We start from the raw sequence: 144,179 nt of genomic DNA, 5'->3' as shown, positions 1-144,179 counted from the left end.
TCATATGGTTTCACTCCTATGTGGAATGGAAGGAATAGCATGGAGGACATTAGAAGATGGAAGGAAAAAGTGAAGGGGGGAATGAGAGGGGGAGATGAATCATGAGAGACTACTGACACTGGGAAACAAACTGAAGGTTGCAGAAAGGGAGGGGAAGGGGAATGGGTTATCCTGGTGATGGGTATTAAGGAGGGCACGTATTGGGGCACCTGGGTGGCACAGCGGTAAATCGTCTGGCTTCGGCTCAGGGTTATGGGATCGAACCCCACATCAGGCTCCTCCACTGTGAGCCTGCTTCTTCCTCTCCCACTCCCCCTGCTTGTGTTCCGTCTCTCGCTGGCTGTCTCTATATCTGTCGAATAAATAAATAAATTCTTAAAAAAAAAGGAGGGCACGTGTCATAATGAGCACTAGGTGTTATATGCAAACAATGAATCATGGAACACTACATCAAAAACAAATGAAGTACTGTAGGGTGACTAACATCATTTTAAAAATGCGAAAGATATGAAATCCATACAGGAAAACTGTCACTATTGGCAAATGACATGAAATCCCGAAAATTTCCACACAAAAAAACTATTAGAATAAACAAATTCAACAAAGCTGCAGGGTATAAAGTCGATATACAGAGACTTGTTGTCTTTATTTTTTTTCAGACTTTATTTATTTATTTGACAGGAAGAGAAAAAGCACGAGCAGGGGGATTGTCAGAAAGAGGGACAAGCAGACCCTCGCTAAGCAGGGAGCCCAACAGGGGGCTCGATCCCAGAACTCTGGGATCATGACCTGAGCTGAAGGCAGACGCTTCACCTATGGAGCCACACAGATGGCCCAACTTCTTGCATTTCTGTATACTGATGACACACTTTTGCAAAGAGAAATTAAAAAAGCAATGCCATTTACAATTGCATCAAAAAAAAATCTACGAATAAAAGTAACCAAGAATGAGAAAGACATAGTACACGCAACACCTGGCAGAAAAGAAATGAAAAACATGAGTGTCGGGGGGCAGAATATATGGGTCAAAGATTTGGAAGGCAACACAAACAAATGGAAGCTTACGTCATGCTCCTTAACTGGAAAAGTTAATTATGTGAACAGGTCCATAGTACCCAAAGCAATCGACAGATGTGATGAAATCCCTATCTGAATTCCAGTGGCATTATTCGAGGAAATAGAAAACAGTCCTCCAACTTGTATGGAATCACAAAAGACCCCAAATACCCAAAGCAACCTGGAGAAAGAAAGGTGCAGTCAACACACACCTGGATTTCAAGCTAGATTACAAAGCTGTTGTCATCAAAACAGGATGGTACTGGCATAAACACAGACACCAGGTCAGTGGAACAGAACAGAAAGCTCAGAAACTTACCCACACGTAGATGATCCTAACTTACGACACAGCCGCAGAAGATATGCCATGAGGGAAGGACTGTGTCTTCAGTGAGCGGTAACAGGCAAACTGGACACTAAATGCAGAAGAATATAACGGGGTCACTTTCTTACACCACACACAAAATTTTTAATGGATGAATGATTTGAACATAAGACCTGAATCCATAAACCTCCTCTTGGAGGTACTAAGTCTCTCGGCATTGGTTTTGGCGAAGAGTCTTCAGATCGGACACCAAATGCAAAGCAACAAAAGCACAAATAAACAACTGGAACAACATCAAACTGAAATCTTCCACATGGCAAAAGAAACCATCAAAAACTTAAAAGGCCACTGACCCAATAAGAAAAAAATATCTGCGAATCATATGTGTGAGAAGAGGCTAATATCCAAAATACACACAACACTCATACAAATAAAAAAAAAAACGTATAAAAAATGGGGGGAATATGTGAATAGATACTTTCCAAAATGGCACACAGGTGCCAACAAACAGTAAAAGTTGTTCGACATCACTAATCATCGTCAGGGAAACATCAGTCAACCCACAATCGGCTATCCTCTCACAACTGTTGGAACAGCAATTGTGCCAGAGACAGACACCAAGTGGGGTCAAGGGTGTGCAGAAGAGGAGACACTGTGCACTGTTGGTGGGAATGGAAATTGGTGCAGCCACTGTGACAAATGGTATGGAGGTTCCTGAAAAAATAAATGCAACTACCACATGACCCAGTAATGGCTCTACTGAGTATTGATTCGGAGAACACAAAAATACTGCCTCAAAAAGACAGATGCACTCCCACATTCATTAGAGCATTATTCACAAGAACAAGACATGGAAACACAGACCTTGGGGGCCTTATGCCAAGTAACTCAGACACAGAAAGACCAATACCAGATGTTCTCATGTACATTCCAAGTGGAATAAATAAATACTGAACGCATAGATACTGAGAGCAGATTGGTAGTGCCAGATTCGGGGATGGGGTGGTAGAAAGGGGTGAAGGTGGTCAAAGTCTCAATGTTTGAGTGAGAAAATCCGACAGTCATGAAATGTTCTGTCCAGCATGGAGACTAAAACTAACCCCACAGCATGGGGTATAGGTTTCCCTGCTCTTTGAAAGTACAGGGCTTCTGAGAAACCTTGCACAGCAGAAATGGTGTCAAGAAGGAATGGCCATTAATTTACACAGAACAATTAGGCAGTGTGCTCAGACTCCAAAATTCCTTCTCTTTGGCTTTTCTTAGGCCTCAGCACACAAGTTTCCAATGGAGGCCCAGCATAAATGAAGATAAAGGACAGCAGAGGCTCACAGACACAATTCAAAGTGCTGGTGGCTGGATGCGGACAGCAGTTCCCAGCGGAAGGAGCTGGTTGGGGTGCACGCCGCCTCTGTCGTGCTTCTCCCCAAAACAGATGCTGAATGCGATTCTCACTGTTCACCTTTTTTCATAAGAGGGAAATCCTCTTCAGGTCTCTTCCTCTTACTGAAGCTGGGTAATAACATAGTTTTTCAAGAAAACAAAGTGTCCTACTGTGAACGTTTAAAAAGTGGGGGATACTTGTACTTGAGCATTGCTGAGGGAGGAGATGTGAAAGGTTCTCCCAGACACAAACCTCAGCAGACCCACCGGGAAAGGCACCTTCCTCAGCATGCGGAACACGGACTACCTCCTACCTCTCGAGAAACCCTCCCCTTCCCCTCGATCACGACAACCCACAAAAGCTGGGAGTTACCCTAATTCCTCCGTTCTCCTGCTCCTAATAGCTGACCCATCAGCAAATCCTGTGAGCTCCATCTTCAAAATGGACCCAGAATAGGTCTAACCACTCCATCCAAGGCCACCTGTCTGGTCCACAGTGCCTGATCCTGGAAAAGGTTCGTCATTGCCCTGCCTTGCCATCGTCAACCCTCTGTCATCTGTTCTCAACACTGTAGCCAGGATGGCCCAGTGAAACAGGGTCTCATGGGGTTATAGCCCTGGAATGGCTTTCTGTCACCCTCTGTCACCTCTCTGAGCTCATGTCCTAAGCTGTCTCTTGTGGCCACAGGGCCTTCTTGCTGCTCCTGGACATAGTTGGAATTCTCCTGGCCCAGAGCCTTTGCACATGCTTTCCCTTCTGTTTCGAATGCTCTTGATGTGTTCTCACTCACCTTCGGAGAAGTCTGAATTGGAGTGTCAGGGACAGAAGATGAGGCTGTGTGTGTTGGCTGAGGCTGGTGGCCCAGAAAAAGGTTCTCTGCCAGCTCTCCGCCTGTGCCTCACTTGTCCTCAGCCAGGAACTTGCACACAGCCCTCACCTGTCACAACTCACACCCAGGAGACCCATAGCCACACCTGGAGACCACCCTGCCCACAGCCTGCTGCAGAATGCATTCAGCTCTCCTCTGGGACCCCTGTCAGCTTTCCTCAGACCTGTAACTCCCTCGTCTCCTGCAAAGCTCCCGGATTCCCCCTCTGCTTCCAAAATCACACTGGCGCAAGGCTTCATGAGAAAGCTATAACGCTAACTAATGAAAGGTTCACGCCTACTTTCCCCTTCTGTTGCCTTTCTCTCCACCTTCTTTCCTAGCTGTGCAAACTGTAACATATCAGTGGAACATGAACATGCTCAGAGACCTGAATCTTTCATTGCAGTTTTCTGAGGACTCCTTATGTGATAAGCAACTAGTGTATCCTACAACAGGGTGTTCTACAACTCTCATCTATAGAATAGTACAGCCCAAATCACTACAATTTTACCTCACTCTTCATGAAGCAGAACACTTTTTCCTTTCTTCTTTTAATTAAAATCCAGTTAGTTCACATGCCATGGAATATTCGCTTCAGGGGTAAGATTTAGTGATTCCTCACCTGCATACAGAACCCGGTGCTCATCACAAGAGCCCTCCTTAATTCCCCTCACCCATTTAACTCTTCGCCCCACACCCCTGTGCTGCAGCAAACCTCACTTTGTCCTCCAAGGTTGAGTCTATTTCCTTGTTTGCCTCTCTCATCACCCCTCAACTCTGTTCATCTGTTTTCTTTCTGAAATTCCACAAGCGTGAGAGCATAGGATATTTGTCTTTCTTCACTGATTTTGCTTAGCTTAATACACTCTAGGTCCATCCACATCCTTGCAAATGGTAAGATGTCATTCTTTTTAAAGCTGGGTCATATTCCATTATATATATGTATCCCACATCTGCTTTATCCATTCATCAGTGCATGGACTTTGGGATTCTCTCCATAGTTTGGCTACTGTGGACATTGCTGCTATAAACATCATGGTGCATGTTCCCCCTTTGAATCTGCATTTTTGTATCCTTTGGGTAAATGCCTACGACAGCAATTGCTGGATCATGTGGTTGTTCAATGTTTAACTTTTTGAGGAACCCCCACACTGTTTCCCAGACTGTCTGCACCACTTTGCATTCCCACCAACAGGATGGGAGGGTTCCCCTTTAAGCAGAACATTATCTGCCAGCAATTTCATAAGAGGAAACAAAACCTCTGTGAGATGCACCCAGGGTCAGGCAAGCAGTTGCAGAATTCACCCCAAGGCTCCTGACGCCTAGCCCCTTGAAGCAACCAGTATGCCACTATCCAAAAGAATTCCCAGACTCTCCTTCTGACTCCACCACCAAAGAAACTACAGAGAGAATATGGCACCTCAAAATATCGAGATAATACATTTAGTAAAACTAGAAAGTCAAGCTCAACTTTTAAACAGGAACAGGCCGCTTTGGATAATTTTGAATTTTCCTTCCACCCTAATTTTAACACTTCCGATGAAAAAACTAATCAATGATGAAACATCACCTTTGTCAAATGACATCATCCAAGTCTGTATCAGATGACAAAAGCCACCTAACTCTAGATACTAGCCACTCAACCATATCTTAGGCCCAATTGAATAAACACTGTTAGATGAAGGAACACATTAGATGTTACAAACAGGCACAGAGTGAATCTCACATTCCCTTTGTAATAAAAGAGGGTTCCTAGGAAACAGATGGTAAAAATACATTTGTAAGCAATAAATGGACAGAGAAATTGTGATCCCCTGCAAAGTTCTACCAGCAGGGAAACTAAGTAATTCTTGCACCAAACCCAGAATGCTGACAGCTACTTCAATTTTACTTTGTGGCTCAACTAGAGAAAAGAGAAAAGCCCAGGAGGTTTGGGATAATGAGAGGTTTTACCTCCAGCCCTGACATAGATAGGACATTTTGCCAAACATACCTGTGCTTTCTCTGAACACTGGCGTCCTGTGACAATCTGCCTCGCTGACTCCGATGCTGATGTTCAAAACCTCGGGTGTCTTGGAGCCAGAGCAGAGAAGTGCTGTCAGCTGGGGAGAAGAAGGCACCTCTGACCTATAGCCTGAACACCTGCTTCGGTTTCTGGGTGCAGGGGCAACACATACTTGTTGTTTATCAGTAATTATCTTCATTCTCAATAGACCAATGACTTTTCCTTTTCTGGAAAGCAGACTTACTCTTCTAAAGAAATCCTCAATTCGTCTATTCCCAATGCAATTAGAGTGGGGTCTGGTTTACACCCTCCTTCAGGCCCCCACCTGGAGGATTTTCCTGCATGATTCTAACAGCCAATTACCACTAACCTGGGGGCACACGGGGCATAATGCTGAAGTTGGGGGATGGCTCTGGGGCTTGCTACTGCCACACCTGTGCCTGGGGGACCAGGGCACACCCTGCTGAACTTGTGGTACTGCTCAAGATGCATCACCTGCACTGTGTCTGAGAACCGGGGGACACATCACTGAAGGTGGGGACTCTGTGAGGTCCTTACCCGCACTCTTCCCGGGGAACAGGGGAAACCCTGAAATTCTGCAACCCATCCCACAAAAGCTCAGGTGAGTGGGCGCCCTGGAGTTCACGGGCATGGGGAATAAGTCCAACTGAGGACATGAGGCAGAAGAGACTTTAAAGGGAAAAAGAAAACTCACCTGAGTTTCCACAATGAACCCTCTCCAGGTGCCCTTCCAGAACCCTGCCTCCCACCTGGGGCGCACCCTACCCCTGGACCTCCCACCCACGGTGCACGCTGCTCACTAACCAGCCGGGACCTCCGCAGGGCAACTCTCTCTCTCCCAATTCCCCTTCTTCTGTCCCAGGTTTGCACCCCACTGCAACTCTGGAACAGCCCACAGAGACGTAGCTCCACCCCCAAGTGGTGATTTGTCAGGGAGGGTGGTGCCCCAGGCCCTGGGAAGCCAGGCAACCCGCCCTCAAGCCCCTGGAACCCTGAAAGTGCAGGGGGTCCAAGAGTTGCCTCCTCTACCCAACAACAAGCACAGGCATAGTTGGGATCCTGGGCTGGTCTCCCCCACACACCTGGCCCATTCCAGGGACCCCTCTAGCTGCAGACCACCCTCAGGGTCCTGCCCCTTCCCTTTCTGCACCAGCCCTCCCTGCTGGGGTGTGCCTAGTTCTGGGCAAGCTCAGTGGCTCTCAGACCCTCCAAGGCTTGGGCTTTAGGAAATGCAATGATTTCATGCATTTTCAGTATGTACATGTCAGTATGACTTTAATCTTATGGGAGCCAAAGAGGTTCTTTATTTTTTTCTTATCTTTATGTTGGCATTTTTGGTTATTGTTTTCTTCTCGAAGCAGATGTACAACATGTGCTTGGGGCAGAAATAGGGCCCATGCTTTGACTTTTTGCCCAATCATTTTGAGCCGGGTAAAATGTTAAAGGATAGCTTCCCTGGGATCCCAGGACCAGGGCCCACAGATGATATAAGATAAACATTACTTTCATCATTATAATTACTCCTAAATGGAGGAATTTGAGACAAAAGCACCTTTCACAAGAGTACCAAGAAATCAAAATGATGCCCACAGAAGGCTACCTGCTCCATGGTCAGCACAGGTAACAGAAGTGTTCACAGTCTCTGGACTCCTGCCCTTCTCCTGCCCAAATCGCTGATGCACACAGACCACGTAAAATCAGAATTGTAGAACTGCTAGACACCTTAGAGATGTCTGGCACCATTCCCTTGGACTGCAGAATAAAACACAGTAGCTCGTTGTCACAAACTAATTTCAACATGAAGTGCCCCCTGGATGCACTAAGTTCTTTCTCTGCAATGTTGACTAATGTAAGTCACAGTCATACCATATAAACACTACGATGGCTGGGAAATCATCGTAGGTAAGGGAATATTTTAGCCATGTTTATAAGCATTGGCTCACTTTGTAGAAGAGGCTGAGCTGAGTGTTTTTAAATACTATTTCAGACCTGTTTTACAGCACCCTCTGAACATATCAGAGCCTGAATGGACTAAAAAAGATAGTTGGTTTCAGTAACTTTAATACCAGAAAAATATTATACTGTCTGTATTCCTAAGGATCTTTGAGTATCTTACCAGAGGTCCTCCACTGAGATAATGATCTTAATGATCACCATGGGCAGATGTGAAAAGGCCCGCTGAATTCGTTCCATTTGTCCACATGACAAGAAAATCCTGATACTTGATAGGTTTCCAGATCGAGACGACCAGAGATAAGAGGGAAATAGTACCCTGTATGGAACAACAAGGGATTTGGAGTCAATTTGGGGATCCCACTTAGGTTTCTGACACTAAAATCCTCTGTGACTCATATCATCTGAGTCCCTGTCTAATCACCTGAACATGTGTCTAAAAATATCTACACCCTAGTTGAGAAGTTTAAGAGGCAGAATGTTACAAAGAGCCAGTATGATGTCTCTCAGGAACAGGTGCTCAGGAACACATAATTGCTATTGTGTATATTTCTTTTCCAGAAGAAAGAACACATGTTGAATCCATATTTCTAATAGATGACTCACCAGATGATTTTCAAACCTGAAGGAAGGCCAAAAAGTCGCTCTTGTGTCATAGTTCATTCAGAAATCATGTTGTTGGACTGGTGAGGACGATACGATACCAACGTCATCACTAAGAGTGGGGAGCTTCTAATTTCCATACGGCCATGTTGACCCCCTTAGCTCAGAGCCACCAGAAAGGGCAGCTGGGGAGGGGGCACCGTCATCACTATGAGAGGGGAGCTTCCCATTTCCATATGGCCATGTCGACCCCCTTAGCTCAGGACCACCAGAAAGGACAGCTGAGAGGGACCACAGGCCAATGCTGCCAGGTGTGGCTGGGGCAGGCAGAACTCTGACTTAAGGCTCAACTCCTGTCTAGGTTATTATAATGCTCTTCACAAAGAAAGTGCCATTGTGTGTGAGCCCTCATGTAGAAAAGGTTCAGAATTTCCATGGAGATTCCCTCTCTGACCTTTAGGATATGTAGCAAGTTCCATTTAATTTTTAAACATTGAAGGACTTCTTAGTTTTCTTTTCGCTATGACTGTGGCTCAATTCCCCTGTGGTCTAAGAATAGAATCTAGTTAATTTCAGGGTTTAACATTTGTAGACTTGATTCGTGGCCCCACCTATCATCTATTTGGGTAAAGAGTCTATGACCACTTGAAAATAATGTATTCTGCACTTATTATGGAATGTTCCCTCTATGTCAATTACGTCACATTTTTACCAATGTTTTGTCTGCTTTTTCTGTCAGATATTGAGAAAGGTATATTAAAATCTTCAAACAATGTTGCTCTATTCAACATGGCATCGGAGAATCTACCAGTGTTAGAAGGCAAGAGAAACAAAAAGTATAAGAATTGAGGGGATAATTGTGACTATTCACAGATAATACGATTGTGTACATAGAAAATCGAAACCAGTCTATAAATACCCTATTAGAATTAAAAATGCAATTTATAAATTTGAGATGGATTGTAGCTTCCCATTGGACAATTTCTGAAAGAAAACGTAGAACCTGTCAATCTTGGGGTAAGACATAGGGTGCACTAACCATTTAAAAGAATTCAGTGGGACTTCATAAAACCGTGATATTTCTCCTTATCTTATGACCATAAGGAAATGAAAAAGTGAACTGCAGGCTGGGAAGTAAACATTTGCAATACACACACTGACAAAGACTTGTCAATAAAGAATTCCTGCTCCTCAACCATAAAATGTCTATGTATAAACGAATACTTAACAAAAGATTGACTGATGGCCAATAAGAACAGGAAAGGGTGCTCTACAGCATGATTTTCAGGAACAGCAAGGCCTTTCCTAAAATGAAAACATACACACAAACCAGTATTCCGTAGATGGATGACGTCATTATTTCTGAGGACAGCTTGAAGAACAGACTAGCATCAAAGTAAAGTGATGGAATTCCTGACACTCAGAGGATGGACAATTGACCTCAAACTACAGTACAATTTCTAGGCATCATTCGGTCCTCTGAAGGCAGACAACTACCACACCCCTTCCTACACCACACAGGTTGCTTCCCAACCCCTACCATAAAAGAAGAAGTTGAGAAACATTTAGGACTAGTAGGAAATAGCAAAAATCACATGTGGGGATTCTCCTGAAACACACTGATCACATAACTAGTGTAAGGAAGTGTAGGGAACTGACAAGGACAGAGACTCAAGCGGTACTTCTTTGGGAAATGCTGTCTGAAATCGTCACACATTGGTACCAGCTAATGAGGGCTCTGAGCATACCCTAGGGTTTGCTCACAAGGGTCTGCAACACCATCGCTGAGGACTGAAACCCTTCAAGACCTCAAAGCTTGCCTGATTGACTATTGGACTGAGAGATTCCCATGTTCTGAAAACAGATACCAACTCATTGAAAGGTTCACCTGGGCTCTCTTGGAGGCCCTACAAGAAGCTGAACCATTCACTGAAAATCAATTACACACACACACACACACAGACACACACACACACACACACACCTGTCATTTCACCAATTACTTAAACATTCAAGGTTCTTCCTACATTTTCTTTTTCACATTGATATTTATTCTCACATGAAATGGCATCATTTCTAATGAACACTGATGTCAAAATAGAGATCCATTGACACAATATTCACAAAATGGAACTTCCCTGATGTAATTTTCAATATTGCGTTTTTTAAAGTTCATGCATATTTTAGGTTTTTGGTAACTTATACAGGAGAAGATCAGCATTGAAAAACTCTAAATACTGACAACGAGTTTTAAGCCTAGAGAACAAAAATTGTCCAATTTCATAGATAATAAGGAACCAAAGGGAAAGCATGGAAGCTGTAGTCGAATAATTTTACACGTATGCATCCTCTATTATTCTACAACAGAGGGGCATGTTTTATTCCCACTATGCATGCATCAATTGTCTTCCACGTGCACCTTCACAGGTATAATGAATTACTACAGTAGAATGAAATGTCTGGGAACTACTCAGCGGCATCTATAATGAATAATGAAATTTCGATCTTATATTTGATGAACTTCCACTGTCTATCCCTTTAGACAATGGACCCTAAACAGAAGGGGGAATGAACCACGAGAGACTATGGACCCTGGGAAATAAACTGAGGGCTTCAGAGGGGAGAGGGGTGGGGGATTGGGATGGGCCAGTAATGGGTATTAAGGAAGGTACATATTGCATGGAGCACTGGGTGTTATATGCAAATAATGAATCACGGAACACTACATCAAAAACTAAGGAAATACTGTATAGTGACTAACATATCATAATAAAAAATTAGTATTAGAAAAAAAATTAAAGGTAAAAAAAACCAATACAGCTTTTCTGTTTCAAGAACAATCACAATTGAGAAAAAACTAACTTCCAATCCCTAAAGCAAAACACAGACCAAGTTCCATTTCACTCCCCTTTATTCACATTCTCTGTGGGTTCTAAGCTATTTGCCTACCTCCTTGCCTGCTGAGCAGGGAGCCCGGGCTCGATCCCAGAACCCTGAGATCATAACCTGAGCCAAAGGCACATGCTTAACTGGCTGAGCCAGCCAGGAGCCCCAGCCATGTTTTTCTTAAGCAAAAGGACACATTCTCACAATGCCTTCACATGACTTCACATGGTACCAGAGACCTGCATTTGCCTCTAGGAGGTTGCAGATGAAGGCAATTGCAAACTCTCACAGTGGTTTATCAAATACAATGACCTGCCTGGTGACAGTGAAACTCTTATGAGCCCACGAGAGGGTGCTGTGACACTCAGCTGTGGCTGGGCTAGCACAGAGAACCAAATCCATTTCCCTGCCTGATGTCTGTGAGGAACAGATGCCCCCACTGTGAATGAGACCCTGCCACTGAGCTGTCCAGAGATGGCCATCCTCACGGAGGATGAGGATAAAGGACAATGCCTGAGGAGACCTCATCTGTCTCTTATCTTTTCATATTTTTGACAGTGGACAAATCACTGCCTAGGAGTCCCCAACTACCTTAGTCTCATCTGTGAATGGCCAAGAGGTTTTACAAAACACTTCAGATTTTGACCTCACAAATGCCCACAACCACTTACCATAGTGATTCAACATTAAGCAAAGATACTGTTCGTTGGAAGAGAGGTCCTGCCCACTGTTGTTTCTCACTTATATGCTCATCTTCCTTACCTCATGGTAACATAACCACCTTGATTCCTGCTTCCATCTTCAGGAAGGCTGATGTGACTTGAAGGGCATTACCCTGACATCGTTCTTTCTTAGCAAGAAGATGTGGACATTTCCCTAGTCCTACACACCCAAAGTTGAATTGGAATCAGGATTGAGGAAGCTGATGAGAGTTGAAGGTGTTTTCCTGTACACGGTGGTTTATTACCAATAAGGATGGGTCAGAGTCCTCGAAATTCCAGAACCTTTTCATTAATGCTTCCTACTCGTGAAAGATGATGTACATTGGTCTTTCCCTGTATAGTGTGGTGACTCAGAGAGAAGGGCTTAGCCCTTTCGTCAGACTTCCACTACCACTTTGGGGCTGGCTTCCATATTCACAAAGGATGATGTTAGGGCTAAGAGGGTTCCTGTACACTGTTATTTCTTACAGATAAGTTTATGGCATTTTTGTTACATTGCAAGAACCACTTAGTGCCGGGCTTGCCGGCCTCCTGGGGATGAACCCTAACCCTAGGTCGGCCCCTGAGGGGCCCCTCCCAAGAGGCCTTGCACCACAATGCCAGGGATTGGGGCCCCCGAGCCCAGCACCGGAGTCAGCCTGCCGCCCCGCAGCAACCCGGGCTGCTAGGGGCGCCGCCAGTCTTTCAGGGATAGAGAACGGGCAGGGCCCTCCAAGCCCCCGGCGACCTTCGAAGGCCCCTGTGCCAAAATGCTTGGGCCTACACTCCCTCTCGCCAGCACCCTCACCTCAGCCTGCCCCTCCGCCTGCCGCAGAGCTGGCGGAACGGGCCTGCTGACTCCTGGGGGCTAACACTTACCCGAGGTCATCCCCGAGGGGCCCCTCCCAAGGAGCCTGGCACCGCAATGCCGTGGATTTGGGACCCCGGAGCTCCAGTGCTGTACTCACTCTGCCACCCCATAGGCACCGCGGGCACTAGGGGCGTTGCCAGTCATTCAGGAAGGGAGGTCGGGCAGGGCCCTCCGATCCCCCTGCGACCTTTGAAGCCCCCCCGCACAAAAACTCTGGCTCCCACGCTCTTGCCCGCCAGCGCCCTAACCTCGGCCCACCCCTCCACTCGCTGCAGAGCTGGCGGATCGGGCCTGCTGGCTTCCTGGGGGCTAACCCTATCCCTAGGTCGCCCCCGAGGGGCCCCTCCCAAGTGGCCTGGCGCCGCATGCCAGGGATTGGGGACCCCCACGTCCCAGCGCTGGACGCACCCTGCCGCCCCACCGCCACATGGGGAACTAGGGGCGTCGCCAGTCCTTCAGGGCGACAGAATGGGCAGGACCCTTCTAGCCACCTGGGACCTTCGAAGGCACCCCGAGCCAAAGCCAAAATGCTCTGGCCCACGCTCCCACTCGCCAGCTACCTCACCTGGACCCACAACTCCATTCACCGCACATGGCGGAACGAGCCAGCCAGCCTCCTGTGGGCTAACCCTAACGCTAGGTCGGCCCCCGAGGGGCCCGCCCAAGGAGCCTGGCGCCGCAACGCTGTGTATTAGGGACCCCGGAGCCTCAGCGCCGGACTCACCCTGCCGCCCCGCCACCACCCGGGCTGCTAGGGGTGCCGCTGGTCATTCAGGGCAGGAGAACGGGCAGGGCCCTCCGAGCCCATGGCGACCTTCGAAGGCCCCCCATCCAAAACGCTTGAGCCCATGCTCCTGCTCCTCAGCACCCTCACCTTGGCCCGCCCCTCCACTCGCTGCAGAGCTGGTGGATGAGGCCTGCCCTCTTCCTGGAGGCTACCCATAACCCTAGGTTGGGCCCTGAGGGGCCCCTCTGAAGGGGCCTGACACCGCAATGCCTGAGATTGGGGACCCCCGAGCTCCAGCGCCGGACTCACCGTGTCGCCCCGCTGCCACCTGGGCCGCTAGGAGCACTGTCGGTCATTTAGGGAGGGAGAACGGGCAGATCCCTCCAAGCCCCTGGCAACATTCGAAGGCCCCCCGTGCCAAAACGCTTGTGCCCACGCTCCCGCTCGACAGTGCCCTCACCTCGGCCTGCCCCTCTGCTCGACACACAGCCGGCAGATCGGGTCTGCCAGCCTCCTGGGGGCTAAGAGTAATGCTTGGTCGGCCCCCTAGAGCCCTTCCGAAGGAGCCTGGCACCCCAATGCCGAGGACTGGGGACCCCGAGCCCCAGCGCCAGACTCACCCTACCGCCCCTCCTCTATCCGGGCCGCTAGGGTAGTCGCCTGTCATTCAGGGCGGAAGAACGTGCAGGGCCCTCCGAGCACCTGGCGACCTTCGAAGGACCCCCCCCGCGAAAACTCCTGGGCCCATGCTCCCGCTCGCCCGCGGCCTCACCTCCACCCAACCCTCTGCTCACCGCACAGCTGGCGAATCGGGCCTGCCGGCCTCCTGGGGTCTAACCCTAACACTAGGTTGCACCCGAGGGGCCCCTCCCAAGGGGCCTGGTGCTGCAACACCGGGGAATGGGGACCCCTGAGCCCCAGCACCAGACTCACACTGCTGCCCCTCTGCAACCCGGGCAGCTAGGTGCGCTGTCGGGCATTCAGGGCGGAAGAACGTGCAGGGCCCTCCGAGCCCCCGGTGACATTCGAAGGCCCCCGCACCAAAACGCTTGGGCCCACGCTCCTGCTCGCCAGCGCCCTCATCTCGGCCCACCCCTCCGCTCCTTGCAGAGCGGGTGGATCGGGACTGCAGGCCTCCTGGGGGCAAACTCTAACCCTAGGTCAGCCACCGAGGGGCCCATCCCAAGTCACCTATCGCCACAACGCCTGGGATTGGGGACCCCTGAGCCCCAGCGCCAGACTCTACCCTGCTGCCCTGCCGCAACCCGGGCCACTAGGCGTGCTGCCGGTCTTTCAGGGTGGGAGAACGGGCAGGGCCCTCCGAGCCCCCCGGCGACCTTCGAAGGCCGCCCGTGCCAGAACGCTTGGGCCCATGCTCCTGCTCGCCAGCACCCTCACCTCGGCCTGCCCCTCCGGTCGCCGCACAGCCGGCGCATCGGGCCTGCCAACCTCCTGGGGGCTAACACTACCCCTAGGGCGGCCTATGAGGGGCCCTTCCCAAGGGGCCTGGCGTCTCAGTGCCAGAGATGGGCAACCCCCGAGCCCAAGCCAGGACTCACGTTGCCGTCCCGCTGCCACCCGGGCTGCTAGGTGTGTCGCCGGTCATTCAGGGCGGGAGAACGGGCAGGGCCCTCCGAGTCCCAGTGAACTTCTAAGGCCCCATGAGCCAAAATGCTTGGGCCCATGCTCCTGCTCACCAGCGCCCTGACCTCGGCCCGCCCCTCTGCTCACGCACAGCCAGTGGATCGGGCCTGCCAGCCTCCTGGGGGCTAACCCTAACCCTAGGTTGGCCCCCGAGGGGAACCTCACAAGGGGCCTGGCGCAGCAACGCCAGGGATTGGGGACCCCCGAGCCCCAGCACCGTACTCACCGTGCCGCCCTGTCACCATCCGGGCCGCTAAGGGCGCCTCTGGCCATTCAGGGCGGGAGAACTGGCAGGGCCCTCCAATCCCCCGGCAACCTTCCAAGGCCCCCCGCGCCAAAATGCTTGGGCCCACGCTCCAGCTCGCCGGCGCGTTCACCTCGGCCTGGCCCTCTGCTACCGCAGAGCTGGTGGATCATGCCTGCCGGACTCCTGGGTGCTAACACTAACCCTAGGACGGCCCCCGAGGGGCCCCTCCCAAGGGGCCTTGTGCTGCAATGCATGGCATTGGGGACCCCTAAACCGCAGTGCCTGACTCACACTGCCAGCCCGGCACAACACGGATCGCTAGGGGCGCCTCCGGTCATTAGGGCAAGAGAACGGGCAGGGCCCTCCGAGCCTCTAGTGACGTTAAAAGGCCCCCCGCGCCAAAACGCTGCATACTATTCCCTCGCTCGCCAGCGCTCTCACCTTGGCCCACTCCTACACTCGCCGCACAGCCGGCGCATCGGTCCTGCTGGCCTACTGGGGTCTAACACCAACCCTAAACCCTAACCCATAACCTTAAACCCTAAACCTTAAACCCTAATCCTAACCCTAACCCTAACCCCTAACCCTTACCCTAACCCTAACCCTACCCTAAACCTAACCCTAAACCTTAATCCTTAAACCCTAAACCCTAACATTAACACTAAACCCTAAACCCTAAGCCCTAACCCTAATCCCGAAACCCTAAAAATGAAACCCTAACCTTAACCACTAACCCCGAACCCCAAACACTAACCCTAAACTCTAACCCTACCCCGACCCCTACCATACCCCTAACCCTACCCCTAACCCTACCCCTTCAGCTAACCCTACCCCTAACCCGTAACCTAACCCTAAATATAACCCTATCCGGTACCCTCACCCGTACTCTAACCCGAACTCTAACACGTACCCTAACGCTACTCTAACCTGTACCCAAACCCTAACCGTAACCCTAACACGTACTCTAACCCATACGTTAACCCGTACCCTAACCTTAAGCCTAAACTGTACCCTAACCCGTAACTTAAACCGTACCCTAACCCTAACTGTAACCCTACAAATATCCTAACCTGTACTCTAACCTTAACCCTAAACCCTAATCCCGGACTCTAACCCATACCCTAACTCGTACCATAACCCGTACCCTAACCTTACCCGTACCCTAACCCTAACCCGTACCCTAACCGTAACCCTAAACCCTAAACCGTAACCCGTACCTTAACCCTAACCAGTACCCTTACCTTAACCTTACCCCATACCCTAAACCGTAACCTAACCCATACCATAACCCATACCTAACCCTAACCTGTACTCTAACCCGTACCCTAACCCATACCCTAACCATAAAACATACCCTATCTATCCCTAACCCGTTCCCTAACCCGTACCCTAACTCTAACCCTAAACCGTAACCTAACCTGTACCATAACCCTAAACTGTACCCTAACCCTAACCCGTACCGTAACCCTAACCCGTACCCTAAACCGTACCCAAATCCGTATGCCAACACTTACCCTAAATTGTACCCTAAACCGTACCCTAAACCATACCCAAACACGTACCCTAACCCGCACCCTAACCCGTAACCTAACCCTAACCTGTACCGTAAACCTAACCCGTACTCCAACCCTAACCCTAACCCTAAACCCAAACCCTAAACCCTAACCCATACCCTAAACCCTAATCTGTACCCTAACCCATAACCTAACCTGTAACCCCTAAACCCAACCCTAAACCGTACCCTCTCCTTACCCTAACCCTAACCCCTACCCTCACCCATACCCTAACCGTAACCCAAACCCTAACCTTAACCCGTACCCTAATCCGCACCCTAACCCCGGGGATTGGGTACCCCTGGACCCCACCATGGGACTAAGCCTGCCACCCCTCAGGAAACCATGCCCCTTGGGGCGCCACAGAGCATCCCGTGCAAGAGAACAGGTAGGGCCCCCCTGAGTCCCCAGCGATCCTCGGCGGCCCCCTACACCCCAACCCTGAGGCCCACGCTCATCCCGCCCCACGCCTTCCCTTCAGCTTGCCACCAAGCTCGTCCCAGAGCCGGCAGATCAGGCCTGCCGGTTCCTGGGGCCTAGACATGACCCTAGGTCGGCTGGGTAGGGCCCCTCCCCTGGGGCCCGGTGCTGCAGCCCCAGGGACTGGGGACACCTGAGCCCCACTGCAGGACAAAGCCTGCCAACTCACAGGAAACCGTGCCCCTTGGGAGGCTGTAGAGCATTCAGGGTGGGAGAACCAGGAGGGCCCCCAGAGCCCCCGGGGAACTTCGGCGATCCCTAAACCGAACCTTGAAGCCCATGCTCACCCCACACCACACCCTCACCTCAGCCCGCGGTGGAGCTCGCCACATAGTGGCAGATCTGGCCTGCGAGGTTCCTGGGCCCCAACCCTAACCCTAGTTCATCTGTGGAGGGGCCCCTCCCCAGGAGCCTGGAGTCGCAGCCGCGGGGATTCGGGACACCTGAGCCCCACAGCAGGAATCAGTCTGCCACTGCGCAGGAAACCGTGCATCTTGGGAGGCCATAGAGCATTCAGGGTGGGAGAACCAGGAGGTCCCACCTGAGCCACCAGCGAACTTCGGCGGCCTCCCGCACCCCAACACTGAGGCCCACGCTCACCCTCCCCACACCCTCACCTCAGCCCGTGTAGCTCGCCATACAGCCAGCAGATCAGGCCTGTGGGGCTCCTGGGGCCTAACCCTAGCCCTAGGTTGGCCCTGGGTGTGGGGGCCTCCCAGGAGGCTTACACCGCAGCCCCGGGGAATTGGGATACCTGTGCCCCACCGCAGGACTCAGCTTGCCACCCAACAGGAAACCGTGCCCCTTGGGGCTCTACGGAGCCTACAGGGCACGAGAACTTGGGGAGGCCCCCAGAGCCTGTCCCCACCTTTGGCAGTCCCCCGTGCCCCAACCCTGAGGCCCATGCTCATCCTCCCCCATGACCTCCTCTCAGCCCTCCACAGAGCTTGCTGCACAGCCTGCAGTATGTCCCTACCGGGCCCCTGGACCCAAACACTTACCCTAGATTGGCCACAGAGGGGTCCCTCCCCAGGGTCCTGGCACCCCACTCTGGGGGATTGGGGACACCCAAGCCACACCGTAGGACTCAGCCTGCAGCCCACAGTAAACTGCACCATTTTGGGGAATTAACAGAGCATTCAGGGCAATAGAATTGGGGCAACCCCTGAGAGCCCCTTCTGGTGAACCCCGACATTTGTGGGCCCTTCCGGATGAAACCCCAAGGCTCACACTCACGGGCCCTTGTGCCCTCATCTCACTCGGCCTGGGAGTTCTCTGAGCACTGGGCAGTTCAGACATGCTGTCTCTTGAGGCCTAACCTAACCCTGGATCCTCTGCTGAGGGTCCCTCCCCATTTGCCTGCCTCCAAGGCACCAGGCATTGGGCTCACCTCTGCACGACTAGAGGACTCAGCCTGCCCCACAGCAGGAAAATGTCCATTTGGGGCTTCAGCAAGGATTCATAGGAAAATCGGAGGGCCCCCCTCAGCCCATCCCAGGCAATCCCCACTTTCAGAGATGTCCCCAGATCCAATTAGTAACTTCACGCTGACCTTTAAACTTGCTCTCCACGGAGATCTTTTGAAATTCTCCAACACTTCCAACCGATGGCATCATCCAGCTTCAGTGCCTTACCCAGCTTTAGGTCTTGAGATGGATTAAAATGGGAAGTCATTTCACTGATGACGACGTACTGGTGACCAAAAGATACATGCATAAATGCTTCATTTCACTTGGCTTCAGGGAAATGCAAATCTAAACCCCTATAGATGCCATATCACACGAGGCCGAATATCTAAAAATAAGAAGACATGAAACTACAGATCTTGGAGAGGATGTGGAGAAACAGGAACCCTCTTACACCCCTGTACGAATGCAGTCCGGTACAGCCACTCTTTTTTTTTTTTAAGATTTTATTTATTTATTCGACAGAGATAGAGACAGCCAGTGAGAGAGGGAGCACAAGCAGGGGGAGTGGGAGAGGAAGAAGCAGGCTCATAGCGGAAGAGCCTGATGTGGGGCTCGATCCCGGAACGCCGGGATCACGCCCTGAGCCGAAGGCAGACGCCTAACTGCTGTGCCACCCAGGCGCCCCAGGTACAGCCACTCTTGAAAATGGTACGGAGTTTCCTCAAGAAGTTATAAATAAAGCTACCCTATGTCCCAGCAATTGCACTACTGGGTATTTACCCCAACGAGACAGAAGTAGTGAAGATGGGACACATGTACCCCAGTGTTCATAGCAGCAATATCCATAATAGACAAACTGTGGAAGGAGTGCAGATGATCATGGATAGATGAATGGATAAAGAAGATGTGGATCATATATATAATGGAATATTATTCAGACATCAGAAAGGATGAGTACTTACCATCCCACCGACCTGGGTGGAGCTGGAGGGTATTATGCTGAGTGGAATAAGTCAATGAAAGAAAGGCAATGATCATATGCTTTCACTCCTATGTGGAATATCTGAAAAAAAGAAGAAGACCATAGGGGAAGGAAGGGAAAATAGAATGGGAAGTCATCAGAGAGGGAGAAAACCCATGATGGACTATTAACTATCGCAAGAATTTGATGATTGCTGGAGGAGAAGTTGGGGGGGGGGGTAACTGGGTGAGTAGCATTAAGCAGGTCACATGATACAATGAGCACTGGGTGTTACACACAACTGAAAATTTATTGAAGACTACATCTGAATCTAATGATGTACTGTAAGTTGGCTAATTGAATTTAAATTAAAGAATAAAAGACCTCGAATAAACAATCCTAAACATTTGTATGGAACCACTAAACATTCCGAACAGCCAGTGCAATGTGGAAAAGAAAAACAAAGCTGGAGGGCTCACCATTTCAGATTTCAGGTTATAGTACAAAGCTGCAGTCATCCTAACAAGACAGTACGGCACAAAAATAGACACAGCGACCAAAGGAACAGGATAAAGTTCAGACAGAAACCCACAATTATGTGGTCCATGAATCTTCCACAAAGCAAGCAACAATATCAAAAGGGAAAAGGACAGTCTCTACAACAAATGGTGTTGGGAAAACTAGACAGCTACGCACAAAAGAATGAAATTAGACTGCTTTCTTACACAATACAGACAAACACAAAACAGTTTCAAGACCTCAATATGAGACCTGAATTCATAAAAATCCTACAGGAGGGAGACAGTAACTTCTTGATATGGACCATATTAACTTTTTTCTAGACTGTCTCCTGAGGCAAAGGAAATGAAAGCAAAAATAAACGATTGGGAATACAGCAAAATAAAAAGTTTCCACACAGCATAACAATGAAAACGTAAAAATAATAAGACAACTTACTCAAAGGGAGAAGATATTTGCAAAGATCATATGCAATAAAGGGATAGTGTCCAAAACATATAGAACTGATACTACTCGATCCCCAAAAATCAAATAATCCAGTTAAAAAATAGGCAGAAGACATGGACAGACATTTCTCCAAAGAAGAAATACAAATGGCCAACAGTCCCGTGAAAAGATGTTCACCATCACCCATCATCAGGAAAATGTAAATCCAAAAGGACAATGAGGTAATACCTCAAACCTGTCAGAATGGCTAACATCAAAAGCACAACAAAGAGCAGGTGTTGGGAGGATGTGAATAAAGGGGAATCCTCCCAAACTGTGGGTGGGACTGCAAACTGTGATGGCCACCGTGGAAAACAGTATGAAGGTTCCTCAAAAAATTAAATATAGAACTACGCTACGATCCAACAATCACACTACTCATTATTACCCAAAGAATAGGAAAACAGTAACGTAAAAGGATACGTGCACCCCTATGTGTCTTGCACCATTATTTACAATATCAGAATATGGAAGCAACCCAGGTGTCTGTAGAAAAATTGACAAATGACATGATAGATGTGTGTATTCACACACAGACACACACAGACACACACATACACACACACAATGGAGTATTACTCGGCTTGAAAAAGAATGAAACCTTGCCATTTGCAGCCACATGGATGGAGCTAGAGAGTATTATCCTAACTAAAATCAGTCAGTCAGAGAAAGACAAATCCCATACGATGTCACTCTAATGGGGAATTTAAGAAACAAACAAAATAAATAACTAAAAGAGAAAAAGGAGACACACCAAAATACAAACTCTTAACAATAGAAAACAAACGGATGGTTACCAGAGAGGAGGTGGATAGAGGGATGAGTCAAATAGATGAAGGGGATTAAGAGGATGCTTTTCTTGATGATCACTGAGTAATATATAGAATTACTGAATCACACTATTGTACACCTGAAACGAATGTAACACTGTATGTTAGTTCTACTAGAATTAAAATAAATTTTTAAAAAAGATTTTTCTTTCAGGAACCTCTTTGAAAAAGCTTTTCCTGTGCAATGTACATAAGCCCTACTTGGGAGCATTCACTCTACAATAATTATTCACTCCCTGCCTCAAATTCAGATTTCACTGAGTTCTTACTGTGGATTCCAGCCCACGGGAGCCATTGTCCTTTTCTGTCCAGGCTCAGCACCTATGCATTCAAGATTGGAAGTAGAGACACATGTCACTTCACAGTACAGAAAGGTATTATTGTTTCTGTTTCAGTGTGAGAGAGTCACAGACTTTGGGACAGGTTTCAGAGCAGGTTTATTATGGATCCTGGATCTCTACTTCAATGTTCATTGCCTGGATCCATTTGGCTAATAGGTTCCCTGTGGATGGGCTTGCTACCAAGCACATAGATGGAAGATGCAAAGGTGGGTGGGCTTGGTGCGGGACAGGAAGAAGACAAAAAACAGACAAGGGTCTGACCCATCCCCTGATCCAGGAACTGCTATGGGAGAGGGTACAGGAGGTAGAATCCATGCGAAACTCCACGATCACCAGCTGAACACAGGAGGCACAGGTAAAGGGATCTGTAGATGCAAGGGTTGAAGGCTGCTCTGAGCTACCTCTGGGAGGATGGGAGGGAAGGAATGAGAAGGAGACACTGCCTGCCCCTGGCCCATGCCAGCTGACCACTGACACGCATCAGTCTATGAGCTGACACAGCCTGGGCTCAGGATGGGCTGCCTCAGGTCCCTCACTCCTCACTGGGACAGCTGACCCCAGGGCTCAGAGACATGCTGAGGGAGATGAGAGGGAAAGCTGCCCTTCCCAGGTCATCCCCTCCTTGAGCAGACAGCCCTTCAGAACTCCTAAAAAATACACACTAACGGGGTTGAAAGACATGCCATGGATGAACTAAGGCATAGAGATATGTAAAATAACATTCATTTTTAAGATCAGAGCTGTCATCTCAGGAAGTGGGGAGAGCTTCCCTGAAGAAGACTGAGGGGAGGGCAGGCCATGCTGAAAAGGGAGACATGGCTCTCCTGATTGGGGACCTGCAGCCCCCTTCCAGGGCAGGGCATCATCCTCGCATCACACGAGATCCATGGAAGTGTTCCATCAGGGCCAGATGTTTGTTTCGAGAAGGCTACCCTGGCATCGGACTGCACAGGGCACCAGGGGCGAGGACCAGATGGAGGACGGACAATACCCCGGAGGCCATGGGGCAAGAGCAGCGGCACATGACCTTGAAGATGATGAGGAAAAGCAGGTGGTGGCAGCATGGAGCCGGCCCGAAAGTACCATGGGAGCAGTGCCCAAAGCTACACTGACTGGGTGCCTTCTTTACCCGGTGTGGCTGACTTCAGTGTGCTCCAGACTAGTCCTGACCACAATTCTAGGACGTGTGCACCACCCCCAGCAGCCTCTCCCCTTGCAGTTGCTAGGAATCACGGTCACACCCTGGTCAGCTTTCGTGGAAAACAAGCAGTGGCTCCCCCACACGCTGCACCTCTGGTGGTGGTCCAGTGCGACCCTCGTGCCTGGCCAGACACTGATGTCTACCTGTCTCCACACAAATCCACAGACAGGAGGGTGTCCCTGAATTTCACAGCACCTGATGAGACAGATCCACAGAACCCAACACCCAGTGGGTCACTCGGGACCTCACCTATGGTCATGGAGCTCACCATACCCTATTTCTGTCACTTCCCACAGAAAGCCTGGTTCTGATCCCCCACAATACCATACATCCTGGTTGCTGACCTGGGGTCATGCCATGAACCCACATGGCACCTTTCTTTAAGTGAAGGCTATGCCTACACCTCCTAGAAAATATTTCTAATAAAGTACAAGTCCATCAGGACTATGGTGTGAACGGTAGCACACAGCCTGCATGGTAGTAGTTCAGTAATTCTAACAAGGGTTAACCCCACCTCCAGTCTCACAAAACGTTCCTCCATCCCACAGAACTCATGGTCTGCCCTCAGAAAACCCTCTAGGAAACAAAACTTTCATCTGAATGCTCTCTTCACCTTCTGCTTCAAATCTTGTCCAACCACAATGATATGAAACTAGAAATCAGTCTCAAGAAAAAAATGAGACAGTCAAAAATAGGGGGAGATTTTTGGGGCCTGGGTGTCTCAGTCGTTAAGGATCTGCTTTCAGCTCAGGTCGTGATTCCAGGATACTGGGATCTAGCCCCGAATCAGGCTCCTTGCTCAGTGGGAAGCCCGCTTCTCCCTCTCCCACCCCCCTGCTTGCGTTCCCTCTCTCGATGTCTCACTCTCTGTCAGATACTTAAATAATCTTAAAGAAATATGTGGAGATTTAACAACATGCTACAGAACAACCAACAGTCAAAGAAGAAATCAAAAAAATTTTAGAAGTACCTTGACACTGATGAAAAAGACAACTTACAAAAACTTATGGGATGCAGCAAAAGTAGCTTTATGGGGGACATTCATAGAAACTCAAGTCTTCATCAATCCATATGATGCTCTCCAATAAACAACCTGATTTATTTGGTAAAGAAGTAGAAAATAAAACAACAAACAAAGTCCCAAATTAGTAGAAATGAGAAATAACAAAAAGGAATGCATAAATAAATCCAACGGAGACTAAAATGACAAAAAAAAAAATGAAAATGAGAGGTGCCTTTTTTGGAAAGACAAACAAAACTGACACTTAGCTAGACTCACCAAGAAAGACAGAGGACTCTAATACAATCAGGAAAGAAAGATAATGGATTCCTGTCTCATATCAAAATCAAAAGAACTCTTGAACCTTGGACACAACAACTTCTGCAAGCCACGTCTCTAAAGGCAAAGGAAATAAAAGCAAAAATGAAGTATTGGCACTTCATCAGGATAAAAAGATTCTGCTCGGCAAAGCAAACGATCAACAAAACAAAAAGGCAACCTATGGAATCGAAGAAGATATCTGCAAATGATATTACAGATAAAGGGCTGGTATCCAAGATCTATAAAGAACTCCTCAAACTCAACACCCTAAAAATGGGCAGAAGACACAAAGAGATACAAATGGCCAACAGACACATGAAAAAATGCTCCACATCACTTGCCATCAGGCAAATACAAATCAAAACGACAATGAGATACCACCTTACACCATTTAGAATGGTTAAAATTAACAAGGCAGGGGGCACCTGGGTCTCACACTGGTTAAGCGTCTGCCTTCGGCTCAGGGCGTGATCCTGGCATTATGGGATCGAGCCCCACATCAGGCTCCTCCGTTATGAGCCTGCTTCTTCCTCTCCACTCCCCCTGCTTGTGTTCCCTCTCTCGCTGGCTGTCTCTATCTCTGTGGAATAAACAAATAAAATCTAGAAAAAAATTAACAAGACAGGAAATTACAAAAAGAGAGGATGTGGAGAAAGGGGAGACCTCTTACACTACTCGTGAGAATTCAAGCTGGTATAGCCACTTTTGAAAACAATATGGATGTTCCTCAAGACATTAAACACAGAGCTATCCTATGACCCACAAATTGCACTACTGGGTATTTACCCCATCGACACAGAGTAATGAAAAGAAGGGGCACCTGTATCCCAATGTTCATAGCAGCAATGCCCATAATAGACAAACTGTGGAAGAAGCCAAGATATCCTTCAGCAGATGAATGGACAAAGAAGATGTGGTTGATCTATACAATGGAATATTACTCAGTCATCAGAAAGGATGAATACCCACCATTTGCACCAACGTGGATGGACCAGGAGGGGATTATGCTAAGTTAAATTAAGTCAAGCAGAGAAAGACAATTATCATATGGTTTCAATCCTATGTGGATTGGAAGGAATAGCATGGAGGACATTAGAAGAAGGAAGGGAAAAGTGAAGGGGGGGATGAGAGGGGGAGATGAACCATGAGAGACTACTGACACTGGGAAACAAACTGAAGGTTGCAGAAAGGGAGGGGAAGGGGAATGGGTTATCCTGGTGATGGGTATTAAGGAGGGCACGTGTTGGGGCGCCTGGGTGGCACAGCAGTTAAGCGTCTGCCTTTGGCTCAGGGCGTGATCCCGGCGTTATGGGATCGAGACCCACAACAGGCTCCTCCGCTGTGAGCCTGCTTCTTCCTCTCCCACTCCCCTGCTTGTGTTCCTTCTCTCGCTGGCTGTCTCTATCTCTGTCGAATAAATAAATAAATTCTTTAAAAAAAAAAAAGGAGGGCACGTGTCATAATGAGCACCAGGTGTTATATGCAAACAATGAATCATGGAGCACTACATCAAAAACAAATGAAGTACTGTAGGGTGAATAACAATTTTTAAAAAAGAGAAAGATATGAAATCCATAAGGAAACTGTCACTATTTGCAAATGACAGGAAATCAGGAAAGATTCCACACACAAAAAACTGTTAGAATAAACAAATTCAAGAAAGCTGCAGGATATAAAGTCAATATACAGAGACCTGTTGTCTTTATTTTTTTCAGATTTTATTTATTTATTTGACAGGAAGAGAAAAAGCACGAGCAGGGGGAGTGTCAGAAAGAGGGAAAAACAGACCCTCGCTAAGCGGGGAGCACAACACGGGGCTCGATCCCAGAACTCCGGGATCAAGACCTGAGCTGAGGTAGACGCTTCACTTATGGAGCCACCCAGATGACCCAGCTTCTTGCATTTCTGTATACTGATGACACACTTTTGCAAAGAGAAATTAAAAAAGCAACGCCATTTTAATTGCATAAAAAAATCTAGAAATAAAAGTAACCAAGAATGAGAAAGACATAGTACACTCAACAAATGGCAGAAAAGAAATGAAAAACATGTGTGTCGAGGGGGGCAGAATGAATGGGTCAAAGATTTGGAAGGCAACACAAACAAATGGTAGCATACGCCATGCTCCTTAACTGGAAGAGTTAATTATGTGAACATGTTCATCGTACCCAAAGCAATCGCCAGATGTGATTAAATGCCTGTCTGAATTCCAGTGGCATTATTCGAGGAAAGAGAAAACAGTCCTCAAACTTGTATGGAATCACAAAAGACCCCAAATACCCAAAGCAACGTGAAGAAAGAAAGGTGCAGTCAACACACACTTGGATTTCAAGCTAGATTACAAAGCTGTTGTCATCAAAACAGGATGGTACTGTCATAAACACAGACACCAGGTCAGTGGAACAGTAGAGAAAGCTCAGAAACTTACCCACACGTAGATGATCCTAACTTACAACACAGCAGCAGAAGATATGCCATGAGGGAAGGACTGTGTCTTCAGTGAGCAGTAACAGGCAAACTGGACACTAAATGCAGAAGAATATAACTGGGTCACTTTCTTACACCACACACCAAATTTTTAATGGATGAATGATTTGAACATAAGACCTGAATCCATAAACCTCCAAGAAGACACAGGTACTAAGTCTCTCGACATTGGTTTTGGCGAAGAGTCTTCAGATCGGACACCAAATGCCAAGGCAACAAAAGCACAAATAAACAACTGGAACAACATCAAACTGAAATCTTCCACACGGCAAAAGAAACCAACAAAAACTTAAAAGGCCACTGACCCAATAAGAAAAAAATATCTGCGAATCATATGTGTGAGAAGAGGCTAATATCCAAAATACACACAACACTCATACAAATCAAAACAAACAAACAAAAAACAATATAAAAAATGGGAGGAATATGTGAATAGATACTTTCCAAAGATGGCACACAGGTGCCAACAGACAGAAGGAGTTGTTCGACATCAGTAATCATCGTCAGGGAAACTTCAGTCAAACCCACAATCGGCTATCCTCTCACAACTGTTGGAACAGCAATTGTCCCAGAGACAGAACCAAGTGGGGTCAAGGGTGTGCAGATGAGGAGACACTGTGCCCTGTTGGTGGGAATGGAAATTGGTGCAGCTACTGTGACAAACGGTATGGAGGTTCCTGAAAAAATAAATGCAACTACCCCATGACCCAGTAATGGCTCTACTGAGAATTGATTTGAAGAACACAAAAATGCTGCCTCAAAAAGACAGATGCACTCCCACGTTCACTGCAGCATTATTCACAAGAACCAGACATGGAAACACAGACCTTGGGGGCCTTATGCCAGTAACTCAGACACAGAAAGACAAATACCAGATGCTCTCATGTACATTCCACATGGAATAAAAAAATACTGAATGCATAGATAATGAGAGCAGATTGGTAGGTGCCAGATTCGGGGATGGGGTGGAAGAAACGGGGGAAGGTGCTCAAAGTCTCAATGTTTGAGTGAGAAAATCTGACAGTCATGGAATGTTCTGTTCAGCATGGAGACTAAAACTAACCCCGCAGCATGGGGTATAGGTTTCCCTGCTCTTTGAAAGTACAGGTCTTCTGAAAAACCATGCACAGCAGAATTGGTGTCAAGAAGGAATGACCATTAATTTACATGAACAATTAGACAGTGTGCTCAGACTCCAAAATTCCTTCTCTTTGGCTTTTCTTAGGCCTCAGGACACAAGTTTCTAACTGAGGCCCAGCATAAATGAAGATAAAGTACTGCAGAAGCTCACAGACACAATTCAAAGTGCTGGTGGCTGGATGAGGAGAGCGGTTCCCAAGGAAGGAGCTGGTTGGGGTGCACGCCGCCTCTGACGTGCTTCTCCCCAAAACAGATGCTGGATGTGATATTCACAGTTCACCGTTTTTCATAAGACGGAAATCCTCTTCGGGTCTCTTCCTCTTACTGAAGATGGGTAATAACGTAGTTCTTTCAAGAAAGCCCAGTGTCTTACTGTGAACGTTTAAAAAGTAGGGGATACTTGTACTTCAGCATTGCTGAGGGAGGAGATGTGAAAGATCCTCCCAGACACAAACCTCAGCAGATCCACCGGGAAAAGCACCTTCCTCAGCATGCAGAACACGGACTACCTCCTACCCCCCGAGAAACCCTCTCCTTCCCCTTGATCAGGACAACCCACAACAGCTGGGAGTTACCCCAATTCCTCCATTCTCCTGCTCCTAATAGCTAACCCATCAGCAAATCCTGTGAGCTCCATCTTCAAAATGGACCCAGAATAGGTCTAACCACTCCATCCAAGGCCACCTGTCTGGTCCACAGTGCCTCAGTTCGTGGAAAAGCTTCGTCATTGCCCTGCCTTGCCATCTTCAACCCTCTGTCATCTGTTCTCAACACTGTAGCCAGGATGGCCCAGTGAAACAGCGTCTCATGGGGTTATAGCCCTGGAATGGCTTTCTGTCACCCTCTGTCACCTCTCTGAGCTCATGTCCTAAGCTGTCTCCTGTGGCCACAGGGCCTTCTTGCTGCTCCAGGACATACCTGGAATTCTCCTGGCCCAGAGCCTTTGCACATGCTTTCCCTTCTGTTCAGAATGCTCTTGATGTGTTCTCACTCACATTTGGAGAAGTCTGAATTGGAGTGACAGGAACAGAAGATGAGCCTGTGTGTGTTGGGTGAGGCTGGTGGCCCAGAAGAAGGTTCTCTGCCGGCTCTCAGCCTGTGCCTCACTTGTCCTCAGCCAGGAACTTGCACACAGCCCTCACCTGTAACAACTCTCACCCAGGAAACCCACAGCCACCCCAGGAGCCCACCCTGCCCACAGCCTGCTGCAGAATGCATTCAGCTCTCCTCTGGGACCCCTGTCAGCTTTACCTAGACCTGGAACTCCCCTTTCTCCTGCAAAGCTCCCCGATTCCTCCTCTTCTTCCAAAATCACACTGGAGCAAGGCTTTCATGAGAAAGCTATAAAATGCTAACTAATGAAAGGTTCACACCTACTTTCCCCTTCTGTTGCCTTTCTCTCCACCTGCTTTCCTACCTGTGCAAACTGTAACATATCAGTGGAACACGAACATGCTCTGAGATCTGAATCTTTCATTGCAGCTTTCTGAGGACTCCTTATGTGATAAGAAACTAGTGTATCCTACAACAGGGTGTTTTACATCTATCCTCTATAGAATAGTACAGCCAAATCACTACAATTTTACCTCATTCTTCATGAAGCAGAACACTTTTTCCTTTCTTCTTTTACTTAAAATCCAGTTAGTTCACATGCCATGGAATATTCACTTCAAGGGTAGTATTTAGTGATTCCTCACCTGCATACAGTACCCGGTGCTCATCACAAGTGACCTCCTTAATACCCCTCACCCATTTAACACTTCCCCCCACACCCTTGTCCTGCAGCAACACTCAGTTTGTTCTCCAAGGTTGAGTCTATTTCCTTGTTTGCCTCTCTCATCACCCCTGAACTCTGTTCATCAATTTTCTTTCTAAAATTCCACAATTGTGAGAGCATAGGATATTTGTCTTTCCTCACTGATTTTGCTTAGCTTAATACACTCTAGATCCATCCACATCCTTGCAAATGGTAAGATTTCATTCTTTTTGAAGCTGGGTCATATTCCATTATATATATATGTATCCCACATCTGCTTTATCCATTCATCAGTGCATGGACTTTGGGATTCTCTCCATAGTTTGGCTACTGTGGACATTGCTGCTATAAACATCATGGTGCATGGACCCCCTTCGAATCTGCATTTTTGTATCCTTTGGGTAAATACCTAGGAGAGCAATTGCTGGATCATGTGGTTCTTCAATGGTTAACTATTTGAGGAACCCCCACACTGTTTCCCAGAATGTCTGCACCACTTTGCATTCCCACCAACAGGATGGGAGGGTTCCCCTTTAAGCAGAACATTATCTGCCGGCAATTTCATAAGAGGAAACAAAACCTCTGGGAGATGCACCCGGGGTCAGGCAAGCAGTTGCAGACTTCACCCCAAGGCTCCTGACGCTAAGCCCCTTGAAGCCACCAGCATGCCACTATCCAAAAGAATTCCCAGACTCTCCTTCTGACTCCACCACCAAAGAAACTACAGAGAAAATATGGCACCTCAAAATATCAAGATAATACATTTAGTAAAACTAGAAAGTCAAGCTCAACTATTAAACAGGAACAGGCTGCTTTGGATAATTTTGAATTTTCCCTCCACCCTAATTTTTACTCTTCTGATGAATAAACAAATCAATGATGAGACATCACCTTTGTCAAATGACATCATCCAAGTCTGTATCAGATGAAAAAAAGCCACCTAATGATAGATGCTGGCCACTCAACGATATCTTAGGCCCAATAGAATAAACACTGTTAGATGAAGGAACAAATTAGATGTTACAAAGAGGCACAGAGTGAATCTCACCATCCCTTTCTAATAAAAGAGGGTTCCTAGGAAACAGATGGTCAAAATACATTTGTAAACAATAAATGGACAGAGAAATTGTGATCCCCTGCAAAGTTCTACCTGCAGGGAAACGAAGTAATTCTTGCACCAAACCCAGAATGCTGACAGCTACTTCAATTTTACTTTGTGGCTCAACTAGAGAAAAGAGAAAAGCCCAAGAGGTTTTGGGATAATGAGAGGTTTTACCTCCAGCCCTGACATAGATAGGACATTTTGCCAAACATACCTGTGCTTTCTCTTAACACTGGCGTCCTGTGACAAGCTGCCTCACTGACTCTGAGGCTGACGTTCAAAACCTCGGGTGTCTTGGAGCCAGAGCAGAGGTGCTGTCAGCTGGGGAGAAGAATGCACCTCTGACCTTAAGCCTGCACACCTGCTTTGGTTTTAGGGTGAAGGGGCAACACATACTTGTTGTTTAGCAGTAATTATCTTCATTCTCAATAGACCAATGACCTTGCCTTTTCTGGAAAGCAGACTTACTCTTCTAAAGAAACCCTCAATTTGTCTATTCCCAATGCAACTAGAGTGGAACATTTATTTCTCACTTAAATAGAAAACACTATTATTGTCGATACTGCATGAATGAACTTTTAAAAACATGTTAGAGAGAAAGGAAGAGACCTTTATTCAAACCCAAGTCAGGTTAGCTGCCTGGGAGACACAATCTTCACCAAGAAGGGAGTGCTCCGGGGAAGGAACATTTGGGGCAGGCTTATATATTTTTTTCTGTTTTGTTTTACGTACAGAGTTACACACCACAATGAGGATCTTCTTAGATTCCAGAAAGTGACAGACTCTTTCTTATGTTTTCAGTATGTACATGTCAGTATGACTTTAATCTTATGGGAGCCAAAGAGGTTCTTTATTTTTTCTTATATTTATGTTGGCATTTTTTGGTTATTGTTTTCTTCTCAAAGCAGATGTACAACATGTGCTTGGGGCAGAAATAGGGCCCATGCTTTCAGGTGTTGACCAGTCATTTTGAGCTGGGTAAAATGTGAAAGGATAGCTTCCCTGGGAGCCCAGGATCAGGGCCCACAGATGATATAAGATAAACATTACTTTCATCATTATAATTACTCCTAAATGGAGGAATTTGAGACAAAAGCGCCTTTCACAAGAGAACCAAGAAATCAAAATGTTGCCCACGGAAGGCTGCCTGCTCCATGGTCAGCACAGGTAACAGAAGTGTTCACAGTCTCTGGACTCCTGCCCTTCTCCTGCCCAAATCGCTGAAGCACACAGACCACTTAAAATCAGAATTGTAGAACTGCTAAGCACCTTAGAGATGTCTGGCACCATTCCCTTGGACTGCAGAATAAAACACAGTAGCTCGTTGTCACCAACTAATTTCAACATGAAGTGCCCCCTGGATGCACTAAGTTCTTTCTCTGCAAATGTTGATTAATGTAAGTCACAGTCATACCATATAAACACTACGATGGCTGGGAAGTCATCGTAGGTAAGGGAATATTTTAGCCATGTTTATAAGCATTGGCTCACGTTGTAGTAGAGGCTGAGCTGTCTGTTTCTAAATACTATTTCAGACCTGTTTTACAGCACCCTCTGAACATACCCGAGCCTGAATTGACTAAATAAGATAGTTGGTTTCAGTAACTTTAATATCAGAAAAATATTATGCTGTCTGTATTCCTAAGGATCTTTGAGTATCTTACCCAGAGGTCCTCCTCTGAGATAATGATCTTAATGATCACCATGGGCAGAGGTGAAAAGGCCCGCTGAATTCGTTCCATTTGTCCACATGACAAGAAAATCCTGATACTTGATAGGTTTCCAGATCGAGAAGACCAGAGATAAGAGGGAAATAGTACCCTGTATGGAACAACAAGGGATTTGGAGTCAATTTGGGGATCCCACTTAGGTTTCTGACACTAAAATCCTCTGTGACTCATATCATCTGAGTCCCTGTCTAACCACCTGAACATGTGCCTAAAAATATCTACACCCTGTTTGAGAAGTTTAAGAGGCAGAATGCTACAAAGAGCCAGTATGATGTCTCTCAGGAACAGGTGCTCAGAAAGCCATAATTGCTATTGGGTCTATTTCTTTTCCAGAAGAAAGAACACATGTTGAATCCATATTTCTAATAGATGAATCACCAGATGATTTTCAAACCTGAAGGAAGGCCAAGAAGTCGCTCTTGTGTCATAGTTCACTCGGAAATCATGTTGTTGGACTGGTGAGGACGATACGATACCAACGTCATCACTAAGAGTGGGGAGCTTCTAATTTCCATACGGCCATGTTGACCCCCTTAGCTCAGGGCCACCAGAAAGGACAGCTGAGGGGGACCACAGGCCAAGGCTGCCAGGTGTGGCTGGGACACGCAGAACTCTGACTTAAGGCTCAACTCCTGTCTAGGTTATTATAATGCTCCTCACAAAGAAAGTGCCATTGTGTGTGAGCCCTCATGTAGAAAAGGTTCAGAATTTCCATTGAGATTCCCTCTCTGACCTTTAGGATATGTAGCAAGTTCCATTTAATTTTTAAACATTGAAGGACTTCTTGGTTTTCTTTTCGCTATGACTGTGGCTCAGTTCCCCTGTGGTCTAAGAATAGAATCTAGTTAATTTCAGGGTTTAACATTTGTAGCCTTGATTTGTGGCCCCACCTATCATCTATTTGGGTAAAGAGTCTATGACCTCTTAAAAGTAATGTATTCTGCACTTATTATGGAATGTTCCCTCTATGTCAATTACGTCACATTTTTACCAATGTTTTGTCTACTTTTTCTGTCAGATATTGAGAAAGGTATATTAAAATCTTCAAACAATCCTGCTCTATTCAGTGTTGCATCGGAGAATCTACCAGTGTTAGAAGGCAAGAGAAACAAAAAGTATAAGAATTGAGGGGATAATTGTGACTATTCACAGATAATACGATTGTGTACATAGAACATTCAAAACAGTCTATAAATACCCTATTAGAATTAAAAATGTAATTTATAAATTTGAGATGGATTGTAGCTTCCCATTGGACAGTTTCTGAAAGAAAACGTAGAACCTGTCAATCTTGGGGTAAGACATAGGGTGCACTAACCATTTAAATGAATTCAGTGGGACTTCATAAAAATGTGACATTTCTCCTTATCTTATGACCATATGAAAATGAAAAAGTGAACCGCAGGCTGGGAAGTAAATATTTGCAATACACTCACTGACAAAGACTTGTCAATAAAGAAAAACTGCTCATCAACCATAAAAAGTCTATTTATAAACAAATACTTCAGAAAAGATTGACTGATGGCCAATAAGAACAGGAAAGGGTGCTCTACAGTATTATTTTCAGGAACAGCAAGGCCTTTCCTAAAATGAAAACGTACACACAAACCAGTATTCCCTAGATGGATGACGTCCTTATTTCTGAGGACAGCTTGAAGAACAGACTAGCATCAAAGTAAAGTGATGGAATTCCTGACACTCAGAGGATGGACAATTGACCTCAAACTACAGTACAATTTCTAGGCATCATTCATTCCTCTGAAGGCAGACAACTGCCACACCCCTTCCTACACCACACAGGTTGCTTCCCAACCCCTACCATAAAAGAAGAAGATGAGAAACAGGACTAGTAGGAAATAGCAAAAATCACATGTGGGGATTCTCCTGAAACACACTGATCACATAACTAGTATAAGGAAGTGTAGGGAACTGACAAGGACAGAGACTCAAACGGTACTTCTTTGGGAAATGCTGTCTGAAATTGTCACACGTTGGTACCTGCTAATGAGGGCTCTGAGCATACCCTAGGGTTTGCTCACAAGGGTCTGCAACACCATCGCTGAGGACTGAAACTCTTCAAGACCTCAAAGCTTGCCTGATTGACTATTGGACTAAGAGATTCCCATGTTCCGAATACAGATACCAACTAATTGAAAGGTTCACCTGGGCTCTCTCGGAGGCCCTACAAGAAGCTGAACCATTCACTGAAAATCAATTACACACACACACACACAGACACACACACACACACACACACCTGTCATTTCACCAATTACTTAAACATTCAAGGTTCTTCCTACATTTTCTTTTTCACATTGATATTTATTCTCACATGAAATGTCATCATTTCTAATGAACACTGATGTCAAAATAGAGATCCATTGACACAGTATTCACAAAATGGAACTTCCCTGATGTAATTTTCAATATAGCGTTTTTTAAAGTTCATGCATATTTTAGGTGTTTGGTAAGTTATACAGGAGAAGATCAGCATTGAAAAACTCTAAATACTGACAATGAGTTTTAAGCCTAGAGAACAAAAATTGTCCAATTTCATAGATAATAAGGAACCAAAGGGAAAGCATGGAAGCTGTAGTTAAATAATTTTACACATATGCATCCTCTATTATTCTACTACTGAGGGGCATGTTTTATTCCCACTATGCATGCATCAATTGTCTTCCACGTGCACCTGCACAGGTATAATGAATTACTACAGTAGAATGAAATGTCCGGGAACTACTTGGCGGCATCTATAATGAAAAATGAAATTTTGATCTTATATTTGGTGAACTTCCACTGTCTGTCCCTTTAGACAATGGACCCTAAACAGAAGGGGGAATGAACCCCAAGAGTCTATGGACTGTGGGAAACAAACTGAGGGCTTCAGAGGGGAGAGGGGTGGGGGATTGGGATGGTCCAGTGATGGGTATTAAGGAAGGTACATATTGCATGGAGCACAGGGTGTTATATGCAAATAATGAATCACGGAACACTACATCAAAAACTAAGGGAATACTGTATAGTGACTAACATATCATAATAAACAATTATTATTAGAAAAATAATTAAAGGTAAAAAAACCCAACACAGTTTTTCTGTTTCAAGAACAATCACAATTGAGAAAAAACTAACTTCCAATCCCTAAAGCAAAACACAGACCAAGTTCCATTTCACTCCCCTTTATTCACATTCTCTGTGGGTTCTAAGCTATTTGCCTACCTCCTTTCCTGCTGAGCAGGGAGCCCGGGCTCGATCCCATAACCCTGCGATCATAACCTGAGCCAAAGGCACATGCTTAACTGGCTGAGACAGCCAGGAGCCCCAGCCATATTTTTCTTAAGCAAAGGGACACTTTCTCACAATGCCTTCACATGACTTCACATGGTACCAGACACCTGCATTTGCCTCTAGGAGGTTGCAGATGAAGGCAATTGCAAACTCTCACAGTGGTTTATCAAATACAATGATCTGCCTGGTGACAGTGAAATTCTTATGAGCCCACGAGAGGATGCTGTGACACTCAGCTGTGGCTGGGCTGGCACAGAGAACCAAATCCATTTCCCTGCCTGATGTCTGTGAGGAACAGATGCCCCCACTGTGAATGAGACCCTGCCACTGAGCTGTCCAGAGATGGCCATCCTCATGGAGGATGAGGATAAAGGACAATGCCTGAGGAGACCTCATCTGTCTCTTTTATCTTTTCATATTTTTGACAGTGGACAAATCACTGCCTAGGAGTCCCCAACTACCTTAGTCTCATCTGTGAATGGCCAAGACGTTTTACAAAACACTTAAGATTTTGACCTCACAAATGGCCACAACCACTTACCATAGGGATTCAACATTAAGCAAAGATACTGTTCGTTGGAAGAGAGGTCCTGCTCACTGTTGTTTCTCACTTATATGCTCATCTTCCTTACCTCATGGTAACATAACCACCTTGATTCCTGCTTCCGTCTTCAGGAAGGCTGATGTGACTTGAAGGGCATTACCCTGACATCGTTCTTTCTTAGCAATAAGATGTGGACATTTCCCTAGTCCTACACCCCCAAAGTTGAATCGGAATCAGGATTGTGGAGGCTGATGAGAGTTGAAGGTGTTTTCCTGTACACAGTGGTTTAATACCAATAAGGATGGGTCAGAGTCCTCGAAATTCCAGAATCTTTTCATTAATGCTTCCTACTCATGAAAGATGATGTACATTGGTCTTTCCCTGTATAGTGTGGTGACTCAGAGAAAAGTGCTTAACCCTTTCGTCAGACTTCCACGACCACTTTGGGGCTGGCTTCCATATTCACAAAGGATGATGTTAGGGCTAAGAGGGTTCCTGTACACTGTTATTTCTTACAGATAAGTGTATGGCATTTTTGTTACATTGCCAGAGCCACTTAGCGCCGGGCTTGCCGGCCTCCTGGGGATGAACACTAACCCTAGGTTGGCCCCCGAGGGGCCCCTCCCAAGGGGCCTGGCGCCACAAAGCCGGGGATTGGGGACACCCCAGCCCAGTGCCAGAGTCCCCCTACCACCCCGCAACAACCCGGGCTGCTAGGGGCGCTGCCAGTCTTTCAGGGCGAGAGAACGGGCAGGGCCCTCCAAGCCCCCGGCGACATTCGAAGGCCCCCCATGCCAAAACGCTTGGGGCCACACTCCCTCTCGCCAGCGCCCTCACCTCGGCCTGCCCCTCCGCCTGCCGCAGAGCTGGCGGAATGGGCCTGCTGGACTCCTGGGGGCTAACACTTACTCTAGGTCGGCCCCGAGGGGCCCCTCCCTAGGAGCCTGACACCGCAGTGCTGGGGATTTGGGACCCCCATGCCCCAGTGCTGAACTCACTCTGCCACCCTGCAAGCACCCAGGGCGCTAGGGGCATTGCCAGTCATTCAGGAAGGGAGAACGGGCGGGGCCCTCCGATCCCCCTGTGACCTTCCAAGGCCCCCCTCGTAAAAACTCTGGCTCCCACGCTCCTGCTCGCCAGCGCCCTAACCTCGGCCCACCCCTCCACTCGCTGCAGAGCTGGCGGATCAGGCCTGCTGGCTTCCTGGGGGCTAACCCTATCCCTAGGTCGCCCCAGAGGGGCCCCTCCCAAGTGGCCTGGCGTCGCATGCCATAGATTGGGGACCCTCAAGTCCCAGCGCCTGACGCACCCTGCCGCTCCGCCGCCACATGAGGCGCTAGGGGCTTTGCCAGTCCTTCAGAGTGATAAAACGGGCAGGACCCTCCGAGCCACCTGGGACCTTCGAAGGCACCCCGAGCCAAAGCCAAAATGCTCTGGCCCACGCTCCCGCTTGCCAGCTACCTCACCTCGACCCATACCTTCATTCACAGCACATGTGCAGAACCACCTGGGGGCTAACCTGGGGGCTAACCCTAACTCTAGTTCGGCCCCCGAGGGGCCCGTCCCAAGGGGCCTGGCGCCGCAATGCCGGGTATTAAGGACCCCTGAGCCCCAGCGCCGAAATCACCCTGCCACCCTGCCACCACCCGGGCCGCTAGGGGTGCCGCTGGTCATTCAGGGCGGGAGAACGGGCAGGGCCCTCCGAGCCCATGGCAACCTTCGAAGGCCCCCCCATCCGAAACACTTGAGCCCACGCTCCCACTCCTCAGCGCCCTGACCTCGGCCTGCCCCTCCGCTTGCTGCAGAGCCGGCGGATGAGGCCTGCCCTCCTCCTGGGGGCTACCCATAACCCTAGGTTGGCCCCTGAGGGGCCCCTCTGAAGGGGCCTGGCACCGCAATGCCTGGGATTGGGGACCCCCGAGCCCCAGCGCCGGACTCACCGTCTCGCCCCACCACCACCCAGGCCGCTAGGAGCCCCGTCGTTCATTCAGGGAGGGAGGACAGGCAGATCACTCCGAGCCCCTGGTGACTTTCGAAGGCTCCCTGCACCAAAACACTTGGTCCCATGCTCCCGCTCGCCAGCACCCTCACCTCGTCCCACCCTCTACTCGCCGCACAGCTGGTGGATCGGGCCTGCCGGCCTCCTAGTGGCTAACCCTAACCCAAGGTCGGTCCTCGAGGGGCCCGTCCCAAAGGGCTTGGCACTGCACCGCAGGGGATTGGGGACCCCCAAGCCCCAGCACCAGACTCACCCTGTCGCCCCGCCGCCACCCGGCCCGCTAGGGGCGCTGCCGGATATTCAGGGCGGGAGAATGGACAGGGCCCTCCTAGGCACCGGCTACCTACGAAAGCCTCCTGCGCCAAAATGCTTGGGCCCATGCTCCCGCTCGCCATCGCCCTCACCTTGGCCTACCCCTTCGCTCACCGCACAGCTGGTGGATCGGGCCTGCCGGCCTCCTGTGGGATAACTGTAACCCTACGTCGCCCCAGAGGGGCTCCTCCCAAGGGGCCTGGCGCCGCAATGCCGGGGATTGGGGACCACCGAGCCCCAGCCACGGATTCACCCAGCTGCCCTGCCGCCACCCGAGGCGCTAGTGGCACCACCGGTCATTCTCGGCGTGAGAACGGGCAGGGACCTCCGAGCCCCCGGGTCCTTCGATGGCCCCCCGCGCCAAAACGCTTGGTCCCCCACTCCTGCTCGCCAGCAGCCTCACCTCGCACGCCCCTCTGCTCGCCGCACAGCTGGCCAATCGGGCCTGACAGCCTCTTGGTTGGTAACAATAAAGCTAGTTCAGCACCCGAGGGTCCCCTCTCAAGGGGGCTGGCGCCGCCACACCGGGAATTGGGGACACCCGAGCCCCAGTGCTGGACTCACCCTGTCCCCCCGCCGCCACCCGAGCCGCTAGGGGCCCTGAGGATCATTCAGGGCAGGAGAACAGGCAGGGCCCTTCGAGCCCCTGGCGACATTCGAAGGTCCCCTGAGCCAAAACGCTTGGGACCACGCCCCGCTCCACAGCGCCCTCACCTCGGCCCGCCCCTCCACTCGCTGCACATCGGGCGGATCAGGCCTGCCGGCCTCCTGGGGGATAATCCTAACCCTAGGTCGACCCCCGAGGGGCCCCGCCCAAGGGGCCTGGCACCGCAACATGGGGATTGGGGACCCCCGAGCCCCAGCGCCAGACTCACTGTGCAGCCCCGCCGCCACCCGGGCCGCCTGGTGCACCGCTGGTCACTCAGGGCGGGAGAACCGGCAGGGCCCTCGGAGCCCCTGGCAACCTTCGAAGGCTTGGGCCCACGCTCCCGATCGCCAGCGCCCTCGACTCGGCCCGCCCCTCAACTTGCCGCAGAGCCAGTGCATCAGGCTTGCCAGCCTACTGGGGGCTAACCCTAACCCAAGGTTGGTCCCTGAGGGGCCCTTCCCAAGGGGCCTGTTGCCACCACGCCAGGGATTGGGGACCCCTGAGCCCGTGACCTTCTAAGGCCCAACACCCCAAAACTCTTGGGCCCATGCTCCTTTTCGCCAGTGCCCTCACGTCCGCCCACGCCCCCGCTCGCTTCACAGCCGGCGGATCGGGCCTGCTGGCCTCCTGGGGGCTAACCCTAACCCTAGGTCACTCCACGAGGGGCCCTCCCAAGGGGCCTGGCAATGCAACGTGGGGATTGGGGACCCCAGAGCCCCAGCCAGGACTCATCTTGTCGTCCCGCCGCCACCCGGGCTGCTAGGGGAGCCGCCGTTCATTCAGTGTGGGAGAACAGGCAGGGCACCCCGAGCCCAAGGCAACATTAGAAAGTGCCCCACCCCAAAATGCTCCCACGGTCCCCCTCGCCAGTGCCCTCACCTCATCACGCCGATCCGCTCACCGCACAGCTGGCGTTTCGGGATTGCCAGCCTCCTGAGGTCTAACCCTAATGCTAGGACAGCCACCGAGGTGTACATCCCAAGGGGCCTGGCGCTGCATGCTGGAGATTGGTGACCCCCGAGCCCCAGTGCCGGACTCACCCTGCTGCCCCCCCACCCCCCGGGCCTCTAGGGTCATTCAGGGAGGGAGAACGGGTAGGGCCCTCTGAACCCCCAATGATCTTCAAAGGCCCCCCGCGTCAAAACGCTTGGGCCCATGCTCTCGCTCTCAAGCACTCTCACCTGGGCCCACCCCTCTGCTTGCCGCACAGCTGGGTGATCGGGGCTGCCGGCCTCCTGGGGGCTAACCCTAACCCTAGGTTGGCCCCCGAGGTGCCCCGCCCAAGGGAACTGGAGCCGCAACGCCTGTGATTGGGGAACCCCGAGCCCCAGCGCTGGACTCACCCAGGCGCCCCGCCACCACACGGGTCGCTAGGGGCGCCGCAAGACATTCAGTGCGGGAGAACAGGCAGGGCCCTCCGAGTCCCCTCGTCATTCGAAGGCCCACCGCGCCAAAAGACGGGCCCATGCTCCCGCTTGCCAGTGCCCTCACCTCAGCCCGCCCCTCCGCTCACTGCACAACCGGCGGATCATGCCTGCTGGCCCCCTGGGAGCTAACCGTAACCCTAGGTCGGCTCCCAAGAGGCCTGGCACTGCAACGCTGGGGATTGGGTACCCCGGAGCAACAGCGCCGGACTCAACTTGCCGCCCCCAGGCCACCCTGGCCTCTAGGGGCGACGCCCGACATTCAGGGCAGGAGAATGGGCAGGGCCCTCTGAGCCTCCGGCGACTTTTGAAGGCCCCCGCACCAAAATGCTTGAGCCCACGCTCCCACTCGAAAGTGCCCTCACCTCGGCCCGCCCCTCCGCTCGCCGCACAGCCGGCGGATGGGGCCTGCCGGCCTCCTGGGGGCTAACACTACCCCTAGGGCAGCCACCGAGGGGCCCTTCCCAAGGGACCTGGCACCGCAGCGCCAAGGATTGGCGACACCCGAGCCCCAGCCAGGACTCAATTTGCCGTCCCACCACCACCCGGGCCGCTAGGGGCGCCGCCGGTCATTCAGCGCTGGAGAAAGGGCAGGGCTCTCTGAGCCCCTGGTGACTTTTGAAGGCCCCCCGCTCCAATATGCTTGGGCCCATGCTCCCGCTCGCCAGCACCCTCACCTCGGCCCTCCCATCCTCTCGCCTCAAAGCTGGCAGATCAGGCCTGCCAGCCTCCTGGGCACTAACCCTAACCCTACGACGGCCCCTGAGGGTCCCTTCTTAAGAGGCCTGGTGCTGCAAAGTCGGGGATTGGGGACCCCCGAGACCCAGCTCCGGATGCACCTTGCCACCCCGCAACACACGTGCCTCTAGGGGCACCACCATTCATTCAGTGTTGGAGAACTGACAGGGCCCTCCGAACTCCCTCCAACCTTCGAAGGCACCCCGAACCAAAACGCTTCAGTCCAGGCTCATGTTCACCAGCACCCTCACCTTGGCCCAGGCCTCCGCCCACCGCACATGTGGTGTATCGGGCCTGCCGGCCTCCTGGGGACTAACCGTAACTGTAGGTTGGCCCCCGAAAGGCCCTTCCCGAGTGGCCTGGCACCGCAACATCGGGGATGGGAACCCCAAGCCCTTGTGCCAGACTCACCCTGCTACCCTTCAGCCACCCGAGCCTCTAGGGGCCCCGCTGGTCATTCAGAGCGGGAGAACGGGCAAGGCACTCCGAGCCCCCGGCGAATTTCGAAGGCCCACCCGCACCAAAATGCTTGGGCCCATGCTCCCGCTCACCAGCGCCTTCACCTCGGCCCGCCCCTCCGCTCCCGCACAGTCGGCGGATTGGGCCTGCCGGCCTCCTGGGGGCTATCCCTAACCCTAGGTCGGCCCCCGAGGGGCCCCTCCCAAGGGGCCTGGCGCTGCAAAGACAGGAATGGGGACCCCTGAGTCCCAGTGCCGGACTCACCCTGCCACACAACCACCACCCGGGCCGCTAGTGGTGCCGTCGGGCATTCAGGGTGGGAGAATGGGCAGGGCCCTCCGAGCCCCCGGCGACCTTTGAAGGCCCCCCGCGCCAATATGCTTGGACCCACGCTCCCGCTCGCCGGCGCCCTCACCTTGACCCACCCCTCCATTGGCCGCACAGCCAGCAAATTGGGCCTGCCACCCTCCTGGGGGCTAACAATAACCCTAGGTCAGCCCCCGAGAGGCCCCTCCCAGGGGCCTGGAGCCGCAACGCCGGGGATTGGGGATCCCCGAGCTCCAGCTCTGGATTCACCCTGCCGCGCCACCGGCAACCGGGCCGCTAGGGGCGCTGCCGGTCATTCAGGGCGGGAGAAGGGGCATGGCCCTACGAGCCCCCGGCGACTTTCAAGGGCCCCCCGCGCCAAAACGCTTGGGACCACGCTCCCGCTCGCCAGCGCCCTCACCTCGGCCCACCCCCCCGTTTGCCGCACAGCCGGCGGATCAGGCCTACCGGCCTCCTGGGGGCTAAGCCTAACCCTAGGTTGGCCCCAGAGGGGCCCCTCCCAAGGGGCCTGGCGCCACAACGCGGGGATTGGGGTCCCCTGAGCCCCAGCGCCAGACTCACCCTGCCTCCCTGCTGACACCGGGCACACTGGGGCATCGCTGTTCATTCAGGGTGGGAGAACGGGCAGGGCCCTCGAGACCCCGGCGATCTTTGAAAGCCCCAAGTCAAAACGCTGGTGCCCACGCTCCTTCTTGCCAGCACCTTTACTTTGGCCCACCCCTCCTCTCGCAGTCTAGCTGGCATATCGGGCCTGCCGGCCGCCTGGGAGCTAACCCTAACCTTAGATCGGCCCACGAGGGGCCAATCCTAAGGGGCTTGATCCTGCAACGCCGGGGATTGGGGACTCCCAATTCCTAACGCCTGACTCACCCTGGCATCCCACGTCACCCGGGCCCCTAGGGGCACCGCCGGTCTTTCAGGTCCGTTGAAGGGGCAGGGCTTTCTGAGCCGCGGGACATTCGAAGGCCCCCAGAGCCAAACCGCTGTGGCCACGCTCCCGCTCACCAGCACCCTCACCTCGGCCCGCCCCTCCGCTCGCCCCACAGTGGTGTATTGGGCCTGCCGGCCTCCTGGGGGCTGACCCTACACTAGGTCGGCCCCCGAGGGGCCACTCCCAAGGGGACTGGCGCCGCAATGCCTGGGATTGGGGACCCCCTACCTGCAGCGCCGGAATCACCCTGCCACCCTGCAGACACCGGACCCGCTGGGGCATCGCAGGTCATTCAGGGTGGGAGAATGGGCAGGGCTCTCAAGAACCCAGCGACTTTCGAAGGCCATCTGTGCCAAAATGCTGGAGCCCATGCCCCCACTCACCTGGGCCCTCACCTCAATCCGCTCCTCCGCTTGTCGCACAGCCGGCGAATCGGGCCTGCAGGCCTCCTAGGGGCTAAACCTAACCCTAGGTCAGCCCCAAGGGGCCCATCCTAGGGACCTGGCGCCAAAACACCTGGGATTGGGGATTCCCGAGCCAAAGCGCCAGACTAACCATGCCTCACCGCCACCACCCAGGCTGCTAAGGGTGCCGCCAGTCATTCAGGACGGGAGAAAGGGCAGGATCCTCAGACCCCTGGCGAACTTCGAAGGCCCCCCGCGCCAAAACGTTGGGTACCACGCTTCCACTCGCCAGCGCCCTCACCTCGGCCCACCCCTCCACTCGCCCCACAGTCATCGTATCGGGCCTGCTGGCCTCCTGGGGGCTAACCCTAACCTTAGGTGGGACCTCAAAGGGCACTCCCACAGGGACTGGCAATGCGATGCCAGAGATTGGGGACCCCCAAGCCCCAGCGATGTACTCAACCTGCCCCTCTGCCCCAACCCGGGCCACTTGGGGTGCCGACGGTCATTCAGGGTAGGGGAACGGGCAGGGCCCTCCGAGCCCCCTGCGACATTCATAGCTCCCCCACGCCAAAACGCTGAGGCCCATGCTCCAGATCTACAGCGCTCTCACCTCGGCCGCCCCCCCCTCTAGCCACACAGCTGGCGGATCCGGCCTCCCGGGCTCCTCGGGACTAACCTTAACCCTAGGTGGGCCCCAGAGTGGCCCCTCCCAAGAGGCTTGGTGCTGCAAAAGCAGGGATTGGGGACCCGCAAGCCCCAGTGCCAGGCTCACCCTGCCACACCGCCGCCACGCGGGGCACTAGGGGCACCGCCGGGCAATCAGGGTGGGATAACCGGCAGGGCCCTCTGAGCCTCCAGTGAAATAAGAAGGCCCCCCACGCCAAAACACTGGGTACCACCCTACCACTCGACTGCGCCCTACTACATTCAATCCCTCTGCTCACTGCACAGCCGGCGGATCGGGACTGCTGGCCTCCTGGGGGTTAACCTAACCCTAGGACAGTCCCCGAGGGGCCCCTCCCAAGGGGCCGGGCGCCGCAATGTTGTGGATTGGGGAAACCCGAGTCCCAGTACCGGACTGACCCTGCCACCCCGCAGCCACCCAGGGAGCTAGGGGTGTCACCGGTCCTTCATGGCAGGAGAACGAGCAGGGCCCTCCGAGCCCCCTGCAACATTCGAAGGCCCACCGAGCCAAAATGTTGGGGCCCACGCTTCCGCTCGCCAGCGACCTCACCTTGGCCCACCCCTCCATTTGCCCCAGAGCCAGTGGATCGAGCCTGCCGGCCTAAACCTAACCCTAGGTCGGCCCCCAAGGGGCCCCTCCCAAAGGGACTGCTGCCGAATGCCAGGGATTGGGGACCCCCGAGTCGCAACGCTGGACTCACCCTTCCACCCCACCCACACCCGGGCCGCTAGGGCACCACCGATCATTCAGGGTGGGAGAACGGGCAGGGCCCTCCCTGCCCCGGTGACCTTCGAAGGCCCCCAGCGTCAAAACGCTGGGGCCCACTCTCCTGCTCGCCAGCGCCCTGATCTTCAAACGGGCCTCCATTCACCCCAGACTGTGGATCGTGCCTGCCGGCCTCCAGGAGCTAACCTTTACCCTAGGTCGGCCCCCAAGGGGCCGCTCCCAAGGGGCCTGGCACTGCAACGCCTGGCATTGAGGACCCCCGAGCCTCAGCGCCTGACCCACCCTGCCGCCCCGCCACCACTCGGGCTGCTAGGAGAGCCGCCACTCATTCAGGGCGGGAGAATGGGCAGGGCCCTCCGAGTCCCTGGTGACATTCGAGGGCCCCCGGCGCCAAAACTTTGGGTACCACCTTCCAGCTCGCCAGTGCCCTCACCATGGCCCGCCCCTCTGCTCACCGCACAGCTGGTGTATGGGGCCTGTCGGCCTCCTGGGGGCTAACCCTAACCCTAGGTTGGCCCCAGAGGGGCCCCTCCCAAGGGGACTGGTGATCAAAGCCGGGAACTGGGGACACCCGAGCCGCAACGCCAGACTCACCCTACTGCCCCGTCGACATCGGGTCCGCTGGGGCGTCGCTGGTCTTTCAGGGTGGGAGAATGGTCAGGGCCCTCGAGACTCTGGTGACTTTTGAAGGCCATCCGCGCCAAAACTCTGGGGCCCACGCTGGAGCTCGCCAGCGCCCTCACCTCAGTCCTCCACTCCGCTCTCCGCACAGCTGTCAGATCGGGCCTGCTGGCCTCCTGGGGGCTAACTCTAATCCTAGGTTGGCCCCCGAGAGGCCCCTCCAAGGGGCCTGCCGCCGCAACATCAGGGATTGATGACCCCCAAGCCCCAGCGCCGGACTCAACCTGCCGCCCGTCAGCACCCGGGCCACTAGGGGCGCCACCGGTCATTCAAGGCGGGAGAATGGGCAAGGCCTTCCGAGTCCCAGTGAAATTCTAAGGCCCCATGAGCCAAAATGCTTGGGCCTATGCTCCCGCTCACCAGCGCCCTCACCTCGGCCCGGCCCTCTGCTCGCCGCACAGCCAGCGGATCGGGCCTGCCAGCCTCCGGGGGGCTAACCCTAACCCTAGGTTGGCCCCCGAGGGGAACCTCACAAGGGGCCTGGCACAGCAATGCCAGGGATTGGGGACCCACGAGCCCCAGGGCCATACTCACCGTGCCGCCCCGCCACCACTCGGGCCGCTAGCGTGCCACTGGCCATTCAGAGCGGGAGAACCAGCAGGGCCCTCCAATTCCCCGGCGACCTTCCAAGGCCCACCGTGCCAAAATGTTTGGGCAAACGCTCCAGCTCGCCGGCGCCTTCACCTAGGCCCAGCCCTCCACTACCGCACAGCTGGCGGATCATGCCTGCCGGACTCCTGGGTGCTAAAATTAACCCTAGGACGGCCCCAGAGGGGCCCCTCCCAAGGCGCCTTGTGCTGCAACGCATGGCTTTGAGGACCCCCAAAACGCAGCACCAGACTCACACTGCCACCCCGCCACCACCCGGGCCGCTAGGGCCGCCGCCAGTCATTCAGGGCGGGAGAACGGGCATAACCCTCCGAGCCCCTAGTGACGTTCAAAGACCCCCTGCGCCAAAATGCTGGATACCATACTCCCACTCGCCAGCACCCTCACCTCGGCCCAACCCTCCGCTCGCCGCACAGCCGGCGCATCGGTCCTGCTGGCGTACTGGGGTCTAACCCTAACCCTAAACCCTAACCCCTAAACTTAAACCCTAAACCTTAACCCCTAACCCTAACCCTAACCCGTAACCTAACCCTAAACATAACCCTAACCCATACCCTAACCCGTACTCTAACCCTAACTCTAAACCGTACCCTAACCCTAACCCTAACCTGTACCCTAACCCTAACCATAACCCTAACACGGATTCTAACCCGTACTCTAACCCATACCCTAAGCTTAACACTAACCCTAACTCGTACCATAACCAGTGCCCTAACCCTACCCGTACCCTAACCCTAACCCATTCCCTAACCGTAACCCTAAACCCTAAAATGTAACCCGTACCCTAACCCTAACCAGTACCCTTACCTTAACCTTAACCCATACCCTAACCCGTACCCTAACCCATACCCATTCCCTACCCCGTACCCTAACCCATACCCTAACCCTAAACTGTACCCTATCCCTATAACTAAACCATTCCCTAACCCGTACCCTAACCCTAAACCAAAACCATAACCTAACCTGTACCATAACCCTAAACTGTACCCTAACCCTAACCCGTACCCTAACCCTAACCCATACCCTAAACCATACCTAATCCGTATGCCAACACTTACCCTAAACCGTACCCTAATGCGTACCCTAACCCGTACCCTAACCCTAATCCATACCCTAAACCTAACACATACTCCAACCATAACCATAACCCTAAAACCAACCCTAAACCCTAATCCGTACCCTAAACCCTAATCTGTACCCTAACCCATAACCTCTAACATGTAACCCCTAAATCCAACCCTAACCCGTACCCTCTCCTTACCCTAACACTTCCCCTACCCTCTCCCATACCCTAACCATAACCCATACCCTAACCTTAACCCATACCCTAATCCGTACCCTAACCCCGGGGATTGGGTACACCTGAGCCCCACCACGGGACTCAGCCTGTCACCCCTCCGGAAACCATGCCCCTTGGGGCGCCACAGAGCATCCCATGCAGGAGAACTGGTAGGGCCCCCCTGAGCCCCCAGCGATCCTCGGCAGCCCCTACACCCCAACCCTGAGGCCCACGCTCATCCCGCCCCACGCCTTCCCTTCAGCTTGTCACCGAGCTCGTCACAGAGCCGGCAGATCAGGCCTGCCGGGTTCCTGGGGCCTAGACATGACCCTAGGTCGGCTGGGTAGGGCCCCTCCCCTGGGGCCCGGTGCTGCAGCCCCAGGGACTGGGGACACCTGAGCCCCACTGCAGAACAAAGCCTGCCAGCCCACAGGAAACCGTGCCCATTGGGAGGCTGCAGAGCATTCAGGGCGGGAGAAAAAGGAGGGCCCCCAGAGCCCCCGGCGAACTTCAGCGATCCCTAAACCCAACCTTGAAGCCCATGCTCACCCCACCCCGCACCCTCCCCTCAGCCCGCGGTGGAGCTTGCCACATAGTGGGCACATCTGGCCTGTGGGGTTCCTGGGCGCCAACACTAACCCTAGTTCATCTGTGGAGGGGACCCTCCCCAGGAGCCTGGAGCCGCAGCTGCAGGGATTCGGGACACCTGAGCCCCACAGCAGGAATCAGTCTGCCACCCCGCAGGAAACCTTGCGCCTTGGGAGGCCATAGAGCATTCAGGGCGGAAGAACCAGGAGGGCCCTCCTGAGCCACCAGCGAACTTTGGCGGCCTCCCGCACCCCAACCCTGAGGCCCACGTTCACCCTCCCCACACCCTCACCTCAGCCTTGTAGCTCGCCATACAGCCAGCAGATCGGGCCTGCGGGGCTCCTGGGGCCTAACCCTAGCCCTAGGTCGGCCGCGGGTGTGGGGGCCTCCCCAGGAGCCCTACACCGCAGCCCCAGGGAATTTGGATACCTGCGCCCCACCGCAGGACTCAGCTTGCCACCCGACAGGAAACCGTGCCCCTTGGGTCTCTACGGAGCCTACGGGGCACGAGAACTTGGGGAAGCCCCCGGAGCCCATCCCCACCTTGGCAGCCCCCTGCCCCAACCCTAAGGCCCATGCTCACCCTCCCCCATGGCCTCCTCTCAGCCCTCCACAGAGATTGCTGCACAGCCTGCAGATTGTCCCTGCCAGGATCCTGGAACCTAACCCTTACCCTACGTTGGCCACAGAGGGGCCCCTCCCCAGGGTCCTGGCACCCCACTCCGGGGGATTGGGGACACCCAAGCCCCACCGTAGCACTCAGCCTGCAGCCCACAGTAAACTGCACCATTTTGGGACACAACACAGCATTCAGGGAAAGAGAATTGAGATCCCCTTCTGGTGAACCCCGACATTTGTGGGCCCTTCCGGATGAAACCCCAAGGCTCACACTCACCCGCGCTTGTACCCTCATCTCACTCGGCCTGGGAGTTCTCTGAGCACTGGGCAGTGCAGACCTGCTGTCTCTTGAGGCTTAACCTAACCCTGGGTGTTCTGCTGAGGGTCCCTCCCCGTTTGCCTGCCTCCAAGGTACCAGGCATTGGGCTCACCTCTGCACGACTAGAGGACTCAGCCTGCCCCACAGCAGGAAACTGTCATTTGGGGCTGCAGCAAGGATTCATAGGAAAATCAGAGGGCCACCCTTAGACCATCCCAGGCAAACCCAACTTTCAGAGATCTCCCCAGAACCAATTAGTACCTTCACACTGACCTTTAAACTTACACTCCATGGAGATCTTTTGAAATTCTCCACACTTCCAACCGATGGCATCATCCAGCTTCAGTGCCTTACCCAGCTTTAGGTCTTGAGATGGATTAAAATGGGAAGTCATTTCACTGATGATGACATACTGGTGACCAAAAGATACATGCATAAATGCTTCCTATCACTTGGCTTCAGGGAAATGCAAATCTAAACCCCTATAGATGCCATATCACACGAGGCCGAATATCTAAAAATAAGAAGACATGAAACTATACATGTTAGAGAGGATGTGGAGAAACGGGAACTCTCTTACACCCCTGAACGAATGTAGTCCGGTACAGCCACTCTTGAATATGGTACGGAGTTTCCTCAAGAAGTTATAAATAAAGCTACCCTATGTCCCAGCAATTGCACTACTGGGTATTTACCCCAAAGAGACAGAGGTAGTGAAGATGGGACACATGCACCACAGTGTTCATAGCAGCAATATCCATAATAGACAAGCTGTGGAAGGAGTGCAGATGACCATGGATAGATGAATGGATAAAGAAGATGTGGATCATATCTATAATGGAATATTACTCAGCCATCAGAAAGGATGAATACTTACAATCACACCGACCTGGGTGGAGCTGGAGAGTATTATGCTTAGTAGAATAAGTCAATGAAAGAAAGGCATTGATCGTATGCTTTCACTCCTATGTGGAATATCAGAAACAAGGAAGAAGACCATAGGGGAAGGAAGGGAAAATAGAATGGGAAGTCATCAGAGAGGGAGAAAACCCATGATGGACTCTTAACTATCGCAAGAAACTGATGATTGTTGGAGGAGAAGTTGGGGGGGTAACTGGGTGAGTAGCATTAAGGAGGTCACACGATACAATGAGCACTGGGTGTTATACACGACTGAAAATTTATTGAAGACTACATCTGAAACTAATGATGTACTGTAAGTTGGCTAATTGAATTTAAATTAAAGAACAAAAGACCTCGAATAAACAATCCTAAACATTTGTATGGAACCACTAAACATTCCGAACAGCCAGTGCAATGTGGAAAAGAAAAACAAAGCTGGAGGACTCACAATTTCAGATTTCAGGTTATAGTACAAAGCTGCAGTCATCCTAACAAGACAGTACGGCACAAAAATAGACACAGCGACCAAAGGAACAGGATACAAGTTCAGACAGAAACCCACAATTATGTGGTCCATGAATCTTCCACAAAGCAAGCAACGATATCAAAAGGGAAAAGGACAGTCTCTACAACAAATGGTGTTGGGAAAACTAGACAGCTACACACAAAAGAATGACATTAGACTGCTTTCTTACACAATACAGACAAACACAAAACAGTTTCAAGACCTCAATATGAGACCTGAATCCATAAAAATCCTACAGGAGGGAAGACAGTAACTTCTTGACATGGACCATACCAACGTTTTTCTGGACTGTCTCCTCAGGCAAAGGAAATGAAAGCAAAAATAAACTATTGGGAATACAGCAAAATAAAAAGTTTCCACATGGCAGAAGAACAATGAAAACGTAAAAATAATAAGACAACCTACTCAAAGGGAGAAGGTATTTGCAAAGATCATATGCAATAAAGGGATAGTGTCCAAAACATATAGAACTGATACTACTCGACCCCCCCCCCAAAAAAATAATCCAGTTAAAAAATAGGCAGAAGACATAAACAGACATTTCTCCAAAGAAGAAATACAAATGGCCAACAGTCCCCTGAAAAGATGTTCACCATCACCCATCATCAGGAAAATGTAAATCCAAAGGACAATGAGGTAATACCTCAAACCTGTCAGAATGGCTAACATCAAAAGCACAACAAAGAGCAGGTGTTGGGAGGATGTGGATAAAGGGGAATCCTCGCAAACTGTGGGTGGGAATGCAAACTGTGATGGCCACCGTGGAAAACAGTATGAAGGTTCCTCAAAAAATTAAATATAGAACTACCCTATGATCCAACAATCACACTAATCATCTTTACCCAAAGAATAGGCAAACAGTAACTTAAAAGGATACGTGCACCCCATGTGTCTTGCAAAATTATTTACAATATCACAATATGGAAGCAACCCAAGTGTCTGTAGAAAAATTGACAAATGACATGATAGATGTGTGTATTCACAAACACACGCACACACACAGACACACATACACACACACAATGGAGTATTACTCAGCTTGAAAAAGAATGAAACCTTGCCATTTGCAGCTACATGGATGGAGCTAGAGTATTATCCTAACTAAAATCAGTCAGTCAGAGAAAGACAAATCCGATACGATGTCACTCTAATGGGGAATTTAAGAAACAAACAAAAATAAATAACTAAAAGAGAAAAAGGAGACACACCAAAATGCAAACTCTTAACAATAGAAAACAAACGGATGGTTACCAGAGAGGAGGTGGATAGAGGCATGAGTGAAATAGATGAAGGGGATTAAGAGGACGCTTTTCTTGACGACCACTGAGTAATATATGGAATTACTGAATCACTCTATTGTACAGCTGAAACGAATGTAACACTGTATGTTAGCTCTACTGGAGTTAAAATAAATTTAAAAAAAAGATTTTTCTTTCAGGAACCTCTTTGAAAAAGCTTTTCCTGTGCAATGTGCATAAGCCCTACTTGGGAGGATTCACTCTACAATAATTATTCACTCTATGCCTTGAATTCAGATTTCACTGAGTAATTACTGTGGATTCCAGCCCACGGGAGCCATGGTCCTTTTCTGCCCAGGCTCAGCACCTATGCATTCAAGATTGGAAGTAGAGACACATGTCACTTCACAGTCCAGAAAGCTATTATTGTTTCTGTTTCAGTGTGAGAGAGTCACAGACTTTGGGACAGGTTTCAGAGCAGGTTTATTATGGATCCTGGATCTCTACTTCAATGTTCATTGCCTAGATCCATTTGGCTAATAGGTTCCCTGTGGATGGGCTTGCTTCCAAACACATACATGGAAGATGCAAAGGTGGGTGGGCTTGGTGCGGGACAGGAAGAAGACCAAAAACAGAGAGGGTCCGACCCCTCCCCTGATCCACGAACTAATACAGGAGAGGGTACGGGAGGTAGAATCCATGCGAAACTCCAAGGTCACCAGCTGAACACAGGAGGCACAGGTCAAGGGATCTGGAGATGTAGGGGTTGAAGGCTGCTCTGAGCTACCTCTGGGAGGAAGGGAGGGAAGGAATGAGAAGGAGACATTTCCTGCCCCTGGCCAATGCCAGCTGCCCACCGCTCCAACATGCTTCCGTCTATGAGCTGACACAGCTTGGGCTCAGGATGGGCTGGCTCAGGTCCCTCAATGCTCAGTGGGACAGCTGGATCCAGGGCTCAGAGACATGCCGAGGGAGATGAGAGGGAAAGCTGCCCTGCCCAGGTCATCCCCTCCTTGAGCAGACAGCCCTTAAGAACTGCTAAAAAAAAAAAAAAAAAAACCGACTAACGGGGTTGAAAGACATGCCATGGATGAACTAAGGCATAGATTTATGTAAAATAACATTCATTTTTAAGTTCAGAGCTGTCATCTCAGGAAGTGGGGAGAGCTTCCCTGAAGAAGACTGAGGGGCAGGCAGGACATGCTGAAAAGGGAGACATGGCTCTCCTGATTGGGGACCTGCAGGCCCTTCCAGTGCAGGGCATCATCCTCGCATCACACGAGATCCATGGAAGTGTTCCATCAGGGCCAGATGTGTGTCTCGAGAAGGCTACCCTGGCATCGGACTGCACAGGGCACCAGGGACGAGGGCCAGATGGAGGACGGACAATACCCCTGAGGCCATGGGGCAAGAGCAGAGGCACATGACCTTGAAGATGATGAAATGCAGGTGGTGGCAGCATGGAGCCGGCCCGAAAGTACTATGGGAGCAGTGCCCAAAGCTACACTGACTGGGTGCCTTCTGTGCCCAGTGTGGCTGACAGAAATGTGCTCCAGACTAGTCCCGACCACAAGTCTAGGAAGTGTGCACCACCCCCGGCCTCCTCTCCCCTTTCAACTGCTAGGAATCACGGTCACAGACCCAAGTCAGCTTTCGTGGAAACCAAGCAGTGGCTCCCCCGCACGCTGCACCTCTGGTGGTGGTCCAGTGCGACCCTCGTGCCTGGCCAGACACTGATGTCTACCTGTCTCCACACAAATCCACAGACAGGAGGGTGTCCCTGAATTCCACAGCACCTGATGAGACAGATCCACAGAACCCAACACCCAGTGGGTCACTCGGGACCTCACCTATGGTCATGGAGCTCACCATACCCTATTTCTGTCACTTCCCACAGAAAGCCTGTTTCTGATCCCCCACAATACCATATATCCTGGTTGCTGACCTGGGGTCATGCCATGAACCCACATGGCACCTTTCTTTAAGAGAAGGCTATATCTACACCTCCTAGAAAATATTTCTAATGAAGTACATGTCCATCAGGACTACGGTGTGAACAGTAGCACACAGCCTGCATGGTAGTAGTCAGTAATTCTAACAAGGGTTAACCCCACCCACCGTCTCACAAAACCTTCCTCTGTCCCACGGAACTCATGGTCTGCCCTCAGAAAACCCTCCAGGAAACAAACCTTTCATCTGAATGCTCTCTTCACCTTCAGCTTCAAATCTTGTCCAACCACAATGATATGAAACTAGAAATCAGTCTCAAGAAAAAAATGGGACAGTCAAAAATAGGTGGAGATTGGGGGGCCTGGGTGGCTCAGTTGTTAAGGATCTGCCTTCAGCTCAGGTCCTGATCCCAGGATCCTGGGATTTAGCCTGGAATCAGGCTCCTTGCTCACCGGGAAGCCCGCTTCTCCCTCTCCCACCCCCCTGCTTGCGTTCCCTCTCTTACTGTCTCACTCTCTGTCAGATACTTAAATAATCTTAAATAAATATGTGGAGATTTAACAACATGCTACTGAACAACCGACAGTCAAAGAAGAAATCAAAAAAAAATTTAGAAGTACCTTGACACTGATGAAAAAGACAACTTACAAAAACTTATGGGATGCAGCAAAAGTAGCTTTATGGGGGACATTCATAGAAATTCAAGCCTTCATCAATCCATGAGAATGCTCTCCAATAAACAACCTGATTTATGTGGTAAAGAAGTAGAAAATAAAACAACAAACAAAGCTCCAAATTAGTAGAAATAAGGAAATAACAAAAAGGAATGCATAAATAAATCCAATGGAGACTAAAAAGACCAAAAAAACAAAAACAATGAAAATGAGAGCTGCCTTTTTTGGAAAGATAAACAAAACTGACAAACTTAGCTAGACTCACCAAGAAACACGGAGAACTCGAATACAATCAGGAAAGAAAGATAATGGATTCCTGTATCATATCAAAATCAAAAGAACTCTTCAAACTTGGACACAACAACTTCTTGCAAGCCACGTCTCTAAAGGCAAAGGAAATAAAAGCAAAAATGAACTATTGGCACTTCATCAGGATAAAAAGCTTCTGCATGGCAAAGCAAACGATCAACAAAACAAAAACAACCTATGGAATCGAAGAAGATATCTGCAAATGATATTACAGATAAAGGGCTGGTATCCAAGATCTATAAAGAACTCCTCAAACTCGACACGCAAAAAGTGGGCAGAGGATTCAAACAGATACTTCTCCAGAGAAGACATACAAATGGCCAACAGACACATGAAAAAATGCTCCACATCACTTGCCATCAGGCAAATACAAATCAAAACTACAATGAGATACCACCTTACACCAATTAGAATGGTTAAAATTAACAAGGCAGGGGGCACCTGGGTGGCACAGTGGTTAAGCGTCTGCCTTCGGCTCAGGGCGTGATCCTGGCATTATGGGATTGAGCCCCACATCAGGCTCCTCCGCTATGAGCCTGTTTCTTCCTCTCCCACTCCCCCTGCTTGTGTTCCCTCTCTGGCTGGCTGTCTCAATCTCTGTGGAATAAATAAATAAAATCTAGAAAAAAATTAACAAGACAGGAAATTACAAAAAGTAAGAGAGGATGTGAAGAATGGGGAGCCCTCTTACACTACTCGTGAGAATTCAAGCTGGTATAGCCACTTTTGAACAATATGGAGGTTCCTCAAGACATTAAACAAAGAGCTATCCTACGACCCACTAATTGCACTACTGGGTATTAACCCCATAGACACAGAGTAATGAAAAGAAGGGGCACCTATATCCCAATGTTCATAGCAGGAATGTCCATATAGCCAAACTGAGGAAGGAGCCAAGATGTCCTTCAGCAGATGAATGGACAAAGAAGATGTGGTTCATCTATACAATGGAATATTACTCAGTCATCAGAAAGGATGAATACCCACCATTTGCACCAACGTGGATGGACCAGGAGGGGATTATGCTAAGTGAAATTAAGTCAAGCAGAGAAAGACAATTATCATAAGGTTTGACTCCTATGTAGAATGGAAGGAGTAGCATGGAGGACATTAGAAGAAGGAAGGGAAAAGTGAAGGGGGGGAATGAGAGGGGGAGATGAACCATGAGAGACTATTGACACTGGGAAACAAAATGAAGGTTGCAGAAAGAGAGGGGTAGGGGAATGGGTAATCCTGGTGATGGGTATTAAGGAGGACACGTGTCATAATGAGCACTAGGTGTTATATGCAAACAATGAATCATGGAACACTACATCTAAAACAAATGAAGTACTGTAGGGTGACTAACATCATTTTAAAGAAAGAGAAAGATATGAAATCCATACAGGAAAACTGTCACTATTTGCAAGTGACATGAAATCCCGAAAGATTCCACAAAAAGAACTGTTAGTTTAAACAAATTCAAGAAACCTGAAGGATATAACGTCAATATACAGAGACCTGTTGTCTTTATTTTTTTTCAGATTTTGTATATTTATTTGACAGGAAGAGAAAAAGCACATGCAAGGGGAGTGTCAGAGAGAGGGAGAAGAGACCCTCACTAAGCGGGGAGCCCAACATGGGGCTCGATCCCAGAACTCTGGGATCATGACCTGAGCTGAAGGCAGACGCTTCACATATGGGGCCACCCAGATGACCCAACTTCTTGCATTTCTGTATACTGAAGACACACTTTCGCAAAGAGAAATTGAAAAAGCAATGCCATTAACAATTGCACCAAAAAAAAAAAATCTAGGAATAAAATAACCAAAAATGAGAAAGACATTGTACACTCAACACATGGCAGAAAAGAAATGAAAAAAACATGTGTGTCAAGGGGGGCAGAATGTATGGGTCAAAGATTTGGAAGTCAACACAAACAAATGGATGCATACGCCATGCTCCTTAACTGAAAGAGTTAATTATGTGAACATGTCCATCGTACCCAAAGCAATCGACAGATATGATGAAATCCCTATCTGAATTCCAGTGGCATTATTCAAGCAAATACAAAACAGTCCTCAAACTTGGATGGAATCACAAAAGACCCCAAATACCCAAAGCAACCTGGAGAAAGAAAGGTGCAGTCAACACACTCCTGTATTTCAAGCTAGATTACAAAGCTGTTGTCATCAAAACAGGGTGGTACTGGCATAAACACAGACAGCAGGTCAGTGGAACAGAACAGAAAGCTCAGAAACTTACCCACACGTAGATGATCCTAACTTACGACACAGCAGCAGAAGATATGCCATGAGCGAAGGACTGTGTCTTCAGGGAGCGGTAACAGGCAAACTGGACACTAAATGCAGAAGAATATAACTGGGTCACTTTCTTACACCATACACAAAATTTTTAGTGGATGAATGATTTGAACATAAGACCTGAATCCATAAACCTCCAAGAAGACACAGGTACTAAGTCTCTCAACATTGGTTTTGGCAAAGAGTCTTCAGATCGGACACCAAATGCCAAGGCAACAAAAGCAAAAATAAAAAAGTGGAACAACATCAAACTGAAATCTTCCACACGGCAAAAGAAACCAGCAAAAACTTAAAAGGCCACTGATCCAATAAGAAAAAAATATCTGCGAATCATATGTGTGAGAAGAGGCTAATATCCAAAATACACACAACACTCATACAAATTAAAACAAACAAAAAAAAAACTATATAAAAAAAATGGGGGGAATATGTGAATAGATACTTTCCAAAGATGGCACACAGGTGCCAACTCACAGAAAAAGTTGTTCGACATCACTCATCATCGTCAGGGAAACATCAGTCAAACCCACAATCGGCTATCCCCTCACAACTGTTGGAACAGCAATTGTCCCAGAGACAGACACCAGGTGGGGTCAAGGGTGTGCAGAAGAGGAGACACTGTGCACTGTTGGTGGGAATGGAAATTGGTGCAGCCACTGTGACAAACGGTATGGAGGTTCCTGAAAAAATAAATACACTACCCCATGACCCAGTAATGGCTCTACTGAGTATTGATTCAGAGAACACAAAAATACTGCTTCAAAAAGACAGATGCACTCCCACGTTCACTGCAGCATTATTCACAAGAACCAGACATGGAAACACAGACCTTGGGCGCCTTATGCCAAGTAACTCAGACACAGAAAGACCAATACCAGATGGTCTCATGTACATTCCACGGGAATAAACAAATACTGAACGCATAGATACTGAGAGCAGATTGGTAGTGCCAGATTCGGGGATGGGGTGGTAGAAACAGGTGAAGGTGGTCAAAGTCTCAATGTTTGAGTGAGAAAATCCTATAGTCATGAAATGTTCTGTACAGCATGGAGACTAAAACTAACCCCGCAGCATGGGGTATAGGTTTCCCTGCTCTTTGAAAGTGTAGGGCTTCTGAGAAACCTTGCACAGCAGAAATGGTGTCAAGAAGGAATGGCCATTAATTTACATGGAACAATTAGACAGTGTGCTCAGACTCCAAAATTCCTTCTCTTTGGCTTTTCTTAGGCCTCAGGACAAAAGTTTCTAACAGAGGCCCAGCATAAATGAAGATAAAGCACAGCAGAGGCTCACAGACACAATTCAAAGTGCTGGTGGCTGGATGCGGACAGCAGTTCCCAGCGGAAGGAGCTGGTTGGGGTGCACGCCGCCTCTGTCATGCTTCTCCCCAAAACAGATGCTGAATGTGATTCTCACTGTTCACCTTTTTTCATAAGAGGAAAATCCTCTTCAGGTCTCATCCTCTTACTGAAACTGGGTAATAACCTAGTTCTTTCAAGAAAGCCCAGTGTCTTACTGTGAACGTTTAAAAAGTGGGGGATACTTGTACTTGAGCATTTCTGAGGGAGGAGATGTGAAAGGTTCTCCCAGACACAAACCTCAGCAGATCCACCGGAAAGGCACCTTCCTCAGCATGCGGAACACAGACTACCTCCTACCCCCCGAGAAACCTTCTCCTTCCCCTTGATCAGGACAACCCACAACAGCTGGGAGTTACCCCAATTCCTCCATTCTCCTGCTCTAATAGCTAACCCATCAGCAAATCCTGTGAGCTTCATCTTCAAAATAGAACCAGAATAGGTCTAACCACTCCATCCAAGGCCACCTGTCTGGTCCACAGTGCCTGAGTTCCTGGAAAAGCTTCGTCATTGACCTGCCTTGCCATCTTCAACCCTCTGTCATCTGTTCTCAACACTGTAGCCAGGATAGCGCAGTGAAACAGGGTCTCATGGGGTTATAGCCCTGGAATGGCTTTCTGTCACCCTATGTCACCTCTCTGAGCTCATGTCCTAAGCTGTCTCCTGTGGCCACAGGGCCTTCTTGCTGCTCCAGGACATACCTGGAATTCTCCTGGCCCAGAGCCTTTGCACATGCTTTCCCTTCTGTTCAGAATGCTCTTGATGTGTTCTCACTCACCTTCGGAGAAGTCTGAATTGGAGTGACAGGGACAGAAGATGAGGCTGTGTGTGTTGGGTGAGGCTGGTGGCCCAGAAGAAGGTTCTCTGCCAGCTCTCCGCCTGTGCCTCACTTGTCCTCAGCCAGGAACTTGCACACAGCCCTCACCTGTCACAACTCTCACCCAGGAGACCCACAGCCACCGCTGGAGCCCACCCTCCCCACAGCCTGCTGCAGAATGCATTCAGCTCTCCTCTGGGACCCCTGTCAGCTTTACCCAGACCTGGAACTCCCCCGTCTCCTGAAAAGCTCCCGGATTCCTCCTCTTCTTCCAAAATCACACTGGCGCAAGGCTTTCATGAGAAAGCTATAACGCTAACTAATGAAAGGTTCACACCTACTTTCCCCTTCTGTTGCCTTTCTCTCCACCTTCTTTCCTACCTGTGCAAACTCTAACATATCAGTGGAATATGAACATGCTCTGAGACCTGAATCTTTCCCTGTAGCTTTCTGAGTACTCCTTGTGTGATAAGAAACTAGTGTATCCTACAACAGGGTGTTTTACAACTCTCATCCATAGAATAGTACAGCCCAAATCACTACAATTTTACCTCACCCTTCATGAAGCAGAACACTTTTTCCTTTCTTCTTTTACTTAAATTCCAGTTAGTTCACATGCCATGAAATATTCGCTTCAGGGGTAGGATTTAGTGATTCCTACCTGCATACGGTACCTGGTGCTCATCACAAGTGCCCTCCTTAATACCCCTCACCCATTTAACCCTTCCCCCCACGCCCCTGTCCTGCAGCAACACTCAGTTTGTTCTCCAAGGTTGAGTCTATTTCCTTGTTTGCCTCTCTCATCACCCCTCAACTCTGTTCATCTGTTTTCTTTCTGAAATTCCACAAGCGTGAGAGCATAGGATATTTGTCTTTCCTCACTGATTTTGCTTAGATTAATACACTCTAGGTCCATCCACATCCTTGCAAATGGTAAGATTTCATTCTTTTTGAAGCTGGGTCATATTCCATTATATATATGTATCCCACATCTGCTTTATCCACTCATCAGTGCATGAACTTTGGGATTCTCTCCATAGTTTGGCTACTGTGGACATTGCTACTATAAACATCATGGTACATGGACCCCCTTCTAATCTGCATTTTTGTATCCTTTGGGTAAATACCTAGGAGAGCAATTGCTGGATCATGGGGGTGTTCAATATTTAACTTTTTGAGGAACCCCCCACTGTTTCCCAGACTGGCTGAACCACTTTGCATTCCCACCAACAGGATGGAAGGGTTCCCCTTTAAGCAGAACATTATCTGCCAGCAATTTCATAAGAGGAAACAAAACATCTGTGAGATGCACCCAGGGTCAGGCAAGCAGTTGCAGACATCACCCCAAGGCTCCTGACACCAAGCCCCTTGAAGAAACCAGCATGCCACTATGCAAAAGAATTCCCAGACTCTCCTTCTGACTCCACCACCAAAGAAACTACAGAGAGAATATGGCACCACAAAATATCGAGATAATACATTTAGTAAAACTAGAAAATCAAGCTAAACTTTTAAACAGGAACAGGCCGCTTTGGATAATTTTGAATTTTCCCTCCACCCTAATTTTAGCTCTTCTGATGAATAAACTAATCAATGATGAAACATCACCTTTGTCAAATGACATCATCCAAGTCTGTATCAGATGAATAAAGCCACCTAACTCTAGATGCTGGCCACTCAACCATGTCTTAGGCCCAATTGAATAAACACTGTTAGATGAAGGAACAAATTAGATGTTACAAACAGGCACAGAGTGAATCTCACCTTCCCTTTCTAATAAAAGAGGGTTCCTAGGAAACAGATGGTCAAAATACATTTGTAAGCAATAAATGGACAGAGAAATTGTGATCCCCTGCAAAGTTCTACCTGCAGGGAAACGAAGTAATTCTTCCACCAAACCCAGAATGCTGACAGCTACTTCAATTTTACTTAGTGGCTCAACTAGAGAAAAGAGAAAAGCCCAGGAGGTTTTGGGATAATGAGAGGTTTTACCTCCAGCCCTGACATAGGACATTTTGCCAAACATACCTGTGCTTTCTCTGAACACTGGCATCCTGTGACAAGCTTCCGTGCTGACTCAGATGCTGACGTTCAAAACCTCGGGTGTCTTGGAGTCAGAGTAGAGAAGTGCTGTCAGCTGGGGAGAAGAACGCACCTCTGACCTAAAGCCTGCACACCTGCTTCGGTTTCTGGGGGAAGGGGCAACACATACTTGTTGTTTAGCAGTAATTATCTTCATTCTCAATAGACCAATGACCTTGCCTTTTCTGGAAAGCAGACTTACTCTTCTAAAGAAACCCTCAATTTGTGTATTCCCAATGCAACTAGAGTGGGGTCTGGTTTACGCCCGCCTTCAGGCCCCCACCTGGAGGATTTTCCTGCATGATTCTAATAGCCAATTACCACTAACCCGGGGACACACGGGGCATAATGCTGAAGTTGGGGGACGGCTCTGGGGCTTGCTACTGCCACACCTGTGCCTGGGGGACCAGGGAACACCCTGCTGAACTCGGGGTACTGCTCAAGATGCATCACCTGCACTGTGTCTGAGATCCGGGGGACACATCACTGAAGGTGGGGACTCTGTGAGGTCCTTACTCGCACTCTTCCCGGGGAACAGGGGAAACCCTGAAATTCTGCAACCCATCCCACAAAAGGTCAGGTGAGTGGGCGCCCTGGAGTTCACGGGTATGGGGAATAAGGCCAGTTGAGGACACGGGGCAGAAGAGACTTTAAAGGGGAAAAGAAAACTCACCTGAGTCCCCACAATGAACCCTCTCCAAATGCCCTTCCAGAACCCTGCCTCTCACCTGGGGCGCACCCTACCCCCGGACCCCCCCGCCCCTGGTGCATGCTGCTCACTCACCAGCCAGGACCTCCGCAGGGCAACTCTCTCTCTCCCAGTGCCCCTTCTTCTGCCCCAGGTCTGCACCCCACTGCAACTGTGGAACAGCCCACAGAGACATAGCTCCACCCCTAAGTGGTGATTGGTCAGGGAGGGTGGTGCCCCAGCCCCTGGGATGCCAGGCAACCCGCCCTCAAGCCCCTGGAACCCTGAAAGTGCAGGGGGTCCAAGAGGTGCCTCCTCTACCCAACACCCAGCTCAAGCATGGGTGGGGTCCTGGGCTGGGCTCCCCCCACACACCTGGCCCCTTCCAGGGACCCCTCTAGCTGCAGACCACCCTCAGAGTCCTGCCCCTTCCCTTTCTGCACCAGCCCTCCCTGCTGGGGTGTGCCTGGTTCTGGGCAAGGTCAGTGGCTCTCAGACCCTCCAAGGCTTGGGCTTTAGGAAATGCAATGATTTCATGCATTTTCAGTATGTACATGTCAGTATGACTTTAATCTTATGGGAGCCAAAGAGGTTCTTTATTTTTTCTTATCTTCATGTTGGCATTTTTGGTTATTGTTTTCTTCTCGAAGCAGACGTACAACATGTGCTTGGGGCAGAAATAGGACCCATGCTTTGAGGTTTTGCCCAATCATTTTGAGCCAGGTAAAATGTTAAAGGATAGCTTCCCTGGGAGCCCAGGATCAGGGCCCACAGATGATATAAGATAAAAATTACTTTCATCATTATAATTACTACTAAATGGAGGAATTTGAGACAAAAGCACCTTTCACAAGAGTACCAAGAAATCAAAATGATGCCCACAGGAGGCTACCTGCTCCATGGTCAGCACAGGTAACAGAAGTGTTCACAGTCTCTGGACTCCTGCCCTTCTCCTGCCCAAATCTCTGAAGCACACAGACCACTTAAAATCAGAATTGTAGAACTGCTAGACACCTTACAGATGTCTGGCACCATTGCCTTGGACTGCAGAATAAAACACAGTAGCTCGTTGTCACAAACTAATTTCAACATGAAGTTCCCCCTGGATGCACTAAGTTCTTTCTCTGCAAATGTTGACTAATGTAAGTCACAGTCATACCATTTAAACACTAGGATGGCTGGGAAGTCATCGTAGGTAAGGCAATATTTTAGCCATGTTTATAAGCATTGGCTCACTTTGTAGAAGAGGCTGAGCTGAGTGTTCTTAAATACTATTTCAGGTACAAGAGAGGAGTTATGATGGCGGAGGAGTAGGGGACCCCTTTTTCAGCAGGTCCCCTGAGTGGAGCTGGATAGGTACCAGACCAGCCTAAACAACCACGGAATCAGCCTGAGAGGCAGGAAGATATATCTGGATCTCTACAAATAAACATCTCCAGCGCTGAGTATTGAGGTAGGAAGTGGGGAGTCCTGAAACCTGGCACAGATACTGGAAGATAAAAGGAAGGGGGAGGGAGCCACCGCATTCGGGCGCCAGGAAGTAGCATCCACCTGCACAGGGGAGCGGGGGACTCAGGGAAGGCACCCCTAGAGAGAGGACTGAGACAGGTGAGACCAGAGAGCACACACCAGGTATCTCACGGAACACCGGAATCCCAGTGTGCTCATGGGATCCAGAATGAGATTGGGAGCTCCTGCAGCGTGTGCGGGTCCGCTGGAGGCTGGCAGGCCACCTGCACAGGAGAGCGGGCAGATTCGATTTCAGAACCCGCGAAACAGCAGACTGAAACCCTGAACCAAGTGCGCCCACCACCAGGCTTCTCACGGAACTCCGGAATCCCGGTGTGCTCACCGGGCATAGACAGACCCAGAGACCCGGGAGCACGCGGGGCGGCTGGCGGCTGGTGGGCCACCTGCATGGGGGAGCGGGCGGACTCGCGGTTGTCACCCTGGAAAAAGCAGACTGAGACCCTGAAGGAGATGGCATGCCACCAGGCTTCTCAGGAAACTCCTTAATCCTGGTGTGCTCACGGGATCCAGACTGAGACCTGGAGATCTGGGAGCTCGCGGGGGCAGCTGGTGCCTGGTGACTGGCGGCCTTAGAAACACAAAGGACAGAGATGTGCCTGCCCTGGAAGTGAGGGCAAGGACACCAGGTGTGGGGCGCACATCCAGGGACGCTATGAGGTGGAGCAGCACCAACAGGAACGGAGTTAAAGTGGCCAGAACATCCATGGAGAACAGGCTGCAATCCCTCTGTTCTGTGACAATTCAGCCTCTGCTGCTCTGACTCTCAGAAGAGGCACAGCAGACTGCCAGAGAAAGCCGCCAGGGAACAAAAGCCAGGAAATACCAGCTCACAGTGTGCCCACACCCATCCCCCCTCACAGGGGACAGGGCAACTCTACCCAAACAGGGTAGCCTGAGTATGGGTGTGGCAAAATACAAACTCTTAACAATAGAGAACAAACGGATCCTTACCAGTGAGGAGGTGGATAGAGGGATGAGTGAAATAGATGAAGCGGATTAAGAGGATGCTTTTCTTGATGACCACTGAGTAATATATTGAATTACTGAATCACTCTATTGTACACCTGAAACGAATGTAACACTGCATGTTAGCTCTACAGGAATTAAAATAAATTTTTAAAAAAGATATTTCTTTCAGGAACCTCTTTGAAAAAGCTTTTCCTGTGCAATGTTCATAAGCCCTACTTGAGAGGATTCACTCTACAATAATTATTCACTCTATGCCTTGAATTCAGATTTCCCTGAGTTCTTACTGTGGATCCCAGCCCACGGGAGCCATGGTCCTTTTCTGTCCAGGTTCAGCACCTATGCATTCAAGATTGGAAGTAGAGACACATGTCACTTCACAGTCCAGAAAGTTATTATTGTTTCTGTTTCAGTGTGAGAGAGTCACAGACTTTGGGACAGGCTTCAGAGCAGGTTTATTATGGATCCTGGATCACTACTTCAATGTTCATTGCCCGGATCCATTTGGCTAATAGGTACCCAGTGGATGGGCTTGCTTCCAAGCACATACATGGAAGATGCAAAGGTGGGTGGGCTTGGTGCGGGACAGGAAGAAGACCAAAAGCAGACAAGAGTCCGACCCCTCCCCTGATCCAGAAACTGATATGGGAGAGGGTACAGGAGGTAGAATCCATGCGAAACTCCAAGGTCACCAGCTGAACACAGGAGGCACAAGTCAAGGGATCTGGAGATGTAGGGGTTGAAGGCTGCTCTGAGCTACCTCTTGGAGGAAGGGAGGGAAGGAATGAGGAGACACTGCCTGCCCCTGGCCCATGCCAGCTGCCCACCGCTCTGACACGCATCCGTCTACACAGGTGACACACCCTGGGCTCAGGATGGGCTGGCTCGCGTCCCTCAATCCTCAGTGGCACAGCTGGCCCCAGGGCTCAGGAACATGCTGAGGGAGATGAGAGGGAAAGCTGCCTGGCCCAGGTCATCCCCTCCTTGAGCAGACAGCCCTTCAGAACTCCTAAAAAATACCTACTAACGGGGTTGAAAGACATGCTATGGATGAACTAAGGCATAGAGATATGTAAAATAACATTCATTTTTAAGTTCAGAGCTGTCATCTCAGGAAGTGGGGAGAGCTTCCCTGAAGAAGATGAGGGGAGGGCAGGCCATGTTGAAAAGGGAGACATGGCTCTCCTGATTGGGGACCTGCAGCCCCCTTCCAGTGCAGGGCATCATCCTCGCATCACACGAGATCCATGGAAGTGTTCCATCAGGGCCAGATGTTTGTCAGGAGAAGGCTACCCTGGCAACGGACTGCACAGGGCACCAGGGACGAGGGCCAGATGGAGGACGGACAATACCCTGGAGGCCATGGGGCAAGAGCAGAGGCACATGACCTTGAAGATGATGATGAAAAGCAGGAGGTGGCAGCATGGAGCCGGCCTGAAAGTGCCATGGGAGCAGTGCCCAAAGCTACACTGACTGGGTGCCTTCTGTGCCCGGTGTTGCTGACAGGAGTGTGCTCCAGACTAGTCCTGACCACAAGTCTAGGAAGTGTGCACCACCCCCGGCCTCTTCTCCCCTTGAAGCTGCTAGGAATCATGGTCACAGACCCTGGTCAGCTTTCGTGGAAACCAAGCAGTGGCTCCCCCGCACGCTGCACCTCTGGTGGTGGTCCAGTGCGACCCTCGTGCCTGGCCAGACACTGATGTCTACCTGTCTCCACACAAATCCACAGACAGGAGGGTGTCCCTGAATTCCACAGCACCTGATGAGACAGATCCACAGAACCCAACACCCAGTGGGTCACTCGGGACCTCACCTATGGTCATGGAGCTCACCATACCCTATTTCTGTCACTTCCCACAGAAAGCCTGGTTCTGATCCCCCACAATACCATACATCCTGGTTGCTGACCTGGGGTCATGCCATGAAACCACATGGCAGCTTTCTTTAAGAGAAGGCTATGCCTACACCTCCTAGAAAATATTTCTAATGAAGTACAAGTCCATCAGGACTACGGTGTGAATGGTAGCACACAGCCTGCATGGTAGTAGTCAGTAATTCTAACAAGGGTTAACCCCACCCCCCCGTCTCACAAAACCTTCCTCCGTCCCACGGAACTCATGGTCTGCCCTCAGGAACCCCTCCAGGAAACAAACCTTTCATCTGAATGCTCTCTTCACCTTCTGCTTCAAATCTTGTCCAACCACAATGATATGAAACTAGAAATCAGTCTCAAGAAAAAAATGGGACAGTCAAAAATAGGTGGAGATTGGGGGGCCTAGGTGGCTCAGTTGTTAAGGATCTGCCTTCAGCTCAGGTCCTGATCCCAGGATCCTGGGATTTAGCCTGGAATCAGGCTCCTTGCTCACCGGGAAGCCCGCTTCTTCCTCTCCCACCCCCCTGCTTGCGTTCCCTCTCTCACTGTCTCACTCTCTGTCAGATACTTAAATAATCTTAAATAAATATGTGGAGATTTAACAACATGCTACTGAACAACCAACAGTCAAAGAAGAAATCAAAAAAAAATTTAGAAGTACCTTGACACTGATGAAAAAGACAACTTACAAAAACTTATGGGATGCAGCAAAAGTAGCTTTATGGGGGACATTCATAGAAATTCAAGCCTTCATCAATCCATGAGAATGCTCTCCAATAAACGACCTGATTTATGTGGTAAAGAAGTAGAAAATAAAACAACAAACAAAGCCCCAAATTAGTAGAAATAAGGAAATAACAAAAAGGAATGCATAAATAAATCCAACAGAGACTAAAAAGACCAAAAAAACAAAAACAATGAAAATGAGAGCTACCTTTCTTGGAAAGATAAACAAAACTGACAAACTTAGCTAGACTCACCAAGAAAGACAGAGGACTCAAATACAATCAGGAAAGAAAGATAATGGATTCCTGTATCATATCAAAATCAAAAGAACTCTTCAAACTTGGACACAACAACTTCTTGCAAGCCACGTCTCTAAAGGCAAAGGAAATAAAAGCAAAAATGAATTATTGGCACTTCATCAGGATAAAAAGCTTCTGCACGGCAAAGCAAATGATCAACAAAACAAAAAGGCAACCTATGGAATCGAAGAAGATATCTGCAAATGATATTAAAGATAAAGGGCTGGTATCCAAGATCTATAAAGAACTCCTCAAACTCGACACCCAAAAAATGGGCAGAAGACACAAAGAGATACTTCTCCAGAGAAGATATACAAATGGCCAACAGACACATGAAAAAATGCTTCACATCACTTGTCATCAGGCAAATACAAATCAAAACGACAATGAGATACCACCTTACACCAGTTAGAATGGTTAAAATTAACAAGGCAGGGGGCACCTGGGTGGCACAGTGGTTAAGCGTCTGCCTTCGGCTCAGGGCGTGATCCTGGCATTATGGGATTGAGCCCCACATCAGGCTCCTCCGCTATGAGCCTGCTTCTTCCTCTCCCACTCCCCCTGCTTGTGTTCCCTCTCTCGCTGGCTGTCTCAATCTCTGTGGAATAAATAAATAAAATCTTGAAAAAAATTAACAAGACAGGAAATTACAAAAAGTCAGAGAGGATGTGGAGAAAGGGGAGCCCTCTTACACTACTCGTGAGAATTCAAGCTGGTATAGCCACTTTTGAACAATATGGAGGTTCCTCAAGACATTAAACACACAGCTATCCTATGACCCACCAATTGCACTACTGGGTATTTACCCCATAGACACCGAGTAATGAACAGAAGGGGCACCTATATCCCAATGTTCATAGCAGCAATGTCCATAAAAGCCAAACTGTGGAAGGAGCCAAGATATCCTTCAGCAGATGAATGGACACAGAAGATGTGGTTCATCTACACAATGGAATATGACTCAGTCATCAGAAAGGATGAATACCCCCCTTTTGCACCAACGTGGATGGACCAGGAGGCGATTATGCTAAGTGAAATTAAGTCAAGCAGAGAAAGACAATTATCATAAGGTTTGACTCCTATGTGGAATGGAAGGAGTAGCATGGAGGACATTAGAAAAAGGAAGGGAAGAGTGAAGGGGGGGAATGAGAGGGGGAGATGAACCATGAGAGACTATTGACACTGGGAAACAAAATGAAGGTTGCAGAAAGGGAGGGGTAGGGGAATGGGTAATCCAGGTGATGGGTATTAAGGAGGGCACATGTCATAATGAGCACTAGGTGTTATATGCAAACAATGAATCATGGAACACTACATCAAAAACAAATGAAGTACTGTAGGGTGACTAACATCATTTTAAAAAAAGAGAAAGATATGAAATCCATACAGGAAAACTGTCACTATTTGCAAATGACATGAAATCCCGAAAAATTCCACAAAAAAAAACTGTTAGTTTAAACAAATTCAAGAAAGCTGCAGGATATAAAGTCAATATACAGAGACCTGTTGTCTTTATTTTTTTCAGATTTTATTTATTTATTTGACAGGAAGAGAAAAATTACATGCAAGGGGAGTGTCAGAAAGAGGGAGAAGCAGACCCTCGCTAAGCGGGGAGCCCAACACGGGGCTCGATCCCAGAACTCTGGAATCATGACCTGAGCTGAATACAGACGCTTCACCTATGGGGCCACCCAGATGACCCAACTTCTTGCATTTCTGTATACTGATGACACACTTTCGCAAAGAGAAATTGAAAAAGCAATGCCATTAAATATTGCACCAAAAAAAAAAATCTAGGAATAAAAGTAACCAAAAATGAGAAAGACAAAGTACACTCAACACATGGCAGAAAAGAAATAAAAACATGTGTGTCGAGGGGGGCAGAATGTATGGGTCAAAGATTTGGAAGTCAACACAAACAAATGGATGCATATGCCATTCTCCTTAACTGGAAGAGTTAATTATGTGAACATGTCCATCGTACCCAAAGCAATCGACACATGTGATGAAATCCCTATCTGAATTCCAGTGGCATTATTCAAGCAAATACAAAACAGTCCTCAAACTTGGATGGAATCACAAAAGACCCCAAATACCCAATGCAACCTGGAGAAAGAAAGGTTCAGTCAACACACTCCTGGATTTCAAGCTAGATTACAAAGCTGTTGTCATCAAAACAGGATGGTACTGGCATAAACACAGACACCAGGTCAGTGGAACAGAACAGAAAGCTCAGAAACTTACCCACACGTAGATGATCCTAACTTACGACACAGCCGCAGAAGATATGCCATGAGGGAAGGACTGTCTCTTCAGTGAGCGGTAACAGGCAAACTGGACACTAAATGCAGAAGAATATAACTGGGTCACTTTCGTACACCACACACAAAATTTTTAATGGATGAATGATTTGAACATAAGACCTGAATCCATAAACCTCCAAGAAGACACAGGTACTAAGTCTCTCAACATTGGTTTTGGCAAAGAGTCTTCAGATTGGACACCAAATGCAAAGGCAACAAAAGCAAAAATAAACAAGTGGAAAAACATCAAACTGAAATCTTCCACACGGCAAAAGAAACCAGCATGAACTTAAAAGGCCACTGACCCAATAAGAAAAAAATATCTGTGAAACATACGTGTGAGAAGAGGCTAATATCCAAAATACACACAACACTCATACAAATCAAAACAAACAAACAAAAAAAACTGTATAAAAAAAATGGGGGGAATATGTGAATAGATACTTTCCAAAGATGGCACACAGGTGCCAACTCACAGAAAAAGTTGTTCGACATCACTCATCATCGTCAGGGAAACATCAGTCAAACCCACAATCGGCTATCCCTTCACAACTGTTGGAACAGCAATTGTCCCAGAGACAGACACCAGGTGGGGTCATGGGTCTGCAGATGAGGAGACACTGTGCACTGTTGGTGGGAATGGAAATTGGTGCAGCCACTGTGACAAACGGTATGGAGGTTCCTGAAAAAATAAAGACAACTACCACATGACCCAGTAATGGCTCTACTGAGTATTGATTTGGAGAACACAAAAATACTGCTTCAAAAAGACAGATGGACTCCCACGTTCACTGCAGCATTATTCACAAGAACCGGACATGGAAACACAGACCTTGGGGGCCTTATGCCAAGTAATTCAGACACAGAAAGACCAATACCAGATGCTCTCATGTACATTCCACGTGGAATAAACGAATAGTGAACGCATAGATACTGAGAGCAGATTGGTGGGTGCCAGATTCGTGGATGAGGAGGTAGAAACAGGTGAAGGTGGTGAAAGTCTCAATGTTTGAATGAGAAAATCTGACAGTCATGGAATGTTCTGTCCAGCAGGAGACTAAAACTAATCCCGCCGCATGGGGTATAGGTTTCCCTGCTCTTTGAAAGTACAGGGCTTCTGAGAAACCTTGCACAGCAGAAATGGTGTCAAGAAGGAATGGCCATTAATTTACACGGAACAATGAGACAGTGTTCTCAGACTCCAAAATTCCTTCTCTTTGGCTTTTCTTAGGCCTCAGGATACAAGTTTCTAACGGAGGCCCAGCATAAATGAAGATAAAGCACAGCAGAGGCTCACAGACACCATTCAAAGTGCTGGTGTCTGGATACGGAGCGCGGTTCCCAGGGGAAGGAGCTGGTTGGGGTGCACGCCGCCTTTGTCATGCTTCTCCCCAAAACAGATGCTGAACGCGATTCTCACTGTTCACCTTTTTTCATAAGAGGGAAATCCTCTTCAGGTCTCTTCCTCTTACTGAACCTGGGTAATAACGTGGTTCTTTCAAGAAAACCAAGTGTCTTACTGTGAACGTTTAAAAAGTGGGGGATACTTGTACTTGAGCATTGCTGAGGGAGGAGATGTGAAAGGTTCTCCCAGACACAAACCTCAGCAGATCCACCAGAAAGGCACCTTCCTCAGCATGTAGAACACAGACTAACTCCTATCCCCCGAGAAACCCTCTCCTTCCCCTTGATCCGGACAACCCACAACAGCTGGGAGTTACCCTAATTCCTCCGTTCTCCTGCTCCTAATAGCTAACCCATCAGCAAATCCTGTGAGCTCCATCTTCAAAATGGACCCAGAATAGTTCTAACCACTCCATCCAAGGCCACCTGTCTGGTCCACAGTGCCTGAGTTCCTGGAAAAGCTTCGTCATTGACCTGCCTTGCCATCTTCAACCCTCTGTCATCTGTTCTCAACATTGTAGCCAGGATGGCCCAGTGAAACAGCCTCTCATGGGGTTATATCCCTGGAATGGCTTTCTGTCACCCTCTGTCACCTCTCTGAGCTCATGTCCTAAGCTGTCTCCTGTGGCCACAGGACCTTCTTGCTGCTCCAGGACATAAATGGAATTCTCCTGCCCCAGAGACTTTGCACAGGCTTTCCCTTCTGTTTTGAATGCTCTTGATGTGTTCTCACTCACCTTCGGAGAAGTCTGAATTGGAGTGACAGGGACAGAAGATGAGGCTCTGTGTTTTGGATGAGGCTGGTGGACCAGAATAAGGTTCTTTGCCAGCTCTCCACCTGTGCCTCACTTGTCCTCAGCCAGGAACTTGCACGCAGCCCTCACCTGTCACAACTCTCACCCAGGAGACCCACAGCCACCCGTGGAGCCCACCCCGCCCACACCCTGCTGCAGAATGCATTCAGCTCTCCTCTGGGACCCCTGTCAGCTTTACTCAGACCTGGGACTCCCCCGTCTCCTGAAAAGCTCCTGGATTCCTCCTCTTCTTCCAAAATCACACTGGCGCAAGGCTTTCATGACAAAGCTATAATGCTAACTAATGAAAGGTTCACGCCTACTTTCCCCTTCTGTTGCCTTTCTCTCCACCTTCTTTCCTACCTGTGCAAACTGTAACATAAGAGTGGAACATGAACATGCTCTGAGATCTGAATCTTTCATTGTAGCTTTCTGAGGACTCCTTATGTGATAAGAAATGAGTGTATCCTATAACAGGGTGTTTTACATCTATCCTCTATAGAATAGTACAGCCCAAATCACTACAATTTTACCTCACTCTTCATGAAGCAGAACACTTTTTCCTTTCTTCTTTTACTTAAATTCCAGTTAGTTCACATGCCATGGAATATTCGCTTCAGGGGTAGGATTTAGTGATTCCTCACCTGCATACAGAACTCGGTGCTCATCACAAGTGCCCTCCTTAATACCCCTCACCTATTTAACCCTTCCCCCCACGCCCCTGTCCTGCAGCAACATTCAGTTTGTTCTCCAAGGTTGAGTCTATTTCCGTGTTTGCCTCTCTCATCACCCCTCCACTCTGTTCATCTGTTTTCTTTCTGAAATTCCACAAGTGTGAGAGCATAGGATATTTGTCTTTCCTCACTGATTTTGCTTAGCTTAATACACTCTAGGTCCATCCACATCCTTGCAAATGGTAAGATTTCATTCTTTTTGAAGCTGGGTCATATTCCATTATATATATGTATCCCTCATCTGCTTTATCCACTCATCAGTGCATGGACATTGGGATTCTCTCCATAGTTTGGCTACTGTGGACTTTGCTGCTATAAACATCATGGTGGATGTTCCCCCTTTGAATCCTCATTTTTGTATCATTTGGGTAAATACCTAGGAGAGCCATTGCTGGATTACATGGTTGTTCAATGTTTAACTTTTTGAGGAACCCCCCACTGTTTCCCAGACTGGCTGCACCACTTTGCATTGCCACCAACAGGATGGGAGGGTTCCCCTTTAAGCAGAACATTATTTGCCGGCAATTTCATAAGAGGAAACAAAACCTCTGGGAGATGCACCCAGGGTCAGGCAAGCAGTTTCAGACTTCAACCCAAGGCTCCTGACACCAAGCCCCTTGAAGCCACCAGCATGCCACTATCCAAAAGAATTCCCAGACTCTCCTTCTGACTCCACCACCAAAGAAACTACAGAGAGAATATGGCACCTCAAAATATCGAGATAATACATTTAGTAAAACTAGAAAATCAAGCTCAACTTTTAAACAGGAACAGGCCACTTTGGATAATTTTGAACTTTCCCTCCACCCTAATTTTAGCTCTTCTGACGAATAAACTAATCAATGATGAAACATCACCTTTGTCAAATGACATCATCCAAGTCTGTATCAGATGAAAAAAAGCCACCTAATTCTAGATGCTGGCCACTCAACGATATCTTCGGCCCAACTGAATAAACACTGTTAGATGAAGGAACAAATTAGATGTTACAAACAGGCACAGAGTGAATCTCACCTTCCCTTTCTAATAAAAGAGGGTTCCTAGGAAACAGATGGTCAAAATACATTTGTAAGCAATAAAGGGACAGAGAAATTGTGATCCCCTGCAAAGTTCTACCAGCAGGGAAACTAAGTAATTCTTGTACCAAACCCAGAATGCTGACAGCTACTTCAATTTTACTTTGTGTTCAACTAGAGAAAAGAAAAAGCACAGGAGGTTTGGGACAATGAGAAGTTTTACCTCCATCCCTGACATAGATAGGACATTTTGCCAAACATACCTGTGCTTTCTCTGAACACTGGCGTCCTGTGACAAGCTGCCTCTCTGACTCTGATGCTGATGTTCAAAACCTCGGGTGTCTTGGAGTCAGAGTAGACAAGTGCTGTCAGCTGGGAAGATGAAGACACCTCTGACTTAAAGCCTGCACACCTGCTTCGGTTTCTGGGCAAAGGGGCAACACATACTTGTTGTTTAGCAGTAATTATCTTCATTCTCAATAGACCAATGACTTTCCCTTTTCTGGAAAGCAGACTTACTTTTCTAAAGTAACCCTCAATTCGTCTATTCCCAATGCAACTAGAGTGGAACATTTATTTCTCACTTAAATAGAAAACACTGTTATTGTCGACATTGTGTGAATGAACTTTTAAAAACATTTTAGAGTGAAAGGAAGAGACCTTTATTCAAACCCAAGTCAGGAGAGCAGCTTGGGAGACACAATCATCACCAAGAAGGGAGTGCTCTGGGGAAGGAACATTTGGGGCAGGCTTATATATTTTTTTCTGTTTTGTTTCAGGTACGGAGTTACACACCACAATGAGGATCTTCTTAGATTCCAGAAAGTGACAGACTCTTTCTTATGTTTTCAGTATGTACATGTCAGTATGACTTTAATCTTATGGGAGCCAAATAGGTTCTTTATTTTTTCTTATCTTTATGTTGGCATTTTGGTTATTGTTTTCTACTCGAAGCAGATGTACAACATGTGCTTGGGGCAGAAACAGGGCCCATGCTCTGAGGTTTTGCCCAGTCATTTTGAGCCGGGTACAATGTTAAAGGATAGCTTCCCTGGGAGCCCAGGATCAGGGCCACAGATGATATAAGATAAAAATTCCGTTTATCATTATAATTACTCCTAAATGGAGGAATTTGAGACAAAAGCACCTTTCGCAAGAGTACCAAGAAATCAAAATGATGCCCACGGAAGGCTACCTGCTCCATGGTCAGCACAGGTAACAGAAGTGTTCACAGTCTCTGGACTCCTGCCCTTCTCCTGCCCAAATCGCTGAAGCACACAGAGCACTTAAAATCAGAATTGAAGAACTGCTAGACACCTTAGAGATGTCTGGCACCATTGCCTTGGACTGCAGAATAAAACACAGTAGCTCGTTGTCACCAACTAATTTCAACATGAAGTGCCCCCTGGATGCACTAAGTTCTTTCTCTGCAATGTTGACGAATGTAAGTCACAGTCATACCATATAAACACTACAATGGCTGGGAAGTCATCGTAGGTAAGGGAATATTTTAGCCATGTTTATAAGCAATGGCTCACGTTGTAGAAGAGGCTGAGCTGAGTATTTTTAAATACTATTTCAGACCTGTTTTACAGCACCCTCTGAACATACCAGAGCCTGAATGGACTAAAAAAGATAGTTGGATTCAGTAACTTTAACACCAGAAAAATATTATATTGTCTGTATTCCTAAGGATCTTTGAGTATCTTACCCAGAGGTCTTCCACTGAGATAATGCTCTTAATGATCACCATAGGCAGAGGTGAAAAGCCCCGCTGAATTCGTTCCACTTGTCCACATGACAAGAAAATCCTGATACTTGATAGGTTTCCAGATCGAGAAGACCAGAGATAAGAGGGAAATAGTACCCTGTATGGAACAACAAGGGATTTGGAGTCAGTTTGGGGATCCCACTTAGGTTTCTGACACTAAAATCCTCTGTGACTCACATCATCTGAGTCCCTGTCTAACCACCTGAACATGTGCTTAAAAATATCTACACCCTAGTTGAGAATTTTAAGAGGCAGAATGTTACAAAGAGCCAGTATGATGTCTCTCAAGAACAGGTGCTCAGGAAGCCATAATTGCTATTGGGTCTATTTCTTTTCCAGAAGAAAGAACACATGTTGAATCCATATTTCTCATAGATGACTCCCCAGATGATTTTCAAACCTGAAGGAAGGCCAAGAAGTCGCTCTTGTGTCGTATTTCACTCAGAAATCATGTTGTTGGATGGGTGAGGACGATACAATAGCAACGTCATCACTAAGAGTGGGGAGCTTCTAATTTCCATACGGCCATGTTGACCCCCTTAGCTCAGAGCCACCATACAGGGCAGCTGGGGAGGGGGCACCACCATCACTATGAGAGGGGAGCTTCCCATTGCCATATGGGCATGTTGACCCCCTTAGCTCAAGGCCACCAGAAAGGACAGCTGAGGAGGACCACAGGCCAAGGCTGCCAGGTGTGGCTGGGGCAGGCAGAACTCTGACTTAAGGCTCAACTCCTGTCTAGGTTATTATAATGCTCTTCACAAAGAAAGTGCCATTGTGTGTGAGCCCTCATGTAGAAAAGGTTCAGAATTTCCATTGAGATTCCCTCTCTGACCTTTAGGATATGTAGCAAAGTTCCATTTAATTTTTAAACATTGAAGGACTTCCTGGTTTTCTTTTCGCTATGACTGTGGCTCAATTCCCCTGTGGTCAAAGAATAGAATCTAGTTAATTTCAGGGTTTAACATTTGTAGCCTTGATTCGTGGCCCCACCTATCATCTATTTGGGTAAAGAGTCTATGACCACTTGAAAATAATGTATTCTGCACTTATTATGGAATGTTCCCTATATGTCACTTAGGTCACATTTGATACCAATGTTTTGTCTGCTTTTTCTGTCAGATATTGAGAAAGGTATATTAAAATCTTCAAACAATGCTGCTCTATTCAATGTTGCATCGGAGAATCTACCAGTGTTAGAAGGCAAGAGAAACAAAAAGTATAAGTATTGAGGGGATAATTGTAACTATTCACAGATAATACTATTGTGTACATAGAAAATCCAAAACAGTCTATAAATACCCTATTAAATTCAAAATGCAATTTATAAATTTGAGATGGATTGTGATTCCCATTGGACAGTTTCTGAAAGAAAACGTAGAACCTGTCAATCTTGGGGTAGGACATAGGGTGCACTAACCATTTAAAAGAATTCAGTGGGACTTCATAAAAATGTGACATTTCTCCTTATCTTATGACCATATGAAAATGAAAAAGTGAACCGCAGGCTGGGAAGTAAAGATTTGCAATACACACACTGACAAAGACTTGTCCATAAAGAATTCCTGCTCATCAACCATAAAAAGTCTATTTATAAACGACTACTTCACAAAAGATTGACTGATGGCAAATAAGAACAGGAAAGGGTGCTCTACAGTATTATTTTCAGGAACAGCAAGGCCTTTCCTAAAATGAAAACATACACACAAACCAGTATTCCCTAGATGGATGACGTCCTTATTTCTGAGGACAGCTTGAAGAACAGACTAGCATCAAAGTAAAGTGATGGAATTCCTGACACTCAGAGGATGGACAATTGACCTCAAACTACAGTACAATTTCTAGGCATCATTCGGTCCTCTGAAGGCAGACAACTACCACACCCCTTCCTACACCACACAGGTTGCTTCCCAACCCCTACCATAAAAGAAGAAGATGAGAAACAGATAGGACTAGTAGGAAATAGCAAAAATGACATGTGGGGATTATCCTGAAACACACTGATCACATAACTAGTGTAAGGAAGTGTAGGGAACTGACAAGGACAGAGACTCAAGTGGTACTTCTTTGGGAAATGCTGTCTGAAATCGTCACACCTTGGTACCAGCTAATGAGGGCTCTGAGCATACCCTAGGGTTTGCTCACAAGGGTCTGCAACACCATCGCTGAGGACTGAAACTCTTCAAGACCTCAAAGCTTGCCTGATTGACTATTGGACTAAGAGATTCCCATGTTCTGAAAACAGATACCAACTAATTGAAAGGTTCACCTGGGCTCTCTCGGAGGCCCTACAAGAAGCTGAACCATTCACTGAAAATCAATTACACACACACACACACACACACACACACACACACACACACACACCTGTCATTTCACCAATTACTTAAACATTCAAGGTTCTTCCTACCTTTTCTTTTTCACATTGATATTTACACTCACATGAAATGTCATCATTTCTAATGAACACTGATGTCAAAATAGAGATCCATTGACACAGTATTCACAAAATGGAACTTCCCTGCTGTAATTTCAATATAGCGTTTTTTAAAGTTCATACATATTTTAGGTTTTTGGTAACTTATACAGGAGAAGATCAGCATTGGAAAACTCTAAATACTGACAATGAGTTTTAAGCCTACAGAACAAAAATTGTCCAATTTCACAGATAATAAGGAACCAAAGGGAAAGCATGGAAGCTGTAGTCGAATAATTTTACACATATGCATCCTCTATTATTCTACTACTGAGGGGCGTGTTTTATTACCACTATGCATGCATCAATTGTCTTCCACGTGCACCTGCACAGGTATAATGAATTACTACAGTAGACTGAAATGTCTGGGAACTACTTGGCGGCATCTATAACGAACAATTAAATTTCAATCTTATATTTGGTGAACTTCCACTGTGTGTCCCTTTAAACAATGGACCCTAAACAGAAGGGGGAATGAACCACAAGAGACTATGGACTCTGGGAAACAAACTGAGGGCTTCAGAGGGGAGAGGTTTGGGGGATTGGGATGGGGCAGTGATGGGTATTAAGGAATTTACATACTGCATGGAGCACTGGGTGTTATATGCAAATAATGAATCACAGAACACTACATCAAAAACTAAGGAAATACTGTATAGTGACTAACATATCTTAATAAAAAATTATTATTAGAAAAAAAAATTAAATGTAAAAAAAAAACCAATACAGCTTTTCTGTTTCAAGAACAATCACAATTGAGAAAAACTAACTTCCAATCCCTAAAGCAAAACACAGACCAAGTTCCATTTCACTCTCCTTTATTCACATTCTCTGTGGGTTCTAAGCTATTTCCCTACCTCCTTTCCTGCTGAGCAGGGAGCCCGGGCTCGATCCCAGAACCCTGCGATCATAACCTGAGCCAAAGGCACATGCTTAACTGGCTGAGACAGCCAGGAGCCCCAGCCATGTTTTTCTTAAGCAAAAGGACACTTTCTCACGATGCCTTCACATGACTTCACATGGTACCAGAGATCTGCATTTGCCTCTAGGAGGTTGCAGATGAAGGCAATTGCAAACTCTCACAGTGGTTTATCAAATACAATGACCTGCCTGGTGACAGTGAAACTCTTATGAGCCCACGAGAGGGTACTGTGACACTCAGCTGTGGCTGGGCTGGCACAGAGAACCAAATCCATTTCCCTGCCTGATGTCTGTGAGGAACAGATGCCCCCACTGTGAATGAGACCCTGCCACTGAGCTGTCCAGAGAAGGCCATCCTCACGGAGGATGAGGATAAAGGACAATGCCTGAGGAGACCTCATCTGTCTCTTATCTTTTCATATTTTTGACAGTGGACAAATCACTGCCTAGGAGTCCCCAACTACCTTAGTCTCATCTGTGAATGGCCAAGACGTTTTACAAAACACTTCAGTTTTTGACCTCACAAATGCCCACAACCACTTACCATAGGGATTCAACATTAAGCAAAGATACTGTTCGTTGGAAGAGAGGTCCTGCCCACTGTTGTTTCTCACTTATATGCTCATCTTCCTTACCTCATGGTAACATAACCACCTTGATTCCTGCTTCCGTCTTCAGGAAGGCTGATGTGACTTGAAGGGCATTACCCTGACATCGTTCTTTCTTAGCAATAAGATGTGGACATTTCCCTAGTCCTACACACCCAAAGTTGAATCGGAATCAGCATTGAGGAGGCTGATGAGAGTTGAAGGTGTTTTCCTGTACACGGTGGTTTATTACCAATAAGGATGGGTCAGAGTCCTCGAAATTCCAGAACCTTTTCATTAATGCTTCCTACTCGTGAAGGATGATATACATTGGTCTTTCCCTGTATAGTGTGGTGACTCAGAGAAAAGTGCTTATCCCTTTCGTCAGACTTCCACGACTACCTAGGGGCTAACCCTAAACCTAGGTCGGCCCCCAGGGGGCCCGTCCGATGGGGCTTGGCGCCACAACGCCTATGATTGCTGACACCCGAGCCCCAGCGCTGGACTCACGGTGCCGCCCCGCCGCCACCTGGGCCGCTAGATGCACCGCGGGTCATTCAGGGCATGAGAACAGGCAGGGCCCTCTGAGCCATGGGTGACCTTCGAAGGCACCCCGCATCAAAACGCTTGCGCCCACGCTCCCACTCACCGCACAGCCGACGGATCGGGCCTGCCGGCCTCCCCGGGGGTAACCCTAACCCTAGGTCCGTCCCCAAGGGGAACCTCCCAAGGGCCCTGGCGCTGCAAATCCGGGGATTGGGGACCCCCGAGCCCCAGCGCCATACTCTCCCTGCCGCCCCGCTGCCAACCAGGCTGCAAGGGGCGTCGTCGGTCATTCAGGGCAGGAGAACGGGCAGGGCCCTCCGAGCCCCTGGAGATCTTCGAAGGCCCCTCGCGCCAAAATGCTTGGGCCCACATTTCCTGCTCGCCAGCGCCCTCATCTCAGCCTGCCCCTCCTCTCGCCGCACAGCCAGCAGATAGGGCCTACCGGCCTCCTGTGGGTAACCCTAACCCTATGTCGACCCCCGAGGGGGCCTTCCCAAGGGGTCTGGCGCCACAACACCGGGAATTGGGGACCCCCGATCTCCAGCGCCGGACTCACCCTGCCGCCCCGACGCCACCCGAGCTGCTAAGGGCGCCGCCGGTCATTCAGTGCTGAAGAACAGGCAGGGCCCTTCGAGCCCCTGGCGAAATTCGAAGGCCCCACTTGCAAAAGCGATTGGGCCCACGCTCCCGCTCCCAGCGCCCATATCTCAGCCCGCCCCTCCGCTCGCCTCACAGCCGGCAGATCAGGCCTGCTGGCATCCTGGGGGCTAAACCTAACACTTGCTTGGCCCACGAGGGACCCCTGCCAAGGGGCCTTGCACTGCAATGCTGGGTATTGGGGACACCCGAGCCCCATCGCCAGACTCTCCCTGCCGCCCCGCCACCACAGGGCCGGTAGGGGCGCCGCCGGTCATTCAAGGAGGGAGAAAGGGCAGGGACCTCTGAGCCCCCGGCGACCTTCGAAGACCTCCTGCGCTAAAATGCTTGGGCCCACCTTCCCGCTCCCAGCGCCCTCACCTTGTCCCGCCCCTCCGTTCACCACACAACAGGCTGATGAGGCCTGCCAGCCTCCTGGGGGCTAACCCTAACCCTAGGTCGGCCCCCAAAGGGTCCCTCCCAAGTGGCCTGGTGCCACAACTCCGGGGATTGGGAACCCCCGAGCCCTAGTGCCTGACTCACCCTTCCACCCTGCCGCCACACGGGCCGCTATGGGCACCGAAGAACATTCAGTGCAGGAGAACGGGCGGGGCCCTCCAAGCCCCGACCTACTTCCAAGGCCCATCGCGCCAAAACGCTTGGGCCCTCACTCCCACTCGCCAGCGCTCTCACCTCTGCCCGCCCCTCTGCTCGCGTCACAACCCACGGATCGGTCCTGCCGACCTCCTGGGGGCTAACTCAAACCCTAGGTCGGACCCCGAGGGACCCATCCCAAGGGGCCTATCGCCGCAACGCCTGGGATTGAGGACCCCCGAGCCCCAGCCAGGACTCACCCTGCCGCCCCGCCACCACCAGGGTCGCTAGGGGCGCGGCCGGTCCTTCAGGGCAGGAGAACTGGCAGGGCTTTCTGAGCCCTGGCGACCATCAAAGGCCCCCCCAAGCCAAAACGCTTGGGCTCACGCTCCTCCTCGCCAGCACCCACATCTCGGCCTGTTCCTCCGCTCACTTCCCAGCCGGTGAATCAGGCCTGCCAGCCTCCTGGGGAAACCCTCACCTTGGGAGGCCCCCAAGGAGACCCTCCCAAGGGGCCTGGCGCCACAACGTGGGAATTGGGGACCCCTGAGCCCCAGCACCGGACTCACCCTGCTGCCCCGCAGGCGCCCGGGCCGCTATGGACACGGCTGGTCATTCAGGGCGGGAGAACGTGTAGGGCCCTCCAAGCCCCCGGAGAACTTCAAAGCCCCCCCCGTGCCAAAACGCTTGGGCCTACGCTCCCGCTCGCCAGAGCCCTTACCTCAGCCCACCCCTCTGCTCACGCACAGCAGGCGGATTGGGCCTGCCGTCCTCCAGGAGACTAACCCTAACCCTAGGTCTGCTCACAAGGGGCCCTTCCCAAGGGGCCTGGCACCGCCACGCTAGTGATTGGGGACCCTCAAGCCCCAGCGCATTAATTACCCTGCCATCCCCCTGCCACCCGGGCTGCTAGGGGTGCTGCCGGTCATTTAGGGCGGGAGAACGCGCAGGGCCCTCCGAGCCCCTGGAGATCTATGCTTGGGCCCACATTTCCTGCTCGCCAGCGCACTCATCTCAGCCTGCCCCTCCTCTTGCCGAACAGCCAGCGGATCGGGCCTACCGGCCTCCTGGGAGCTAACCCTAACCCTAGGTCAGCCCCCAAGGGGTCCCTCCCAATGGGCCTGGTGCTGCAACTCCGGGGATTGGGAACCCCCGAGCCCTAGTGCCCGACTCACCCTTCCGCCCCACCGCCACACGAGCCGCTATGGGAGCCGCAGAACATTCAGTGCGGGAGAACGGGCAGGGCCCTCCGAGACCCCGACCTACTTCCAAGGCCCATCGCGCCAAAACTCTTGGGCCCTCACTCCCACTCGCCAGCGCTCTCACCTCTGCCCGCCCCTCTGCTCGCCTCACAACCCACGGATCGGTCCTGCCGACCTCCTGGGGGCTAACTCAAACCCTAGGTCGGACCCCGAGGGACCCATCCCAAGGGGCCTATCGCCGCAACGCCTGGGATTGAGGACCCTCGAGCCCCAGCCAGCACTCACCCTGCCGCCCCGCCACCACCCTGGCCGCTAGGGGCACGGCCGGTCATTCAGGGCAGGAGAACGGGCAGGGCCTTCCGTGTCCCGGCGACCATTGAAGGCCCCCGAGCCAAAACGCTTGGGCCCGCTCCCCCTCGCCAGCGCCCACAACTCGGCCTGTTCCTCCACTCGCTTCACAGGCGTCGGATCGGGCCTGCCGGCCTTCTGGGGAAACCCTCACCTTGGGAGGCCCCCGAGGAGACCCTCCCAAGGGGTCTGGTGCCACAACGTGGGGATTGGGGACCCCCGAGCCCCAGCACCGGACTCACCCTGCCGCCCCGCCGGCGCCCGGGCCGCTATGGGCGCGGCCGGTCATTCACGGCGGGAGAACGTGTAGGGCCCTCCGAGCCCCTGGAGACCTTCAAAGGCCCCCCATGCCAAAACGCTTGGGCCTACGCTCCCGCTCGCCAGAGCCCTTACCTCAGCCCACCCCTCTGCTCATGCACAGCTGGCGGATCGGACCTGCCGGCCTCCTGGCAGCTAACCCAAACCCTACGTCAGCCCCTATGGAGCCCCTCCCAAGGGTCCTGGCACCACCAGGCTGGGGCTTGGGGACCCCTGAGCACCAGCGCCAGACTCACCCTGCCACCCCGCCGCGACCTGGGCCAGTAGGGGTGCAGCCGGTCATTCAGGGCGAGATAACGGGCAGGGATCTCCGAGCCCCCAGCGACCTACGAAGGCCCCCCGCGCCAAAACGCTTGGGCCCATGCTCCTGCTCGCCAGCGCCCTCACTTCGGCCTGTGACTCCGCTCGCCGCATAGCTGGCGGATCGGGCCTGTCGGCCTCCTTTGGGCTAACAATAAGCCTAGGTCGGCCCCTGAAGAACCCCTTCCAAGTGCCTGGCGCCACCACGCAGGGGATTGGGGACCCCCAAGACCCAGCTCTGGACTTACCCTGCCGCCCCGCCGCCACCCTGGCCGCTATGGGCGCCGCCGGTCATTCAGGGTGGGAGAACGGGCAGGGCCCTCCGAGCCCCTGGTGACCATCGAAGGCCCCCCACGCCAAAACGCTTGGGCCCACGCTCCCGCTCACCAGAGCGCTCACCTCGGTCAGCCCATCCGCACGCCACACAGACGGCGGATCAGACCTGCCGGCCTCCTGGCGGCTAACCCAATCCCTACGTCAGCCCCTGTGGAGCCCTTCCCAAGGGTCCTGGCACCACCAGGCTGGGGCTTGGGGACCCCTGAGCACCAGCACCGGACTCACCCTGCCGCCCCGTCGCGAACCAGGCCGCTAGGGGCGCAGCCGGTCATTCAGGGCGAGATAACCGGCAGGGATCTCTGAGCCCCCGGCGACCTACAACGGCCCCCCGTGCCAAAACGCTTGGGCCCATGCTCCCGTTCGCCAGCGCCCTCACCTCGGCCCGCCACACCGCTCGCCGCACAGCTGGTGGATCAGGCCTGTCGGCCTCCTTTGGGCTAACAGTAAGCCTAGGTCAGCCCCTGAGGGACCCCTCCCAAGTGCCTGGCGCCACCACGCCGGGAATTGGGGACCCCCAAGCCCCACCGCCGGGCGCAACATACAGCCCCGCCGCCACCCGGTCTGCTAGGGGTGCCGCGGGTCATTCAAGGAGGGAGAACGGGCAGGGCCCTCCGAGCACCCTACGACCTCGAAGGCCCCCTGCGCAAAAACTCTGGCTCCCACGCTCCTGCTCGCCAGTGCCCTAACTTCGGCCCACCCCTGCTCTCACTGCAGAGCTGGCGGATTGGGCCTGCTGGCTTCCTGGGGGCTAACCCTATCCCTAGGTCGCCCCCGAGGGGCCCCTCCCAAGTGGCCTGGCGCGGCATGCCAGGGATTGGGGACCCCCAAGTCCCAGCGCCAGATGCACCCTGCCACCCCACTGCCACGTGGGGGTGCTAGGGGCGTCGCCAGTCCTTCAGGGCGACAGAACGGGCAGGACCCTCCGAGCCACCTGCGACCTTCGAAAGCACCCCGAGCCAAAGCCAAAATGCTCTGGCCCACGCTCCCACTCGCCAGCTACCTCACCTTGACCCACACTTCCATTCACAGCAAATGGGCGGAACGAGCCTGCCAGCCTCCTGTGGGCTAACCCCAACCCTAGGTCGGCCCCCGAGGGGCCCGTCCCAAGGGGCCTGGTGCCGCAACGCTGGGTATTAGGGACCCCTGATCCCCTGCGCCGGACTCACCCTGCCGCCCCACAGCCACCCGGGCTGCAAGGGGTGCCGCTGGTCATTCAGGGCAGGAGAACGGGCAGGGCCCTCCGAGCCCGCGGCGACCTTCGAAAGCCCCCCCATCCAAAACGCTTGAGCCCACGCTCCCGCTCCTCAGCGCCCACACCTCGGCCCACCCATCTGCTCGCCACACAGCTGGTGTTTCGGGCCTGCCGGCCTCCTGAGGTCTAACCCTAACCCTTGGTCAGCCCCCGAGTCGTATTTCCCAAGGGGCTTGGCGCCGCAATGCCGGAAATTAGTGACCCCCGAGCCGCAGCGCTGGACTCACATTGCCACCCTACCGCCACCCGGGCCTCTAGGGCCGCTGCCAGTCATTCAGGGCAGGAGAACGGGCAGGGCCCTCCGAGCCCACGGCGACCTTCGAAGGCCCCCTGCGCCAAAATGCTTGGGCCCATGGTCCTGCTCGCCAGCGCCCTCGCCTTGGCCCGCCCCTCCGCTCGCTGCACAGCTGGTGGATCCGGCCTGCCAGACTCCTGGGAGCTACCCCTAACCCTAGCTCGGCCCCCGAGGGACCCTCCCAAGGGGCCTGGCATTGCAAGCCAGGGATTCGGGACCCCCAACCTCAGCACCAGACTAACCTGCCGCCCCGCCGCCACCCAGGCTGCTAGGAGCACTGTCGGTCATTCAGGGCAGAACAACGGACAGGGCCCTCCGAGCCACTGGCGACCATCGAAGGCCCCCCGCGGCAAAACGCTTCGGCCCACGCTCCTGCTTGCCAGCGCTGTAACCTCGGGCCACCTCTCCGCTTTCCGCACAACTGGTGGATCAGGCCTGCCAGCCTCCTGGGGGCTAACACTAACCCTAGGTCGGCCCCCGTGGGGCCCCTACCAAGGGGCCTGGCCCCGCAACGCCGGGATTGGGGACCCCAGAGCCCCAGCCAGGACTCAGCTTGTCGTCCTGCCGCCACCCGGGCCACTAGGGGAGACGCCATTCATTCAGTGTGGGAGAACAGGCAGGGCCCTCCGAGCCCAAGGCGACATTCGAAAGCGCCCCGCGCCAAAATGCTTGCTCCCACGGTCCCCCTGGCCAGCGCCCTCACCTCGGCACACCAATCCGCTCACCGCACAGCTGGCGTTTCGGGCTTGCCAGCCTCCTGAGGTCTAACCCTAACCCTAGGTCAGCCCCGAAGCGTACATTCCAAGGGGCCTGGCGCCACACGCCAGAGATTGGTGACCCCCGAGCTGCAGCGCCGGACTCACATTGCCACCCCACCGCCACCCGGGCCTCTAGGGCCACTGCCGGTCAGTCAAGGCGGGAGAACGGGCAGGGCCCTCCGAGCCCCCAGTGACCTTTGAAGGTCCGCCGCGCCAAAATGTTTGGGCACACAATCCCACTCGCCAGCTCCCTCACCTCGGCCCACCCCTTCGCCACACACCCGGCAGATCCGGACTACTGACCTCCTGGGGACTAAGCCTAACCCTAGGTCGGCCCCCGAGGAGCACGTCCCAAGGAGCCTGGCGCCACAACGCCTGGTATTGGGGATCCCCGAGCCCCAGCGCCGGACTCACCCTGCTGCCCCGCTGCCACCCGGGCCGCTAGGGGTGCCGCTGGACATTCAGGGCGGGAGAACAGGCAGGGCCCTCCGAGCCCAAGGCGACCTTCGAAGGCCCCCCCATCCAAAATGCTTGAGCCCACCCTCCCGCTCCTCAGCGCCCTCACCTCGGCCCGCCCCTCCGCTCACCGCAGAGCCGGCCGATGAGGGCTGCCCTCCTCCTGAGGGCTAACCATAACCCTAGGTTGACCCCTGAGGGGCCCCTCCGAAGGGGCCTGGCACCGCAATGCCTGGGATTGGGGACCCCCGAGCCCCAGCGCCGGACTCACCGTCTCGCCCCGCCACCACCCGGGCCGCTAGGAACACCATCGGTCATTCAGGGAGGGAGAACGGGCAGATCCCTCCGAGCCCCTGGCGTCCTTCAATGGCCCCCCGCGCAAAAGCGCTTGGGACCATGCTCTCACTCGCCAGCACCCTTATCTCGGCCCGCCCCTCCACTCAACCCACAGCTGGCGGATCGGGCCTGCCGTCCTCCTGGGGGCTAACCCTAACCCTAGGTCAGCCCCCGAGGGGCCCGTCCGATGGGGCTTGGCGCCACAACACCTGGGATTGCTGACCCCCGAGCCCCAGCGCCGGACTCACCCTGCCGCCCCGCCACCACCCGGGCCGCTAGTGACACCTCTGGTCATTCAGGGTGGGAGAATGGGTGGGGCCTTCCAAGCCCCCGGCGACTTTCGAAGGCCCCCCACGCCAAAACGCTTGGACCAATGCTGCTGCTCGCCAGCGCCCTCACCTCGGCCTGCCCTTCCGATCTCCAAACAGCCAGGGGATCGGGCCTGCTGGCATCCCAGGGGATAACCCTAACCATAGGTCAGCCCCCGAGGGGCATATCCCAAGGGGCCTGGCTCCACAACGCAGGGTATTGGGGGCCCCCGAGCCCCAGCGCCGGACTCACCCTGTCACCCCGCTGCTACCCGGGCCGCTAGGGGTGCGGGCCGGTCATTAAGGGCAGGAGAACGGGCAGGGCCCTCCGAGCCCCCGGCGACCTTCGAAGGCCCCCCGTGGGAAAACGCTTGGTCCCACGATCCCGCTCGCCAGTGCCCCCACCTCAGCCCGTCCCTCCGCTTGTGCACAGCCAGCGGATCGGGCCTGCCGGCCTCCTGGGGGCTAACCCTAACCCTAGGTCAGCCCCCGAGGGGCCCCTGCAAAGGGGCCTGGCGCCGCAACGCCAGGGATTGGTGACCCCCGAGCTGCAGCGCCGGAATCACCCTGCCGCCCCGCCGCCATCCGGGCCACTAGGGGTGCAGCCGGTCATTAAGGGCGGGAGAACGGGCGGGCCCTCCTAGCCCCCGGCGACATTCGAAGTCCCCCGGTGACAAAACTCTTGGGCCCACGCTCCCGGGCCTGCCGGCCTCCTGGGGGCTAAACCTAACCATAGGTCGGCCCCCGACGGGCCCCTCCCAAGGGGCCTGGTGGCACAACGCCGGGGATTGGGAACCCCCGACCCCCAGCGCCGGACTCAACCTGCAGCCCCGCCACCACCAGGGCCGCTAGAGGTGCCGCCGGTCATTCAGGGAGGGAGAACAGGCAGGGACCTCCGAGGCCCCTGTGGCCTTTGTAGGTCCCCCGCGCCAAAACGCTTGGGCCCACGCTCCCGCTCGCCAGCGCCCTCACCTCGGCCCGCGCATCTGCTCGCCGCACAGCTGGTGTTTCGGGCCTGCCGGCCTCCTGAGGTCTAAACCTAACCCTAGGTCAGCCCCCGAAGCGTACCTGCCAAGGGGCTTGGCGCCGCAAAGCCAGAGATTGGTGACCACCGAGCCGCAGCGCCGGACTCACATTGCCACCCCACCGCCACCCGGGCCTCTAGGGCCGCCGCCGGTCAGTCAGGGCGGGAGAATGGGCAGGGCCCTCCGAGCCCATGGCGACCTTCGAAGGCCCCCTGCGCCAAAACGCTTGGGCCCATGCTCCTGCTCGCCAACGCCCTCACCTTCGCCCGCCCCTCCGCTCGCTGCACAGCTGGGAGCTAACCCTAACCCTAGGTCGGCCCCCGAGGGGCCCCTCCTGACGGGCCTGGCACTGTAAGCCAGGGATTCGGGACCCCCAAGCCTCAGCACCAGACTAACCTGCCGCCCCGCCGACACTGGGCTGCTAGGAGCGCTGTCGGTCATTCAGGGCGGAACAACAGACAGGGCCATCCTAGCCACTGGCGACCATCAAAGGCCCCCCCGCGGCAAAACGCTTGGGCCCACGCTCCCGCTCGCCAGTGCCCTCACCTCGGCCTGCCTCTCTGCTCGCCACACACCCGGCAGATCCGGACTGCCGACCTCCTGGGGACTAAGCCTAACACTAGGTCGGCCCCCAAGGAGCCCGTCCCAAGGGGCCTGGCGCCGCAATGCCTGGTATTGGGGACCCCCGAGCCACAGCGCCGGACTCACCCTGCCGCCCCACCGCCACCCGAGCCGCTAGGGGTGCTGCTGGTCATTCAGGGCGGGAGAATGGGCAGGGCCCTCCGAGCCCAAGGCGACCTTCGAAGGCCCCCCCATCCAAAACGCATGAGCCCATGCTCCCTTCCTCAGCGCCCTCACCTCGGCCCGCCCCTCTGCTCGCCACAGAGCCGGCCGATGACGGCTGCCCTCCTCCTGAGGGCTAATCATAACCCTAGGTTAGCCCCTGAGGGGCCACAATGCCTGGGATTGGAGACCCCCGAGCCCCAGCACCAGACTCACCAGCTCGCCCCGCCGCCACCCGGGCCGCTAGGAGCACCGTCAGTCATTCAGGGAGGGAGAACGGGCAGATCCCTCCAAGCCCCTGGCGACCTTCGATGGCCCCCCACGCCAAAGCGCTTGGGACCACGCTCCCGCTCTCCAGCACCCTTACCTCAGCCTGCCCCTCCACTCGATGCACAGCTGGTGGATCGGGCCTGCTGGGCTCCTGGGGGCTAACCCTAACCCTAGGTCGGCCCCTGAGGGGCCCGTCCAATGGGGCCTGGCACCACAACACCTGGGATTGCTGACCCCCGAGCCCCAGCGCCGGACTCACCCTGCCACCCCGCCACCACCCGTGCCACTAGTGGCGCCTCCGGTCATTCAGGGTGGGAGAACGGGCGGGGCCCTCCGACCCCCTGGCGACATTCCAAGGCCCCCCTCGCCAAAATGCTTGGGCCCCACGCTCTCGCTCAGGAGCACCCTCACCTCAGCCCGCCCCTCTGCTCGCTGCACAGCTGGCGGATCAGGCCTGCCACCCTCCTGGGGGCTAACCCTATCACAAGGTCGGCAGTCGAGGGGCCCATCTCAAGGGGACGATCGCCGCAACGCTGGGGATTGGGGACTCCTGAGCCCCAGCGCCGGACTCACCCTGCCGCCCCCCCCCCGCGCCACCCAGGCTGCTAGATGAACTGCAGGTCATTCAGTGCGGGAGAATGCGTAGGGCCCTCTGAGCCCCCGGAGACCTTTGAAAGCCTCCACGACAAAACGCTTCAGCCCACGCTCCCGCTCCCCAGCGCCATTTCCTCGGCCCGCCTCTCCACTCGCCGCACAGCTGGTGGATCGGTCCTGCCGGCCTCCTAGGGGCTAACCCTAACCCTAGGTCGGCCCCCGAGGAGCCCGTCCGATGGGGCCTGGTGCCACAACGACTGGGATTGCTGACACCCGAGCTCCAGCGCCGGACTCACCCTGCTGCCCTGCTGCTAACCGGGAAGGTAGGGGCGCCACTGGTCATTCAGTGAGAGAGAACGGGCAGGGCCCTCCGAGCCCCTGGCGACCTTCGAAGGCCCCTCGTGCCAAAATGCTTGGGCCCACATTCCCGCTCGCCAGCGCCCTCATCTCAGCCCGCCCCACCTTTCGCCGCACAGCCGGCAGATCGGGCCTACTAGCCTCCGGGGGGTAACCCTAAGCCTAGGTCGACCCCATGGAGGCCTTCCCAAGGGGCCTAGCGCCGCAACGCCAGGGATTGGGGACCCCTGAGCTCTAGCGCCGGACTCACCCTGCCGCCCCGACGCCACCCGAGCCGCTAGGGGCGCCGCCGGTCATTCAGTGCGGGAGAACAGGCAGGGCCCTTCAAGCCCCTGGCGGCCTTCGAAGGCCCCACTTGCGAAAAAGCTTGGGCCCATGCTCCCGCTCGCGAGCGCCCATATCTCAGCCCGCCCATCTGCTCGCCGCACAGCCGGCGGATCAGGCCTGCCGGCATCCTGGGGGTAACCCTAACACTTGGTTGGCCCACGAGGGGCCCCTCCCAAGGGGCCTTGTGCCGAAACGCCGGGGATTGGGGACACCAGAGCCCCAGCGCCAGACTCTCCCTGCCACCCCGCCGCCAACTGGGCTGGTAGGGGCGCCGCCGGTCATTTAAGGAGGGAGAAGGGGCAGGACCCTCTGAGCCCCGGTGACTTTCGAAGACCTCCCACGCTAAAATGCTTGGGCCCACCTTCCCGCTCGCCAGTGCCCTCATGTTGGCACGCCCCTCCGCTCACCACACAACCGGCTGATGAGGCCTGCCGGCCTCCTGTGGGCTAACCCTAACCCTAGGTCGGCACGCGAGGGGCCCGTCTGATGGGGCCTGGCGCCACAACACCTGAGATTGCTGTCCCCAGAGCCCCAGCGCCGGACTCACCGTGCCGCCCTGCCACCACCCGGGCCGCTAGGGTTGCCGATGGTCATTCAGGGCGGGAGAACGGGCAGCGCCCTCTGAGCCCCCGGCGACCTTTGAAGGCCCGCCGTGCAAAAAAGTTTGGGCACACGCTCTCACTCGCCAGCGCCCTCACTTCGGCCTACCCCTTCGCCACACACCCGGCGGATCTGGACTGCCGACCTCCTGAGGACTAAGCCTAACCCTAGGTCGGCCCCCAAGGGGCCCATCCCAAAGGGCCTGGTGCCACAACGACGGGTATAGGGGACCCACAAGCCCACTGCTGGACTCACCCTGCCACCACGCCAAGACCCGGGCCGCTAGGGGTGCCGCTGGTCATTCATGGCAGGAGAAAGGGCAGGGCCCTCCGAGCCTGCGGCGACCTTCGAAGTCCCCCCATTCCAAATGCTTGAGCCCACGCTCCCGCTCCTCAGAGCCCTCACCTCCGCCCGCCCCTCCGCTCCCCCCACAGCGGGCGGATCGGGCCTACCGGCCTCCTGGGGGCTAACCCTAACCCTAGGTCAGCCCCCCAGGGGCCCCTCCCAAGGGTCCTGGTGCCGCTACACCAGGGATCTGGGACCCCAAGCCCCAGAGCCAGACTCACCCTGCCGCAACGCCGCCACCCGGGCCACTAAGGGCGCCGCCGGTCATTCAGGGCAGGAGAACGGACAGGGCCCTGGAGAAGCCGGCGACATTTGAAGCCTCCTGCGCCAAAATGCAGGGGCCCACGCTCACGCTCGCCAGAGCCTTTACCTCGGCCCGTGCACCTCTCACCGCCAAGCCAGAGGATTGGGCCTGCCAGCCTCCTGGGTGCTAACTCTAACCCTAGGTTGGCCCACCAGTAGCCCCTCCCAAGGGCCTGGCCCCGCAATGCTGGGGATTGGGGACCCCTGAGCACCGGTGCCGGACTCACCCTGCTGCCCCGCCGCCTCCTGGGCCGCTAGGGGCGCCGCTGGTCATTCAGGATGGGAGAACGGGCAGGGCGCTCCGAACCCCGGCGACTTTCGAAGGCCCCCCGCGCCAAAACGCTTGGGCCCACGCTCCTGCTCGCCAGCCCCTCACCTCAGCCCGCCGATCAGCTCACAGCACAGCCGGCGAATAGGGCCTGCCGGCCTCCTGGGGGCTAACCCTAACCCTAGGTCGGCCCCCGAGTGGACCCTCCCAAGGGACCTAGCTCCGCAAGCCAGGTAATGTGGACCCCGGAGCACCAGTGCCAGACTCACCCTGCTGCCTTGCCACACCCGGGCCACTAGGGGCGCCACCGGTTATTCATGGTGAAAGAAGGGGCAGGGCTTTCTGAGCCCCAGGAGACATTCCAAGGGGCCCCGCGCCAAAACGCTTGGGCCTACACTCCCACTCGCCAGCGCCCTCACCTCGGACCACTGCTCCGCAGACCTCACAGCCAGCGGATCGAGACTTCCAGCCTCCTGGGGGCTAACCCTAAGCCTAGGTCTGCCCCCGAGGGGCCCATCCCAAGGGGCCTGGCACCGCAACGCTGGGGATGGGGATACCCAAGCCGCAGCGCCTGACTCACCCTGCCTCCCCACCGCCACCTATGCTGCTAGGGGTACCGCCAGTCATTCAGGGAGGAGAATGGGCAGGGCCCGCCGAGTCCCCGGAGACATTCGAAGGCCCCCGGTGCCAAAACGCTTGGCCCCATGCTCCCGCTCAACAGAGATCTCACCTCAACCCACCCCTCGATTCGCCACACAGCTGGCGGATTGAGCCTGCTGGCGTCATGGGGGCTAACCCTAACCCTAGGTCAGCCCCCGAGGGGCCCCCACCAAGGGGCCGGACACCGCAACTCGGTAGATTGGGGATCCCTCAGCCCCAGCGCCAGACTCACATGCCGCCCCGCCGCCACCTGTGCTGCTAGGGGCACCGCCGGTCATTCAGGGAGGAGAATGGGCAAGGCCCGCTGAGTCCCCGGAGACATTCGAAGGCCCCAGGTGCCAAAACACTTGGGTCCACGCTCTTGCTCCCCAGCGCCCTCACCTTGGCCTGCCCCTCTGCTTCCCTCACAGTAGGCGGATCCCGCCTGCCGGCCTCCTGGGTGCTAACCCTAACCCTAGGTCGGCCCCCAAGGGGCCCCTCCCAAGGGTCCTGGTACCGCTACGCGGGGGATCGGGGACCCCAAGCCCCAGAGCCAGACTCACCCTGCCGCAACGCCACCACGCTGGCCGCTAGGGGCGCCGCTGGTCATTCAGGGCAGGAGAACAGACAGGGCCCTAGAGAAACCAGCGAAATTTGAAGACTCCCACGCCAAAATGCAGGGGCCTACGTTCCCGCTCACCAGCACCTTTACCTCGGCCTCCCCATTTCTCGCAGCCCAGCCAGAGGATTGAGCCTGCCGGCCTCCTGGGGGTTAACTCTAACCCTAGGTCGGCCCACAAGGAACCCCTCCGAAAGGGCCTGCCCCCGCAACGCTGGGGATTGGGGATCCCCAAGCCGCAGCGCGGGACTCACCCTGCCGCCCCACCGCTAACCAAGCCACTAGGGGCGCCGCTGTTTATTCAGGGCAGGAGAATGGGCAGGGCCCTCAAAGCCATGGCAACATTCTAAGGCCCAGGGCGCCAAAACGCAGGGGCTCACGCTCCGGCTCCCATTGCCCTCAACTCGGCCCGCACCTCTGCTAATCGCACAGCCGGCGGATCGGGCCTGTCGGCCTACTGGGCGCTAACCCTAACACTAGGACGGCCCCTGAGGGTCCCTTCCTAAGGGGCCTGGCGCCGCAACGCCAGGGATTGGGGACCCCCAAGCCCCAGTGCCCAATGCACCCTGCCGCCCCGCCCCACACGAGCCGCTAGGTGCACCGCCATTCATTCACGGTGGGAGAAGCGGTAGGGAACTCCAAGCCCCCACCGAACTCCAAGGCCCCCCGCTCTAAAATGCTTGGGGTCATGCTCAGGTTCGCCAGCACCCTCACCTCGGGGCAACTCTCCGCATGTTGCACAGCCGCTAATCGGGTCCACCCGCCTTCTAGGGGTAACCATAACCCTATATTCACCCCCGAGCAGCCCCTCCCAATGGGCTTGGCGCCACAACGCCGGGGATTGGGGACCCCTGAGCCCCAGTGCCGGACTCACCCTGTCGCCCAGCCGTTACCTGGGGGCTTGGGGTGCTGCCATTATTCAGGGAGGGAAAATGGGCAGGGCCCTCTGAGACACGGTGACCTTCAAAGGCCCCCCGCGCCAAAACGCCCGGGCCCACGCTCCCGCTTACCAGTACCCTCACCTCGGTCCGCCAATCTGCTATCCACACAGCTGATGAATAGGGCCTGCCGGCCGCCTAGGGGCTAAACCTAACCGTAGGTTGGCACCCGAGGGGCCGCTCCCAAGGGACCTGGCCCCACAACGCTGGGGATTGGAGATACCCGAGCTGCAGCGCCTGACTCACGCTGCCGCCCTGCCGCCACCAGGGTGGCTGGGGGCGCCGCCAGTCATTCACGGTGGGAGAACGGGCACGGCCCTCCAAACCCCCGCCGACCTTCGAAGGCCCCCCCATGCCAAAACACCCAGGCCCACGCTCCCAATCACCACCTCCCTCACCTCGGTCCGCCAGTTCACTCTCCACACAGGTTGCGAATAGGGCCTGCCGGCCTTCTGGGGGCTAACCCTAACCCTAGGTCGGCCACCCTGGGGCCCCTCCCAAGGGTCCTGGTGCTGCTACGCCAGGGATCGGGGACCCCAAGCCCCAGAGCCAGACTCACCCTGCCACAACACTGCCACCCAGGCCGCTACAGGCACCGCTGGTCATTCAGGGAGGTAAATGGCTAGGGCCCGCCGAGTCCCCAGAGACGTTCCAAGGACCCCAGCGCCAAAATGCTTGGGCCCGCGCGCACGCTCGACAGAGACCTCACATTGACCCACCCTTCCATTAGCCGCACAGCTGGTGGATTGAGCCTGCTGGCGTCCTGGGGGCTAACTCTAACCCTAGGCCGGCCCAGGAGGAGCCCTTCCCAAGGGGCCTGGCGCCACAACGCCGGGGATTGGGGACCCCCAAGCCCCAGCACTGGATGCACCCTGCCGCCCCTCCGCACCCAGACTGCTAGGGGGGTAGCCGTTCATTCAGGCTAGGGGAACGGGCAGGGCACTCCGAACCCCTCCGACCTTCGAAGGTGCCCCGAACCAAAACGCTTGGACCCAGGCTCATGTTCACAAGCACTCTCAACTCGGCCCAACTCTCCGCTCGATGCACAGGTGGTGTATCGGGCCTGCGGGTCTCCTGGGGGCTAACCTTAACCATAGGTCGGCCCCCAAGGGGCCCTTCCCAAGGGGCCTGGCGTCGCAACACTGGGGATGGGGACACCGAGCCCAAGTGCCGGACTCAACTTGCTGCCCTTCAGCCACCCGAGCCGCTAGGGGCCCACCGGTCAATCAGGGTAGGAGAATGGTTAGGGCCCTCCGAGCATCCGCTGACGTTCATAGGCCCCCCGCGCTAAAACGCTTAGGCTCATGCTCAGGCTCGACAGCGCCCTCACCTCGGCCCAACCCTCCGCGTGTTGCACAGCCGCTGACCGGGTCCACTGGCCTCCTGGAGCTAACCATAACCCTACATCGATCCCCGAGGGTCCCCTCCCAAGGGGCTTGGCGCCGCAACCCCGGGGACAGGGGACCCCGAACCTCAGCACCTGACTCACCCTGCCGCCCAGCGGCCACCCGGGGGCTTGGGGTGTTGCCGATCATTCAGGGCAGGAGAACAGGCAGGGCCCTCCGAGACACGGCGACCTTCGAAGGCCGCCCCACGCAAAAACGGCAGACCCACCCTCCCACTCACAAGAGCCCTCACTTCGGTCCGCCACTCCACTCTCCACACAGCTGGCGAGTAGCGCCTGCCAGCCTGCTGGGGGCTAAACCTAATCCTAGGTTGCCCCCAAGGGGCCTCTCCCAAGGGGCCTGGCGCCGCAACGCCGGGGATTGTGGACCGCCAAGCCCCAGCGCCAGATGTACCCTGTAGCCCCTCCCCACCCGGGCCGCTAGGGGCGCCGCCGTTCATTAAGGGTGGGAGAACGGGCAGGGCCCTCCGAACCCCCGCCTACGTTCGAAGGTGCCCCGAATCAAAACGCTTGGGCCTACGCTCACGTTCACCAGAAACCTCAACTCGGCCTGCACCTCCACTCCTCGCACAGCTGGCAACTCGGGCCTGCCGGCCTCCTGGGCGCTAACACTAACCCTAGGACGGCCCCTGAGGGTCCCTTCCTAAGGGGCCTGGAGCCGCAATGCTGGGGATTGGGGACTCCCAAACCCCAGCGCCGGTTTCACGCTGCCACCCCTCCCCACACGGACCGCTAGGGGTGCCACCATTCATTCAGGGTGGGAGAACTTTCAGGGCCCTCCGAACCCCCGCCGACCTTTGAAGGCGCCCTGAACCAAAACGCTTGGGCCCAGGCTCATGTTCACCAGCACCCTCACCTTGGCCCAACTCTCCGCTCGACACACAGGTGGTGTATCGGGCCTGCGGGGCTCCTGGGGGCTAACCCTAACCATAGGTCGGCCCCCGAGGGGCCCTTCCCAAGGGGCCTGGCGTCGCAACGCTGGGGATGGGGACCCTGTGCCCAAGTGCCAGACTCACCCTGCTGCCCTTCAGCCACCCAAGCCACTAGGGGACCACCGGTCAATCAGGACAGGAGAACGGGCAGGTACCTCCGAGCCCCCGCTGACCTTAGAAGGCCCCCCGTGCAAAAACGTGGGCTCCCATGCTCCTGCTACCAGCCCCTCACCTCGGCCCGCCCCTCCGCTTGATTCAGAGCCAGTGGATAGGGCCTGCCAGGCTCCTGGGGGCTAACCAAAACCCTAGGTCGGCCCCGTGGGGCACATCCCAAGGGGCCTGGCTCTGCAATGCTGGGGATTGGTGACTCAGAGCCCCAGAGCCGGACTCACCCTGCCGCACTGTCGCCACCCGGGCCGCTAGGGGCACCGCAGGTCATTCAGGGTGAGAGAAGGGGCAGGGCCTTCCGAGTCCCTGGTGACTTTCAAAGGCTCCGCGCGCCAAAATGCTGGTGCCCACGCTCCCGCTCCCCAGTGCCCTCACCTTGGCCCGCCCCTCTGCTCCATGCACAGCAGGTGGATCTGTCCTGCCGGCCTCCTGGGGGCTAACCCTAACCTTAGGTCGGCCCCCCAGGGGCCCCTCCCAAGGGTCCTAGTGCCGCTACACCGGGGATTGGGGACCCCAAGCCCCAGAGCCAGACTCACCCTGCCACGACGCCACCACCCGGGCCGCTAGGGGCGCCGCCGGTCATTCAGGGCGGGAGAAGGGACAGGGCCCTGGAGAAACCGGCGACATTTGAAGCCTCCCGCGCCAAAATGCAGGGGCCCACGGTCCCGCTCGCCAGCCTTTACCTCGGCCCGCACACCGCTCGCCGCCCATCCATAGGATTGGGCCTGCCGGCCTCCTGGGTGCTAACTCTAACCCTAGGTCGGCCCAGGAGGAGCCCCTCCCAAGGGGCCTGGCCCCGCAACGCTGGGGATTGGGGATCCCCGAGCCACAGTGCGGTACTCCCCCTGCCGCCCCACCACCAACGGAGCCACTAAGGGGGCCGCTGGTTATTCAGGGCAGGAGAATGGGCAGGGCCCTTTGAGCCATGGCAACATTCGAAAGCCCAGGGCCTGCCGGCCTCCTGGGTGCTAAATCTAACCCTAGGTCGGCCCACGAGGAGCCCCTCCCAAGGGGCCTGGCGCCGCAACACCAGGGATTGGGGACGCCGAGCCTCAGCACTGGACTCACCCTGCCGCCCAGCCACCACCCGGGGGCTTGGGGTGCTGCCGTTCATTCAGGGTGGGAGAACAGGCAGGGCGCTCTGAGACACGGTGACCTTCAAAGGCCCCCCGCGTCAAAACGCTTGGGCCCACGGTCTCGCTCTCAAGCACTCTCACCTGGGGCCACCCCTCTGCTCGCCGCACAGCTGGGTAATTGGGGCTGCCGGCCTCCTGGGGGCTAACCCTAACCCTAGGTCGGCCCCCGAGGTGCCCTGCCCAAGGGAACTGGAGCTGCAATGCCTATGATTGGGGAACCCCGAGCCCCAGCGTTGGACTCACCCAGCCGCCCCGCCACCACACGGGTCTCTAGGGGCTCCGCAAGACATTCAGTGCAGGAGAATGGGCAGGGCCCTCTGAGTCCCCTCGTCATTCGAAGGCCCACCGCGCCAAAAGTCTTGGGCCCACGCTCCCGCTCCCCAGTGCCCTCACCTCGGCCCCCCCTCCGCTCACTGCACAACCAGCGGATTGGGCCTGCTGGCCTCCTGGGAGCTAACCGTATCCCCAGGTCGGCTCCCAAGAGGCCTGGCACTGCAACGCCGGGGATTGGGTACCCCCGAGCCCCAGCGCCGGACTCAACTTACCGCCCCCAGGCCACCCTGGCCGCTAGGGGCGACGCGCGACATTCAGGGCAGGAGAATGGGCAGGGCCCTCCGAGCCTCCAGCGACTTTCGAAGGCCCCCCGCCCCAAAACGCTTGAGCCCACGCTCCCACTCGAAAGTGCCCTCACCTCGGCCCACCCCTCCGCTCGCCGCACAGCCGGCAGATGGGGCCTGCTGGCCTCCTGGGGGCTAACACTACCCCTAGGGTGGCCACCGAGGGGCCCTTCCCAAGGGACCTGGCACCGCAGTGCCAGGGATTGGCGACACCTGAGCCCCAGCCAGGACTCAATTTGCCGTCCCGCCGCCACCCAGGCTTCTAGGGGCACCACCGTTCATTCAGGGCTGGAGAACGGGCAGGGCCCTCTGAGCCCCCTGGCGACTTTTGAAGGCCCCCCGCGCCAAAACGATTGGGCCCACGCTCCCGCTCGCCAGCGCCCTCACCTCGGCCCACCCCCCCGTTTGCTGCACAGCTGGTAGGTCGGGCCTGCCGGCCCCCTGGGGGCTAAGCCTAACACTAGGTTGGCCCTAGAGGGGCCCCACCCAAGGGGCCTGGCGCCACAACGTGGGGATTGGGGTCCCCTGAGCCCCAGCGCCAGACTCACTCTGCCTCCCCGCTGACACCGGGCACGCGGGGGCATCACTGTTCATTCAGGATGGGAGAACGGGCAGGGCCCTCGAGACCCCGGTGACCTTTGAAAGCCCCAAGTCAAAACGCTGGTGCCCACGCTCCTCCTTGCCAGCACCTTTACTTTGGCCCACCCCTCCTCTCGCAGTCTAGCTGGCATATCGGGCCTGCCGGCCGCCTGGGAGCTAAACCTAACCTTAGATCGGCCCACGAGGGGCCAATCCTAAGGGGCTTGATCCCGCAACGCCGGGGATTGGGGACTCCCAATTCCTAACGCCTGACTCACCCTGCCATCCCACCTCACCCGGGCTGCTAGGGGCGCCGCCGGTCATTCAGGTCGGTTGAAGGGGCAGGGCTTTCTGAGCCACGGGACATTCGAAGGCCCCCGGAGCCAAACCGCTATGGCCACGCTCCCGCTCACCAGCACCCTCACCTCGGCCAGCCCCTCCGCTCACCCCACAGTGGTGTATTGGGCCTGCCGGCCTCCTGCGGGATGACCCTACCCTAGGTCGGCCCCCGAGGGGCCACTGCCAAGGGGACTGGCGCCTCAATGCCTGGGATTGGGGACCCCCTACCTGCAGCGCCGGAATCACCCTGCCACCCCGCCGACACCGGACCCGCTGGGGCATCGCAGGTCATTCAGGGTGGGAGAACGGGCAGGGCTCTTGAGAACCCAGCGACATGCGAAGGCCATCCGCGCCAAAATGCTGGGGCCCATGCTCCCAGTCACCTGGGCTCTCACCTCAATCCGCTCCTCCGCTTGTCGCACAGCCGGCGAATCGGGCCTGCAGGCCTCCTAGGGGCTAAACCTAACCCTAGGTCGGCCCCAAGGGGCCCATCCTAGGGGCCTGGTGCCGAAACACCTGGGATTGGGGATTCCCGAGCCAAAGCGCCACACACACCATGCCTCACCGCCACCACCCAGGCCGCTAAGGGTGCCGCCAGTCATTCAGGACGGGAGAAAGGGCAGGATCCTCAGACCCCTGGCGAACTTCGAAGGCCCCCCACGCCAAAATGTTGGGTACCACGCTTCCACTCGCCAGCGCCCTCACCTCGGCCCACCCCTCCACTTGCCCCACAGCCATCGTATCGGGCCTGCTGGCCTCCTTGGGGCTAACCCTAACCCTAGGTGGGCCCCCAAAGGGCACTCCCAAAGGGCCTGGCACTGCGACGCCGGAGATTGGGAACCCCCAAGCCCCAGCGATGTACTCAACCTGCCCCTCCGCCGCCACCCGGGCCACTTGGGGTGCCGCCGGTCATTCAGGGTGGGGGAATGGGCAGGGCCCTCCGAGCCCCCGGCGACATTCATAGCTCCCCCACGCCAAAACGCTGAGGCCCACACTCCCGCTCTACAGCGCCCTCACCTCGGCCCGCCCCCCCTCTAGCCACACAGCTGGCGGATCCTGCCTCCCAGGCTCCTCAGGGCTAACCTTAACCCTAGGTGGGCCCCAGAGTGGCCCTCCCAAGAGGCTTGGTGCTGCAAAAGAAGGGATTGGGGACCCGCAAGCCCCAGCGTCAGGCTCACCCTGCAGCCCCGCCGCCACGCGGGCCTCTAGGGGCGCCACCGGGCAATCAGGGCGGGATAACCGGCAGGGCCCTCCGAGCCTCCAGTGAAATAAGAAGGCCCCCCACGCCAAAACGCTGGGTACCACGCTACCGCTCGACTGCGCCCTACTACTTTCAATCCCGCCGCTCACTGCACAGCTGGCGGATCGGGACTGCTGGCCTCCTGGGGGTTAACCTAACCCTAGGACAGTCCCTGAGGGGCCCCTCCCAAGGGGCCAGGCGCCACAACGTTGGGGATTGGGGAAACCCAAGCCCCAGTGCCGGACTGACCCTGCCACCCCGCCGCCACCCAGGGAGCTAGGGGTATCACCGGTCCTTCATGGTGGGAGAACGAGCAGGGCCCTCCGAGCCCCCTGCAACATTCGAAGGCCCACCGAGCCAAAATGTTGGGGCCCACGCTTCCGCTCGCCAGCGACCTCACCTTGGCCCACCCCTCCATTCGCCGCAGAGCCGGTGGATCGAGCCTGCCGGCCTAACCCTAACCCTAGGTCGGCCCCCAAGGAGCCCCTCCCAAAGGGACTGCCGCCTAATGTCAGGGATTGGGGACCCCCGAGTCGCAACGCTGGACTCACACTTCCACCCCGCCCACACCCGGGCTGCTAGGGCACCGCCGATCATTCAGGGTGGGAGAACAGGCAGGGCTTCCCTGCCCCGGTGACCTTCGAAGGCCCCCAGCGACAAAACCCTGGGGCCCACTCTCCTGCTCGCCAGTGCCCTGATCTTCGACCGTGCCTCCATTCGCCCCAGATGGTGGATCGTGCCTGCCGGCCTCCAGGAGCTAACCTTTACCCTAGGTCGGCCCCCAAGGGGCCGCTCCCAAGGGGCCTGGTGCTGCAACGCCTGGCATTGGGGAACCCCGAGCCTCAGCGCCAGACCCACCCTGCCGCCCCGCCACCACTCGGGCTGCTAGGAGAGCCGCCACTCATTCAGGGCGGGAGAATGGGCAGGGCCCTCCGAGTCCCCGGCGACATTTGAGGGCCCCCGGCGCCAAAACATTGGGTACCACCTTCCAGCTCGCCAGGGACCTCACCACGGCCCGCCCCTCAGCTCGCTGCACAGCTGGCGTATGGGGACTGCCGGCCTCCTGGGGGCTAACCCTAACCCTAGGTTGGCCCCAGAGGGGCCCCTCCCAAGGGAACTGGTGACCAAAGCCGGGGATGGGGGACACCCGAGCCGCAGCGCCAGACTCACCCTGCTGCCCCGTCGACATCTGGCCCGCTGGGGCGTCGCTGGTCTTCAGGGTGGGAGAATGGTCAGGGCCATCGAGAATGTGGTGACTTTTGAAGGCCATCCGTGCCAAAACTCTGGGGCCCATGCTGGAGCTCGCCAGCGCCCTCACCTCAGTCCTCCACTCCGCTCTCCGCACAGCTGTCGGATCGGGCCTGCTGGTCTTCTGGGGGCTAACTCTAATCCTAGGTTGGCCCCCGAGAGGCCCCTCCCAAGGGGCCTGTCGCCGCAACACCGGGGATTGATGACCCCCAAGCCCCAGCGCCGGACTCACCCTGCCTCCCCGCCGGCACCCGGGCCACTAGGGGCGCCACCGATAATTCAGGGCGGGAGAATGGGCAAGGCCCTCCGAGTCCCAGTGAACTTCTAAGGCCCCATGAGCCAAAATGCTTGGGCCTATGCTCCTGCTCACCAGCGCCCTCACCTCGGACCGGCCCTCTGCTCGCCACACAGACAGCGGATCGGGCCTGCCAGCCTCCGGGGGGCTAACCCTAACCCTAGGTTGGCCCCCGAGGGGAACCTCACAAGGGGCCTGGCACAGCAACGCCAGGGATTGGGGACCCCCGAGCCCCAGCACCATACTCACCGTGCCGCCCCGCCACCACCCGGGCCGCTAGGATGCCGCTGGCCATTCAGAGCCGGAGAACCGGCAGGGCCCTCCAATTCCCCGGCGACGTTCCAAGGCCCCCCTGCGCCAAAATGCTTGGGCCCACGCTCCAGCTTGCCGGCGCCTTCACCTAGGCCCATCCCTCCGCTACCGCACAGCTGGCGGATCATGCCTGCCAGACTCCTGGGTGCTAACACTAACCCTAGGACGGCCCCAGAGGGGCCCCTCCCAAGGGGCCTTGCGCTGCAACGCATGGCATTGGGACCCCCAAAACGCAGCGACAGACTCACACTGCCACCCCGCCACCACCCGGGCCGCTAGGGGCGCCGCCAGTCATTCAGGGCGGAAGAACGGGCAGGGCCCTCTGAGGCTCTAGTGACGTTAAAAGGCCCCCTGCGCCAAAACGCTGGATACCATACTCCCACTCGCCAGGAATCTCACCTCGGCCCAACCCTCCACTCGCCGCACAGCCGGCACATAGGTCCTGCTGGCGTACTGGGGTCTAACCCTAACCCTAAACCCTAACCCCTAACCTTAAACCCTAAACCTTAACCCCTAACCCTAACCCTAAACCCTAACCCTTACCCTAACACTAACCCTACCCTAAACCTAACCCTAAACCCTAATCTTAAACCCTAAACCCTAACATTAACACTAAACCCTAAACCCTAACCCCTAACCCTAATCCCGAAACCCTAAACACTAAACCCTAACCTTAACCACTAATCCCAAAACCCTAAACCTAAAACCAAAGCCTAAACCCTCATCCGTACCCTAAACCCTAATCTGTACCATAACCCATAACCTCTAACATGTAACCCCTAAACCCAACCCTAACCCGTACCCTCTCCTTACCCTAACCCTAACCCCTACCCTCACCCATACCCTAACCGTAACCCATACCCTAAACTTAACCCGTACCCTAATCCGTACCCTAACCCCGGGAATTGGGTACACCTTGGGGCGCCGCAGAGCATCCCATGCAGGAGAACTGGTAGGGCCCCCCTGAGCCCCCAGTGATCCTCGGCGGCCCCTACACCCCAACCCTGAGGCCCACGCTCATCCCGCCCCACGCCTTCCCTTCAGCTTGTCACCGAGCTCGTCGCAGAGCCGGCAGATCAGGCCTGCCAGATTCCTGGGGCCTAGACATGACCCTAAGTCGGCTGGGTAGGGCCCCTTCCCTGGGGCCCGGTGCTACAGCCCCAGGGACTGGGGACACCTGAGCCCCACTTCAGGACAAAGCCTGCCAGCCCGCAGGAAACCGTGCCCTTTGGGAGGCTGTAGAGCATTCAGGGCGGGAGAACCAGGAGGGCCCCCAGAGCCCCCGGCGAACTTTGGCAATTACTAAACCCAACCTTGAAGCCCATGCTCACCCCACCCCACACCCTCACCTCAGCCCGTGGCGGAGCTCGCCACATAGTGGGCACATCTGGCCTGCGGGTTTCCTGGGCGCCAACCCTAACCCTAGTTCATCTGTGGAGGGGCCCCTCCCCAGGAGCCTGGAGGCGCAGCTGTGGGGATTCGAGACACATGAGTCCCACAGCAGGAATCACTCTGCCACCCCGCAGGAAACCGTGTGCCTTGGGAGGCCATAGAGCATTCAGGGCGGAAGAACCAGGAGGGCCCTCCTGAGCCACCAGCGAAATTTGGCGGCCTCCCGCACCCCAACCCTGAGGCCCACGCTCACCCTCCCCACACCCTCACTTCAGCCCATGTAGCTCGCCATACAGCCAGCAGATCGGGCCTGCGGGGCTCCTGGGGCCTAACCCGAGCCCTAGGTTGGCCCAGGGTGTGGGGGCCTCCCCAGGAGCCCTACACCACAGCCCCGGGGAATTGGGATACCTGTGCCCCACCGCAGGACTCAGCTTGCCACCCAACAGGAAACCGTGTCCCTTGGGGCTCTACAGAGCCTACAGGGCATGAGAACTTGGGGAGGCCCCCGGAGCCCATCCCCACCTTGGCAGCCCCCCTGCCCCAACCCTGAGGCCCATGCTCACCCTCCCCCATGGCCTCCTCTCAGCCCTCCACAGAGCTTGCTGCACAGCCTGCAGATTGTCCCTGCCGGGCTTGGGTCCCTAACCCTTACACTAGGTTGGCCACAGAGGGGCCCCTCCCCAGGGTCCTGGCACCCCACTCCGGGGGATTGGGAACACCCAAGCCCCACAGTAGGACTCAGCCTGCAGCCCACAGTAAACTGTACCATTTTGGGACACAACACAGCATTCAGGGCAAGAGAATTGAGAGCCCCTTCTGGTGAACCCCGACATTTGTGGGCCCTTCCGGATGAAACCCCAAGGCTCACACTCACCCGCCCTTGTGCCCTCATCTCACTCGGCCTGGGAGTTCTCTGAGCACTGGGCAGTTCAGACCTGCTGTCTCTTGAGGCCTAACCTAACACTGGGTCTTCTGCTGAGGGTCCCTCCCCATTTGCCTGCCTCAGAAGCACCAGGCATTGGGCTCACCTCTGCACGACTAGAGGACTCAGCCTACCCCACAGCAGGAAACTGTCCATTTGGGGCTGCAGCAAGGATTCATAGGAAAATCAGAGGGCCACCCTTAGCCCATCCCAGGCAAACCCCACTTTCAGAGATCTCCCCAGATCCAATTAGTAGCTTCACAATGTCCTTTAAACTTGCTCTCCATGGAGATCTTTTGAAATTCTCCACACTTCCAATCGATGGCAACATCCAGCTTCAGTGCCTTACCCAGCTTTAGGTCTTGAGATGGATAAATATGGGAAGTCATTTCACTGATGACGACGTACTGGTGACCAAAAGATACATGCATAAATGCTTCACATCACTTGGCTTCAGGGAAATGCAAATCTAAACCCCTATAGATGCCATATCACATGAGGCCGAATATCTAAAAATAAGAAGACATGAAACATGTTGGAGAGCATGTGGAGAAACGGGAACTCTCTTACACCCCTGTACGAATACAGTCCGGTACAGCCACTTTTGAAAATGGTACGGAGTTTCCTCAAGAAGTTATAAATAAAGCTACCCTATGTCCCAGCAATTGCACTACTGGGGATTTACCCCAAAGAGACAGAGGTAGTGAAGACGGGACACATGCACTACAGTGTTCATAGCGGCAATATCCATAATAGACAAACTGTGGAAGGAGTGCAGATGACCATGGATAGATGAATGGATAAAGAAGATGTGGATCATATATATAATGGAATATTACTCAGCCATCAGAAAGGATGAATACTTACCATCACACCAACCTGGGTGGAGCTGGAGGGTATTATGCTGAGTGGAATAAGTCAATGAAAGAAAGACAGTGATCATATGCTTTCACTCCTATGTGGAATATCAGAAACAAGGAAGAAGACCATAGGGGAATGAAGGGAAAATAGAATGGGAAGTCATCAGAGAGGGAGAAAACCCATGATGGACTCTTAACTATCGCAAGAAACTGATGATTGTTGGAGGAGAAGTTGGGGGGCGTAACTGGGTTAGTAGCATTAAGGAGGTCACACGATACAATGAGCACTGGGTGTTATACACGACTGAAAATTTATTGAGGACTACATCTGAAACTAATGACGTACTGTAAGTTGGCTAATTGAATTTAAATTAAAGAACAAAAGACCTCGAATAAACAATCCTAAACATTTGTATGGAACCACTAAACATTCCGAACAGCCAGTGCAATGTGGAAAAGAAAAACAAAGCTGGAGGACTCACAATTTCAGATTTCAGGTTATAGTACAAAGCTGCAGTCATCCTAACAAGACAGTACGGCACAAAAATAGACACAGCGACCAAAGGAACAGGATACAAGTTCAGACAGAAACCCACAATTATGTGGTCCATGAATCTTCCACAAAGCAAGCAACGATATCAAAAGGGAAAAGGACAGTCTCTACAACAAATGGTGTTGGGAAATCTAGACAGCTACACACAAAAGAATGACATTAGACTGCTTTCTTACACAATACAGACAAACACAAAACAGTTTCAAGACCTCAATATGAGACCTGAATCCATAAAAATCCTACAGGAGGGAAGACAGTAACTTCTTGACATGGACCATACCAACGTTTTTCTGGACTGTCTCCTCAGGCAAAGGAAATGAAAGCAAAAATAAACTATTGGGAATACAGCAAAATAAAAAGTTTCCACATGGCAGAAGAACAATGAAAACGTAAAAATAATAAGACAACCTACTCAAAGGGAGAAGGTATTTGCAAAGATCATATGCAATAAAGGGATAGTGTCCAAAACATATAGAACTGATACTACTCGACCCCCCAAAAAAAACAAATAATCCAGTTAAAAAATAGGCAGAAGACATAAACAGACATTTCTCCAAAGAAGAAATACAAATGGCCAACAGTCCCCTGAAAAGATGTTCACCATCACCCATCATCAGGAAAATGTAAATCCAAAGGACAATGAGGTTATACCTCAAACCTGTCAGAATGGCTAACATCAAAAGCACAACAAAGAGCAGGTGTTGGGAGGATGTGGATAAAGGGGAATCCTCGCGAACTCTGGGTGGGAATGCAAACTGTGATGGCCACCGTGGAAAACAGTATGAAGGTTCCTCAAAAAATTAAATATAGAACTACCCTATGATCCACCAATCACACTAATCATCTTTACCCAAAGAATAGGCAAAGAGTAACTTAAAAGGATACGTGCACCCCATGTGTCTTGCAACATTATTTACAATATCATAATATGGAAGCAACCCAAGTGTCTGTAGAAAAATTGACAAATGACATGATAGATGTGTGTATTCACAAACACACGCACACACACAGACACACATACACACACACAATGGAGTATTACTCGGCTTGAAAAAGAATGAAACCTTGCCATTTGCAGCTACATGGATGGAGCTAGAGTATTATCCTAACTAAAATCAGTCAGTCAGAGAAAGACAAATCCCATACGATGTCACTCTAATGGGGAATTTAAAAAACAAACAAAAATAAATAACTAAAAGAGAAAAAGGAGACACACCAAAATACAAACTCTTAACAATAAAAAACAAACGGATGGTTACCAGAGAGGAGGTGGATAAAGGCATGAGTGAAATAGATGAAGGGGATTAAGAGGACGCTTTTCTTGACGACCACTGAGTAATATATAGAATTACTGGATCACTCTATCGTACACCTGAAACGAATGTAACACTGTATGTTATCTCTACTGGAATTAAAATAAATTAAAAAAAAGATTTTTCTTTCAGGAACCTCTTTGAAAAAGCTTTTCCTGTGCAATGTGCATAAGCCCTACTTGGGAGGATTCACTCTACAATAATTATTCACTCTATGTCTTGAATTCAGATTTCACTGAGTTCTTACCATGGATTCCAGCCCACGGGAGCCATGGTCCTTTTCTGTCCAGACTCAGCACCTATGCATTCAAGATTGGAAGTAGAGACACATGTCACTTCACAGTCCAGAAAGATATTATTGTTTCTGTTTCAGTGTGAGAGAGTCACAGACTTTGGGACAGGTTTCAGAACAGGTTTATTATGGATCCTGGATCTCTACTTCAATGTTCATTGCCTGGATCCATTTGGCTAATAGGTTCCCTGTGGATGGGCTTGCTTCCAAGCACACACATGGAAGATGCAAAGGTGGGTGGGCTTGGTGCGAGACAGGAAGAAGACCAAAAACAGAGAGGGTCCGACCCCTCCCCTGATCCATGAACTACTACAGGAGAGGGTACGGGAGGTAGAATCCATGCGAAACTCCAAGGTCACCAGCTGAACACAGGAGGCACAGGTCAAGGGATCTGGAGATGTAGGGGTTGAAGGCTGCTCTGAGCTACCTCTGGGAGGAAGGGAGGGAAGGAATGAGAAGGAGACACTGCCTGCCCCTGGCCCATGCCAGCTGCCCACCGCTCCAACCCACATCCGTCTATGAGCTGACACAGCTTGGGCTCAGGATGGGCTGGCTCGGGTCCCTCAATGCTCAGTAGGACAGCTGGATCCAGGGCTCAGAGACATGCTGAGGGAGATGAGAGGGAAAGCTGCCCTGCCCAGGTCATCCCCTCCTTGAGCAGACAGCCCTTCAGAAGTGCTAAAAAAAAAAAAAAAAAAAAAAAAAAAACAACCCACTAACGGGGTTGAAAGACATGCCATGGATGAACTAAGGCATAGATTTATGTAAAATAACATTCATTTTTAAGTTCAGAGCTGTCATCTCAGGAAGTGGGGAGAGCTTCCCTGAAGAAGACTGAGGGGCGGGCAGGCCATGCTGAAAAGGGAGACATGGCTCTCCTGATTGGGGACCTGCAGCCCCCTTCCAGTGCAGGGCATCATCCTCGCATCACACGAGATCCATGGAAGTGTTCCATCAGGGCCAGATGTGTGTCTTGAGAAGGCTACCCTGGCATCGGACTGCACAGGGCACCAGGGACGAGGGCCAGATGGAGGACGGACAATACCCCTGAAGCCATGTGGCAATAGCAGAGGCACATGACCTTGAAGATGATGATGAAATGCAGGAGGTGGCAGCATGGATCTGTCCCGAAAGTACCATGGGAGCAGTGCCCAAAGCTACACTGACTGGGTGCCTTCTGTGCCCGGTGTGGCTGACAGGAGTGTGCTCCAGACTAGTCCTGACCACAAGTCTAGGAAGTGTGCACCACCCCCGGGCTCCTCTCCCCTTGCAGCTGCTAGGAATCATGGTCACAGACCATGGTCAGCTTTCGTGGAAACCAAGCAGTGGCTCCCCCGCACGCTGCACCTCTGGTGGTGGTCCAGTGCGACCCTCGTGCCTGGCCAGACACTGATGTCTACCTGTCTCCACACAAATCCACAGACAGGAGGGTGTCCCTGAATTCCACAGCACCTGATGAGACGGATCCACAGAACCCAACACCCAGTGGGTCACTCGGGACCTCACCTATGGTCATGGAGCTCACCATACCCTATTTCTGTCACTTCCCACAGAAAGCCTGGTTCTGATCCCCCACAATACCATACATCCTGGTTGCTGACCTGGGATCATGCCATGAACCCACATGGCAGCTTTCTTTAAGAGAAGGCTATGTCTACACCTCTTAGAAAATATTTCTAATGAAGTACAAGTCCATCAGGTCTACGGTGTGAACGGTAGCACACAGCCTGCATGGTAGTAGTCAGTAATTCTAACAAGGGTTAACCCCACCCACCGTCTCACAAAACCTTCCTCCGTCTCATGGAACTCATGGTCTGCCCTCAGAAAACCCTCCAGGAAACAAACCTTTCATCGGAATGCTCTCTTCACCTTCTGCTTCAAATCTTGTCCAACCACAATGATATGAAACTAGAAATCAGTCTCAAGAAAAAAATGGGACAGTCAAAAATAGGTGGAGATTGGGGGGCCTGGGTGGCTCAGTTGTTAAGGATCTGCTTCAGCTCAGGTCCTGATCCCAGGATCCTGGGATTTAGCCTGGAATCAGGCTCCTTGCTCACCGGGAAGCCCGCTTCTCCCTCTCCCACACCCCTGCTTGCGTTCCCTCTCTCACTGTCTCACTCTCTGTCAGATACTTAAATAATCTTAAAGAAATATGTGGAGATTTAACAACATGCTACTGAACAACCAACAGTCAAAGAAGAAATCAAAAAAAATTTAGAAGTACCTTGACACTGATGAAAAAGACAACCTACAAAAACTTATGGGATGCACCAAAAGTAGCTTTACGGGGGACATTCATAGAAATTCAAGTCTTCATCAATCCATGAGAATGCTCTCCAATAAACAACCTGATTTATGTGGTAAAGAAGTAGAAAATAAAACAACAAACAAAGCCCCAAATTAGTAGAAATAAGGAAATAACAAAAAGGAATGCATAAATAAATCCAACAGAGACTAAAAAGACCAAAAAAACAAAAACAATGAAAATGAGAGCTGCCTTTTTTGGAAGATAAACAAAACTGACAAACTTAGCTAGACTCACCAAGAAGGACAGAGAACTCAAATACAATCAGGAAAGAAAGATAATGGATTCCTGTATCATATCAAAATCAAAAGAACTCTTCAAACTTGGACACAACAACTTCTTGCAAGCCACGTCTCTAAAGGCAAAGGAAATAAAAGCAAAAATGAATTATTGGCACTTCATCAGGATAAAAAGCTTCTGCACGGCAAAGCAAATGATCAACAAAACAAAAAGGCAACCTATGGAATCAAAGAAGATATCTGCAAATGATATTACAGATAAAGGGCTGGTATCCAAGATCTATAAAGAACTCCTCAAACTCGACACCAAAAAAAATGGGCAGAAGACACAAAGAGATACTTGTCCAGAGAAGACATACAAATGGCCAACAGACACATGAAAAAATGCTCCACATCACTTGCCATCAGGCAAATACAAATCAAAACGACAATGAGATACCACCTTACACCAGTTAGAATGGTTAAAATTAACAAGGCACGGGGCACCTGGGTGGCACAGAGGTTAAGCATCTGCCTTCGGCTCAGGGCGTGATCCTGGCATTATGGGATCGAGCCCCACATCAAGCTCCTCTGCTATGAGCCTGCTTCTTCCTCTCCCACTCCCCCTGCTTGTGTTCCCTCTCTTGCTGGCTGTCTCAGTCTCTGTGGAATCAATAAATAAAATCTAGAGAAAAAATTAACAAGACAGGAAATTACAAAAAGTCAGAGAGGATGTGGAGAAAGGGGAGCCCTCTTACACTACTCGTGAGAATTCAAGCTGGTATAGCCACTTTTGAAAACAATATGGAGGTTCCTCAAGACATTAAACACAGAGCTATCCTACGACCCACCAATTGCACTACTGGGTATTTACCCCATAGACACAGAGTAATGAAAAGAAGGGGCACGTATATCCCAATGTTCATAGCAGGAATGTCCATAATAGCCAAACTGTGGAAGGAGCCAAGATGTCCTTCAGCAGATGAATGGACAAAGAAGATGTGGTTCATCTATACAATGGAATATGACTCAGTCATCAGAAAGGATGAATACCCACCATTTGCACCAACGTGGATGGACCAGGAGGGGATTACGCTAAGTGAAATTAAGTCAAGCAGAGAAAGAAAATTATCATAAGGTTTGACTCCTATGTGGAATGGGAGGAGTAGCATGGAGGACATTAGAAGAAGGAAGGGAAAATTGAAGGGGGGGAATGAGAGGGGGAGATGAACCATGAGAGACTATTGACACTGGGAAACAAAATGAAGGTTGCAGAAAGGGAGGGGTGGGGGAATGGGTTATCCTGGTGATGGGTATTAAGGAGGGCACGTGGCATAATGAGCACTAGGTGTTATATGCAAACAATGAATCATGGAACACTACATCAAAAACAAATGAAGTACTGTAGGGTGACTAACACCATTTTTAAAAAAGAGGAAGATATGAAATCCATACAGGAAAATTGTCACTATTTGCAAATGACATGAAATCCCGAAAAATTTCACAAAAAAACTGTTTAAACAAATTCAAGAAAGCTGCAGGATATAAAGTTAATATACAGAGACTTGTTGTCTTTATTTTTTTCAGATTTTATTTATTTATTTCACAGGAAGAGAAAAAGCACATGCAGGGGGAATGTCAGAAAGAGGGAGAAGCAGACCCTCGCTAAGCGGGGAGCCCAACACGGGGCTCGATCCCAAAACTCTGGGATCATGACCTGAGCTGAATGCAGACGCTTCACCTATGGGGCCACCCAGATGACCCAACTTCTTGCATTTCTGTATACTGATGACACACTTTCGCAAAGAGAAATTGAAAAAGCAATGCCATTAACAATTGCACCAAAAAAAAAAAAAATCTAGGAATAAAAGTAACCAAAAATGAGAAAGACATAGTACACTCAACACATGGCAGAAAAGAAATGAAAAACATGTGTGTCGAGGGGGGCAGAATGTATGGGTCAAAGATTTGGAAGTCAACATAAACATATGGATGCATACGCCATGCTCCTTAACTGGAAGAGTTAATTATGTGAACATGTCCATCGTACCCAAAGCAATCGACAGATGTGATGAAATCCCTATCTGAATTCCAGTGGCATTATTCAAGCAAATACAAAACAGTCCTCAAACTTGGATGGAATCACAAAAGACCCCAAATACCCAATGCAACCTGGAGAAAGAAAGGTGCAGTCAACACACTCCTGGATTTCAAGCTAGATTACAAAGCTGTTGTCATCAAAACAGGATGGTACTGGCATAAACACAGACACCAGGTCAGTGGAACAGAACAGAAAGCTCAGAAACTTACCCAAACATAGATGATCCTAACTTACGACACAGCAGCAGAAGATATGCCATGAGGGAAGGACTGTGTCTTCAGTGTGCGGTAACAGGCAAACTGGACACTAAATGCAGAAGAATATAACTGGGTCACTTTCTTACACCACACACAAAATTTTTAATGGATGAATGATAGGAACATAAGACCTGAATCCATAAACCTCCAAGAAGACACTGGTACTAAGTCTCTCGACATTGGTTTTGGCAAAGGGTCTTCAGATCGGACACCAAATGCAAAGGCAACAAAAGCAAAAATAAACAAGTGGAACAACATCAAACTGAAATCTTCTACACAGCAAAAGAAACCAGCAAAACTTAAAAGGCCACTGACCCAATAAGAAAAAAATATCTGCGAATCATGTGTGAGAAGAGGCTAATATCCAAAATACACACAACACTCATACAAATCAAAACAACAACAACAAAAAACTGTATAAAAAAATGGTGGGAGTATGTGAAGAGATACTTTCCAAAGATGGCACACAGGTGCCAACAGACAGAAAAAGTTGTTCGACATCACTCATCATCGTCAGGGAAACATCAGTCAACCCCACAATAGGCTATCCCCTCACAACTGTTGGAACAGCAATTGTCCCAGAGACAGACACCAGGTGGGGTCAAGGGTGTGCAGATGAGGAGACACTGTGCACTGTTGGTGGGAATGGAAATTGGTGCAGCCACTGTGACAAACGGTATGGAGGTTCCTGAAAAAATAAAGACAACTAACACATGACCCAGTAATGGCTCTACTGAGTATTGATTTGGAGAACACAAAAATACTGCTTCAAAAAGACAGATGCACTCCCACGTTCACTGCAGCATTATTCACAAGAACCAGACATGGAAACACAGACCTTGGGGGCCTTATGCCAAGTAACTCAGACACAGAAAGACCAATACCAGATGCTCTCATGTACATTCCACGTGGAATAAAAAAATACTGAACGCATAGATACTGAGAGCAGATTGGTAGGTGCCAGATTCGGGGATGGGGTGGTAGAAACGGGTGAAGGTGGTCAAAGTCTCAATGTTTGAGTGAGAAAATCTGACAGTCATGGAATGTTCTGTCCAGCATGGAGACTAAAACAAATCCCGCCGCATGGGGTATAGGTTTCCCTGCTCTTTGAAAGTACAGGGCTTCTGAGAAACCTTGCACAGCAGAAATGGTGTCAAGAAGGAATGGCCATTAATTTACAGGGAACAATTAGACAGTGTGCTCAGACTCCAAAATTCCTTCTCTTTGGCTTTTCTTAGGCCTCAGGATACAAGTTTCTAAGGGAGGCCCAGCATAAATGAAGATAAAGCACAGCAGAGGCTCACAGACACCATTCAAAGTGCTGGTGTCTGGATACGGAGCGCGGTTCCCAGGGGAAGGAGCTGGTTGGGGTGCACGCCGCCTCTGTCATGCTTCTCCCCAAAAGAGATGCTGAACGCGATTCTCACTGTTCACCTTTTTTCATAAGATGGAAATCCTCTTCAGGTCTCTTCCTCTTACTGAAGCTGTGTAATAACCTAGTTCTTTCAAGAAAGCCCAGTGTCTTACTGTGAACGTTTACAAAGTGGGGGATACTTGCACTTGAGCATTGCTGAGGGAAGATGTGAAAGGTTCTCCCAGACACAAACCTCAGCAGATCCACCGGAAAAGCACCTTCCTCAGCATGCAGAACACAGACTACATCCTACGCCCCGAGAAACCCTCCCCTTCCCCTTGATCAGAACAACCCACAACAGCTTGGAGTTACCCCAATTCCTCCATTCTCCTGCTCTAATAGCTAACCCATCAGCAAATCCTGTGAGCTCCATCTTCAAAATAGAACCAGAATAGGTCTAACCACTCCATCCAAGGCCACCTGTCTGGTCCACAGTGCCTGAATTCCTGGAAAACTTCGTCATTGACCTTCCTTGCCATCTTCAACCCTCTGTCATCTGTTCTCAACACTGTAGCCAGGATGGCCCAGTGAAACAGCCTCTCATGGGGTTATAGCCCTGGAATGCTTTCTGTCAACCTATGTCACCTCTCTGAGCTCATGTCCTAAGCTGTCTCCTGTGGCCACAGGGCCTTCTTGCTGCTCCAGGACATACCTGGAATTCTCCTGCCCCAGAGCCTTTGCACATGCTTTGTCTTCTGTTCAGAATGCTCTTGATGTGTTCTCACTCACCTTCGGAGAAGTCTGAATTGGAGTGACAGGGACAGAAGATGAGGCTGTGTGTGTTGGGTGAGGCTGGTGCCCGAGAAGAAGGTTCTCTGCCAGGTCTCCACCTGTGCCTCACTTGTCCTCAGCCAGGAACTTGCACACAGCCCTCACCTGTCATAACTCTCACCCAGGAGACCCACAGCCACCCCTGGAGCCCACCCCGCCCACACCCTGCTGAAGAATGCATTCAGCGCTCATCTGGGACCCCTGTCAGCTTTACTCAGACCTGGAACTCCCCTGTCTCCTGAAAAGCTCCCGGATTCCTCCTCTTCTTCCAAAATCACACTGGCTCAAAGCTTTCATGAGAAAGCTATAACGCTGACTAATGAAAGGTTCACACCTACTTTCCCCTTCTGTTGCCTTTCTCTCCACCTTCTTTCCTACCTGTGCAAACTGTAACATATCAGTGGAACACGAACATGCTCTGAGATCTGAATCTTTCATTGCAGCTTTCTGAGGACTCCTTATGTGATAAGAAACTAGTGTATCCTACAACAGGGTGTTTTACAACTATCATCTATAGAAGAGTATAGCCCAATTCACTACAATTTTACCTCACTCTTCATGAAGCAGAACACTTTTTCCATTCTTCTCTTACTTAAATTCCAGTTAGTTCACATGCCATGGAATATTTGCTTCAGGGGTAGTATTTAGAGATTCCTACCTGCATACAGTACCCGGTGCTCATCACAAGAGCCCTCCTTAATACCCCTCATCCATTTAACTCTTCCCCCCATGCCCCTGTCCTGCAGCAACACTCAGTTTGTTCTCCAAGGTTGAGTCTATTTCCTTGTTTGCCTCTCTCATCACCCCAACACTCTGTTCATCTATTTTCTTTCTGAAATTCCACAAGCGTGAGAGCATAGGATATTTGTCTTTCCTCACTGATTTTGCTTAGCTTAATACACTCTAGGTCTATCCACATCCTTGCAAAGGGTAAGATTCCATTCTTTTTGAAGCTGGGTCATATTCCATTATATATATGTATCCCACATCTGCTTTATCCATTCATCAGTGCATGGACTTTGGGATTCTCTCCATAGTTTGGCTACTGTGGACTTTGCTGCTATAAACATTATGGTGCATGTTCCCCCTTTGAATCTGCATTTTTGTATCCTTTGGGTAAATACCTAGGAGAGCAATTGCTGGATCATGTGGTTGTTCAATGTTTAACTTTTTGAGGAACCCCCACACTGTTTCCCAGACTGGCTGCACCACTTTGCATTCCCAACAACAGGATGGGAGTGTTCCCCTTTAAGCAGAACATTATCTCCTGGCAATTTCATAAGAGGAAACAAAACCTCTGGGAGATGCACCGAGGGTCAGACAAGCAGTTGTGGACTCCACCCCAAGGCTCCTGACACCAAGCCCCTTGAAACCACCAGCATGCCACTATCCAAAAGAATTCCCAGATTCTCCTTCTGACTCCACCACCAAAGAAACTACAGAGAGAATATGGCACCTCAAAATATCGAGATAATACATTTAGTAAAACTAGAAAGTCAAGCTCAACTTTTAAACAGGAACAGGCCGCTTTGGATAATTTTGAATTTTCCCTCCACCCTAATTTTAGCTCTTCTGATGAATAAACTAATCAATGATGAAACATCACCTTTGTCAAATGACATCATCCAAGTCTGTATCAGATGAATAAAGCCACCTAACTCTAGATGCTGGCCACTCAACCGTATCTTAGGCCCAATTGAATAAACACTGTTAGATGAAGGAACAAATTAGATGTTACAAACAGGCACAGAGTGAATCTCACCTTCCCTTTGTAATAAAAGAGGGTTCCTAGGAAACAGATGGTCAAAATACATTTGTAAGCAATAAATGGACAGAAAAATTGTGATCCCCTGCAAAGTTCTACCTGCAGGGAAACGAAGTAATTCTTGCACCAAACCCAGAATGCTGGCAGCTACTTCAACTTTACTTTGTGGCTCAACTAGAGAAAAGAGAAAAGCCCAGGAGGTTTTGGGATAATGAGAGGTTTTACCTCCAGGCCTGACATAGATAGGACATTTTGCCAAACACACCTGTGCTTTCTCTGAACACTGGCGTCCTGTGACAAGCTGCCTCACTGACTCCGATGCTGACGTTCAAAACCTCGGGTGTCTTGGAGCCAGAGCAGAGAAGTGCTGTCAGCTGGGAAGATGAAGGCACCTCTAACCTAAAGCCTGCACCCCTGCTTCGGTTTCAGGGTGAAGGGGCAACACTTACTTGTTGTTTAGCAGTAATTATCTTCATTCTCAATAGACCAATGACCTTTACTTTTCGGGAAAGCAGACTTACTCTTCTAAAGTAACCCTCAATTCGTCTATTCCCAATGCAACTAGAGAGGAACATTTATTTCTCACTTAAATAGAACACACTGTTATTGTCGACATTGTGTGAATGAACTTTTAAAAACATTTTAGAGTGAAAGGAAGAGACCTGTATTCAAACCCAAATCAGGGCAGCTGCCTGGGAGACACAATCTTCACCAAGAAGGGAGTGCTCCGGGGAAGGAACATTTGGGGCAGGCTTATATATTTTTTTCTGTTTTGTTTCAGGTACAGAGTTACACACCACAATTAGGATCTTCTTAGATTCCAGAAAGTGACAGACTCTTTCTTATGTTTTCCGTATGTACATGTCAGTATGACTTTAATCTTATGGGAGCCAAAGAGGTTCTTTATTTTTTCTTATCTTCATGTTGGCATTTTTGGTTATTGTTTTCTACTTGAAGTGGATGTACAACATGAGCGTGGGGCAGAAACAGGGCCCATGCTCTGAGGTTTTGCCCAGTCATTTTGAGCCGGGTACAATGTTAAAGGATAGCTTCCCTGGGAGCCCAGGATCAGGGCCCACAGATGATATAAGATAAAAATTCCGTTTATCATTATAATTACTCCTAAATGGAGGAATTTGAGACAAAAGCACCTTTCACAAGAGTACCAAGAAATCAAAATGATGCCCACGGAAGGCTACCTGCTCCATGGTCAGCACAGGTAACAGAAGTGTTCACAGACTCTGGACTCCTGCCATTCTCCTGCCCAAATCTCTGAAGCACACAGACCACTTAAAATCAGAATTGTAGAAATTCTAGACACCTTAGTGATGTCTGGCACCATTCCCTTGGACTGCAGAATAAAACACAGTAGCTCGTTGTCACCAACTAATCAACATGAAGTGCCCCCTGGATGCACTAAGTTCTTTCTCTGCAAATGTTGACTAATGTAAGTCACAGTCATACCATATAAACACTACAATGGCTGGGAAGTCATCGTAGGTAAGGCAATATTTTAGCCATGGTTATAAGCATTGGCTCACGTTGTAGAAGAGGCTGAGCTGAGTGTTTTTAAATACTATTTCAGACCTTATTTACAACACCCTCTGAACATACCAGAGCCTGAATCGACTAAAAAAGATAGCTGGTTTCAGTAACTTTAACACCAGAAAAATATTATACTGTCTCTATTCCTTTGGATCCTTGAGTATCTTACCCAGAGGTCCTCCACTGAGATAATGATCTTAATGATCACCATGGGCAGAGGTAAAAAGGCCCGCTGAATTCGTTTCATTTGTCCACATGACAAGAAAATCCTGATACTTGATAGTTTTCCAGATCGAGAAGACCAGAGATAAGAGGGAAATAGTACCCTGTATGGAACAACAAGGGATTTGGAGTCAGTTTGGGGATCCCACTTAGGTTTCTGACACTAAAATCCTCTGTGACTCACATCATCTGAGTCCCTGTCTAACCACCTGAACATGTGCTTAAAAATATCTACACCCTAGTTGAGAATTTTAAGAGGCAGAATGTTACAAAGAGCCAGTATGATGTCTCTCAAGAACAGGTGCTCAGGAAGCCATAATTGCTATTGGGTCTATTTCTTTTCCAGAAGAAAGAACACATGTTGAATCCATATTTCTCATAGATAACTCACCAGATGATTTTCAAACCTGAAGGAAGGCCAAGAAGTCGCTCTTGTGTCATATTTCACTCAGAAATCATGTTGTTGGACTGGTGAGGATGATACGATAGCAACGTCATCACTAAGAGTGGGAGCTTCTAATTTCCATAAGGCCATGTTGAGCCCCTTAGCTCAGAACCACCAGAAAGGGCAGCTGGGGAAGTGGCACCGCCATTACTATGAGAGGGGAGCTTCCCATTTCCATATGGGCATGTTGACCCCCTTAGCTCAGGCCCACCAGAAAGGACAGCTGAGGGGGACCACAGGCCAAGGCTGCCAGGTGTGGCTGGGGCAGGCAGAACTCTGACTTAAGGCTCAACTGCTGTCTAGGTTATTATAATGCTCTTCACAAAGAAAGTGCCATTGTGTGTGAGCCCTCACGTAGAAAAGGTTCAAAATTTCCATTGAGATTCCCTCTCTGACCTTTAGGATATGTAGCAAGGTTCCATTTAATTTTTAAACATTGAAGGACTTCCTGGTTTTCTTTTCGCTATGACTGTGGCTCAATTCCCCTGTGGTCTAAGAATAGAATCTAGTTAATTTCAGGGTTTAACATTTGTAGCCTTGATTCGTGGCCCCACCTATCATCTATTTGGGTAAAGAGTCTATGACCACTTGAAAATAATGTATTCTGCACTTATTATGGAATGTTCCCTATATGTCAATTAGGTCACATTTTTACCAATGTTTTGTCTGCTTTTTCTGTCAGATATTCAGAAAGGTATATTAAAATCTTCAAACAATGCTGCTCTATTCAACGTTGCATCGGAGATCTATCAGTGTTAGAAGGCAAGAGAAACAAAAACTATAAGAATTGAGGGGATAATTGTGACTATTCACAGATAATACGATTGTGTACATAGAAAATCCAAAACAGTCTATAAATACCCTATTAAATTCAAAATGCAATTTATAAATTTGAGATGGATTGTAGCTTCCCATTGGACAGTTTCTGAAAGAAAACGTAGAACCTGTCAATCTTGGGGTAGGACATAGGGTGCACTAACCATTTAAAAGAATTCAGGGGGACTTCATACAAATGTGACATTTCTCCTTATCTTATGACCATATGAAAATGAAAAAGTGCACCGCAGGCTGGGAAGTAAAGATTTGCAATACACACACTGACAAAGACTTGTCAATAAAGAATTCCTGCTCATCAACCATAAAAAATCTATTTATAAACAAATACTTCAGAAAAGATTGACTGATGGCCAATAAGAACAGGAAAGGGTGCTCTACAATATTATTTTCAGGAACAGCAAGGCCTTTCCAAAAATGAAAACATACACACAAACCAGTATTCCCTAGATGGATGACGTCCTTATTTCTGAGGACAGCTTGAAGAACAGACTAGCATCAACGTAAAGTGATGGAATTCCTGACACTCAGAGGATGGACAATTGACCTCAAACTACAGTACAATTTCTAGGCATCATTCGGTCCTCTGAAGGCAGACAACTACCACACCCCTTCCTACACCACACAGGTTGCTTCCCAACCGCTACCATAAAAGAAGAAAATGAGAAACAGATAGGACTAGTAGGAAATAGCAAAAATTACATGTGGGGATTATCCTGAAACACACTGATCACATAACTAGTGTAAGGAAGTGTAGGGAACTGACAAGGACAGAGAATCAAGAGGTACTTCTTTGGGAAATGCTGTCTGAAATCGTCACACGTTGGTACCAGCTAATGAGGGCTCTGAGCATACCCTAAGGTTTGCTCACAAGGGTCTGCAACACCATCGCTGAGGACTGAAACTCTTCAAGACCTCAAAGCTTGCCTGATTGACTATTGGACTAAGAGATTCCCATGTTCTGAAAACAGATACCAACTAATTGAAAGGTTCACCTGGGCTCTCTTGGAGGCCCTACAAGAAGCTGAACCATTCACTGAAAATCAATTACACACACACACACACACACACACACACACACACACACCCCTGTCATTTCACCAATTACTTAATCATTCAAGGTTCTGCCTACCTTTTCTTTTTCACATTGATATTTATACTCACATGAAATGGCATCATTTCTAATGAACACTGATGTCAAAATAGAGATCCATTGACACAATATTCACAAAATGGAACTTTCCTGCTGTAATTTTCAATATAGCGTTTTTTAAAGTTCATACATATTTTAGGTGTTTGGTAACTTATACAGGAGAAGATCCGCATTGAAAAACTCTGAATACTGACAATGAGTTTTAAGCCTAGAGAACAAAAATTGTCCAATTTCAGAGATAATAAGGAACGAAAGGGAAAGCATGGAAGCTGTAGTCGAATAATTTTACACATATGCATCCTCTATTATTCTACTACTGACGGGCGTGTTTTATTACCACTATGCATGCATCAATTGTCTTCCACGTGCACCTGCACAGGTATAATGAATTACTACAGTAGAATGAAATGTCTGGGAACTACTTGGCGGCATCTATAATGAACAATGAAATTTCGATCTTATATTTGGTGAACTTCCACTGTCTGTCCATTTAAACAATGGACCCTAAACAGAAGGCGGAATGAACCACGAGAGACTATGGACTGTGGGAAACAAACTGAGGGCTTCAGAGGGGAGAGGCGTGGGGGATTGGGATGGGCCAGTGATGGGTATTAAGGAAGGTACATATTGCATGGAGCACTGGGTGTTATATGGAAATAACGAATCACGGAACACTACATCAAAAACTAAGGAAATATTGTATAGTGACTAACATATCATAATAAAAAATTATTATTAGAAAAAAAATTAAACGTAAAAAAAAACCAATACAGCTTTTCTGTTTCAAGAACAATCACAATTGAGAAAAAACTAACTTCCAATTCCTAAAGCAAAACACAGACCAAGTTCCATTTCACTCCCCTTTATTCACATTCTCTGTGGGTTCTAAGCTGTTTCCCTACCTCCTTTCCTGCTGAGCAGGGAGCCCGGGCTCGATCCCAGAACCCTGCGATCATAACCTGAGCCAAAGGCACATGCTTAACTGGCTGAGCCAGCCAGGAGCCCCAGCCATGTTTTTCTTAAGCAAAAGGACACGTTCTCACGATGTCTTCACATGACTTCACATGGTACCAGAGACCTGCATTAACCTCTAGGAGGTTGCAGATGAAGGCAATTGCAAACTCTCACAGTGGTTTATCAAATACAATGACCTGCCTGGTGACAGTGAAACTCTTATGAGCCCACGAGAGGGTGCTGTGACACTCAGCTGTGGCTGGGCTGGCACAGAGAACCAAATCCATTTCCCTGCCTGATGTCTGTGAGGAACAGATGCCCCCACTGTGAATGAGACCCTGCCACTGAGCTGTCCAGAGATGGCCATCCTCATGGAGGATGAGGATAAAGGACAATGCCTGAGGAGACCTCATCTGTCTCTTTTATCTTTTCATATTTTTGACAGTGGACAAATCACTGCCTAGGAGTCCCCAACTATCTTAGTCTCATCTGTGAATGGCCAAGAGGTTTTACAAAACACTTCAGATTTTGACCTCACAAATGGCCACAACCACTTACCATAGGGATTCAACATTAAGCAAAGATACTGTTCGTTGGAAGAGAGGTCCTGCCCACTGTTGTTTCTCACTTATATGCTCATCTTCCTTACCTCATGGTAACATAACCACCTTGATTCCTGCTTCCGTCTTTAGGAAGGCTGATGTGGCTTGAAGGGCATTTCCCTGACATCGTTCTTTCTTAGTAATAAGATGTGAACATTTCCCTAGTCCTACACACCCAAAGTTGAATTGGAATCAGGATTGAGGAGGCTGATGAGAGTTGAAGGTGTTTTCCTGTACACGGTGGTTTATTACCAATAAGGATGGGTCAGAGTCCTCGAAATTCCAGAACCTTTTTTCATTAATGCTTCCTACTCGTGAAAGATGATGTACATTGCTCTTTCCCTGTATAGTGTGGTGACTCAGAGAAAAGTGCTTAGCCCTTTCGTCAGACTTCCACGACCACCTTGGGACTGGCTTCCATATTCAGAAAGGATGATGTTAGGGCTAAGAGGGTTCCTGTACACTGTTATTTCTTACAGATAAGTGTATGGCGTTTTTGTTATATTGCCAGAACCACTTAGCGCCGGGCTTGCCGGCCTCCTGGGTACTAACCCTAACCCTAGGTGGACCTCCGAGGGGCCCCTCCCAAGGGGCCTTACGCCACAATGCCGGGGATTGGGGACCCTGGAGCCCAGCGCCGGAGTCACCCTGCTGCCCTGCAGGAACCCGGGCTGCTAGGGGCGCCGCCAGTGTTTCAGGGCGAGAGAATGGGTAGGGCCCTCCAAGCCCCTGGCGACCTTTGAAAGCTCCCTGAGACAAAACGCTTTGGCCCACACTCCCGCTTGCCAGCGCCCTTACCTCGATTCGGCCCTCCACTCGCTGCACAGCTGGCCGATCAGGCCTGCCGGCCTCCTGGGGGCTAACCCTAACCCTACGTGGGCCCACGAGGGGCCCCTCCCATGGCACTTAGCGCCACAACACCGGGTATTGTGGACCCCACAGCCCCAGCGCTGGACTCACCCTGCTGCCCCGCTGCCAACCAGGCCAGTAGGGGCGCCACCGGTCATTCAGGGAGGGAGAATGGGCAGGGCCCTCTTAGCCCCCGGCGACCTTCGAAGGCCACTCGTGCCAAAACGCTTGGGCCCATGTTCCAGCTCGCCAGCGCCCTCATCTCGGCCCGCCCCTCCACTGGCCGCACAGCCGAGGTATCGGGCCTGCCAGCCTCCCGGGGGTAACCCTAACCCTAGGTCCATCCCCAGGGGAACATCCCAAGGGCCCTGGCGCTGCAAATCCGGGGATTGGGGACCCCCGAGCCCCAGCGCCATACTCTCCCTGCCGCCCCGCTGCCAACCAGGCTGCAAGGGGCGTCGTCGGTCATTCAGGGCAGGAGAACGGGCAGGGCCCTCTGAGGCCCTGGAGACCTTCAAAGGCCCCTCGCGCCAAAATGCTTGGGCCCACATTTCCCGCTCGCCAGCGCCCTCATCTCAGCCTGCCCCTCCTCTCGCCGCACAGCCAGCAGATAGGGCCTACCAGCCTCCTGGGGGCAACCCTAACCCTATGTCGACCCCCGAGGGGGCCTTCCCAAGGGGTCTGGCGCCACAACACCGGGAATTGGGGACACCCGAGCTCCAGCGCCGGACTCACCCTGCCGCCCCGACGCCACCCAAGCTGCTAAGGGCGCCGCCGGTCATTCAGTGTGGAAGAGCAGGCAGGGCCCTTCGAGCCCCTGGCGACATTCGAAGGCCCCACTTGCGAAAACCCTTGGGCCCACGCTCCCGCTCCCAGCGCCCATATCTCAGCCCGCCCCTACGCTCGCTGCACAGCCGGCAGATCAGGCCTGCCGGCCTCCTGGGGGCTAACCCTAACCCTAGGTCGGCCCCCAAAGGGTACCTCCCAAGGGGCCTGTTGCCACAACTCTGGGGAATGGGAATCCCCGAGCCCTAGTGCCTGACTCACCCTTCCGCCCCGCTGCCACACGGGCCGCTATGGGCACCGAAGAACATTCAGTGCGGGAGAACGGGCAGGGCCCTCCAAGTCCCCGACCTACTTCCAAGGCCCATCGCGCCAAAATGCTTGGGCCCTCGCTCCCACTCGCCAGCGCCCTCACCTCCGTCCGCCCCTCCGCTCGCCGCACAACCCACGGATCGGTCCTGCCGACCTCCTGGGGGCCAACTCAAACCCTAGGTCGGACCCCGAGGGACCCATCCCAAGGGCCCTATCGCCGAAACTCCTGGGATTGAGGACCCCTGAGCCCCAGCCAGGACTCACCTGCCGCCCCGCCACCACCAGGGCCAAAAGGTGCGTGGCCGGTCCTTCAGGGCGGGAGAACTGGCAGGGCTTTCTGATCCCGGCGACCATCGAAGGTCCCCCAAGCCAAAACGCTTGTGCCCATGCTCCTACTCCCAGCACCCACATCTCGGCCTGTTCCTCCGCTCACTTCCCAGCCGGTGGATCAGGCCTGCCGGCCTCCTTGGGAAACCCTCACCTTGGGAGGCCCCCGAGGAGACCCTCCCAAGGGGCCTGGCGCCACAACGTGGGGATTGAGGACCCCCGAGACCCAGCACCGGATTCATCCTGCCGCCCCGCCGGCGCCCAGGCCGCTATGGGCGCAGCCGGTCATTCAGGGCGGGAGAACGTGTAGGGCCCTCCGAGCCCCCGGAGACCTTCAAAGACCCCCCGTGCCAAAACGCTTGGGCCTACGCTCCCGCTCGCCAGAGCCCTTACCTCAGCCCACCCCCAGGCTCATGTTCACCAGCACCCTCACCTCGGCCCAGCTCTCCGCTCAATGCACAGGTGGTGTATCGGGCCTGCCGGCCTCCTGGGGGCTAACCCTAACTGTAGGTTGGCCCCCCGAGGGGCCCTTCCCAAGTGGCCTGGTGCCGCAACGCCGGGGATGGGGACCCCGAGCCCAAGTGCTGGACTCAGCCTGCTGCCCTTCAGCCACCCGAGCCGCTACGGGCCCCGCTGGTCATTCAGGGCGGGGAACGGACAGGGCCCTGGAGAAACCAGCGACATTTGAAGCCTCCCGCCAAAATGGAGGGGCCCACGCTCCCGCTCGCCAGAGCCTTTACCTCGGCCCACGCACCTCTCGCCGCCCAGCCAGAGGATTGGGCCTGCCACCTCCTGGGTGCTAACTCTAACCCTAGGTTGGCCCCCTACGAGCCCCTCCCAAGGGGCCTGGCCCCGCAACGCTGGGGATTGGGGATCCCCGAGCCGCAGCGCGGGACTCCCCCTGCCACCCCACTGCCAACGGATCCGCTAAGGGCGCCGCTGGTTATTCAGGGCAGGAGAACGGGCAGGGCCCTTCGAGCCATGGCAACATTCGAAGGCCCAGGGCCTGCCGGCCTCCTGGGAGCTAACCCTAACCATAGGTCGGCCCCCAAGGGGCCTCTCACAAGGGGCCTGGTGTCACAACGCCGGGGATTGGGGACCCCCAAGCCCCAGCGCCTGATGCACCCTGTCGCCCCTCCCCACCCGGGCCGCTAGGGGCGCTGCCGTTCATTCAGGGTGGGAGAATGGGCAGGGCCCTCCAAACCCCCGCCTATGCTCGAAGGCGCCCCGAATCAAAACGCTTGGTCCCATGCTCACGTTCACCAGCACCCTCAACTCGGCCCGCACCTCCGCTCCTCGCACAGCCTGCGACTCGGGCCTGCCAGCCTCCTGGGCGCTAACCCTAACCCTAGGACGGCCCCTGAGGATACCTTCCTAAGGGGCCTGGCGCCGCAACGCTGGGGATTGCGGACCCCCAAGCCCCAGCGCCGGACGCACGCTGCCGCCCTGCCCCACAAGGGCCGCTAGGGGCGCCGCCATTCATTCAGGGTGGGAGAACTGGCAGGGCCCTCCGAACCCCCGCCGACCTTCGAAGGCGCCCCGAACCAAAACCCTTGGGCCCTGGCTGACGTTCACCAGCACCCTCACCTCAGCCCAACTCTCCGCTCGATGCACAGGTGGTGTATCGGGCCTGTGGGGCTCCTGGGGGCTAACCCTAACATAGGTCGGCCCCCGAGGGGCCCTTCCCAAGGGGCCTGGCGACGCAACGCTGGGGATGGGGACCCCGTGCCCAAGTGCCGGACTCACCCTGCTGCCCTTCAGCCACCCAAGTCGCTAGGGGACCACCAGTCAATCAGGACAGGAGAACGGGCAGGTACCTCCGAGCCCCCGCTGACCTTCGAAGGCCCCCCGCGCAAAAACGTTGGCTCCCATGCAACTGCTCCCAGCGCCCTCACCTCGGCCTGCCCCTCCGCTTGATTCAGAGCCGGTGGATAGGGCCTGCCAAGCTCCTGGGGCTAACCAAAACCCTAGGTCGGCCCCGTGGGGCACATCCCAAGGGGCCTGGCTCTGCAGCGCTGGGGATTGGTGACTCAGAGCCCCAGAATCGGACTCACCCTGCCGCACTGTCGCCACCCGGGCCACTAGGGGCGCCACCGGTCATTCAGGGCTGGAGAATGGACAGGGCCCTGGAGAAACCGGCGACATTTGAAGCCTCCCGCCAAAATGCAGGGGCCCACGCTCCCGCTCGCCAGAGCCTTTACCTCGGCCCGCGCACCTCTCACCGCCCAGCCAGAGGATTCGGCTTGCCGCCTCCTGGGTGCTAACTCTAACCCTAGGTCGGCCCCCTACGAGCCCCTCCAAGGGGCCTGGCCCCGCAACGCTGGGGATTGGGGATCCCCGAGCCACAGTGCGGGAATCCCCCTGCCGCCCCACCGCCAACGGAGCTGCTAAGGGCGCCGCTGGTTATTCAGGGCAGGAGAACGGGCAGGGCCCTTCGAGCCATGGCAACATTCGAAGGCCCAGGGCCTGCCGGCCTCCTGGGAGCTAACCCTAACCATAGGTCGGCCCCCGAGGGGCCCTTCCCAAGGGGCCTGGCGTCACAACGCCGGGGATTGGGGACCCCCAAGACCCAGGGCCAGATGCACCCTGGCGCCCTGCCTCACACGGGCCACTAGGGACGCAGCCATTCATTCAGGGTGGGAGATCTGCCAGGGCCCTCCGAACCCCCGCCGACATTCGAAGGCGCCCCGAACCGAAACGCTTGGGCCCAGGCTCATGTTCACCAGCACCCTCACCTCGGCCCAACTCTCCACTCAACGCACAGGTGGTGTATCGGGCCTGCCGGCCTCCTGGGGGCTAACCCTAACTGTAGGTAGGCCCCCCGAGGGGCCCTTCCCAAGTGGCCTGGCACCGCAACGCCGGGGATGGGGACCCCGAGCCCAAGTGCTGGACTCACCCTGCTGCCCTTCAGCCACCCGAGCCGCTAGGAGCCCCGCCGGTCATTCAGAGTGGGAGAACGGGCAGGTCCCTCCGAGGCCCCGCCGACCTTCGAAGGCCCCCCGCATTAAAAAGCTTGGGCTCATGCTCAGTCTCGCCAGTGCCCTCACCTCGTCCCAACCCTCCGCGTGCTGCACAGCAGCTGATCGGGTCCACCGGACTCCTGGGGGCTAACCATAACCCTACATTGATCCCCAAAGGTCCACTTCCCAAGGGGCTTGGCGCAGCAACGCCGCGGATTGGGGACCCCGAACCTCAGCACCTGACTCACCCTGCCGCCCAGCCACCGCCCGGGGGCTTGGGGTGTTGCCGATCATTCAGGGCGGGAGAACAGGCAGGGCCCTCAGAGACATGGCGACCTTCGAAGGCCCCCCCCGCGCAAAAACGGCAGACCCACCCTCCCACTCACCAGCGCCCTCACCTCTGTCCGCCACTCCACTTTCCACACAGCTGGCGAATAGGGCCTGCCGGCCTCCTGGGGGCTAAACCTAACCCTAGGTTGCCCCCGAGGGGCCTCTACCAAGGGGCCTAGTGCCACATCGCCGGGGATTGGGACCCCGAGCCACAGTGCGGGACTCACCCTCCCGCCCCACCGCCAATGGAGCTGCTAGGGGCGCCGCTGGTTATTCAGGGCGGGAGAATGGACAGGGCCCTGGAGAAACCGGCGACATTTGAAGCCTCCCGCCAAAATGCAGGGGCCCACGCTCCCGCTTGCCAGGGCCTTTACCTCGGCCTTCCCACCTCTCGCCACCCAGCCAGAGGATTGGGCCTGCCGGCCTCCTGGGGGCTAACTCTAACCCTAGGTCAGCCCAGGAGGAGCCCCTTCCAAGGGGCCTGGCTTCGCAACACTGGGGATTGGGGATCCCGGAGCCGCAGTGCGGGACTCACCCTGCTGCCCCACCACCAACGGATCCGCTAGGGTCGCAGCTGCTTATTCAGGGCAGGAGAATGGGCAGGGCACTATGAGCCATGGCAACATTCGAAGGCTCAGGGCGCCAAAGTGCTGGGGACCAAGCTCCCAATCGCCATTGCCCTCAACATGGCCCGCAACTCCGCTCCTCACACAGCCAGCAGATCGGGCCTGCCAGCCTCCTGGGGGCTAACCCTAACCCTAGGTTGGCCCCCGAGGGGAACCTCCCAAGGGGCCTGGTGCAGCAACGCCAGGGATTGGGGACCCACGAGCCGCAGCGCCATACTCACCATGCTGCCCCGCCACCCACCGGGCCGCTAGGAGCGCCGCTGGCCATTCAGGGAGGGAGAAACGGCAGGGCCCTCCAAACCCCAGCGACGTTCCAAGGCCCCCCGCGCCAAAATGCTTGTGCCCACGCTCCAGCTCGGAGGCGCCCTCACCTCGGCCTGGCCCTCCTCTACCGCACAGCTGGCGGATCATGCCTGCCGGACTCCTGAGTGCTAACACTAACCCTTGGACGGCCCCAGAGGGGCCCCTCCCAAGGGGCCTTGCACTGCAACGCATGGCATTGGGGACCCACAAACCGCAGTGCCATACTCACACTGCCACCCCGCCACCACACGGGCCGCTAGGGGTGCCGCCGGACATTCAGGGCAGGAGAACGGGCAGGGCCTTCTGAGTCTCTAGCGACATTCAAAGGCCCCATGCGCCAAAACGCTGGATACCATAATCCCACTCGCCAGCGCCCTCACCTTGGCCCCCTCCTCCACTCGCCGCACAGCCGGAGCATCGGTCCTGCTTGCCTACTGGGGTCTCACCCTAACCCTAACCCCTAACCTTAAACCCTAAACCTTAACCCTTAATCCTAACCCTAACCCTAAACCTAACCATAACACTACCCTAAACCTAACCCTAAACCCTAATCCTTAAACCCTAAACCCTAACATTAACACTAAACCCTAAACCCTAACCCCTAACCCTAATCCCGAACCCTAAACACTAAACCCTAATCTTAACGACTAACCCCAAACCCCAAACCCTAACCCTAAACCCTAACCCTACCCCGACCACTACCATACCCCTAACCCTACCCCTAACCCTACCCCTTCAGCTAACCCTACCCCTAACCCGTAACCTATCCCTATCCCTAAACCTAACCCTAACCCGTACCCTAACCCGAACTCTAACCCTAACTCTAACCCGTACCCTAACCCGAACTCTAACCCTAACTCTAACCCGTACCCTAACCCTAACCTGTACCCTAACCCTAACCGTAAACCTAACATGTACTCTAACCCGTACCCTAACCCGTACCGTAACCCTAACCTTAAACTGTACCTTAACCCATAACTTAAACCGTACCCTAAACCTAACCGAAACCCTAACAAGTACCCTAACCCGTATTATAAACTTAACCCTAAACCATAAACCCTGACCCTAACCCATACCATAACTCATACCATAACCCGTACCCTAACCCTACCCGTATCCTAATCCTAACCCGTACCCTAACTGTAACCCTAAACCCTAAACTGTAACCCATACCCTACCCCTAACCAGTACCTTTACCTTAACCTTAACCCATATCCTAACCCATACCCTAACCCATACCCTAACCCGTACCCTATCCTTAACCCGGACCCTAACCCATACCCTAACCCATACCTAACCCTAACCTGTACCCTAACCCGTACCCTAACCCATACCCTAACCCTAAACCATACCCTATACCTATCCCTAACCCGATCCCTAACCTGTACCCTCACCCTAACCCTAAACCGTAACCTAACCTGTACCATAACCCTAAACTGTACCCTAACCCTAAGCAATACACTTACCCTAACCTGTACCCTAAACCGTACCCATTTCCGTACGCCAACACTTACCCTAAACTGTACCCTAACCCGTACCCTAAACCGTACCCTAATGCGTACCCTAACCCATAACCTAACCCTAACCTGTACCCTAAACCTAACCAGTACTCCAACCCTAACCCTAACCCTAAACCCAAACCCTAAACCCTAACCCTTACCCTAAACCCTAATCTGTACCCTAACCCATAACCTCTAACCTATAACCCCTAAACCCAACCCTACCTGTACCCTTTCCTTACCCTAACCCTAACCCCTACTCTCACCCATACCCTAACCGCAACCCATACCCTAACCTTAACCCGTACCTTAATCCGTACCCTAACCCCAGGGATTGGGTACACCTGAGCCCCACCACGGGACTCAGCCTGCCACCCCTCAGGAAACCATGCCCCTTGGGGCGCCACAGAGCATACCGTGCAGAACTGGTAGGGCCCCCCTGAGCCCCCAGTGATCCTCGGCGGCCCCCTACACCCCAACCCTGAGGCCCACGCTCATCCCGCCCCACGCCTTCCCTTCAGCTTGCCACCGAGCTCGTCGCAGAGCCAGCAGATCAGGCCTGCTGGGTTCCTGGGGCCTAGACATGACCCTAGGTCGGCTGGGTAGGGCCCCTCCCCTGGGGCCCGGTGCTGCAGCCCCAGGGACTGGGGACACCTGAGCCCCACTGCAGGACAAAGCCTGTCAGCCTGCAGGAAACCGTGCCCCTTGGGAGGCTGTAGAGCATTCAGGGCGGGAGAACCTGGAGGGTCCCCAGAGCCCCTGGCGAACTTCGGCGATCCCTAAACCCAACCTTGAAGCCCATGCTCACCCCACCCCGCACCCTCACCTCAGCCCACGGTGGAACTCGCCCCATAGTGGGCAGATCTGGCCTGCGGAGTTCCTGGGCGCCAACCCTAACCCTGTTCATCTGTGGAGGGGCCCCTCCCCAGGAGCCTGGAGCCAAGCTGCGGGGATTCGGGACACCTGAGCCCCACAGCAGGAATCACTCTGCCACCCCGCAGGAAACCGTGCGCCTTGGGAGGGCATAGAGCATTCAGGGCAGGAGAACCAGGAGGAGCCTCCTGAGCCACCAGCGAATTTCGGCGGCCTCCCGCACCCCAAACCTGAGGCCCACGCTCACCCTCCCCACACCCTCACCTCAGCCCGTGTAGCTCGCCATACAGCCAGCAGATTGGGCCTGCGGGGCTCCTGGGGCCTAACTCTAGCCCTAGGTCGGCCGCGGGTGTGGGGGCCTCCCCAGGAGCCTTACACTGCAGCCCCAGGGAATTGGGATACCTGTGCCCCACTGCAGGACTCAGCTTGCCATCCGACAGGAAACCGTGCCCCTTGGGGCTCTACGGAGCCTACCGGGAACGAGAACTTGGGGAGGCCCCCAGAGCCCATCCCCACTTTTGACAGCCCCCCGTGCCCCAACCCTGAGGCCCATGCTCACCCTCCCCCATGGCCTCCTCTCAGCCCTCCACAGAGCTCGCTGCACAGCCTGCAGATTGTCCCTGCCAGGCTTCTGGACCCTAACCCTTAACCTAGGTTGGCCACAGAAGGGTCCGTTCCCAGGGTCCTGGCACCCCACTCTTGGGGATTGGGGACACCGAAGCCCCACTGTAGGACTCAGCCTGCAGCCCACAGTAAACTGTACCATTTTGGGGCACAACACAGCATTCAGGGCAAGAGAATTGGGGCACCCCTGAGACCCCCTTCTGGTGAACCCCGACATTTGTGGGCCCTTCTGGATGAAACCCCAAGGCTCACACTCACCCGCGCTTGTGCCCTCATCTCACTCAGCCTGGGAGTTCTCTGAGCACTGGGCAGTTCGGACCTGCTGTCTATTGAGGCCTAACCTAACCCTGGGTCTTCTGCTGAGGGTGCCTCCCTGTTTGCCTGCCTCCAAGGCAGCAGGCATTGGGCTCACCTCTGCACGACTAGAGGACTCAGCCTGCCCCACAGCAGGAACCTGTCCATTTGGGGCTGCAGCAAGGATTCATAAGAAAATCGGAGGGCCCCCCCCAGGCCATCCCAGGCAAACCCCACTTTCAGAGATCTCCCCAGAACCAATTAGTACCTTCACACTGACCTTTAAAATTGCTCTCCACGGAGATCTTTTGAAATTCTCCACACTTCCAACCGATGGCATCATCCAGCTTCAGTGCCTTACCCAGCTTTAGGTCTTGAGATGGATTAAAATGGGAAGTCATTTCACTGATGATGACGTACTGGTGACCAAAAGATACATGCATAAATGTTTCATATCACTTGGCTTCAGGGAAATGCAAATCTAAACCCCTATAGATGCCATATCACACGAGGCCGAATATCTAAAAATAAGAAGACATGAAGCTATACATGTTGGAGAGGATGTGGAGAAACGGGAACCCTCTTACACCCCTGTACGAATGCAGTCCGGTACGGCCACTGTTGAAAATGGTACGGAGTTTCCTCAAGAAGTTATAAATAAAGCTACCCTATGTCCCAGCATTTGCACTATTGGGTATTTACCCCAAAGAGACAGAGGTAGTGAAGACGGGACACATGCACCACAGTGTTCATAGCAGCAATATCCATAATAGACAAACTGTGGAAGGAGTGCAGATGACCATGGATAGATGAATGGATAAAGAAGATGTGGAATACATACATATATATATATATATATATATATATATATATATATATATATATATATATATATATAATGGAATATTGCTCAGCCATCAGAAAGGATGAATACTTACCATCACACCGACCTGGGTGGAGCTGGAGGGTATTATGCTGAGTGGAATAAGTCAATGAAAGAAAGGCAATGATCATATGCTTTCACTCCTATGTGGAATATCTGAAACAAGGAAGAAGACCATAGGGGAAGGAAGGGAAAATAGAATGGGAAGTCATCAGAGAGGGAGAAAACCCATGATGGACTTTTAACTATCGCAAGAAACTGATGATTGTTGGAGGAGAAGTTGGGGGGGTAACTGGGTGAGTAGCATTAAGGAGGTCACACGATACAATGAGCACTGGGTTTTACACACAACTGAAAATTTATTGAAGACTACATCTGAATCGAATGATGTACTGTAAGTTGGCTAACTGAATTTAAATTAAAGAACAAAAGACCTCGAATAAACAATCCTAAACATTTGTATGGAACCACTAAAGATTCCAAACAGCCAGTGCAATGTGGAAAAGAAAAACAAAGCTGGAGGACTCACAATTTCAGATTTCAGGTTATACTACAAAGCTGCAGTCATCCTAACAAGACAGTACGGCACAAAAATAGACGCAGTGACCAAAGGAACAGGATACAAGTTCAGAAAGAAACCCACAATTATGTGGTCCATGAATCTTCCACAAAGCAAGCAATGATATCAAAAGGGAAAAGGACAGTCTCTACAACAAATGGTGTTGGGAAAACTAGACAGCTACGCACAAAAGAATGAAATTAGACTGTTTTCTTACACAATACAGACAAACGCAAAACAGTTTCAAGACCTCAATATGAGACCTGAATCCATAAAAATCCTACAGGAGGGAAGACAGTAACTTCTTGACATGGACCATACCAATGTTTTTCTAGACTGTGTCCTGAGGCAAAGGAAATGAAAGCAAAAATAAACTATTGGGAATACAGCAAAATAAAAAGTTTCCACATGGCAGAAGAACAATGAAAACGTAAAAATAATAAGACAACCTATTCAAAGGGAGAAGATATTTGCAAAGATCATATGCAATAAAGGGATAGTGTCCAAAACATATACAACTGATACTACTCGATCCCCAAAAAACAAATAATCCAGTTAAAAAATAGGCAGAAGACATGGACAGACATTTCTCCAAAGAAGAAATACAAATGGCCAACAGTCCCCTGAAAAGATGTTCACCATCACCCATCATCAGGAAAATGTAAATCCAAAGGACAATGAGGTAATACCTCAAACCTGTCAGAATGGCTAACATCAAAAGCACAACAAAGAGCAGGTGTTGGGAGGATGTGGATAAAGGGGAATCCTCGCGAACTGTGGGTGGGAATGCAAACTGTGGTGGCCACCGTGGAAAACAGTATGAAGGTTCCTCAAAAAATTAAATATAGAACTACCCTACGATCCAACAATCACACTACGCGTATTTACCCAAAGAATAGGAAAAGAGTAACGTAAAAGGATACGTGCACCCCTATGTTTCTTGCACCATTATTTACAATATCACAATATGGAAGCAACCCAAGTGTCTGTAGAAAAATTGACAAATGAGATGATAGATGTGTGTGTTCACACACACACACACACACACACAAAATGGAGTATTACTCGGCTTGCAAAAGAATGAAACCTTGCCATTTGCAGACACATGGATGGAGCTAGAGAGTATTATCCTATCTAAAATCAGTCAGTCAGAGAAAGACAAATCCCATACGATTCACTCTAATGGGGAATTTAAAAAACAAACAAAAATAAATAACTAAAAGAGAAAAAGGAGACACACCAAAATACAAACTCTTAACAATAGAGAACAAACGGATGGTTACCAGAGAGGAGGTGGAGAGAGGGATGAGTGAAATAGATGAAGGGGGTTAAGAGGACGCTTTTCTTGATAACCACTGAGTAATATATTGAATTACTGAATCACTCTATTGTACACCTGAAACGAATGTAACACTGTATGTTAGCTCTAATGGAATTAAAATAAATTTTTAAAAAAGAATTTTCTTTCAGGAACCTCTTTGAAAAATCTTTTCCTGTGCAATGTGCATAAGCTCTACTTGGGAGGATTCACTCTACAATAATTATTCACTCTATGCCTTGAATTCAGATTTCTCTGAGTTCTTACTGTGGATCCCAGACCACGGGAGCCATGGTCCTTTTCTGTCCAGACTCAGCACCTATGCATTCAAGATTGGAAGTAGAGACACATGTCACTTCACAGTCCAGAAAGATATTATTGTTTCTGTTTCAGTGTGAGAGAGTCACAGACTTTGGGACAGGTTTCAGAGCAGGTATATTATGGATCCTGGATCTCTACTTCAATGTTCATTGCCTGGATCCATTTGGCTAATAGGTTCCCTGTGGATGGGCTTGCTTCCAAGCACATACATGGAAGATGCAAAGGTGGGTAGGAATGGTGCGGGACGGGAAGAAGACCAAAAGCAGACAAGAGTCCGACCCCTCCCCTGATCCAGGAACTGCTACGGGAGAGAGTACGGGAGGGAGAATCCATGCGAAACTCCAAGGTCACCAGCTGAACACAGGAGGCATAGGTCAAGGGATCTGGAGATGCAGGGGTTGAAGACTGCTCTAAGCTACCTCTGGGAGGAAGGCAGGGAAGGAATGAGGAGACACTGCCTGCTCCTGGTCCATGCCAGCTGCCCCCCACTCCGACACACATCCATCTACACAGCTGGCACAGCCTAGGCTCAGGATGGGCTGGCTCGGGACCCTCAATCCTCAGTGGGACAGCTGGACCCAGGGCTCAGAGACATGCTGAGGGAGATGAGAGGGAAAGCTGCCCTGCCCAGGTCATCCCCTCCTTGAGCAGAGAGCCCTTCAGAACTGCTAAAAAAAACCCACTAACGGGGTTGAAAGACATGCCATGGATGAACTAAGGCATAGAGATGTGTAAAATAACATTCATTTTAAGTACAGAGCTGTCATTACAGGAAGTGGGGAGAGCTTCCCTGAATAAGACTGAGGGGAGGGCAGGCAATGCTGAAAAGGGAGACATGGCTCTCCTGATTGGGGACCTGCAGCCCCCTTCCAGGGCAGGGCATCATCCTCACATCACAAGAGATCCATGGAAGTGTTCCATCAGGGCCAGATGTTTGTCTCAAGAAGGCTACCCTGGCATCGGACTGCACAGGGCACCAGGGACGAGGGTCAGATGGAGGACTGACAATACCCTGGAGGCCAAGGGGCAAGAGCAGAGGCACATGACCTTGAAGATGATGATGAAAAGCAGGAGGTGGCAGCATGGAGCTGGCCCGAAAGTACCATGGGAGCAGTGCCCACAGCAACACTGACTGGGTGCATTCTGTGCCAGGTGTGGCTGACTTCAGTGGGCTCCAGACTAGTCCTGACCACAACTCTAGGAAGTGTGTACCACCCCCGGCCTCCTCTCCCCTTGCAGCTGCTAGGAATCACGGTCAAAGACCCTGGTCAGCTTTCGTGGAAACCAAGCAGTGGCTCCCCCGCACGCTGCACCTCTGGTGGTGGTCCAGTGCGACCCTTGTGCGTGGTCAGACACTGTTGTCTACCTGTCTCCACACAAATCCACAGATAGGAGGGTGTCCCTGAATTCCACAGCACCTGATGAGACGGATCCACAGAACCCAACACCCAGTGGGTCACTAGGGACCTCACCTATGGTCATGGAGCTCACCATACCCTATTTCTGTCACTTCCCACAGAAAGCCTGGTTCTGATCCCCCACAATACCATACATCCTGGTTGCTGACCTGGGGTCATGCCATGAACCCACATGTCACATTTCTTTAAGTGAAGGCTATGCCTACACCTCCTAGAAAATATTTCTAATGAAGTCCAAGTCCATCAGGACTTTGGTGTGAATGGTAGCACACAGCCTGCATGGTAGTAGTGAGTAATTCTAACAAGGGTTAACCCCACCCCCCGTCTCACATAACCTTCCTCCATCCCCACTGAACTCATGGTCTGCCCTCAGAAAACCCTCCAGGAAACAAACCTTTCATCTCAATGCTCTCTTCACCTTCTGCTTCAAATCTTGTCCAACCACAATGATATGAAACTAGAAATCAGTCTCAAGAAAAAAATGGGACAGTCAAAAATAGGTGGAGATTTTTTGGGCCTGGGTGGCTCAGTCGCTAAGTATCTGCTTTCAGCTCAGGTTGTGATCTCAGGATCCTGGGATCTAGCTCCGAATCAGGCTCCTTGCTCAGTGGGAAGCCCACTTCTCCCTCTCCCACCCCCCTGCTTGCGTTCATCTCTCGCTGTCTCACTCTCTGTCAGATACATTAATAATCTTAAAAAAATATATGGAGATTTAACAACATGCTACTGAACAACCAACAGTCAAAGAAGAAATCAAAAAAAAATTTTAGAAGTACCTTGACACTGATGAAAAAGACAACCTACAAAAACTTATGGGATGCAGCAAAAGTAGCTTTACGGGGGACATTCATAGAAATTCAAGTCTTCATCAATCCATGAGAATGCTCTCCAATAAACAACCTGATTTATGTGGTAAAGAAGTAGAAAATAAAACAACAAACAAAGCCCCAAATTAGTAGAAATAAGGAAATAACAAAAAGGAATGCATAAATAAATCCAACGGAGACTAAAAAGACCAAAAAAGAAAAAAACCAATGAAAATGAGAGGGGCCTTTTTCGGAAAGATAAACAAAACTGACAAACTTAGCTAGAATCACCAAGAAAGACAGAGGACTCGAATACAATCAGGAAGGAAAGATAATGGATTCCTCTCTCATATCAAAATCAAAAGAACTCTTCAACCTTGGACACAACAACTTCTTGCAAGCAACGTCTCTAAAGGCAAAGGAAATAAAAGCAAAAATGAACTATTGGCACTTCATCAGGATAAAAAGCTTCTGCTCGGCAAAGTAACAGAACAACAAAACAAGAAGGCAACTTATGGAATTGAAGAAGATATCTGCAAATGATATTACAGATAAAGGGCTGGTATCCAAGATCTATAAAAAACTCCTCAAACTTGACACCCAAAAATGGGCAGAAGACACAAAGAGATACTTCTCCAAAGAAGACATACAAATGGCCAACAGACACATGAAGAAATGCTCCACATAACGTGCCATCAGGCAAATACAAATCAAAACAACAATGAGATACCACCTTACACCAGTTAGAATGGTTAAAATTAACAAGACAGGGGGCACCTGGGTGGCACAGTTGTTAAGCGTCTGCCTTCGGCTCAGGACGAGATCCTGGCATTATGGGATCGAGCCCCACATCAGGCTCCTCCGTTATGAGCCTGCTTCTTCCTCTCCCACTCCCCCTGCTTGTGTTCCCTCTCTCACTGGCTGTCTCTATCCCTGTGGAATAAATAAATAAAATCTTGAAAAAAATTAACAAGACAGGAAATGAAAAAAAGTCAGAGAGGATGTGGAGAAAGCGGAGCCCTCTTACACCACTCGTGAGAATTCAAGCTGGTACAGCCATTTTTGAAAACAATATGAAGGATCCTCAAAACATTAAACACAGAGCTATCCTATGACCCACCAATTGCACTACTGGGTATTTACCACATAGACACAGAGTAATGAAAAGAAGGGCACCTGTATCCCAATGTTCATAGCAGCAATGTCCATAATAGACAAACTGTAGAAGGAGCCAAGATGTCCTTCAGCAGATGAATGGACAAAGAAGATGTGGTTCATCTATACAATGGAATATTACTCAGTCATCAGAAAGGATGAATACCCACCATTTGCACCAACGTGGATAGACCAGGAGGGGATTATGCTAAGTGAAATTAAGTCAAGCAGAGAAAGACAATTATCATATGGTTTCACTCCTATGTGGAATGGGAGGAATAGCATGGAGGACATTAGAAGAAGGAAGGGAAAAGTGAAGGGGGGGAATGAGAGGGGGAGATGAACCATGAGAGACTACTGACACTGGGAAACAATCTGAAGGTTGCAGAAAGGGAGGGGAAGGGGAATGTGTTATCCTGGTGATGGGTATTAAGGAGGGCACGTGTTGGGGCGCCTGGGTGGCACAGCAGTTAAGCCTCTGCCTTCGGCTCAGGGCGTGATCCCGGCGTTATGGGATCGAGACCCACAACAGGCTCCTCCACTGTGAGCCTGCTTCTTCCTTCCAACTCCCCCTACTTGTGTTCCCTCTCTCACTGGCTGTGTCTATCTCTGTCGAATAAAGAAATAAATTTAAAAAAAAAAAAGGAGGGCACCTGTCATAATGAGCACTAGGTGTTATATGCAAACAATGAATCATGGAACACTAAATCAAAAACAAATGAAGTACTGTAGGGTGAATAACAACTTTAAAAAAAGAGAAAGATATGAAATCCATACAGGAAAACTGTCACTATTTGAAAATGACATGAAATACCGAAAGATTCCACATAAAAAAAAACTGTTAGAATAAAAAAATTCAAGAAAGCTGCAGGACATAAAGTCAATATACAGAGAACTCTTGTCTTTATTTTTTTCAGATTTTATTTATTTATTTGACAGGAAGAGAAAAAGCACGAGCAGGGGGAGTGCCAGAAAGAGGGAAAAGTAGACCCTCGCTAAGCGGGCAGCCCAACACGGGGCTCAATCCCAGAACTCTGGAATCATGACCTGAGCTAAAGGTAGACGCTTCACTTATGGAGCCACCCAGATGACCCAACTTCTTGCATTTCTGTATACTGAAGACACATTTCGCACAGAGAAATTAAAAAAGCAACGCCATTTAAAATTGCATTAAAAAATATAGAAATAAAAGTAACCAAAAATGAGAAAGTACACTCAAGACATGGCAGAAAAGAAATGAAAAATATGTGTGTCGAGGGGGGCAGAATGTATGGGTCAAAGATTTGAAAGGCAATACAAACAAATGGAAGCGTACGCCATGCTCCTTAACTGGAAGAGTTAATTATGTGAACATGTCCATCATACCCAAAGCAATCGAGAGATGTGATTAAATGCCTGTCTGAATTCCAGTGGCATTATTCGAGGAAATAGAAAACAGTCCTCAAACTTGTATGGAATCACAAAAGACCCCAAATACCCAATGCAACCTGGAGAAAGAGGTGCAGTCAACACACTCCTGGATTTCAAGCTAGATTACAAAGCTGTTGTCATCAAAACAGGATGGTACTGGCATAAACACAGACACCAGGTCAGTGGAACAGAACAGAAAGCTCAGAAACTTACCCACACGTAGATGATCCTAACTTACGAGACAGCAACAGAAGATATGCCATGAGGGAAGGACTGTCTCTTCAGTGAGCAGTAACAGGCAAACTGGACACTCAATGCAGAAGAATATAACTGGGTCACTTTCTTACACCATACACAAAATTTTTAGTGGATGAATGATTTGAACATAAGACCTGATTCCATAAACCTCCAAGAAGACACAGGTACTAAGTCTCTCGACATTGGTTTTGGCAAAGAGTCTTCAGATCGGACACCAAATGCAAAGCAACAAAAGCAAAAATAAACAAGTGGAACAACATCAAACTGAAATCTTCCACATGGCAAAAGAAACCATCAAAAACTTAAAAGGGCACTGACCCAATAAGAAAAAAATATAAGCGAATCATATGTGTAAGAAGAGGCTAATATCCAAAACACACACAACACTCATACAAATCAAAACACACACACAAAAAAACTATATAAAAAATGGGAGGAATATGTGAATAGATACTTTCCAAAGATGGCACACAGGTGCCAACAGTCAGAAAAAGTTGTTCGACATCACTAATCATCGTCAGGAAAACATCAGTCAAACCCACAATCGGCTATCCTCTCACAACTGTTGGAACAGCAATTGTCCCAGTGACAGACACCAAGTGGGGTCAAGGGTGTGCAGACGAGGAGACACTGTGCACTGTTGGTGGGAATGGAAATTGGTGCAGCCACTGTGACAAATGGTATGGAGGTTCCCGAAAAAATAAATACACTACCCCATGACCCAGTAATGGTTCTACTGACTATTGATTTGAAGAACACAAAAATGCTGCCTCAAAAAGACAGATACACTCCCACGTTCACTGCAGCATTATTCACAAGAACCAGACATGGAAACACAGACCTTGGGGGCCTTATGCCAAGTAACTCAGACACAGAAAGACCAATACCAGATGCTCTCATGTACATTCCACGTGGAATAAACAAATACTGAACGCATAGATACTGAGAGCAGATTGGTAGGTGCCAGATTCGGGGATGGGGTGGTAGAAACGGGTGAAGGTGGTCAAAGTCTCAATGTTTGAGTGAGAAAATCCTATAGTCATGAAATGTTCTGTCCAGCATGGAGACTAAAACTAACCCCGCAGCATGGGTTATAAGTTTCCCTGCTCTTTGAAAGTATAGGGCTTCTGAGAAACCTTGCACAGCAGAAATGGTGTCAAGAAGGAATGACCATTCATTTACACGGAAAAATTAGACAGTGTGCTCAGACTCCAAAATTCCTTCTCTTTGGCTTTTCTTAGGCCTCAGGACACAAGTTTCTAACGGAGGCCCAGCATAAATGAAGATGAAGCACAGCAGAGGCTCACAGACACCATTCAAAGTGCTGGTGGCTGGATGTGGAGAGCGGTTCCCAGGGAAAGGAGCTGGTTGGAGTGCACGCCGCCTCTGTCGTGCTTCTCCCCAAAACAGATGGTGAATGCGATTCTCACTGTTCACCTTTTTTCATAAGAGGGAAATGCTCTTCAGGTCTCTTCCTCTTACTGAAGCTGGGTAATAACGTAGTTCTTTCAAGAAAGCCCAGTGTCTTACTGTGAACGTTTAAAAAGTGGGGGGTACTTGTACCTGAGCATTGCTGAGGGAGGAGATGTGAAAGGTTCTCCCAGACACAAACCTCAGCAGATCCACCAGGAAAGGCACCTTCCTCAGCATGCGGAACACGGACTAGCTCCTACCCCCAGAAACCCTCTCCTTCCCCTTGATCAGGACAACCCACAACAGCTGGGAGTTACCCTAATTCCTCCGTTCTCCTGCTCCTAATAGCTAACCCATCAGCAAATCCTGTGAGCTCCATCTTCAAAATGCACCCAGAATAGGTCTAACCACTCCATCCAAGGCCACCTGTCTGGTCCACAGTGCCTGAGTTCCTGGAAAACCTTCGTCATTGACCTGCCTTGCATCTTCAACCCTCTGTCATCTGTTCTCAGCAATGTAGCCAGGATGGCCCATTGAAATAGGGTCTCATGGAGTTATAGCCCTGGAATGGCTTTCTGTCACCCTCTGTCACCTCTCTGAGCTCATGTCCTAAGCTGTCTGCTGTGGCCACAGGGCCTTCTTGCTGCTCCTGGACATACCTGGAATTCTCCTGCCCCAGAGCCTTTGCACATGCTTTCCCTTCTGTTCAGAATTCTCTTGATGCGTTCTCACTCACCTTCGGAGAAGTCTGAATTGGAGTGACAGGGACAGAAGATGAGGCTGTGTGTGTTGGGTGAGGCTGGTGGCTCAAAAGAAGGTTCTCTGCCAGCTCTCCACCTGTGCCTCACTTGTCCTCAGCCAGGAACTTGCACACAGCCCTCACCTGTCACAACTCTCACCCAGGAGACCCACAGCCACCACTGGAGCCCACCCTGAACACACCCTGCTGCAGAATGCATTCAGCTCTCATCTGGGACCCCTGTCAGCTTTACCCAGTCCTGGAACTCCCCCGTCTCCTGCAAAGCTCCCGGATTCCCCCTCTCCTTCCAAAATCACACTTGTGCAAGTCTTTCATGAGAAAGGTATAACGCTAACTAATGAAAGGTTCACACCTACTTTCCCCTTCTGTTGCCTTTCTCTCCACCTTCTTTCCTAGCTGTGCAAACTGAAAGATATCAGTGGAACACGAACATGCTCTGAGACCTGAATCTTTCATTGCAGCTTTCTGTGGACTCCTTATGTTATAAGACTCTATTGTATCCTACAACAGGGTGTTTTACATCTATCCTCTATAGAATAGTACAGCACAAATCATTACAATTTTACCTCACTCTTCATGAAGCAGAACACTTTTTCCTTTCTTCTTTTACTTAAATTCCAGTTAGTTCACATGTCATGGAATATTCACTTCAGGAGTAGGATTTAGTGATTCCTCACCTGCATACAGTACCCGGTGCTCATCACAAGTGCCCCCCTTAATACCCCTCACCCATTTAACACTTCCCCTCACACCCTTGTCCTGCAGCAACACTCAGTTTGTTCTCCAAGGTTGAGTCTATTTCCTTGTTTGCCTCTCTCATCACCCCTGAACTCTGTTCATCTATTTTCTTTCTGAAATTCCACAATTGTGAGAGCATAGGATATTTGTCTTTCCTCACTGATTTTGCTTAGCTTAATACACTCTAGATACATCCACATCCTTGCAAATGGTAAGATTCCATTCTTTTTGAAGCTGGGTCATATTCCATTATATATAGGCATCCCACATCTGCTTTATCCATTCATCAGTGCATGGACTTTGGGATTCTCTCCATAGTTTGGCTACTGTGGACATTACTGCCATAAACATCATGGTGCATGGACCCCCTTTTGAATCTGCATTTCTGTATCCTTTGGGTAAATTCCTAGGAGAGCAATTGCTGGATCATGTGGTTGTTCAATATTTAACTTTTTGAGGAACCCCCACACTGTTTCCCAGACTGGCTGCACCACTTTGCATTCCCACCAACAGAATGGGAGCGTTCCCCTTTAAGCAGAACATTATCTGCCGGCAATTTCATAAGAGGAAACAAAACCTCTGGGAGATGCACCCAGGGTCAGGCAAGCAGTTGCAGACTTCACCCCAAGGCTCCTGACGCCAAGCCCCTTGAAGAAACCAGCATGCCACTATCCAAAAGAATTCCCAGATTCTCCTTCTGACTCCACCACCAAAGAAACTACAGAGAGAATATGGCACCTCAAAATATCGAGATAATACATTTAGTAAAACTAGAAAGTCAAGCTCAACTATTAAACAGGAACAGGCAGCTTTGGATAATTTTGAATTTCCCCTCCACCCTAATTTTAGCTCTTCTGATGAATAAACTAATCAATGATGAAACATCACCCTTGTCAAATGACATCATCCATGTCTGTATCAGATGAAAAAAAAGCCACCTAACTCTAGATGCTGGCCACTCAACCATATCTTAGGCCCAA

Source organism: Ursus arctos, unplaced genomic scaffold (genome assembly GCF_023065955.2).
Source record: "Ursus arctos isolate Adak ecotype North America unplaced genomic scaffold, UrsArc2.0 scaffold_33, whole genome shotgun sequence".
NCBI classification, from domain to species: Eukaryota; Metazoa; Chordata; class Mammalia; order Carnivora; family Ursidae; genus Ursus; species Ursus arctos.
This window is presented reverse-complemented; position numbering follows the sequence as displayed.